This window comes from Megascapheus bottae, unplaced genomic scaffold, assembly GCF_031878675.1.
Source record: "Megascapheus bottae isolate mThoBot1 unplaced genomic scaffold, mThoBot2.hap1 HAP1_SCAFFOLD_58, whole genome shotgun sequence".
Taxonomy (NCBI): domain Eukaryota; kingdom Metazoa; phylum Chordata; class Mammalia; order Rodentia; family Geomyidae; genus Megascapheus; species Megascapheus bottae.
The window spans coordinates 725,394-869,572 of NW_028327477.1; the positions used below are offsets into that span (position 1 = coordinate 725,394).

General features: G+C 42.5%; 2 protein-coding genes and 4 pseudogenes across 3 annotated transcripts; 2 read left to right on the top strand and 4 right to left on the bottom strand.

The window, feature by feature from the left end:
• Window positions 1-1,115: 1,115 nt before the first annotated feature.
• On the bottom strand, window positions 1,116-4,142 carry LOC150039795 (mitochondrial carrier homolog 2 pseudogene; annotated as a pseudogene).
• Window positions 4,143-5,975: 1,833 nt separating this feature from the next.
• Window positions 5,976-95,869, bottom strand: LOC150039796 (uncharacterized). Its single transcript, XM_090327593.1, has 8 exons — window positions 95,227-95,869; window positions 94,895-95,088; window positions 19,100-19,235; window positions 15,864-16,059; window positions 13,815-13,947; window positions 8,357-8,430; window positions 7,823-7,997; window positions 5,976-6,170 (listed from the first exon to the last, which is right to left on the bottom strand). The coding sequence occupies exons 1-8, from the start codon at window positions 95,867-95,869 to the stop codon at window positions 6,099-6,101; spliced, it is 1,623 nt and encodes a 540-aa protein (XP_090183719.1). The 3' UTR covers window positions 5,976-6,098.
• LOC150039797 (ral guanine nucleotide dissociation stimulator-like) lies at window positions 22,521-28,140 on the top strand. Of its 2 annotated transcripts, none has more exons than XM_090327587.1 (9): window positions 22,521-22,708; window positions 23,662-24,365; window positions 25,022-25,237; window positions 25,511-25,614; window positions 26,021-26,084; window positions 26,633-26,701; window positions 27,092-27,181; window positions 27,670-27,702; window positions 27,953-28,140. In XM_090327587.1, exons 1-9 carry the CDS (start codon window positions 22,543-22,545, stop codon window positions 28,076-28,078), a joined length of 1,572 nt encoding a protein of 523 aa, XP_090183713.1. In that variant the 5' UTR covers window positions 22,521-22,542; the 3' UTR covers window positions 28,079-28,140. The 2 variants fall into 2 exon arrangements, with proteins under 2 accessions (XP_090183713.1, XP_090183714.1); XM_090327588.1 differs by having other exon boundaries at window positions 26,021-26,081; window positions 27,953-28,134.
• Window positions 32,264-52,438, bottom strand: LOC150039798 (uridine phosphorylase 1-like; annotated as a pseudogene).
• On the top strand, window positions 89,913-90,361 carry LOC150039799 (AP-1 complex subunit sigma-3 pseudogene; annotated as a pseudogene).
• A 9,755-nt stretch (window positions 95,870-105,624) lies between the features above and the next one.
• On the bottom strand, window positions 105,625-112,306 carry LOC150039800 (proteasomal ubiquitin receptor ADRM1 pseudogene; annotated as a pseudogene).
• Between the last annotated feature and the right edge of the window lie 31,873 nt (window positions 112,307-144,179).

Consider the following 144,179-nt stretch of genomic DNA (forward strand, 5'->3'; position numbering starts at 1 on the left):
GGATCTCTAGGATATGGAAACAAGAGCTTTATCTTGTGTGATTGTTGTTCTTAATGTACTATTTATCTTTTCTTTTTTGTCCTTTGGTTAATCTCATATTGTTACTGTATCAGACTTCGTTGTCTGGTATATTATATATATGTTTATTTGTTTATTTGAAATAGGAAAGGGAAGAGGGAAAACAAGATGATTGGGAGGGGGTGGGGAGAGGGAAATGGAAACAAAAACACAAGAAGGGGTATCAATGTGTGAGAAGTAATGCACCTACTAACTGATGAATGTAACTGTAGCCCTTCTATACATTATCCCAACAATAAAAGAATATCAAAGACTCAAAGTCAAAAGTCAAATTCCACACAGCATAATCGCGCATACATGATATCCATTAGATTCTATGTAAACATTCTATGATTTGTATACCATTAAAAATCAGCAAAAACCTACTTGCCTCCAACTATGTAAATTATTTTCCCCTACATCTTGCTTGGGTCAATCATCATTTTCTTGAAAAATAATTCTCTAATCTTTCTGCTAAGTGCTAAGGAGAATATTCCACATTTGTGTTAAGCCTAACAATGGGGAAGTAGAAAGCTTTTGTGTGCTCCTCACTTGTGCCAGATGAGTCCAGTAAATGACTGTGTATCATGAATACCTGGAGCCTCGTTTTTTTCTTAGATGAAAAACTCTGAAACAAAACAAAACAAACACTATCCAGCTAGGATATCATGAATTATATATTAAAACATGTTTGGGCATCTTTCATTTTTTTCCTTCCATAAGCCTATTTGGGCAGGAGCTGAACAGGAAGATGTGGCTGAATTTCATTTTTAAACCAGACCTGTGTGACTTCTCTGTGTGTTCAAACATCTAGAGTGTCCCATCAGAGCTCTGAGCCAAGGCTCACTGATGTAAATGGCTAAACAGCTGGGTCACATGACATATTTGTCTATGTGTTCCAATAAATATTTTGCTGCTGTAATTTTTAATCTTGGTCTAGAAATATTCAAACAGTGGATAAATAGCAAAACTGTCATCAATGTACTCTCACACACTCAGCAGTGACTGGCATGTGTCACAGTTTGCACATTTCCAGGGGTGCACACACGGGGACTTACCGGGTTTGTATCACAAGGTGCGATGAAATGGTTACATGACACCTATAGATGAGAGGAGGACAGTAAGCGCAGAATCTGAATAGGAGAAACAAATTGATAATTTAAGCTCGCCATCCCTAACATGGAAGTTATTTATTACTACTCACTTATCCATCAGGCATTCTAGTGATGGTATGACTGAGAATTTAAAGACAAAGAATAGAGCTCACAAGTGTGGCACAGGAAGTTGGAAATAGAGTATAGTAAAATTCACTTATTTCCTTAAAATTCAATGGAAATATATCATCACTTCCAAAAGAATGAGAATAATAAATGTTATTTAGGAAAACTTGTTCTTGTCAAGAACATTGTAATTATGAAATTTTGTAGCTGGGTGCCATAGCTCACTCCTGCAATCCTACTTACTCAGGAGGCTGAGATCTGAGGATTGTAGATCAAAGCCACCTGGGCACTAAAGTTCATGAGTTGTTCATTTCCAATTATCCACCAGAAAACTGGAAGTAGCACTGTGACTCGGGGATATGGCAGTAGCCTTGAGCTAAAGAGCTCAGGGACTACGCCCAGGCCTAGATATCAAGTCCCACAACTGACAACAACAAAAAATGTAGGTCAACAAATGACACAATTTTATCCATGAAACAAAGTTCAGTTTTTAAGTTTACAGGTCTAGAAAATTCTCTGCTGACATTGTAAGCATATGAGTTCAAGAGTGGATGGTAAGCTTGAGATGGTGCAGGACAATCAGGTTCTATGAGGTGAAGTCACGCAGGTAGTAAGCACGGTCAGTGATATGTCTAGACAGCAGTGTTCATTTCCAAACCAATTCAGATGCAGCTTCCACAGAAAGTTAAAATATCCTTATAGAGGCAAGTTACACAAAACATATCTTTTCTCACTGTATCTTTGTGCTTATATTAGTACTCTTCAAAAGAGTTAAAACACAGAATCAAAACAAGTACCTGTTCATCAAGGAGCACATGCATAAATACAATATGTGGCCAAAACAGAAAATCAGTCAGCTATAAAGAATGAAATAATATCATTTGCAGGAAAATAGCAGCAGAGCTTAACATGTTAAGCCAAATATACCAGACTGAGAATGAAATGTCACTGGTTCTCTCTATCTTGTAAATTTAGACTTTAAAGATGAATAATAGGAATGTACCAGAGGAACTTTTGGGGGAAAGGACAGCAGTGGGGAATGAGGACATGACAGAAGAAGGTATGGGACATGTATGAAATGCTCTTAAATATACTATTTGATAACTATGAATGAAACCAGAACAAATGTTGAAATTATTCTGAGAGTGGAGAGCACAGGTATGGAGGATATTGGAAGCACCACTGTAAACAACAAAGACATACCACCACCACCAACAACAAAATAACTGTAGAGATTCAGCATGAGAGCTTGAAGTTTTAAAAAATGCCCAGATCTCCAATTCTATTATGAACACTGAATGGTAGCAATATTAACTGAACACAAAGCAGTCAAACAAGTCAGGATTTCAAAAACTGAAGAACAATCATTCAAATACTGCAAGCCAGTGGAACATATTGAAATGCAATTGACCCTGCTCAGGTACTGGTCCAGGCTCTCAACTGAAGTGTATGCATTTGAGGAAGAAGTCACATGGTTTTCTCGAGGAGGGAAACTTCCCTTCAATTCTGCATCACGTGGAAGGTTTTCCATAGAAGAGCCCTCGCTGCTAGGCCTTGTGACAGGAGTATGGGCAAGAGACTGAGTGTGTGCAATCACCAAGGAAATTCCTTCAATGGCCTCCTTCATGCTGTCCACAGTACTGTGAAGTTTGCCAAGGACAAATACCAGCATTTCGTTAGTCAATAAAGAACTCCTAAGGAACAATTTCCTTTCAGCAAATCAAATTAAAAGTTTCTAGATAATATTCCCAAGAACTACAAAACATTCAGTCTCATCATCTATCTATATACTATGAGCGGAAACGAGCATTTGTTATAATTCAGTCACAACCTCTGGGACGAATAAGAGCTGAATGCAGGATCAGAAATCATTTTAAAAGCTCTTGAGCAGTTTCTTCCTTTTATCTATCTTCAATGAGGCCTGACAGGACTTGCCCCTTCTGTCTTCCACTTGCCTTCACACTGAACAAGGAAATATTTTAACCCCTTCTTCATTTCTCCTTTCAGTGCAGTAGAGAAACACCAAAGGCATTTTTTTTCCATTTTCCCAAGATTAAATGATTATTTAAAAAGCATGCCACACTGTATAGAAATCAACATTCTCTCCCATAATTCTGTGCATCTGGGACTATAGAAATGTCACTGTCCCTGCCTCACATCTTCAAATTAACATTCTCAGGTCATAATAATAAGAGTTCCCACAGGAGACCTTCCAGAAAAACAAGCTATTTCCTTGGCTCATATTTCCCTGTTTTTGCAGCATGTACCAGCAATCTATCCAGGAAGTATACAGTGGGGAGGAAGGAGGGGATCCACCAGCAAGCCTGCAGTTGTTGACAGCCATAAGATAGATACAAGCATAAAGGGATAGGTCAACATACGGCAAAGAATGCTGTGACAGCTTGGGAATCACTTTTCATTTCATTCATGGTAGAAACCCCACTGTCCAGTGCATAGGTGTTCACGAGGTAGGCCAGGGAGTTACAGAACCACAGAGAAATGATGTCACCTAGGCAGTGAGGAATGAGACCCGAAAAGAATCCCAGCAAGCCCTCTTCCCGAAAGATAGTTATTATGGAGTCACAAAGTCCACAGTATTTGGATTCTCTGCCAATGGATTGTATCATACATCTCAGAGTGATCACGTGGAGCGGATGTGTAATGAGGGTAGCAGCACAATGAGCCATCATCTCTCGAGTTGTCTCTTTGATAACTTGGTCAAAGGAACATGAGGCTTCTCTATGGAAACTTCCAGTTCCTGTGTCTACGGACCACAGTTCCAAGGGCTCCTGAACACAGTCTTGGAGTTAAGCCTGAGAACAAGCCATGCTTCCCGTCGATGCTTGCAATGTGCTGAGCATAACAAAAGAGACCAGGAAGCTGACGTACTTGCTGCCCAAAAATATTTTGTCCTATTGTTGGAAGAAGAGGCACATATCCCACCCAGATGAGCGACACTAAAGGCATTTTATCTCCAGCCTCCCTCAAGTGGCCACACACAAAAATGCAGCCGCTGAATTGACCAATTCCAGTCTTAGTTTAGAAGACTAACCCTAGTGTCTGACACCTTGGAGTTAATAGTATTTTTCTGCTATATCCCCATGAGAAATAATTAGGGTAGAATCTTGCAAAAAAACCCAGGTGTATTCAGCATTTCTATTTATATCAAATCTGCAAAGGAATTTTACAACAACGTATCTTTCTTAATTACTAACATTGAATATGTAGCAGATAATTTAAGAGAATAAATTCATCATATAAGAGAGTTAAGTGGGAAAATCCATATAAAGAAAATAATAGTACCCATGTTTGAGTAACATTTTACAAGTTAATTTACTAACAATTATATTCCAAAGTCATAGTACTTATGTCTCATAGCCTACTAATCTCATCAACCATTTCTCTAGAGACACAGTCACTGACCTTGGATTATGTTCTGTCATTCTCAGTTTATTACTTACTTGCTGAGTTCATATTGTTGAGTCTCTCTATGGGTTATTCTCTCTACACAGAACTCCTTGGAATGTTGAATCTCTATTTTGTGCATCTCTTGTCCTTGTTTTAGTTGAGAAACATTTTAAGCCTGCATTCAATCTGATTTTCTATTAAATTTTCTGAACCCTTTTGAACATGCCCTTGGCTCTAAATCAAATTAAAATACATATTTAAGCATTACAGCATTGGCCATGCAAAGCCCAGAACTTCATGAAAACAGCTACTGTAACAATGAGTTCAATGGCTCACTTCTGTAAGCCCAGACAATCAGGAGGCTGAGTTCTGCGGAGCATGCGTGGAAAGCCATCCCAAGCAGAGGAATCGTCTGGCTTTGCTCATCACTTCCACTTACAAACAGTGGCCACACCTTTCCCTTGTGCGTCTGGCCACTCCTATTGAACTTGCAGCAATCTCTGACATTTGGTCCCACCCCTTCCGGTTTCCATAGCCTTTCAAGGCTAAACTCATTTCCCTCGTGTACATTTCCAGCCCTTACCTATTTAAGGAGATCATTTATACTTCTATGGTATTTGTTCCTGCCATTGTACTTGTAGACAGACCTACAAAATCCTTTACATGCCGAGGTCCCTTCTGTAGATGGTGTCACATGTTGCTTGTTCATTCTAACTCATGTTGCTGTGAGCAGTGATTTTCTGGTCTCGTGTGTAGGAGGACAAACTTCCTGAAGATGCTGAATATCATTCTTTGTCTGGCTTTCACCCACAATCCCTGACTTTTTTATAGGACTTGCCCCTATTCTGTTTGGTGAGCAATTTTCTAGAGACCTATTTTTGCCATGGTCTTGTTCTAAAGGTTCTTTCAGATATATATTCAACCGCATTATTTGCAGGGTTGGATATCTAGAGCCTATTCTTGATTGGTTTTTCCATGTTAACACAGTACCTGTGAAATAAATTCACCCAGAATCCCTGGCTAATGGGCTCTGACATGAGCACCTCTGGAGGAGTTAGGGATACAGCTGGATAGATCTCAGATTGAACTTTTGAATCTTAGAAGAGATCAAAGTGGCTAATGAACCGAGGCCACATGTCTACTTCACATCTTTGGGAATTACCAAAAACAAAACCCTTATTATTTTTGAACATAACTAGTAGAACTTCACGTTTTATAACTTTCAATTCCTTAATACACTTCTCTAAGAACCTGATGTATCTGATGTAACCTGGCAGTCTCTTTCATGGAGGACGCTTTTTTACTCTTTTTTCCTTTCTTCTTTCTTTTTTTGTTGGTCATGGGACGTGAACTCTGGGCTTGGGAGGTGTCCCTGAGCTCTTCAGCTCAAGGCTATGGCGCACTTCCAGCTTTCTAGTGGTTAGTTGGAGATAAGAATCTCACAGACTTTCGTGCCAGGGCTGGCTTTGAACCTTGATCGAGTAGCTAGGATTACAGGAGTGAGCCATCAGTACCTGGTTTGGAGAACCTTTTATCAGTGTATTTTCCTGTCCTGTGTATCAAAGTATGCCACTTAAATGGCACTAATTCATATGTTTCAGTGTTTCTTCAGCCTTCAGAGAGATCAGTCATCACAAATGTCTACGTGTATAATGGAACTGCATGCAAACAGCTACTATATCCAGAATCAGTTCCTGGAGACAACTACCTCACTACTCGCATCGAGTCCTCCCCATGCCATCTTGTGTTCTTGATCATTACAGGAGCAAGCATGGGTGACGGGAGACACTTTCTCCTGCTAAATTCTTATGTAGCTTTCAGTTCTCTCCACACATCGGCATCTTGAATGATTCAAAAATTTCTACTGAGATGAGCTATTTAAGAAAGACCTGGAAAGTCTGATGAACCAAGTGAAATAGTTTCTTCATTTTTTAGTTTTTAATATTCAGTTTTAATTTTTATTAGAAAGGGGAAGTACAGAATGCTTGGCATTACATAAGTCAGGTAATGAGTACATTTCTTCTTGGACAATGTCACTCCTTCCCGTTCCCACCCACAAGTTGTACAACTCATTTTCAACATACAATCTACTGAGTACAATGCTTAAACAATGCTAAGTAGCTGAGATTTTAGACATGAGATTATGAACATGATTATGAGCATGCCCAGTTTGTTTTGAGATAGGGAAATGTTAATTCCCTATGCACCCACAGCCACCTACAGAAGCTGCCCTCACTTTGGCTCCCATGGGCTGAGTTCATGTAGGTATGTAGCATCATGCTCAGCTAGGTTTTCTTTTCAGATGCCAGAGAGAAAAACATTCTAGAGGGAAAAGTGTTCCCTAGGGACATACCATGCATTCTTCATGAGGAATTCAGATTACAAATGATTCCTCTGCAAAACATCACTGAAATATTAGATTATAAAGACAAACTCAGGACTCTAGTACAAGTTTGTTTTTTACTTAAATTTCTTGTAATATCAAAAACTGTATGTTGTAAATGTACTAAACTACGGGGAGGGTCAGGAGATCTGGAGGGAACAACTTGTGAGAAAATGAAGGAGAGAGTAACACTGTTCAAAAACAAATGTATTCATCACCTGATTTATGTAACTGTAACTCATCTGTACATCATCTTTACAATAAATTTATTTTTTTAATTTAAAAATACTCTCTGATACTGATATTACACCAATTTCTAGATGGCAAAATTTAACCACTGATAAAATTAAGTGAGCCTAAAAGTTTCATTTACAATGATCTAGTTTCCTTGGCATCTTATTACAAACTTCATCAACTTTTTTGAATTCAAGTGCCATCAAGTCAACACAACAGCTGTAAAGAGGATGAAGCACCAATGTGAATACAAGAAATACTGCACCAGTGGCTCATGCCTCTAATCCTAGCTACTCAGGAGGCTGAGATCTTAGGAACAAGGTTCAGAGCCAGCCCTGGCAAAAAGTCCTGTGAGACTCTTATCTTCAATTAACCAGTAAAAAAACGGAATTGGCACTATGGCTGTAGCTATGAGCTGGATATGGACGGTGGCCAGGCCCAGAGTTCAAGCCCCACAACCGATGAGAAAAGAAATACGGCCATCAATAACCTTTGTCAAATTGACTTAAACATTCCTTACTCTGACAATGGAAAAAGAAGTCTTCCTCTTTAGTGTGGTAGACTTTGGGAAGAGATTCACCAAAGGAGAGCTTGGCAGTTTTGCCCTTTGTCTTTTCAGCTTTTGTTGAAGTCTTTCAATTTTCTTTGTTTTCTTTTCTATAGTAGCTTTCAATAGGAAATTTTGAAGTACAAGCCTACAAGGCAGGTTTTAAAATAATTATTTCCACGTATCCAGTTTTAAATGTTTCATATAATTTTAAACAAGGTTCTAAATAAATGATTATAGATATTCTGAAATGCCTCAAAAGATTTTAGTAATCATACTTTTGTTTCATATAAAATGTGCAAAATTAGGATTAACTTGAGATGTTATACACATATCATGTTTCTCTTCTTGTTCTGTTGTGGATCCTATAAAAGCCCCCATTCAGCCAACCATCTTCCCAACCACTGAACTACTTCCCAAACCCCTGGATATGCATTTTAGGAACTCAGAATGCAGGTTCCTTAGCTTCACACAGATGTATGTAATTTATGCTGCTTCAATTTATACTTTTGCATTTCATCTTCCATTTCCTTTGCCTTTGGTACAGCTTCTGTGCATCCTTCCTCCTTTCCTTCTTGCAACTAAAAGAGATGAGAAACATTTTAGCAACATTCTGGTACACTTTTGTACACCAACTGTTTTTGTGCTGGCATGTTTCAAGCATTGTGAGACCCCTTCATCCCCATGCTGTTCTGGTCCACTTTAGGGCTCATACTGTGTACTTCGCTAAGGCAGTTTCAAGGAATTCACATGGTCCACAGAGCCTACAATTATACTGGCTAGCCTTGTACAGACATAATTATGACCCTGTTCTAGAACTTTTGTAGTTTAAAAATGTTTTGAGTGTGTATTAGAACAATGGGTTTCTTTGCACATATTTTCTGTTAATCATATCTTCTATTAGCTTCTCCTATTACTCTCTACATGATCCCAGTCCTCCTCCTTTAAGAGATTCTCCTTTTACTTCTTGCTCAAACATTATTTTTAAGGTTTGTTTTTTTTATCAGACATTCTAATTGGCAAAATGGGGAAGTGTTTGTGGAAAACATTTATATTTGGAATTTAAAGCACTAACACATTGTATAGAATATGAAACTTTCACATATACAAATATGCAGAACTAGGCTACGCTTGGGATGGAATAGCATGTTATTCTGTAATAAATGGGCTCTGCATCTTAGAGTGTGAGTGGTAGCATGTTCATAGTTTGCACAGTGCCTGCCTCTGAACCACCCTCCTCAGCTAATTAGTATGTGTTATCATGCAAGGTAATGCCTGTGTCTTCAATTCTCCATTGGTGCCATGAAAATCAGAACAGTATAGAATTCACTGGCTTTGGAAATGTTAAGCTAGGAAACATCCAGAAAGGGCCAGTAGCACAGAGAACTGTCTGCATTTGCATATGATCACATTTTATATTCTGATAACATGCCATCCTTTAGGAAGTGGCATGTGGGTGGGAGAAGTCTTCAGGAGACCAATCCTTCTTCACAGCAGTAACAGTGACAGAAAGTGGAGAGCACAAGGTTTCAGAATCAATCCCCATGGCTAAAGCAAGTATCTACAGGTGCCATAGGCAGCAGTGGTTTTAGGCACAGGAAGCAAGAGATAGATGTCTTGTTCTCAGTGCTATTCAGGGGGTCATGATCATGCAGCAGAAAGCACAATGGCACTTCTCCATTGGACGGCAAGTAATGGAGCTGACAATCAGAGGCAGGGGAAAGCCATGCACCTGAAATGCTGAACTCTACTCTAAAGTCAAGATTCCCCTCAAAGCAATTCATTCTAAGACAGGGCTCATGACGGGCAACTTTAGCAAGCACTCAGATGCAAAGGTGCAAAGTAAAATGGGACCTAGCAGAAAATGGAGAGGCAGTCCTTTTTTTTTTGGCAGTTCTTTCTGTAGGTGAGATGATATGGTAATATCTAGTAAAGGAAACAAGCTCTCTATTTACCACTGTGAGAAAACCATGCGCATTTATTTAAAAAGCTACCTTAGTACAGTTACAGTATAGGTACCCTATACTACCTTATGTGGTTTTGATATATAATTGCTTAAGAGTTATTGCTTAAAAACCTTGGTATGTCAATTTTTTGAGAATAATAATTCCATTAGTAACAATTCCTTAATAATGACAACTGTTCAGTAAAAGTATGTTTTTTTTTTCAGTTGTGGGACTTGAACTCTAGGCCTGGGTGTTGTCCCTGAGCTCTTTGGCTCAAGGCTACTCTCCTACCTCTGGACCTGGGCTCTGTCCCTGAGCTCTTCAGCTCAAGACTACTGCCCTACCCCTTGAACCACAGTGCTATATCCGGTTTTCTGGTGGTTAATTGGAGATAATAGTCTCATGGTCTTTAGTTCCCAGGCTGAGTTTAAACTGCGATCCTCAGATCTCAGCCTCCTGAGTAGGATTACAGGTGTGAGCCACTGAGCCCAGCTAACATAAATATTCTTTTAAAAAGAAATCCAATAGCATAATGTAGATATTTTATCAACTACTTATAGATTTTACGTATGCTTAGCATTTCAGGCCTTTTATTCTAGGTGTAAAATGAGAGAAAAATTAATGTGATATATTTGCAATTCAGGGGAAATTCATAAATCATTTCTTTACAAGTTATCTTGAAATACTGAACCAAATGAATATGGAGTCGGGGATGAGAATGAGGTTTTGTGGAAGGGACTCAGCTTGAGGGTTTGTTGTGACACATCACTTCCCAAAAGCTCTCTGACAGAAATAGGAGGTTATGTGAGGTAGAGGCTGGCTCTTCTCAAAGGAAGGAAATGACTTTTACAGTAGGGTTTCATCCCAGCTCCCTGTTCTCTTATCTACAAGTGAAGGAAGAAATTAACGTCCACATCCACACATCAAAACGTAGAATACAAGTGGTTGATTTCAAGAGTTTTGATACAAAAGATAAAATACCCATTTTCTTCTTGGAAAATATTTACAAATTTCTCTTTTCTCTTTGGATTTTTTTTGAGCTTTGAACTTGGGGCCTGAGCACTGTCTCTGAGCTCTTTTGCTCTCTACACTTTGAGCCACAACTCCATTTCTAGTTTTGAGTCATTAATTAGAGATGAGTCTAATGGGGACTTTTCTGACAGGCTGACGTTAAACTACGATCCTCAACGATCCTCAAATCTCAGTCTTCTGAGTAGCTAAGATTTCAGCCATGAGCCACTTGTGCCTGACTGTCTTTGGATTTTGGCAATAGCGGTATTTTGAACATAGCCTGTGACTTGCTGGGCAAGGGAACCCTGGATGGCTCTCCCCCTCCCCCTTCCCCCCCAAAAACCTCTTGTTTGGCTGAGGCCACTGGGAATGTCATCCTGTCATTGTTGCACTATACCTCATGTGATGAGACCAACAATTGCATACACACATGCAATTCCATAACACACAGAGCTGGTTCTTAAAATGTGTCCATCTGCACAATCATACAATATTTGGAAATGACTAAAGGGAATACCTCAGAATTCAGTTTTTGTTGCTCCATTTATATCTCCTTGGGCAGGCAAAGACAATTTGATGAGATTTCAGTTTCTAGTCTTCTGTCTTTTGCTAGTTTGGAAAGTTCCCTCTTGATTTCTTTTTGTTCTTCTGAAAGCTAGAAATACATTTTCTTAATTTTTTGGTGTCATACTATAACTGGGAGGAGCAGATCTTAAATTTGAAACAGTGCTTATTTTAATTCACCATTTTGTTGCTTGTAATGTGGCTCAAATTCAAAGCCTCTTGATTGCTAGGTAATTGCTCAACCATTTGAGCCACATCTCTACTTTTAAGCTATTTTGTTTTTTTTGGGGGGGGGCACGGCTCCGGCCATGATATTCCTACTGATATTTCCTGTGTTGCTTACATTAAAGGAAAGCTTCACCAGGCCCCAGTTATTTCCTGGGATTGGGGCTTCCTGATTTTTACCAAGCTGTGATTTATTCATCTCTGCTTTCTGACTAACAGAAATTACAAGTATTAACCTGCGCATCTGACAATTTAAGGTCCTTTATCCAATATACTTTACATAGACTTTAATTTCTCCTATGACAAAATGTTGACAACAATCAAAAATAATTCTTTAATATGGTCAGAGATGAGATTCTACTGTGAAACATAATCACCTCACAAAATATTTGACTAGTGTAATTATACTTTCAAAGCTTTAACATTAAAATACCTATATTAATATTTATTCCAGTGATTAAAATCAATATGCCTTCTACTCCTTCCTTTAGAACATATACACTGAAGGAGGGAAATATAAGTCTAAGTGAAATGAACTCCAGGATATGGAAAAAAGAGATATGTCCTTGTGGTTGATGCCTTTAATGTATTATGTGAAGCTGTTTCTTTACTCTGCTTTTTTATTTTTATTGTTCTATTTTTTTTTCATTTTTCCCTTATTGTTTATCACCTGTTGTTGCTGTATCTGACTTTGGTACCTGATGTATTATACATATATTTATTTATTTATTTGAATCAGAGAAGGAAAGGGGAAAAGCAAGATGCTGAGACAAAGGCCAAAGGATGAAGCAGTGTAAAAGGAATATTCACAAGAAAATACGTTGCAAATGAACTTTACAACTTGGGATGTGGTGGAGGTATGGGAAGTGGGAGAAAAACATGGGAAGAGGGAAAATGTTCAAGAGGTAATGTACTCACTACCTTACAAATCTAACCACAACCTCTCTATACATCACCCTGATAATAAAATGAAAAAGAAAGAAAGAACATAGAACACGAGGGTCTGCCACAGGAGCTCACACTAGGTATGTAAGAGGTAGACTTTGGAAGGAGGTGTAGGAGGGAATGTGATGAGTCTCCCTTATCACCCAGCAAGCCAGGCATGTTGGAATGTACTTGAGATCCCAGTACATGATAGGCAAGGATAAGAAGGACCATAGTCTGTGGCCATCTCTGTGCAAAATGGATACCAAGAGAAAAGCAACTAAATCACATAAAGGACTGGCAGCTAGGCACTGATGGATCGTCCTGCAATCTTAGCAATTCATGTAGATGAAACCTGAAGATTATAGTTCAAAGCCAGCCATAGCATAGAAGTCTGTGAGATATTTCTCTCCAATTACACACACACACACACACACACACACACACACACACACACACACACACACACACACACACACACCTCACCAGAGATGGAGCTGTGGCTCAGTGATAAAGTGCTAGATTTGAGCAAAAAGATCAGGGACAGTGAATAGGCTTTGAGTTCAAGCCTCAGGACAATCACGCAAAAAACAAAAGAAAGGATTGGTAATGTGAGTGAAGCAGTGGAGTACTTGTCCAACAAATTCGAACTCTAAATTCAATTTCAGTTGCTCAAAAAAAGAGGGGAGGGGCCAGGAGTTTGGCCTAGTGGTAGAGTGGTTGCCTAGCATCCACAAAGACCTAGGTTTGATTCCTCGGTACCACATACATAGAAGAAAGCCAGAAGTAGTGCAAAAAAAAAGAAGGGAAAAGGAAGGGAAGAAGAAGAAAAAAGAAAGGAGGGAAAGTAAGGAGAGGGGAGCAGAGGATGAAAAAGGAAAAAAAGAAAGAAGGAAAGAAGGAAGGAAAGAAAGAAGGGATAATATATACTAAACATATGTTAGATGTTAAGAATTAGTCCCAATTATTTAAAATATCATTATTTCTAGAAGGAGACACACTGTGTCCTGCCTAAGTGAAACAATAGCAAATCACATACAGAGTTTTGGTCAAACACAGGCCAGGCATACAAAGGTGGACCCGCAGGATAGCAAGTCTACTGATGAAGCAGGTGTGTTAAGTGTGTGGAAGTGCATCCTTCTGATGGTTTTGCAGTGATGAAATTGCCTAATCATGCAGTTCCTTGTGCAGGTGCCTGCTGAATATACTAAATCAAAGGGATACAAAAAATAATATTGGCAATGAAATAAATTAAATAAACATAGCAATTGGATGTCTGTAGCAGATTTATTTACCTGAATCAAGGCATTTCGTAAAGTCTCTAATTCCATATCACATGCACAAGGTTGCTGATTGCCTTCTTTATTATCTTGTCTTTCCTTGTTTTGTTCAGATGAGCAATGTGCATTTGTCTTCTTGTCATCTAGTCTTAAGACATGAATACAGTTGTAAAATTTCTTTTGTTAGAAAATGTAAAGCTCATTGGCTGATATCTCTTCACATGTTACCATAATAAAACTTTTATGATCCCTTCCTTTCTAGCCTTATGTAGTATGTCACTTAAATCTCTTCCAAAAGCTACCACAGTAGAAAAGGAACAATTAAAGATAATTCTGTTACTTAGGAAGCTACTTTTACTAGCATAAAATATGAAAATGAAACTCTAATATTTTTCATAAGAGATGAAAGTCATTTTTATATAATCCTACTGTTCTCTCAACTGAACTAGGTAACACAATGTAGCTAATAAGTTTGAAGGTTAATGTGCACAAATGTGCATACATTTTCTACAAAAAAGTCTTATCTTTATACAATCTTTCCAATGATTCAAAGAATGACTTGCAGTGTAAGGTAGCCCCTTAAGATATTTTCACACAACATGTATCTACCCAGTACCAGAACCCCAAGCCAAGCTAAGTTTTCTAATATCTGCAACCACACTTCCATGTTTCCTTTATGTAACAGTGTCACTGATTAATATCAGTATGAATACTAGGAACAACTTAAATGATAAACTTAAATAATACAATAGTTACTAAAATAAAACAGTAACTTTTCTAGCATAGATTAATTTTTAGATATGCATATATAATAGGGATAGTAGATAAAATAATTAAAGAATTCTTTTTTTGCCAGTCCTGGGGCTTGAACTCAGGGCCTGGGCACTGTCCTTGGGCTTTTTCCTCAAGGCTAGCCCTCTACCTCTCAAGCGACAGCACCACTTCTGGTTTTTCTATATATATGGCACCGAGGAATCAAACCTAGGGCTTCCTGCATGCTAGACAAGTATTCTACCACTAAGTCACACTCCCACCCACCCCAAAGAACTACTTTCTAATCAACTTTTTCTTTCATTGTTGTTGAGTGAGAATAAGTGACTGCTCCTGTCAGCCTCAGAGAAACAGAAGAATCTAACACAGTTGAAGCACTGGATTTAATCCCCAGAACCAGCTGTAGAAAAAAATATATATAATTTTTAAAAACATTTTACTGAGTAGAAATGACAATTGTATATTGTAAGAAATTGTGAAAGAATAGAAACATTCTATGAGTATTTTTGAAATATTGATCAAAGTCTTTACTCATATTTTACACAGGTAGACATATTTGCTACACATAACATTTATTGAAAGTAAATAATTAGAAATATATAAAATTACTTATATGAAGAATGTTCTTCATAATCATCAGTTTTAATTCAAAAAATTAAGGTTCAAAAAGAGTTTTCAGCCTGGGAGTGTGGCCTAGAGGTAGAGTATGGAAGTGGCCTAGCATGGAAGAAATCTTGGGTTTGATTTCACAGTTCCAAATGCACAGAAAAAATGTTGGAAGTGGTGCTGAGTGCTAGCCTTGAGAAAGTTCAGTGACAATGTCCAGGCCGAATTCAAGCTACAGGACTGGGAAAAAAAGGTTTTGCAATATACTGAGATGTCTGTTCTACTTTGTTTACATCATTAAAATTGAGGTTCAGGAAATATTCCTGGAGCAGGGAGTTTGGCCTAGTGGTAGAGTGCTTGCCTAGCATGCATGAACACCTGGGTTTGATTCCTCAGTACCATATACATAGAAAAGGCAGAAGTGGTACTGTCGCTTGAGAGGTAGAGGGTAGCCTTGAGGAAAAAGCCCAAGGACAGTGTCCAGGCTCTGAATTCAAGCCCCAGGACTGGCAATAAAAATATTCCTTTAATTACTTCATGTATCAATGGTAAATAACTCATCAAAAGATATCAAGCACCACAAAACAAAACCCTGAAGAAAGCGAGAGGGAAGTCAGTCACAGCAAAAGTTCTTTTCTGTATGTATTTAAATGGAGCTCAAATGTTTCCACACAACTAGATACATACCTCCAATGACAAAATTCTCTTTCCTGTTCTTCTTCACACTGTAACTGTGATAATACTTTGCTTTCTGCTCGCTCCTTTTCCTGGCATTTCAATACATTTTTCAAACATATTCTTCTATGTATTTTACGCTGTCTTTTTTTAAGTTGTGAAGATATTTTATATGAGTGAATTGCATCCTGGGTCTGAAATAGCTGACCTGAAAGAAAACAGAAAAAATTCTTTGGGCACATAAAGGACCAGATGTACCCATAATCTCTCATTCTCACTCTGGACACTCTACCCCATATGAAACCACTGTACAAAGCTCTGCAGGTTACATCCCTGTTCTGGGTTAGCTTAGAGCCTAGGGCAGTGGAAAGGCAGAAAAATGACCACTGTCGATTAACTAGATGCATTTTCTCCTTGTTCTAGGAATTTATTAGGCACAGGAGTACTTTCCAGAAGAAAATAGCTACCCTGATAATTAAACACTAAAAAGGAGACAGGAAGAGAGACTATGAGCTGATATTTATCCAATCTACAATAGTTATTGATGCTTCATGGCAGTCTGTTTCTACCTAAGATGGAGTAAACTGTGTTGAGCTATGCTTCTGCCTGAAGCCAATCCAAAAATATTCAAGCAAACCACACTAAAGCACTTTGAAGACAACATATTTGAGAGAATGGAGTCAGTGAATGCACTGCTAAACTATTGCAGAGGGGTGTCCTTGAGAGACAGTGAAGAAAATATTCCCAGTGCCCAGGCCCTTCTGTGAGAGGGGTACAGACCAAAGCACAGAAAGAAGAGAGCTAGGTGGTGCATACTCCAGGTTCCCAAGATGCAGTGGTGAGGAAATCAGGCTGATGGAAGCGAGAAGGATGAGTGTCACGTCACAGCGCACTGGAGAGTTCAGAGAGGAACAAGGGGAATTCAGGAGAGCTACACAGGACCCCCTTGCATATGTAGCAGAGCAGTGGATCACGTGTGTTCAGAAAGGGGCCTGGCATTGAGGAATAAAACACATGAAGAGATGACAGAAAATTACCTATTGTTCACACACTGCCAGGAACTGATGTCTTTATAGAACAGAGGACATCAGAAAGGCCTTGCTTCAACAGGGCAGAATTAACCCTCAATAAATCTTGTCCTGAAATATCTTAACAATTTATGAAACCAAGACAGAAAGAACCAACTTTATCTGAAAGTGACTTGCTTCCAAACATAGGGCTCAAGAAATCAAGTTGTACATTACAGAAATCATACAGAAGGTTGATGAGCATAACTAATCATGTATTAACCACCGTGATTACTCTGTAGTTTTCTCAGGAGTCCCAACTGATACATTTTATTCTGCACTTGGGAGAACTTAATAAAAGAAAGAAATCATATGCTGATAGATCTGGATGCTGTAGCTCAACCCTATAATCCTAGATACTCAGGAGGCTCACAGGATCAGGGTGGGCAAGTAAATAAATACAGGAGGCCCTTATCTTCAGTTAGTTAGCAAACCCCCAGAGGGTTGAGCCTAGACTCGAGTGGTACAGAACCAACCAAAAGCAAAATGCCAAGCATTTGAGCCTCAGACTTCCAGACTTTCTGCACATGTGCATACACACGTGTACACACACACACACACACACACACACACACACACACACACACACACACACACACAGTGATCATATTAAGAGCTTAAAAAATAAAGCCAAAAATGTATCCTCTCAAAAATGAAAGCTGTTAGAGTAACGGTGATCTGAACTCTTCAGGATGAGCTGTGGAAAGACAATTCACCAGAGATGATACACAAATAGAATTGGCCCTGGCAGGATAGCAACCATCAGCATGCATCTGTGATGCAATGAAAGGACTTGGATATGCAGCAGGGCAGGGACCAGCTAAAATGCTAAAACTCACAACCAATGTCAAATTACAGTGTACTTGTAAAAACAGAGAAAAGGAAACCAGTAATGTTGATGTTAATAGCTAATGGCAATGAGAATTTACATAACTTTTGGAAATGTCCTTACTTTTATCTTTCCTTTCTGCCACTCACCTCCTCCCCACTTGTTTTGACACAGGGCCTCACTATGTAGTTCCAGCTGGTCTGAAACTTTAAATCCAGTCTTAGCCAGAGATGCACTGGGATTACAAATACATGTTGCTGGGGCCAGGAATTTGGCCTAGTGGTAGAGTGTTTGCCTTGCATGCATGAAGACCCAGGTTCAATTCCTCGGTACCACATTCATAGAAAAAAGCTGGAAGTGGTGCTGAGGCTCAAGTGGTAGAGCTCTAGCCTTGAGAAAGTCCAAGGACAGTGCTCAGGCCCTGAGCTCAAGCCAAAAAACAAAACAAAATAAATACATGTCACCCTGCCTGGCTTTTGGAAAGCTCCCAATAAAGTCACATAAAGGAACATGAAGAGATTTTGTGAGTGATGTTTATTCGCTCCTTTAGTGCCCATGAATAAACATATATGGAATAAAATAGTGAAAAAATAAACTGTAAATTTCATATCATGTGTAGTTTATCAGGCATCAGTAACACCTAAAAAATCAAAAGAAAACTAAATGCTCTACTGCAAGAATACTCCTGTATGGATATGGGAAGGTACATGAGAAATCTGGAGAAATCTGTAGCAATGAGAAACAGTAGCTGGCTTTTGAACCAAGGCTTGAAAAGATCTGGTAGGCACTAAATATGGGATTAGCATTTACAGAGCTGACTAGGGTCTCCTAAGTTGGGGTGAAAGTGAAAGGTACCTAAAGTTCCTGTAGTATTGTAGGTGTGACCCTCCGTGAGAATGGGAGAGCATAGAGGAGAAGAACAGTAAAAAGACACAGGAGGGATTTTCCACTGAGAGCGATGCAGTGGGAATCATCTCTCTATGGCAAAGTGTGTAGCCCTCATTCTACTTTAACCTGAGGCATATTTGTGACACTAATGCAATAATAACACATTGGTATTGTATAACAGTGATAAGCAGTGCTAGTGTAAGTAATCTAAAAGACCTTAGAAGCCAGGTGCTGGTGACTCACAACAACTGTATTCTAAGCTATCTGAGTTCTGAGGATTTTGGTTAAAGGCCAGTCAAGGCAGGAATTTCCATAATGGTCTCATCTCAGAAAAAGAGTAATGGGGCTGCTCAAGTAGTAGAGTCCTAGCCTTGAGCAAAAGAAGCTCAGAGACAGTACCCAAGCTGGGGTTCAAGTCCCAGGACTGGTTAAAAAAGGACCTTACAGGTATTCCGTGGCCCTACCTTCACCTTCCATTCTGTGTTGTTTACTTTGCATGGAGAAATGCTCATAATGAGGCAATGCAGACTCTTCTGGGACTGATTCAGACGACTTAGAGAAGACATTAGTGCCACCTGTTCCATTGATTTGGTCTGTGGTCTATAAAGTAAGTAACAGTATTTCAAAATGTGTATGTGTTTCTGAAAATACTTCTAATGCCATATATCGAATATACAAATATGGTAATTATTCATCTTTTTATATTTGCACTAAAGATCCTTCTGAAATGAACTCATTTCATGTAAGGTTAGAGGAAAAATCAAGAATCAAATATATAAGATAAAGATAAAAAGATACTATTTTAAGTATGAATACTAGCTATGATTTAATTACTTTTTCAATATTAAGGGTAAATGCTACCGTTCATTAAAAAGGACCCTGTTATTTGCAGTGGCTAATTCTTTCTGATTTGCATGTGAAACAACTGTTGTTGCTGCTGTGGTTGTCGTCAGGTCATTGATCATGTCATTCAAGCGTGTGACTATAGAAAAACCCAGCAGATGCACAGAACTATGGCTGGTGGGAGTATTTCAGCAAGCAACTAACTCAAGAACATAGACAGCAATCGTGCATATCCCATGAGCTTTGGAGGATAGAGTATCAAATACATAATTTTAAAAGTACTACTATTTTCACTGGGATAGAATTAAATATAAAAACACTTTCCAGGAGAAGAATAGCTTACATCTCAAAAGATGATATTTGTATAATAAAGAGAGATCCTAATACTGAATTAAGCAAAAGAAAAGGTAATGTCGGCTGGGCTCTAATGGCTCACAACTGTAATCCTAACTACTCAGGAGGCTGAGGTCAAAGAATCTCAGTTTGAAATAGCTTAGGCAGCAAAGTCTGTGAGACTCTTTCTCCAATGAACCACTAAAAATCCAGAAATAGAGCCTGGCTCAAGTGGGAGACTGCTAGTCTGGAGCAAAAAAAATACCCTCAGGGCAGGGGCCCTGAGATCACAACTCAGGATTAACATCAAAAGAAAAAAGAAGAGTATGGTCCTAGATACACAAAGGCAGAAGTACAGAACCTATATATTAAGGAAAAGCTTTCAGTGAGAAGAAAGCAGTAAATCACAGAGAGCTCAATGGAAATTTTGTTCTTTACATTACATTTAAATACTGAAAGTTTTATCACAATATACAACTCTTCCCTAGGAGGAAAAGTTATAATAAGTTTTAAGAATGAAAGCAATAGGACAGTTTTTGTTTCTTTGGTTTTCAGATTCAGCTGGTTCCAACCTTTACACTGAGGGCCCCTCTTACTCTTGTTCAGCTTTCTAGACCACTCGGGGACTCTACCCCATGAGGTACACTGCCTGCCTCCTTTTTGGCTACTTATTGTTGACCAGGAGTCTCCCAGACTGTTGTGGGGGTTGGCTTTGAACCTGGACCTTCCAATTCCCAGCCTCTGTATCTGGTAAGAAGCTATTTCTTAAATGTGAAAAATGTGTCTTGTCTTTCTGCCATCATTCCTTTCTTATTCATTGTAACAATGTAGATGCCAGGATAATGAGTATCTCACTATCAACTGCTCAATCTATGACTGTAAGGATAAAATGATGAACCTAGGCCTTCTCTGCTCTGTCTCCCTGGATAATGTATCCTAGATATTCATTTGTCTGATACAATGTCATATTAGGGAACCCATTGTCTGAATATAGAATTTTCTTCCTAATGGCTTCCATTTCCGCAAGCAAGAAAATGAAATCCTTTTTAACATCTTCACTGGAAGGGATTCTAGAGATGAAAATTCTTTGCTGACAGATTCCTTCTCTCTCATGTAAATATTCATCCTGTTTGTTTCCTGTCTATCTCTCCAAAGGTAATTATTCAGAAAAGGAAATGGATTCAGTGTCTAACACATAACAATTTTTAATGTGCTATAAAAAAACCAAGCCCTAAGTTCCTGCAGGATGCATTGGCTAACGGTTTTCTTCAACTTGGTAATCTGTACGTCATTCATATGTGTATAACCACGGCAGATTACCCAATATCAACATATGCTAAGTTATCATTAAATCCATCTATAATTTTTTAGTTATATTTTCTGATTCCATTCATTAAAGTAAAAAATTCTGGGCCGGGAGTTTGTCCTAGTGGTAGAGTGCTTGCCTAGCATGCACAAAGACCGGGGTTCGATTCCTCGGTACCACATACATAGAGAAAAGGCCAGAAGTGGTGCTGAGGCTAAAGTGGTAGAGCTCTAGCCTTGAGAAAGTCCAAGGACAGTGCTCAGGCCCTGAGCTCAAGCCCAGGACTGGCAAAAAAAAATTTGTTTGTGTTGTAATATTATAAACCCTTCCTTGTTAGTCATCTCCTTCAGATGCAATAATGTCTCAATATTCATACTTAGTAAAATAATTATAGAGCACTTGTTATTTTGAACTATTGTTTAGAGTAGTCTGTGAGGTAAATAAATTCCTTTGGTTATATTATTGAATAAATAAAATACACTTGTAGGAGAAGATAGAATGTAAATGATGAACATACCAAAGGCTGTTTATGTTGCCTGCCCTCACAACTCTCTTGCTCTTCTGCTGCAATAGACTGAGAGTCATGGCCTGCTGAGAAAACCATATTTTTCACCAGTCATCTACTGAAGTCAGATAAATGATAGTAAAAGAAAGAAGTCTATTCTTAAATTAGACATAACAAAAGTTTATCCTCAAGTGTTCAAAGTAACCCTGAGCAAAATACTTTTATTTCTCCCTTCAGGAATTACTTTAATGACGCAGATTTTCATCAATTGAATATACTGAATATCATCTGAGAGGAAGACATGGAAACATTTCTGTGATTAATTTATTTGATACAAGTGAACCAACACATAAAGGCTAAAAATAAAATGTAAAAAAAATAATAAAAAAGAGCAAATTCAAAGTGCATATTCTTTTATTTTTATTTTTATTTTATTGTCAGGGTAATGTATAGGGGATTATAGTTACACATGTCAGGGCTCAAGGATCAGGCCTTGCCCTGTGGGTTGAAATCAGGGAAAGACGCTTCACAAAGGGCTTAAGGACATGGAGGTGAGGACAGGTTACCTCAATGAGCACACGCAGGTCTCGAGAGGGACCAAGGGACAGGATGACCATCCCAGAGTAGATAGAGTGGATAGTCTGGGGAGGCTTCCAGGGACAAATGAAGGTAGGTGTGGGGCATGTGGAAAGAGGAGGGTGGTGCTCACAATTGTGATCTAAGTCTAATCTCATCCCTCCTGAACATATTGCCTGTAGCCCAGCCAGGTGCCCTGGCTTGCCAGGGACTTGGACATGAGCAGTCTCATGACCACTCTATACACGAGCTTGAGGGGATCTGAGTGGAGGGGAGGCCCAGCCTATGACTCTGCTGCTTCTCCCTCTGCTCCCAGAGCTTTTGCCTTCATCCTTGGTTCGTGGATGAGGGAGTACCCTGAAGATTTCCTAGAAGCGCCGGACTCGTCCTGCCTGCAACAACTTGTGGCATACCTCCACCTGAATATGCCCGGCTCCATTGAGGAGCACCAGGCCTGCCTTCTGCTCACCCATCTGGAACTCAGGAATCCCAAACAGCCAGAGCTTGAAGGTGAGTAGCAGGGGATGGGAAGGAGACAATAGCTGGGAGATTCTGAGCTGTTTCCAATTGAAGGAAGCCAAAGGCAAAGGGAGCCAGAAGTCCAGAGGCCTTGGAGGGCTGTCTGGAACACTTCCTGTGGTGGAGTCAAAGCACTGGGGCTTCTCAGGCAGGCAGGGGTCTCCTGACATTAGGGCAGACTTAGGGGAAGACAGTCCTGGAGGGATCTTGTCCTAAAATGTTCGCTGCAGCTGCAATCCTTGGTGATTCTGCAGTATTGCATGCCACGCATGAAGCCCTGGAGGCAACAACCCCCCAGGAAGGAATCAGAGCATCTTGGGCTGAGTCCCCTTCAGCTCCAAGCTCTGCTGGCAAGCTCCAGAGTGAGACTCTGAGAGATGCCTATTCCTACTTGCCTTTACCAGCTGGCATAGAAGACATAAAGCCTTGTGCAGGTAAGCTCATGACTCCCAGCCTTCCACCTGCCCCAAGTACAAGTGTGGAGGGAGTAGTCCCAGACTGAGCTGCTCCCTCTGATTTAGGAGCACTGGCAGCCATCTCTGAGCCTGGAGGACCTAATCCACTGGAACCAAGTACTCTAGAGCCAGGAAATGATGAGGAAGTTCCAGTGTCCACTCCAGAAATCCAGCTGCCAGCTCCAGAAGGCAAGGCTGAAGCAAATCCCTCATCAGCCCCAACACCAGCGGCTGGTGCAGATCAAGCAGAGGCTCCCATGAGCACTGTGGCAGAGACCTGTGTGCTAGTTGTAGCGGCTGCAGAAGGACGATTTTTATCAGCTGTGGGTCCTTTGCTGGAGGAAGAGGCAGCATGCCTCCTTGCTGGAGAGGTGGCCTGTCTCCCCCCAGCAGTGGAAGAGCCTGAGTCAACTGCACAGGAACCTGTGCCCCCCATTGAGGAGGAAGCCCCTGGGCCATCTGTACCCCAGGCGGCCTGTCTCCCCACAGCCAATGAAGAGCCTGAGCCATCTGCACAGGAACCTGTGCCCCCAATTGAGGAGGAAGCCCCTGGGCCATCTGTACCCCAGGCGGCCTGTCTCCCCACAGCCAATGAAGAGCCTGAGCCATCTGCACAGGAACCTGTGCCACCCATTGTGGAGGAAGCCCCCGGGCCACCTGTACCCCAGGCGGCCTCTCCCCCCACAGCCTATGAAGAGCCTGAGCCATCTGCACAGGAACCTGTGCCCCCCATTGAGGAGGAAGCCCCCAGGCCATCTGTACCCCAGGCGGCCTCTCCCCCCACAGCCAATGAAGAGCCTGAGCCATCTGCACAGGAACCTGTGCCCCCCATTGAGGAGGAAGCACCCGGGCCATCTTCACCTCTGGAAAAGGATGCCGAAGGTTTCAGGGAGGTTGTTTATCCACTACCTGGCAACGATCAAGGCCATGGCCTGTCGATCTCTGAGGATACCAGGGCTACACTGCTCAGTGCTGCAGAGCTAGAGCCAGACTCTGTACCCCTGGCTAGAGAGGCACACATGGGAACTGAGACAGACCCAGCTCCCTGGGAATCCCTCACAGTGGGGGATTTTCAGATTTCCTCCAGGGGCCCATCCAGGATTTCTTTGTTGAAGTTAGAAGAAATGAGTACAGCACACTTGGTAGAGTGGCTGCCAGACCAGAAGGCCGAACAGTTCGCAATCATGGCTGTGGTGAGTAGCTTGGCATGCAGTCTTTCCCTCTCTCCTCTACTGCCCACACCACCATTTCCCTGGGCAGAGGACATTTCTATTGCACATTCCAGCTTGGTGAGTGCAAAACCCAGGACCAGGTCTGGGTTCACCAAGTCAAGCCATCTTGATTTCTTGAGGGACAATTGGAATCACTGAGGGTCCAGGGATCCTGATGGCTCAGAGAGTAACAAGGACAAGCAGACAGAAGCCCAGGTGCCTTGATCTGTCCACTGGCCTTTGCATCCTTAACCCTCAGTGGGGCCTGGGGACTGTTGAGATCCCATGGCATTCACAGGACATGCCACAGGGTGAAGGCCAATGCCTGTGGACTGCAGACAGAAAGGAAGTGTGGTGGGGAAAGCAAATGTGCCCTGCCTGGGACATGCAGGCTGAGGCACCTCATGATTGGCAGAATGAAATTGGTCCATCCCTGCCCTCCTCTCTAGGCCCTCATGCTCTTTTTAGGGACACACATATGCCAGGGGCTCTCAGAGGTCCAGGAAGGAGCATGGAGACACACCTACACATGCACCTCTGCTTCCTGAGACCCAGTGCCTAGACCTGCCTCACATGCCAGGCAGAGGCTCTGGAGGCCTCAGGCAGAGTCCCACTGACCATTTCTTTTCCCTTTCCAGAGGCTCTTCAAAGAGCTCAAACCTTATCATTGTTTGAGCTACGTGTATTCGGACCCGGACAAGAAGTGTCAGGAGCTCCTGGCACCTACAGTGCTCGCAATTTTACAGTTTTGTGAACAAATTAAAACATGTGTAATAACAACATCGGTGTTGGACCACAGCGCCGAGGCAGCAGACAGGGCAGAGGTCTTGGAGCACTGGATTGAGGTGGCATTGGTATGCTGCAGGAGGGGCCTGGGACCCTTCTTCCCTCTCTCATCCCGACCAGCAGGCTGCCTGCTCACTCACAGCTGCTACCTGAGTCCCCAAACCCCTCCTCAGGCTCTGCCCAGCTTCCTGCCATGTGGCCTCCTGCTCTGCTTCCTCTAGGATGGAGTCATCTCCCCAGGCTCCCTAGCATTCATCCCAGTAACCAAGGTGGAGCCCTAGGGTCAAAGCAGGACCCGGGGGGCTGCTCCAGGGCTCACCTCACACATTCCTCATCTCTAGGAGAGCCACCACCTCAAAAATGCCATCTCCGTGTGTGCCATCTTATCTGCCCTGCAGAGCAGTGCCCTGCAAGGCCTGAAGCAAACATGGAGAGCTGTTTCCAGGTGGGTGTGCCTTGTTCCTGGGCAAGTGAAGTTTGGTCAGCCTAACACCCCTCCTCCAGGAGCCCCGGGACACTGCAGCTGCACAACTCAGATATGAGGGGACTTGATAGGACTTGCCTGCTAGGATCAGCTTCCTCTCCAGGCACACAAGACCCAAGGCCACAGGGGACTCTTGACACATTGAGGCCATCCAGTCTTTAGAAGCTCTTCCAAAGGAAACCACTCTGGTCTTTGGCCCCTAGCCTCACAATGCTCTGCTCAACTCCAAGTGACCTAAGTGTCATGGTGGAGCCACATGCAAAGCTCTTCTCCATTAGGGTGAAATCTGCCTCAACTTAAAAATCCACTGCCTCTCTTCCTCTCCCTCCCTCTACCATCTCTCACCTTGTCTCTGCCCCTCCTCCAGGGGGAGCCTTGAGGTATGGCAGGAGCTGAGGAAGATCTATTCGATGGAGAAACACTACAAGGTGGTATGAGCCCAGGAAGAAGTTTACTCCAGAGGAGGGAGGGCGAGGAAATCCTCCCTGATGGGGTTTCCAAAAGTTCTAGTAGGCATCATGTGGGAATTTAGGATGAGTCATGGGAAGGCTGGAAGCATGGGTTCTGTGCTGGGGTAAAGGGCAGATTATGTGGAGAACCAGTGACTCCCCCTTGCTTGGCAGTGCAGTGGAGTGAGTGCAGGCCAGGAGGCATCCTGGGTGTGTGAGGAGGGGAGGAACTGTCAGGATGGGGAATCTCCAGCTTCGTCCTTGTGGCAGGTCTGTGATGGGGCTGCCTCCTCTCCACCCAGCCAGCCTCACACCCAGAATCTCAGAACCAGACCAAATAGCACCATCCTCTTGGGCTGAAGCAAATGTCCACACTCAACCTTGCAGACAGGCCTTCCCATATGCTCTGATATGCCCAGGAAGAGTGATGATGGTCACTGGGAACCTGACATCCTACGACCCCAGAAAGCAGGGAAGGTGGAGGGTTGAGTGAGCTGACAGTCTTCTAACTGCATGCTATATCCTACCAGGGCCCACAGTCCACACGGATGGCCTTCTGGAGCAAACTCAAGAGAGGACTGGGAACGCAGAAGGAACTGGTGAGTGTGCATGCCTGAGGCAAGAGACTCCCCAGCAGGAGATTACAGGGCTCCCACAGCCACACACAGTGATGGACCCCCTTCATTCCTGACCTCTGCCCATTCCTGCATATTGCAGGAAGGAGCTGCATCCAACAGATGTCTCGCATGGAGCTGAGAAATAAATCTTGCCCATCTGTCAAGTGTGCCAGCCTAGGATTGAACCAGACCCAGACTGATCCCCACTTGCAGGGCTGAGGGCTTGGGTAGGAGTGGAGGGTGGATCCTTGGGGAAGGAGCCTGTTATGCCCTAAGAAGTTCTCCTGGCTGGCACCATGGCACTGGGGTAAGTCCGGTGGGACTAAGCAGGAGCCTAAGTGAACTCTTATTTTTCACCACCCAATACCATAGGACTACTCCGAGGGCACAGTCCCTTACCTCGGCACCATCCTCAACCACTTGGCCTCACTACACCACCATAAGGACAAGGACTCCAAGAATGTGAGTGAGCCAGGGGACCAGGCATGGGGAATCAGATAGGAGAAGAAGAGCCTCTGGATGCCCCTGGAGCTCCAGCAAGAGGCCGAGTTCTCCCCAGCTTCAGGCATCCAAGCAGCACAGCAGTGCTACCTTCTGATGCTCCTGGCAAACAGCCAGCCTTCAGTGCTGCTGATGACTTGGGCCCATTTCTCTGTGGGTAGTGGGGCAGGGTGGGAGTGTGACAGCAGGTCCTCAAGGTGACCTAGCATGTGGGAAGAGCCCGTGCTTGTCCCTAGGAGCCTCAGTCTCTGCAGGGTTCATTGAGAGTTGAGAAGAACAGTCAGATCCCTGTCCTCAGGCCCCCTGTCCCTGCCCTAGACTGAGAGCAACCCTAGTCCAGGTATGGACCCATGCTGCCCTCTGCTGACTACCTCGGTAGGTGCAAAGTGGCAAGGCAGCCTTGAGCTGCAAGCACCATTTGCTAAGCACAGTGGCTCTCTGGTTTGCAGGGCAAGTGGATACACATGCAAAGAAGAAGAGAGGTGAGGAGATGAAGCCTCCCAGCACAGGGAGGCCAGCTGTGCAAGGCCCTTGGGTCCTTCTTTTTCTCTGAAGGTGGAGGACCGGAGAAGGGGGCATGTGGGGGGAGCTGTGGGATGGGCCCTGGATCATAGCAGGCAATGAGCAAGAGACAGAGCCAGATTGAAGAGCGACCCAGGTAAGGCCCCACATAGGTAGCCTCGTGCCCCTCCACTGTGCAGGCCAGTGAGCATCCTGTTCTCTTTCCCCCAGGAATATAAAGTCCTGGTCTTGATCAAAGAACTTCAGGGCGCGTGTCAGGAGCTCCACGTAGTTCCTGAGGAGAATTTTGTGAAATGGTTCACAAACCTGAAGCGCCTGAGTCCATCTGAATGGTGAGCTGGGGCACACAGAGGGGGCAGCACACATGGGGCCTATGGAACCCCAAGTTCCCAGGGGACCTGGGATGGAGCCCCAGTGTTGGCCCTGCTGTGCTCACAACTCCTACCTGTCTTAGCTACAAGCCGTGCCAGGAGCTGGAGCCTCCCAGGTGGGCCAGTTTCCTGCACAGGAAGAGCAGGAAGAGTAAGAAGAGCTTGGTCCAGAGGAAGCCCTCAAAAGAGTAAGCAGAGGGACCCACAGGGCAAGGGACTCCCCGGCTGTGAGTGGTGGGATAGTGAGCCCCAGAAGCTGGGGCTGCATCCTTCCCTCTTCCACACAGCCACCTTGGGACTGAGCTGTGTGGCCTCAGCTCTGCCCACATCCCTTTCTTCCTTGGTTCCCATGGTGGTTCCCATTCCCAGAGCAGAATCATGAAAACTGCCTCAGGCTCAGGGCACACTGTGGTCTGGGGCAAGCATGAGTGCCCAGGGAGGCCCTAGGATTAAGGCAGGCCCTCCATTCAGTCACCAGACTTCAAGCAAGACATTCAGCAGCCATAGCAGCTCCCAATTGAACACCAGCGAAGAAGTTAGCATCAGAAGTATTAGCCACGAAACCTCTGGACATTTGGGCTTCTCAACCAGGCCTTCCATACTTTATCGTCGTGGATACCATTCTACTCCCAACATCAGCAACTCTAAGATTGACTTCCAATATGAGGGGATCTTGGGGTTCTTGAGCCCTCAGCCCTCCAGGAGAACAGGGCACGAAGGAATTTATTAGGTTGTTGCCAGTTCAACCTTTGGAGTGGACTTCAACCAAGCTAGTAGCACTATCTGATGCTTTGGGGAAAATTGCCAACTTTTCGGGATTGAGGGGGGTGGGTTTCTTGGTTATTACAATTAAAACTTTAAGTAGAAACACTGAGTCCATGAATACCATTTCTCTAGAGAGCAAGTTTGTTGTGGTTATTCGGAAGATGTATTTTATGAGGAAGTCTTTTCTGCCTTTGAGAGGTCATTTATTGTAGAATGGGGAAGATCATTTTTCCCCGGCCCATGTCAGGCATGCTGACCTTGCACAGAGTCTGAATCCAAGGTGATGCCTTGAGCCTGTGTCTCTCACCGCCTTGGGCCAGACTTTCAGGTGTTCTCATGGACCATTCCAGGATCTATGAAATCTGAGTGTTGAAATATCATCTTTGCTGCAGTCACTGGCTGTGTGGGAAGCCCCTGAGTTCCTTCTGTGCAGGCAGGGAGGCCACCCTCAGGTGTTGGGAGAGGCTGGATAGCACCATGCCCCTCTGCAGGAAAAAGGAGTCCACACTAGAATCGGGGCAGTGCTCCAGCCAGGGGCCCACTGCTGAGCTGCAAGAAGTGGTAAACTAAGACAATTCAAAATCACAATTTTTCCAAACCAGGTATATTCCTCAAACACTAAGCACACCGATGTAGGAAAATGAGCCGACAGAGCACAGAGAGAGCATAAAGTCACATGCCCGTGCCACTCAAACATTCTCTTTGCAGGGCTGGGAGTTTGGCTTAGTGGTAGGGTGCTTGTCTGGCATGCCGTTCTTCAGTACCACATACATTAAAAAAGCCGGTGCTGTGGCTCAGGTGGCCGAGCTCTAGCCTCGAGCCACATCCTGACTGCATAGTGGAAGAAGGGGAAGTCCCACCCCACCCCCCAGGTGATGGGCCTCCCTGATGTCTAAGAGTCAGGGGTAGGGACCTGGATGGTAGGTTACTGGACCTGTCAGTCTTGTGTCTTGAACCTGGGACTCTCCAGGGTCCTGTGACCTTGTCCTCTGACCTGAACCTATTTCTTGATCAGACAGCTCAGCAGCCATTAAGCCAGGTCTCATGTACTGTACCCCACCTCCTGGCTCTCCTCAAATCAACAAGGTGTCCCACTTCAACTCTCTACTGGGTTGATGTGCGTGGTTGCTATTGGTTTTCTGCTCTTTCCTCTTTTATGGCACAGTTTTCATACAGTGTTAAGTATACCAGCTGTTAAGTATACCAGCTAGCAAAGCTGCTGTTCATTTTGACAGGAATCTACCTGGCATGATGCCAGCTTTTTATTAAAGACTCTCAATTTGATCTCTCCAAATGTCGTGTGTAGGGCTGGGGGTTTGGCCTAGTGGTAGAGTGCTTACAGATCATGCCCAAAGACTGGGTTTAATGCCTTCGTACCACATACATAGAAAAAAGCCAGAAGTGGTTCTGTGGCTCAAGTGGGAGAGCTCTAGCCTTAAGAAAGCCCAAGCCAAAAATGTGATTTGTAAGCTGGGAATGTGGCTTAGCATGATAGAGTGCTTACCTAGCATGCATGATGCCCCACATAATGCACCACATTAACAGAAAAGGCTGGAAGTGCTACCCTTGAGCACATGCTGCTCAGGAACAGGGCTTAGGCCCTGAGTTCAAGCCCCAGGACTGACAAAAAATAGGACAAAGAGAAAGTGGCTTCTCTGCATCTTGCCTACTGGATTAACCTTACATTAGCAACTCCTACTGCCTGGTCACAGAACACAACCAGCCTCTTTCATTCTAGATCCTTTCTAGATCCTCACTGAAGACAATGTATTTTGTCTACGGATGCAAATTTTCCTCGAGAGTTAAATAAAAATGACTTTGTATTTAAAGGGAACAGAAATCAAATCACAAGAAAGACAAAGCCTTGCCAATCTTTGATTCTGAACATAATCTTATATTTATATTAAAAGAGTGCCATCTGGACCCTTAGCTGCCAATGAACATTCTCAGGTTACCACATTCAGGACAAACTTTATTTCTAATTAGAGCCCAGGTGTAGAATAAAAGAGTTCCTCAACTCCACATATTCATTTTCTCAGGATAGGCACTGATTTGGCTTAAGACTTTTTTTTCCTCTTGGAAAATATCCTATCTGAAAATATTCATATAGGAAATAAAGCTACTGGTTTTTGTTTTGATTTGTGTGCTGCAGGGGATAAGGAGATGCATTCCCTTAATAGTTCTATCAGTAGAAGCTAAAGATCCTGGAGATACAAATAAAGGGGGAAATGTAGCAGAGCTTCTGAATAAGGACACGGCAAGCAGGCCAGGATGCAAATGCTGCTGTCTTCATCTAGGAGATGCTACTGTGGGCTACAGTCCCTACCAACCTTTCACACCTTTCTTGAGGTCTTCCCTATACTCTGGTGAGGTGGCCATTGGTGTCTTCATCTTGTGTGTCCCTGCCAGCTCACACACCTTTCCAGGAGCTGAAGTGCTTTAGCTGATGACCCATTCATTTGTCAGGCCAAGGAGGGAAGTGTTGCAAAGGCTGAGGGAACTTCCTGCACAGCCCTTCCTTCCCATTCACACTGTGGCTCTGCCGTCTGCACATAGTGTACTAAAGCCCAGACAAGTTGCCTTACCTCCACGTTGTATCCTTGTTCCCCCATTATCAGTATGAGTGAATCAAGGATCTAGTCTTTGTTTGAGGTGTGTGTGTGTGTGTGTGTGTGTGTGTGTGTGTGTGTGTGTATGTGTGTGTGTGTTTGTATGTGCTGGTCTTAGCCTTGAACTCAGAGCCTAGGCACTGTTCCTTTTTTTTTGAAACACAGCTCAAATTTCCGGGTTTTCTTGGTGGCTAATTGGAAATGTCTCACCTGCCCAGGCTGGCTGGAAACCAAGATCCTCACAACTGAGTCAGCCTCCTGAGTTGTTAGAGTGACACATGTGAAAGAGGCACCAGACACAAGCTAGCAGGTGCATTTTATTCTTGCATAGTCTGGGAGAGTATATTCAGCCTGCCCACAGAGGATGTATCTTAGACGACCATGCTCTCGCTCTTGGTACTGGGGTGGCCCTCTCTGCACTCTGGCTGTCATTGTCCCGTGATTGCTGCTCATACATCTTCCTGTTCACAAAGTGACCTTCCAGCCCTTGTCAGATGTCCACCCATCTTTCAATAGGACCCCACACATGAACTTCTTTCTTGAGGCCAGACATGAGAGCTGAGAGGTCTTGTGTCTGGGACGCAAGAATTTAAGACGATTGCCTTCCATAACATTTGGGTCTCTGTCTCCTATTTCACTGGGAGATCATGAATTGAATGCAACTGCTCTACAGGGAAGAAGGGAAAGGAAATCCTGTTCATTCGTGTCTAATATCTCATGTAATCTATGGAGCAAGTCATCAGTGGGGAATAAATGAGTACATAAAGCCATCCATGTGACATGTAAATCATTTTCTTTATGTTACATACCATAATCATTAATCAAAGTAGGATATGAAATAGAAATTGAACAGTCAGGTAATCCCATGTACGGAGACAGTAATTTGGAACCAGAGAATGAGGGATTTGGAGACCTGAAGGATCACACTTTGAGGGAGCCTGGAAAAAAACTGTAGTGAGACCTTGTCTCCATGAAAAACCAAGTTGAGTAGGGTCTTGGATGTCTGCTCTGAGGGTAGAATGTGATCTCAGCCTCCTAAAGCATGGGCCACCAGCCCACACTCCAAATCACACAAAAGGAGACTTTGCACATCCGTTTGGATGGACAGACCTGGGGACAGCTTGTCTCTGAGCCTCAGGCTTTTCCCAGACTCTTCTTGATGAAGTAGCTCACCAGCCGCTGTGGCCTCTGCTGGTACTCTGCAAGCACCTCCTGAGGGCTGCTGATCTGGTCCCCCTGCAGGCGGTCCAGGAGGGTGACACACACCACTGCACCTGCCAAACACAAAGACCATGTCAACCCCAAGTGCCAGATCTCTAGCTTCATTCACAAGAATCAGACCAAGCAGGGAGCAGGGAGCCTCAGCCTGTGCATGCCCTAGGCAAGTCTGCTCTGTCCACTCTGACTCAGGAGAGGATGGGGGATGAAGCAAGCAGGGAAAGCAGCATGGTTGGCTCAGGAACTCTAGAAGCTCTGCCCTTACAAACAGCACCTTGCCCTAGGTCTCATCCACCTCTTTACTCACTTCTAACAGAAAAGTCCCACTAGGCCTGGGGCAGTGGCTTACACCTGTCATCCTAGCTACTTGGGAGATGGAGATGAGGAGAAAAATGGTTCAGAGCCAACAGGGTACAGTTACAAGATCCCATCTCAACCAACAAGTTGTGGGGTTTCACGGCTACACTCCCAGTTACAAGATAGGTAGAGATGGCAATGCAAAGTGGCCTGGCCAAACTCCAGACTCTATCTGAAATATACATACAGCAAGAAAAAGGACGGGAGCATGGCTCACTTGGCAGTGCCCCTACCTGGCAAGATAAGGCATGAAACTCTGAGTTCATACCTTAGCCTATCACAAGGAAATAAGTTCGTGCCTGAGCCAATTCCAAGGCAGGCTCTCACCTGTTCTGTACAGCCTAGAAGGCTAAGGTGATTTGACCAAGGGAATTCTGGGAGGGAAGCTGTTCTAGAAGAACTCCACATTCAAAGGCCAGAGAGCACTGAAAGCCAAGCCATTGGCAGGCTCACGGCACCTTACTGGCCAGCAAGCCAGTATCGAAGCTGTATGATCCCCTTTCCATCGGACATTCACTGCGCTATGTGGAGACTACGGGGAAACCAACGATGCTGTCTAGATCACACAGCGTTTTCCCCAAGGGTGCAAGGGTATCAGCTGGGTGTGACACTGACCTGTGAGCCCAGTGATAAAAGCCAAAAGCATAGGTTGTGGTGGGGTAGGAAGTGGTGGCCTGGACATCAGGATTGGCCAGGAGAGCAGAGATGGAGGAAGAAGGATGCCCAGAGGCCATCCTGTGTCTGCTTACCTCGTAGGCCACACATACTGCACATGGCTGCAAACACTGAAGATTCCATCTCGATGTTTCTGATGCCAGCTGCGTGTCCAGCGTGAAGGTAGGAGCAGAGGGCACCATCCAGGCGGCCTTGTCCTGCAGCACAGACATGGGGACTCTGTATTGTCAGCTGTGACCACATGGGGGCGCTCTGCCCACACCCAGCATGGATGCAGGGGCGGCTCCCCAGCAGCCTGTTCCTAGCATGGCTCCTAGCCACTGCTATCACCACCAGGAAAAGGCTGAGATGGGGTGACAGGCAAGGTGCTGAAAGCCCACCCTGGACATCCTTAGAAGCAGAATCAGGGCAAGGAGGGGCTCTTGAGTCTAGATTTCACACCCCCCCACACACACCACGCACCTTCATAGAAGTCCAAAGTGCACATGGTGTTTCCCACCACAGTATTGAACTCGCTCAGGTCTGCAGCACACTTCATTAGCTCCTGCACCAGCTGCTCATCCAGGTTGGTACTTCGAATGACCCGTTTCCCCAGGACAAGCTGCTCAAACTCTGGCTGGAAGCAGGCATCCACTGCCTGCCTGGTAATGACCACGGCGCCAGGCTCCAGACCTGGTGAAGAAGCAGATGTTCACAGCTGTGCTGGAGGCTCAGGCAGGGCACAGCACAGATCAGGGAGAAAACACCAGGATCCATCACAACTCGCAATCCTAACAACTTAGGAGAATGAGATAGGATGATCATCATGCAAAGCCAGCTGGGGCAGATAACAAACTACAAGTGGAGGTGGGGCTCAAGTAGTAGATTGCCATCCTGAAGAAAATAAAAAGCCAAGTGAGAGTTCAAGGCCCGAGTTCAAGCTCCAGTACCAGAACAAAAGTAATTGAATGAATGAATGAATGCTCTTTTAAATGATCAATTTACGTGCAAACCCTGAAGAAAACATACCAAAGCTCTAAAAAGAGTGTTGGAAATACCCAGGAATCTTTGAACATCTTCTCAGAAGTATGTCTTCTAATCCTTACTATTTTCTTCATTGGGGAGTGGCACTGTGGCTCACGGGCGATAACCTTGAGCTGAAGAGCTCAGGGCCCAGGCCAAGAGTTAAAATCCCATGACCAGCAACAGTAATAAAATTGAATTTACTCTGGTTTCTCTTTAGATTTTGTAAATCTTTCACCTTTTAATATTTTCTTCATTTCCTGGCACTCCACCATGTGGGGAATCATCACTGCTTAGTTCTTGCTTTAGTTCTTTATTAACCCTAGTACTGACACAAAACAAAATGAAGACCAGAGAACCCAGCCCTGAATTGCCCCTCCAATTGTATGGTCATAGCAGAGAAAAGCCCATAAAGAAGGCATTGGATCTTCATCAGATGCTGATTCTCCTAGGGTCCAGCCTCCAGAAGTGAGAAATAAATGTCTATTATTTATAAGCCATGAGGACTTCGGTTTTTCTAGCAATTCAAATAGAGCTCTTCCTCAAATTATTGTCTGTTTTCATCTTTTGTGCTCAAAGTCGCACTTGAACTCAAGCTCTCACTTGACTCTTCCACTCAAAATTCATACTCTGCCACTTGATCCACACCCACACATCCCCCTTTTGGCTGGTTAATTGAAAATAAAGAGTCTTACACACATTTGTGTCCAAGCTGGCATCAAATGTCATCCTCAGGATCTCAGCCTTCTGAGTCACTAGAATTATGGATATGAGCCACCAACACCCAGCACTCAATTTTGATTTTAATATCATGGTGAGAGGAGATATAATTCCAGAAACCTTTCTCAAGATCCAGGGATATGCCAGTTATTTCCCCTGAATCATTAAAACAAGTCCACATATGATATGAAACATTAAAAACATTGAATGAGTGCCAAGACCTTCTACTTTCCATCGAGTCTCACAGCCTTAGTGCCCCGGTAGCTTTGAACCATGATCCTCAGATCTCAGCTTCTTGAGGAGATAGGACTATAGCCATTGTGCCTGGTTTGATTGTCTTTTTTTTGTGGATCCTGAGGCTTGAATTCTGCACCTGGATGGTGTCCTTGAGCTCTTCTGTCAAGGCTAGCACTCTACCACTTCATCCACAGCACCACTTCTGGTTTTCTGGTGGTTGATTAGAAATAAGAGCCTCTCATGGTCTTTCGTGCCCCAGCTGCCTTTGAACTGTGATCCTCAGATCTCAGCCCCCTGAGTAGCTAGAATTATAGGATCACAGGAAAGAGCCACCAGCACCTGGCCCCATTTTTGCTTTTTGCTCTCACTTGCCCCCTTCACTCGAAACTGGTACTCTGTCACTCGATCCACACCCACACTTCCTCTTTTTTGCTGGTTAATTGAAAATCAAGAGTCCTACAGACATTTCTGCCCAAGTTTCACATGTGAGAATTCATTGGGTCACAGGTGGAATTAAGATTGTTAAACATATACAGATATTCTTTTTAAAAAATATGTTTTTCTCAAGAGCTTAAATGTAAGTGACTGTTATTATTTATATATTATGGTTTTCTCTCTTGTGTTGCCCTTTGGTTAATCTCTTATTGTTCTATTATCCGACTTTGGTACCTGGTGCATTATATAGATGTTTACTTGTTTATCTGAAATAGCAGGGGAAAAATGAGGTGAGGAGGTGGGGGAAGGAAATGGGGACAAAAACATGAGAAGGCATATCAATGTGTGACAAGTAAAGCACCTGGAGAATATAACTTTAATCCCTCTATACAATGAAATCAAAAATAAATATAAAATAAAAAATACATTTGCCTAAAGAACAAAGCATAACTAACTACACCACCTGTACCTCATATAAGGTATGGTGGGACAAGACTGAAGTAAGTCAGTTTCTATCGCTCTAACACCAAGTCTCTCACTATTGGAGGGTCCTGTGCCATGTTGTGCCTCTGCCAGCAGGACGGCATTATCAAATGCCACCTCTCAAGACTGGGCCATAACCATGAGATCAACTCGAAAGCTTCTCTTTATATCTTACCCAGTGTGTCTGATCTGTGATCAGAGACACAATACAGCATCTTCAGCAATTTGCTTTTTCATTAAATCCTTCATCTTCTTTGTTGCTGTTATTGTTTTACCATTCCTGAGGCTTGAACTCAGAGCCTGGATGCTGTCCCTGGGTCCCTTTATGCTCAAGGAAAGTACTCTACCACTCTCTACCACTTGAGCCACAGTGCCACTTGCAGCTTTCTCTGGGTAGTTTATTGGACATAAGTGTCTAATGGACTTTGTTATCTGGGCTGGCTTCAAACTACAAGCCTCAGATCCAAGCCTCTTAAGTATCTAGGATTACATGCATAAGCCTCCAGTGCCTGGCTACCTTCTTTTGTTTTTAAAAGGAAAACAAAAACACTAAATAATGTGAACTCTGCGTGTGTGTGTGTGTTTGTGTGTGTGTGTGTGTGTGTGAGAGAGAGAGAGAGAGAGAGAGAGAGAGAGAGAGAGAGAGAGAGAGAGAGAGAGAGAGGAGTATAAGGCCTGAACTCAAGGCCTGGATGCTGTCCCTGAAATTTTTCACTCAAGGCTAGCTCTCTACCACTCTGGCCAAGCTCTACTTCCAGTCTTGTGCTGTTTAATTGGAGGTATGAGTCACATGGACTTTCCTGTTGCATTGGCTTCACATGAAGTCTTCAGATCTCAGAATCCTGAGTAGCAAGAATTATAGATATACACTCCCCATGTCTACTTGGCAAGTTTTGGGGGCTCATTGAAGGATCTTTCCCTTAGTTTGTAACCGTCTGTCTTTCTTTCTTGGGTTGTTCTGTGGCTTTTTCATTGGGTTCCAAATCTTGCAGGAAAAGGGAAAAGCAAGGGAAATGTGTGGAGGACTGGAGAAAATAAAAGGGGAACCAGATGAGGGACCAAGGGTGAATAAATGCAGCAGTGGTACTCAAGAGACACTGTGTAGAACATGAAAAAAAGGAACCAGGCAAATAAGGCACCAAGTGTGAGCTCCACAAGACACACTTCTGTGTGTGCAAGGAGTGTGTCCTTTCTGGTACCAATCTCTGCACACCAGCCAAGAGGAAAGGCTAGACAAACATGACAGAAGATTCCTATCCATGCTCCATTAATAAACTCTTCAACAAAGCCAAGGTGGGACTCGATGCTGGGTAGATCAATGATGCCACTACAGGGAGCTCTGTGACCTCCCCAGAGCTAAGGCCCCCTCCATCGTCCTTACCTGAGCCCCAGAAGTGATGATTCCTATGATGGTGACATTGGAACACCTGGCATGGTAGAGCAGCTTGATGAGCTCATGCCGCATGATGGAGATGGAGGGAATGCCCATGCCATGCTAAAACCAGAGAAAAATGCCAAAGCTGAGTCCAGGGTGGTACCTTAGTGTATACACACACACACGTCACTCCTTGACCAGACAAGATGCAAAACACCAGTAATCTCAGCACCCTGGAGGCAGAGGCAGGAGCCTGGGCTACTTAGTGAGATACTATCTCACACACACACACACACACACACACACACACACACACACACACACACACACGCACACACACACACACACACACATACATGTCATCCTTCAACAGAAGATAAGCTCTGTGTTCATAGTCAACAAGAAGGACCAGTTCCATATCACCAAATATATAGCAGATAAGCAAGAGATCAAATTAAGGCCATATTCACATAACTTTTTGAGGGGGCAGTACTATGGATTGAACTAGGGGTCTTGCATAGCTAAGCAGAAACTATACTTGTTAAGTCATTTCACTAGCCATTGGTTATAGGTCTTGCCATATGCCTGACCCAGCCTGCACTGTGATCCTCCTATTGGGCTTCCTGGCCTTACAGGTATGACCAACTGCTCACCACCATACTTGGCTACTACTGGTAGATATGTAGTCTTCAAAACTGGGGATGTGGAGCGGGAGGCCGGGGAGAGGTCAGCAAGACTGGTCTGAACTTGAACTGTGATACATCGCTCCCCATCTCCAAGAAGCAAGGACTACATACAGACTTGAGACACTGTGCCCGGCTTCACATGATTTTTGCTACAGTATATTGCTTTAATTACTCTATTTTTTTGGTCAGCTATTTCTGTGCCTAGGTTATGTATCATATAGTAAAAAGAACTGGTACTGAATTCACATCTGCCATTTTCGCACCTTGAGGTCTCTGTACATCCTCTCTCCCATCTTTCAAAGATGACCATCTCCTTCCTGTAGAATGACCTAGCTACTCCCAGAGGCTGTGTAGCAGAGCCCTAAGGGAAAAGGTCCCCTTTTAAGAATTCCAGCCAGGGGGCTGGGAGTTTAGCCTGGTGATAGAGTACTTGCCTAGCATGCACAAAGACTGGGGTTCAATTCCTCAGTACCATATATACATTAAAAAAAAAAAAGCCAGGGGCCGGGAGTTTGGCCTAGTGGTAGAGTGCTTGCCTAGCATGCATGAAGACCCGTGTTTGATTCCTCGGTACCACATACATAGAAAAAAGCCAGAAGTGGTGCTGAGGCTCAAGTGGTAGAATGCTAGCCTTGAGAAAGCCCAAGGACAGTGCTCAGGCCCTGAGCCCAAGCCCAAGACTGGCAAAAAAAAAAAAAAAGAAAAGCCAGAAACGGTGCTGTGGCTCAAGTCGTAGAGCTCTAGCCTTGAGAAAGCCCAAGTGCTCAGGCCCTGAGGTCAAAAAAGCTCCGGAACAGTGCCCAATTCCAGAGTTCAAGCCCCAGGGCTGGCAAAAAAAAATTGTCTCAGCTGGGTAGTAGTGGTTTATACCTGTAACATGAACTACTCAGGAGGCTGAGATCACAGTTCAAAGTTAGTCAGAGCAGGAAGCTCTATAAAAGAGTGAAACTATGGATCAAGCTGTAGAGTGTTAGCCTTGAACAGAAAAGCTAAGGGACACAGGCTCCAAGTTTAAGACCTAGTACTGTCTTCCCACCCCAACACATACACATAAACACACACACACACACACACACACACACACACACACACACACACACAGTTGTTATGAAGTAAGTCACTCACTCACTCACTGTGTGATGGAAGAGAAGACTGGAGACCTGGTACCTTAGCTCCCCTTACCCCCTGGTCCATGCAAGGCAGTTTCTCCTTTGTTTTGCTGGGCTCCCAGGCTGCCTGCCCCAGCCCCTATCACACAAGCACTATGTGCACAGCTGTGCAGTATTTGCATAGTATTTGTATCTGTATGCTTAGGTGCTCCAGGAGACAGAATCTTAAAGTCACAATCCTGGTCTCATCTATCCCCCCCAGCCCCACCCCAGCTGCACCCAGCTCACCTGGCTCCCACTACTAACAGTCAGCAGGTGTTAGGGTGCCAGATGTCTGTGGGTACAGAGGGTGGGGGCTGGGACCCCAGAGCCTAGAGACCCAGCCCAAGGACACAGCCAGTACTCACACTCACAGACAGCACTGGTCCAACTTTGTATATGGCGTAGCGGTCAGTCCCTGCACAAATGTTGGGAAAGTCTTCTCCTGGATGGTCAAGGCCCAGCTCTGTGGCCACATACATGATGAAGGCACTCATCCTGGAGGGGCTTCCACCAACACACACAAACTGCAACCAGAGAACAAGGACCCCCCTCAGCACACTGCTGTCAGCAGAGGTCTTCAAGACCAAGACTCCTCACCAGGAATATCTGGCTTATTCAAGAACCTCATCAAAATGCAAATTCCATGGTTCTGCCTCACCTACCATATTGAGGAGAAAGGAGGGATAACTGGCTTTACTGAATTTCCTGGTGAGATTCAGAAGCTCTGGTCTGGGACTCATTGCTCATTATGGGGTAACACAAAACAATACAACTAGCTCTCCACATGCAGAGATCCAGGCCTCTGCTGCCTTTGTGAAGGCAATTCCAGGCACCATGTGTGCTTGGCCTCCTGCACCATGCCAAAGACTGCAGAAAGCCTGGGATTGGGCTGAGAATGGGAAGTCTTCACTCACCTCCAACTCTTCCTGTGACTAGGGTCCCATACCACATCTGCAAAATGAGCCACTGGTCACCTGAGTGCCAAAAGGCCAATTCACGGAAAGAGTTGGGGAGGTTTAGGTTACTGTGGGTGGCTCCATCAGAGAAGTAAAAGCTTCAACTTGTGATGTATCGAGCAAGAAAACATTTAAAAAATATATATATATATATAGGGGCCGGGAGTTTGGCCTAGTGGTAGAGTGCTTGCCTAGCATGCACGAAGACCCGGGTTCAATTCCTCGGTACCACATACATAGAAAAAAGCTGGAAGTGGTGCTGAGGCTCGAGTGGTAGAGCTCTAGCCCTGAGAAAGACCAAGGACAGGGTTCATGCCCTGAGCTCAAGCCCAGGACTGGCAAAATAAATAAATAAATAAATAAATAAGATGGGATATGCTTTAAAAAAAATATATATATACACAGACAAACACACATATATACATATGTGTGTAATAAAAAGAGAGAGCAGTAGTTTTAGAGAATCTGAAGATAAAAGAAAGGGATTATTCTTTAAACATGAGATCTCCACAGGCTGGAATGTAATCATTATAGATGATGTTAATGAATGAAGACCCAGAAGCCATGTGCCAATGGCTCATGCCTGTAATCCTAGACCCTCAAAGAGGATGAGACCTGAGGACTGCGGTTTGAAGCCAGCCTTAGGCAGAAAAATCCAAGAGACTCTTTAAACAACGAAGATCTAGAAGCAGTGCTGTGACTCAAATAATACAACATCGGCCTTCAGCAAAACAGAGCACAAGCCCCTGAGTTCAAGCCCCAATAGTGAACAGAAAACAAAACACTAATTAGAGCACCTGGAAAGTTTCCTGGAGTTGGACACCAACACGGTACCTGGAACAGTACTCAACGTTACAAGTGACCTAGCCCTGGGTCAGCACCTCTGGATGCAACTATAAGTTGGATGGCTTGTCATTCTTCTGATTTGCCATTCCATGCATTAAGTCAGCTTTCCCCATGGGGACTAGAGATTTGCAAAGTTCTACGTGAGCAGGAAAGTATTCATGGCTAACCACAATTCAATGTTCATTTCCCAGTAGCTAGAAGACAAGATTGTGAATGTTCCCAAACCAAAAAACAATTTAAAAAAAAGTTACAGATATACTACCTTGATCCAATCATTATACATTGTAGAATTATACTGTAGTACTACACTGTACCCCATAAATACATACTGTCTTCATGTGTCAAGTAAAAATAAACTTAGCTGGGTGCTGGTAGTTCATACCTGTACTCTTTCCTACTTATAAGGCTGACATCTGATGACAGAAGTTTGAAGCCAACGCAGGCAGAAAAGTCTGTGAGATTTATCATCTCCAATTATCCAGAAAAAAGGCTATACATGAAACTGTGGCTCAAATGGTAGAGCCTCAGTCTTGAGTGGAAAATACAAGCAAGAGCACAAAGCCCTGAGTTTCAAGCCACAGAACTCCCCCCAACAAATAAATAAATTTAAGAATATTTTTAAGCCTATTAGACTAAATCAACTGTAATGAACTTAAGATTTTGTAGAAAAATATAGACTCAATGCTATACTTTGCGATGTAAGTCCTGAGAGATCATTAAATTAACAAAATATGAATATATATCTTAAATTATCATTGTAATACAAATTGTCTAAATAACTATCCCTGCTTTTCCTGGAATTTTTGTTGTTGTTGTTGATTGTGTGGGGCTTGAACTCTGGACTTAGGCGCTGTCCCTGAGCTCCTCAGCTCAAGGCTACCAACCTACCTCTTGAGTCACAGCCCCACTTCAGTTTTCTAGTGGTTAATTGGCGATAAGAATCTCACAGAGTTTCCTTCCCAGACTGCCTTTGAACCTCAATCCTTAGATCTCAGCCTCCTGAGTAGCCAGGATTATAGGCATGAGGCATCAGTACCAGGCATGTTACTTTCATTCATTCATTTATATTTGAGATGACAGTATCCTAATGTTCCCTAGGTTGGCTCTACACTCCTGGCTCAAGCAATGCTTCTGAGAACCCCAAAGTAACTGGCCCTGCTGTGTAAGTCTTTCGGCTTGATTCAGGAAATTTCCTGTCTGTACAGTTACCAAAGATATAAAAGATCAAGCAAGTCAATGCAACACTACTTAGTTTCCTTTACCTGTTAGTTCATATACTTGGAAATTTGTAAAAATCTAATAAACACATAATGACAGGTGCCTGCCCCCTCTCTACTACCCTAAGCAGGCCTGTCTGCATCACATAGGAGGTTACTGTACAGCAAATTCCTAGAATTAAAGCCTGGATTTTTACCTTTACATCGCCAAACATAGCTGGTGCTGAGGCTGAAATGGTACAGAACATCTTCCTTCATGGTTGCTAGGTTTGGATTGGAAAGCTGAATGAGGCAGTCACTGTCACTGTTAGAAACAAGAAATTGAGTTTAGAGATTGTGGTGATATTGGCTGATTATTATTGTTCCTTGTAAGGCACAATCAGAACCCAGCGATAAGACACTCCTCAGCTGTCAAGGTCTCCACTAGCCCATCTCCTCCCTCTTTTAACTCCTCTTTGCTCTGACAGCCCCTGTTCAAAGGAAACCAGCAAAAGTTCAGAAGATCCCACCACACGACAGACATCACAGTGTTGAATCATCCATACACAGTTGCTGTATATAGCTGGTTGCTATCCAAATCAAGTGCATTTAATACATAAACCTGATGATATTTTGGTGCTACCATTAGCAAACAGGAATAGAAAAAAAAATCACCCCTACCACCCAAAGGATAACCTTTCTAGTTCACATAGCTCTAACTCCTTTTTCTTGTCTTATTGCTAGCACTTCTCAGTCGACTGGGAATGGTGAGAGAAGATGTCTCTTCATTTACTTTTTATCGCTGTGGCTTACAATGCATTGCTTTAATAAGAGCTGACAAACTTTTATGTGGCTTATACCTTTACCGGCCATTAAGTTTCTGCCACAAATCATTCCAGTCAGCTATCCACTCAGGAAAGCAACACAAACAATGACTATGTAATCATGTGCTGATGAATTCTAGTTACAAAACCAGGTACCTCAGGTGGAGGCAATTCCATTACCAGCCTGTCAAGCTCCCTGAGAACCAGAGTTGACATGGCTTCATCAACAATGCCTGTCTTCTGATTACCAGAGTCTCTGAAACTTAGTCTCTGAACGCAGAAGAATGAGAGTTTTCTTTATACTCCTCCATCTAACTTTATACGTAGAACTAAAGACCACTCATGAGAAAAGAAAAAGTAGAGAGCAAATGTCTCTGCTGCCTGTGATTGGAAATAAATAATCCAGACTCGGTTTCACTAGACAGTGGTGTGAAAGTGCTAGGCATTCAGTAAAGCAATACTTTGAATTTGAACTTGGATCTTTTCTGAAGGCAATTATACAGACTGCAACCCTTCCTAGCAAGGCTATGCAGCCTCCACAGCTCTTGGTCAAGGACACCATCACAAGGGGAACTCTATGACACTGAACAATCTGCTGTTTGTTAACTTAGACAGAACTGCAGTTTATGATATTTTCAGTCTGCACTACGTTTGTGGGAGTGTAACCCAGTCCTAAGTCAAGGAGTACCTGGACTATTACACAAAGTGACTTTCCTCAGAGATCCAGCTCCTTCTCTCCCGAGGATGCTTGTTATCCCCTACGTACATTTTATCACAACCACAACAATGCAAAAGGTGGGTGCTCTGCTCAGGGCTGGAATCCTAGCTACTCAGGAAGCTGAGAATTTAGGATTACAGATTAAAGCCAGCCTGAACAGGAAAGTCCATGAAACTCTCATCACCAATTAACAGTAAACATCCAGTGAAGAGGTGGCTCAAATAATAGGATGCCAGCCTTGAGAAAAAGCTAAAGGGGCAGAACCCAGGCCCTGAGTGCAAGCCCTAGTATTGGCATCAGAGGTCAAGGCTACAGTTTATTTTATCTGCAAATATGCAAAACAACATTGAATTGGCTCTGCTCAGTTTTCTAGACTATTTCATCTATTCTTGGGTTATTTCAGTCAGCATTAACAGCAAACGCTAAGGGCCCTTCTTGCTCCTTCTGCCTACATCGAGTTGCTTTCTCTCCTATTTCTCAAGTTTCCCTTCTGACCCTCACCCACCAGAGTGGTGTCCAGATTAATTCAACCATGTTAACATTGTCGAGGCAGCTACAGAATAGAAAGTATAAAAAACTAGAGAGACAGTGGGACCCAGTGGCTCACACCGGTAATTACAGTTCTTGAGATCTGACTATTACAGTTTCAAGTCAGCCAGGGCAGATAAAACTGAGAAACTCTTATCCACAATTAACCAGCAAAAAGTCAGAAGCAGAAGTATGGTTCAAATAATAGAGCACTAACCTTGAGTGAAAAAGCTAAGTGAGGGTACAAGCCACCAAGTGCAGGCCCCAACTCTGGCAAACAAACAGAACTAAAGAGACTAAAGATTTATACAAAGCATGCAGGGTTGGCGACTGCTCCCAGATAAGTGTGAAGAGATACTGCAGCATGAGCTGATGGATTAAAATACCCACAGTGACCACTCCAAACTCATTTTAATAAGGGGTAAGGGAATGGAACATTTGTTTTTAAGGGCCCAAGTCCAAAAGTATATGTTGTTAGGACCAGTCCAGAAAGCTTTTTTGATCTCTAGAGAATTCTGAAATGCTGACCATTATAAAACAACCTGTGCAGAGAATAGTTCTTTTCATGACAACTGGCTTTGATATGGAGGTGGTACTCTAGTTTCTCTCAGAATTTCAGGAACAAAATCCAAAACCAAACAGTTGATGGACGTGCCCGGAAATGGTGCAACAGGATGCCATGAAGACAACTCAGCCACATCTTTCAAAACAGAAAACCTTTCTTCACTGCAAGCACAGAAGGAAACAGTGTAACTATGAGATCACCACAGTTTATAACTATGCAATTTTGACCCTTACCATAAGGAATTGTACTAGGCTCTCACATACTGTTTTATGTGTGTGTTCCAGTACTGGAGCTTGAACCCAGGGCTTAGGCCCTCTCACCAGCCTTTTTCTGCTCAAGGCTGGCATTCTACCAGTTAAGCCACACCTCCACTTCTGCCTTTTTGCTGCTTAATGGAGATAAGAGTCTCATAGACTTTTCTGCCTGGGCTAGTAATTTCTTGATTATCTACAATTACAGATGTGAGCCTTGGGTGCCCAGCTGTCAAATACTTTTGGAAGGATTTCAAGATGATGAGGCAAGAGACAAAATTTTCCCCATCTATACACAATTTCAGGGAATTTATCTCTATACTCATTTAACAAATATTCACTGAGAATCTCCTATTTAAGCCCCAGAAGCAGGGCAGTGCGCCACCTCACACACCCATCAGAAGTGATGGACAACTAGAGAAGGAAGAAAAGTAAAAAGGTCAATAGACTCAGGTCTAGGTAGGGAGTCTAGGAGTATGGGCCAGCATACAGCACATCCATAGCATGCTCAAAGCCCAGTGTGAAGAAGTTCACACCTGTAATACTAGCTACCTCGGGGGGAGGGAGAGGGTTGTTTCAGTAAAGTGGCTACTCATAGCAGAACACACATATTTAGGCACTGAACGCCTCATCTTCTGAGAGCACAAGTCCTGAAAGTGGAGGGCAGAGGTGCCAAGATCCAAGCTAGAGGTCTTCGGCCTCCAGTTCCTTAATCCCTTAGCCTCTGTCATTTGACTTCAAGAAGTTACCATAGGTCAAGTTCTCAGTGAAGCAAATGGCTTAAAGCATTGCAATCTTAAAGACCCTCCATATGTCCAGCCAACAAGGATCAATCCTACTTGTGATGATTTTCAAGTTTCTTTTCTTCAACTTTTGCAGCCGCCATCTCTCCCAGGAAAACCTGAAAGAAAAGCATTGCACAGAATAGTTAAGCCACCAGGATTGTGTGCAGCCAAGCTAATACCTAAAACATTGATACAGTTGGACACCAGTGGCTCACACCTGTAATTCTAGCTACACAGGAGGCTGAGACCTGTGTGGGCTGTGATTGAAAGCCAGCTCGGGGAAAGAAGGTCCGCGAAACTTTTATCTCCAATTAATCACTAAAAATCCTAAAATGGACCTGTGGCTCAAATAATACACGCCAGCCTTGAGGGGAAAAGCTAAGGAAGACTATACTGAGTCCTTGAGTTCCAGCTCTAATACCGGAAGGAGGAAAAGGGAAGGAAGAAGAGAAAGAGGGAAAGAAATAAAGACAGAAAGGAAAAAAAAGGAAGATAGAAGAGAAGAGAAAAGACAAGATCACTCATTGTAGGCCAAAGCTTTGTTCCTGGATCTCAGCCAATAGTCCCATAATCCAGTTCACCCCTTGTATCTCACCGCTGTCTTAACGTCAGAAAGTCCTTTTGAGTGAGTTTGATTTTTAATAGTTATGAATCATATTATGTTGGCCATTTTCAGTAAATTCTGAAAACCAGAGAAATGATAGTTGTTTGGGTCCAGAGGAAAATTTCCCTAGCAATCACTACTTGCCTATCTTCATCTGGTTCTTGATACTCCTGGCACTTGTAAAACACTTCTCTGAACATGTCAGCCATTAAAACCCTGCCAGGGGAACTTTCAAAAGCAGAGTTTGTTGTAATTGTTGTTGCGGCAGTGCTGAGGATTGAGCCCAGGCCTCACCCTGCTAGGCAGCTGTTCTCTCTCTGGACTACATCCCCAGCCTGAGAATAACTTCTAGAAGCACAGCCCTTCATCCTGTAACATCAGGGAACAACAGCCAAGCACAGCGCAGAGAAAGACCATTTATGATCACTCAGAAGAGCAAAAGAAGCAGCTTTTGCTACTGTTGAGGGAAGGAGGGTACTGGAGGCAGTGGGTGGGGGCAGAGGCCCTGTGCTGACCCTCAAGAAAGTGTCCCAACCTGGAGTTTGGCCTAGTGGTAGAGTGCTTGTCTAGCATGCACGAAGACCAGGGTTCGATTCCTCAGTACCACATAATATAGAAAAAGGCTAGAAATGGTGCTATGGTTCCAGTGGTAGAGCCCTAGCCTTGAGAAAGCCCAAGGACAATGCTCAGGCTCTGAGTTCAAGGCCCATAACTTGCAAAAAAGAAAAGAAAGTGACCAAGGTTGTACCTTCAAGCTTTCTCCATTACCCACTGATCAGATGCACAGAGACTCTGGCTCCCAGGAACCATTAGGAACTATGCAGTCCACATGGTCAGATGGACTGGGTGTCTCTATGTCCTGCCACTCCTATGGCTGAGACTTGGGCTACACAAACTGGTCTCTGTTAGTGATCTCTGATCTCTGAGCTGATTTCTCGCTACTCCCTGCCCTACCTTCGAAACCCGTCATGCAGCTAGCGCCAGACCAAAATTTACTAGCATTTTAACAGGTGAGGGCCTTGAGCAAACACCACCTGCTCTCTTGCTAGTTTCCTCCCTACCTCTAATCTGTGGCCCCGCCATTTTGCACATTACCTCTGTCAGTTACTTTCCTACCACTCTCCACCAGATACAACCAGCATTCTCATCGATCACTACACATCTCCTAATCTGTGAGTGAGAGAGGGCATCACTAGCTTTGGCTGGTGTTCCCCCCAAACTGCCTGTGCTGGTGTTGAGCCATCTCTGTCAATTTCTATTCACTGAGAAAAGAAGGGTTTGGGAACTCTGGAGAGTGATAGTCCGAAGGGATCCCCAAGACAGACAGGTGGTCAGAGAAGCTAATTTCTTGGTCCTGGCCTCAAGGCTGCTGGTGCTTTCCTGAGTCTACTTCCTCCTTCCCCTGGTATTCATAGGACTTGAAGGCTTCTCCTTCTGACCTTCCTCCCTTTATCTCAGCCCTGTGCTTAGCCATACTTTATTATTTTTATTATTATTATTATTATCTTGCCAGTCCTGGGGTTTGAACTCAGGACCTGGGCACTGTCCCTGAGCTTCTCTTGTTCAAGGCTAACCTTCTACCACTTGAGCCAGAGTACCATTTTGGGCTTTTTCTGTGTATGTGGTACTGAGGTATGGAACCCAGGGCTTCATGCATGCTAGGCAAACACTCTACCACTAAGCCACATTCCCAGCCCCAGACAGGCTTTATTTAACAACTTCACAGGCAAGGACAGTTGAAGACTTCTGAAATCTTGGTTGAAAAAGGACGAAGCGTGACTACGTGCACTGGAGGAGGTAGGGATGATGGTCTGGCTTTACCAGTGGGGGCTTTTAAGAAATATAAAAACCAGAGGAAAGAGAAGAAAGATGTCACCTCTTAGGCCAACTGGAGCCTCAAGGGATGACAACCGTGAACTGATTAACACACCCAGTGAACTCACCTATCCCCAGAGGCTACCTGGTACTCTCTGAGTTCATAGTCCAGGTAGAATAGGGCCAGTAGTGTAAGAACCCTCTTGTGCAAGCGAGAATGAGGTAGTAACAAGAGCCCTGCCTACCTGTCCATTTGCAAGCTGAGAATATGCTGCTCAGGAAAAACAAATATCCACTGCCCCCCCCCACCTTTAAAGTCTTGATTTTTCTGAGCACTCGCATCTCGTGCTTGTAATATTAGCTACTCAGGAAACTGAGGTCTAAGAGTCTCAGTTCAAAGGCATACCAATCTAAAAGATTCTTACCTCCATTTTTAACCAGCAAAAAGCTTAAAGTGGAGCTGGGGTGCAAGTGATAGAGAGCTAGCCTTGGGAAGAAAAAGCTTAGGTACAGTTTCCTGGTCCTTTAATTCAGTATTGCCATAGGCGTGCACATGCATGTACACCCACACACACACCAGTGGGATCTTAGCATGTTGTCGTGAAGGAGGAATGGACCCTTCATGATTCCTGCCTAGAAACCAGACTGGAAAAGAGATGGTGGGGGTGGCAGAGCTAAGGTCTAGTACAAGGAGATGAAAATGCAACTATACTTTGGGCCTTACTTGAAATTCTGATTCAAATTATACTTTCAACCAGGTACTGGGGGCTCATGCTTGCAATCCTTGCTATTCAAGAGGCTGAGATCTGAGGATCCACAGTTCCAGCCCAGCCAGGATAGGAAAGTCTGTGAGACTAATTAACAACCAGAGAACCAGAAGTGGGCAATGGCTCAAAAGGGTAGAGGGTTTAGCTTTGAGAAAGACAAAAACAAAGGCTGAGTTCAAGCCTCAAGGTTGAGCAAAATAAACAAATAAAATCAATGACACAATAGATAAATAAATAACATTTCCAATTGCTTTGCCAAAAACACCAAGCTTGAAGCCCCTTATGACAAAACTAAACTAAAACTAATGAGGTTTGAGGTGACTCTACAAATGGAAAACCACGAACTGTCACCATGGAAAGATCTTATTCCATAACAAGCCCTTGGTACCTACCTAGCATCCACCCAGATGTCAGATTACCTGGCAGACTGAAACCTTAGCATCTTCTCTTGGTTTATCTCTTCAAGGCTATCACTTTTGAAAGTCACACAGCTGAGCAACATATTATTAGCTTCCCACTGGCTTAGTGAAGACGACATCCCTGATAATGTGGGTTATAATCACAGTTGCCTGGCTTTCTTCAAAAACTTCTGAAGGCTACTTAGCTTAAAATACTGGTTCTTGACTGGAAGTGATGGCTATGGGATGGATAGTGAAAGCTGGTAGAAAAGCCTTGAAATCCCCATCTCATTCTAACCGTTTGCCCACTGACCTGTGAAGCAGATCCTACTCAGTAGTATATGTAGACACATTGATCATTTTGTCCAATACTTCATGTCAGTTTTTTGTTTTGTTTTTTTTTTCCACTTCTGGGACTCTAGGCAACTCTGGGCCTGGGCACTTTCCTTAGACTTTCTCAAGGCTAGCACTCTACCACTTGAGCCACAGCACCATTTCTGGCTTTTTCTCTGTATGTGATACCAAGGAATGAACCCAGGGCTTTGTGCCTGCTAGGCAAGCACTACTACTAGGCCATGCTCCCAGACCCTGACACTATTGCCTGTTGGAGTTACTCTGTTTCTTCTACCACACCCTGAGCTTTCTGAACAGTTAAGTTCTCACAAGCCCAGGCCAAACCAGGAAGTCAGGAAATTACATACAACTATGAGTAATTCAGCAATTCCCTAGTTAAAGCATTGTTTGTGTGCAAACCTCAAGGCAGGATGCTTGTGCACAAGAAGGAACATCTTTGGAAACCATGTGCATGACCACTGGACAATCACCAAACTAATTAGCCTGTGCTGACACTCAATTACAATGAGCAGTAACTTTTGAACAATAAGCTGCAGGCTAATCTTTCTATGGGCAAACTCAAATCCCAATAAAGAGCTGAACCCCAATGGCTAGCAACAATAAACCTGGCTAATCAGGAGACTGAGATATGAGAAACTCAGTTAAAATCCAACCTAGACAGAAAACTCTTATCTCCAATTAACCACCAAAAGGCCAGAAGTGGAGCTGTGACTTGTGACTGAAGTAAATCTGTGAAAGAGGAAGAAAGGAAGAGAGTTTGTCACTGGTGGCTCACACCTGTAAACCTAGCTACTCAAGAACCTGAGATCTGAGGAACAGGATTCAAAGCCAGCCCAGGCACAGAAGTCTGTGAGACTCTAATCTCCAATTAACATTACACGAAAAACACAAAAGTGATGCTGTGGCTCAAGTGGTAGAGTGCTAGCCTTGAGCTGAAGAGCTCAGGGACAGAACCCAAGCCCCAAGTTCAAGACCCACAACTGACCAAAAAAAAAAAAAAAAGAGGAAGGGTGGAGGATAGGAAGGAAGAGCAGGTATCAGTGTTTCCTTTTATGGCATAGAAAAACTTGGAAGTTTCACTTTCTGTTTTTTATTTGGTTTGCATTTTATACTTTTTTTTTTGCCAGTCCTGAAGCTTGAACTCAGAACCTGGGCACCGTCCTTGAGTTTTTTTTTTTTTTTTTGTGGGTAATGGGGCTTGAATGGGGCCTGGGCGCTGTCCCTGAGCTCTAAAGCTCAAGACTACTGCCCAATCTTGAACCAAGCCCCACTTGCTATTTTCTAGAGGTTAACTGGAGATAAGAGATTCAGGTCTTTTTGTGCCTGGACTGGCTTTGAACCATCATCCTCAGATCTCAGCCTCCTGAGTAGTGAGGATTACAGGAGTGAGCCATCGTGCTGCCTGGCTTTTTGTTTTTTGTTGTTTTGCCAGTCCTGGGCTTGAGCTCAGGGACTGAGCACAGTCCTTGGGTTTTCTCAAGGCTAGAACCCTACCATTTGAGCCACAACACCACTTCGGCTTTTTCTATGTATGTGGTACCAAGGAATCAAACCCAGGTTTTTGTGAATGCTTGGCAAGCATGCTACCTCTAGGCCGAATTCACAGCCCTGTCCTTGAGCAAGCTTGCTTGCTTGCTTTTCTGTGGGTCATGGGGCTTGAACTCTGCTGCTGGACGCTGTCACTGAGCTTTTCAGCTCAAGGCTACCACTCTACCCTTTGAGCCACAGCCCCACTTCCAACTTTTTCTGTGTATATGGTATGGAGGAATTGAAACCAGGACTTAATGCATGTTAGGAAAGCACTCTATCACTAGGCCACATTCCTAGCCCTAAGGCTTTTTAATTCAACCACTTCAGCTTTTTTGAGGGGAGGAGGGAGTTTACTGCAGGTGAATCTTACAGACTTTGATGCCTTGAGCTGCCTTCAAACCACTGTCCTCAGATCTCAGTCTACTGAGTAACTAAGAAGACGGGGAGAAGGAGAGGCAGAGAAGGGTTGCAAAATCCTTGTGAGGGGGGGACCTGCTAGCATGAAGGGGGGTGTTGAACTCGCCCCCCACGTGGGTGAGAAGCACCTGTGGACTCTGGGCGACCTGGTCCTGAACTGTGCACCCACCACGGAATGCAACACCAGCCAGCTCATCCACTCCCCTGAAGCTGTACCCAGCCCAGCCCCGCACCACCTCCCTGACCACGCACCACCCAGCCCGGCCCCGCACCACCTCCCGACCATGCACCACCCAGCCCGGCCCGCTCCACCCTCCCAGTCCCGCACCACTCCCTGGCTCCGCATCACCTCCCCGACCCCGCACCACCTCCCCGGCCCCGCCCCACCTCCCCGACCCCGCCGCACCTCCCCGGCCCGCACCACCCTCCTGGCCCCGCTCCCAGCACATCCTCCACTCCAGCTCCATCTGGTGAACTTGAACCACAGCTCACTTACAGCCAACCGGCGCCTTGTCCGGGCCAGCGACAGGCCGGGATGTCCGCACTAAAGGCTGGGCCCGAGCCCCGACCGCTCACCGCTCAGACCTGGCCGCCGCCCGCGGGGGGATCTGCTACACCGCACGTCCTCACCAGGACGCGCCGCGGGAACTGGCTCCGGGGGCGAGGCAGGGGCGGCGCGGGGGCCCGGAGGGGCGGGGCCCGGGCCTGGCGGGGCGTCGCCGGGGTCCCGAGAGGCGGCGCCCGGGTCCGGAGGGGCTGCGCGTGGAGCAGGGTGGTTCCGCCCGGAGCCGCGCGCGGTCACCGCAAGACCGGAATCTCCGATCCCAGCCCGGCGCCCCGCCCGGCCCGGTGACCCCGCCCGAGGATAGTCACCCCGCGCAGACTGGGGCCCGGCCCCACCCCGGCGGCCTGCGGGCTCCGCTGACCGCGCCCGGCCCGCCCTGCAGGACGCGCCCGCCCCACCTCCGGTCCCCGGACACCCCGGAAAGGTTGCTGGAGTGCTGTGCGCCGCTGGTTTCCTCTCCCAGGTCAGGTGGGCTGTTCTGCCACCCCGTTACTCACGGAACCACCGGTACTGCGGGGGACAGCGTGCCCGCAGGTCCTACCCACGGAAAACTGGTCTGGACCGTGTTCTTTTGCTTCCCAAGGTCACACACACACACACGAATATCTTGTCTCAGAATAACCTGAATGGGCTTTAGAATGATCAAAGGAAAATTTTAAGCCACTAAAGCTCAATCCAGTGCCTTAGAGTTAGCTAATGACAGAGATGAAATACAGGCTGTGGCAGTTACTGTTTTGATGATGGTGGTTGTTTAGACTTGTTTTATACTGAACTCCTGGGCTATTATAATGGACAGCCAGAAAGAAAACTACACTTGGGCCATTCAGAGTTCTCCAAGTATTCATGAAAATATCTGTGAGGCTAGGCACTAGTGGTTCAAGTCTATAATCCTAGCTCTTCAAGGAGGCCGAGATCTGAGGATCACAGTTCAAAGGCAAGCCAGGCAGAAGAGTCCATGAAACATGTATCTCCAATTGACAAGCAAAAAGCCAGAACTGGTATGGTTTAAGTGAGAGAGAAGGAGTGTTGAGTGGGAAAAAAAAGTTATGCAAGAACATGAAGCTTTGAGTTCAATCCCAGAACTTGGTAAAAAGAAGGCTGGGAGCATAGCCTAGTGGTAGAGTACTTGCCTAACATGCACAAAGTCCTGAGTTTGATCCCTTGGTACCACATACACAGAAAAAGCTGGAAGTGGTGCTGTGGTTCAAACAGTAGAGCACTGGCCTTGAGAAAGCCCAAGGACAGTGCCCAGGCGCTGAGTTCAAGCCCCAGGACTGACAAAAAAGAAAAAGAAAGGGAGGGGGAAGGGAGGAAGAGAGAAAGACAAAGAGAGAGAGCAAGTGAGCAAGCAAGCAAACAAGAAAAAAACGAATGAGGGAAGGGAAGCCAGGAAAGAATGAGGGAGGGAGGGAGGGAGGGAGGGAGAGCCAGGAGTGTGGCCTGGAAGTGCTTGCCTAACTTGCACAAAGCCCAGGGTCAATTCTTTTTACCACATACACAGAAAAAAAAACAGAAGTAAAACTGTGGTTCAAGTGCTAGAGCACTAACCTAGAGTAAAAAAAAATGCTCAAAGACAGTGCCCAGGCCCTAAATTCAAGTCCCAGGACTGGCAAAAACAACAACAACAAAAAAAAAAGAAGGAAGGAAGGAAGGAAGGTCAGTCTGAAAATTACAAAGCATAGTACTAGAGATATTTGTCTGTGGCCCAGCCAACAGCAGAACCCAGCTTTCCTGGTGTTGAAACACTTTTTCAGCCTACTGTCCCTTTCCTTTTGTTCTTCAGACATGCTAAATGACAGCTGTATCTGTGGATAGTCCCACAGCTGGGAACTATATTTCTTGTGAAGAGCCGGGGATAGAGGCAGAAGAAATCTGGCCAGTATCAGACCTCTGAACAATTATCTCATGGTACTCGAGACTAGATAGATTCTCAATAAGGGAGAGCCTGAGTTGGGGGAAGATAGATAGATAGATAGATAGATAGATAGATAGATAGATAGATAATAAATCCATAGCTCAAAGGCGAGAGTTCTTCATCTAACCTGTGGGAAAACTGAATCCAATCCCCAGAACCAAAACAAACAAATAAACAAAGCCCCAAACAGCAACAACACTCCATGACACTGAAGGATAAAATAGCATTATAGTCACCTGACACAGAGAGATTGAAAAAGACAGATATTTCAACCTGAGCTCTAAAGGCTCCTTTCACACATGCGCATAACATTCTACGGGCAGGAAAAGAGTGACCCAGGACTTTTCAAGATAAGATCATCATAATCAAAGGAATATTTCTTGGAGGATGTGGAGGGGATGGGAAGGGAAGAGAGAGAGAAACAGCTTAGATGATTCAGCCTTCAACCAAAGCAGTTATTTTCCAAACTGGAAAACTATTTGGCTATTTCCATTCTAGACACACACACACACACACACACACACACACACACACACACACACACACACATCAAAGTCCTGAGACCATCGAAGAGTTTTGTCTAGATTCTAATGCAAGCCTGTCTGTCTACTGCCTTTTCTCCTCTGGAGGCTCCACCCTGCTAAAGTAAAGCACTAAATTATGATTTACAAGATATAAAAATGCCTACACTGCAAGCACTTTGTTTGCTGGGTGACCTTGAGCTATTTATTCATTTCACCACTTCTAATTTTTAGTGACCTCATTTGTAAAATGAGAGGAAGAAGATAAATCATGATTCCCGGAAAAGCTCTCTTGTTTACTGCCTCCCCGTCATAAGTGGCTCTCACTCATTTTGTCTCTGGACACCATTGAAAGAAGAGACTGCTGTACTGGCATTTGGGTGAATAAAGAAAACAGCTGGATCGTGACCATAACACATTACACGGGACTAACTAACAAAGACTAACCTTTAATGTGCCAATAGTACTGTGGCTGCGAAATTTCAATGGAGGCTATATGATTGAATACTATATAATTATCACACCTACATAGCATTCTGAGGTTTACGATGGCAAGACAAGGCTGAATAGAAAAGGGACAGAAACCAAGGAGCTGGTGCCTCATGCTTGTAATCCTAGCTACGCAGGAAGCTGAGATCTGAGAATCCCAGTTGCAAGCCAGCTCAGGCAGGAAAGTCTATGAGACTCTTATCTCCAATTAATTACCAAAAAAATTGGAAGTAGAGCCATGGTTCAAAGTGGTAGAGCTATAGCCTTGAACACAAAAGCTCAGGAGCAGCACCCAGGACCTGAGTTCAAGCCTCAGGACAGGCACCCTGTATCTTATATATATACATTGATCTAGACTGGGGAAGGGAAGGGAATAACAAAACAACGAGACAAAGGACAAAGAGTAAGTAATGCAACAAGGATACGAAACAGGACAATATATTGGAAATGAACTTTACAACTTGGGAGAATGGGGGGTGGGAAAGTGGGAGAAAAACAAGGAAGGAGGTAACAATATTCAAGAAGAAATATACTCACTACCTTACTATGTAACTGTAACCCTCTGTACATGTCTTGACAATAAAATTGAATTAAAATAAAAAAGAAAAGGAAAGGGATTGGGTCCCAAGTTGAACAAACAGAGAAGATGACAGTTATTTGAACTGAGGTCAGGAAGAAGTTGGGTTTAGTGAATTAAGAGGAGATGGTCCCATGGCATTAATTAGATTTAACAGAAAAGACAACGCTGTGACAGTCAAGTGATAAAACAGAGCTAATGACGAGACTCGGGAGATATCAGAATGCATGGTCTACAGATTCAGCTTGTGTTCTGCTCTATTTCCTTATCTCTTTTGGACACGTAATAATGCACGCCAAGAACCAATTCAACAAGACCTTCAGTTGAGGCCTCTCTCTTCTCTTCTCCCCCTAACCAAGAGACCAGATAGGCTTCATCTTTATCTCAGATTGAAATACCTTCATCCTTTGAACAAACCTACCCAGCGTACATTGGGATCCACAGGTAGAGATCACAGAGAGTCAGAAACAGTGAACAATCGCCTGCTTCTCAGAGAGTGGACAGAACAAGTTGAAAGGTGATCCATGTCAAATAAGGGGAGAGAAATGTACCTGGGTCATCTTCACATGCCTCTCAACATTTTTGTGTGCAGTCTCTAGGAAGTGAGACTCGAGCCACAAGATGCTCTATATGTCTCTCCTCTCCACTCACTGATTTTTTTTTTTCTGAGTCATACCAAATCTGCCAAGTTTAAGTTGATTTCGACACCCTTAGAACCTTCTGTTCCCTCCACTTGAAACCATTTCACTCAGATCTCTACAAGGCTGCCTCCTTGGCGTCCACACCTTAACTTAGCATCTATCTATTAAGATCACCACTTACCTGATCCAGTTCGGAAGTCTCCCCACTACCAGCTATTAATATATTTTAGATTCAATTTTATGCACCTCTCCCCAGTCTAGAATATGCATTCACAAGACTCATGACCTTATCCCTCCCCTCCACCCAGGACAATGCCTGGCATGCAATAAATCCTTAATATTTGTGCAATGACTGAATGGATGATGGAATAGGTAGAGTTGAAACACTGAGAGGGTGAGGAGGAAGTGGAGATCATTTCTGCCTGAGAATGCAAGGTCCGGAGTTCAAGCCCCAATACTCAGACAAAAGCAAATAATCAGACAAGAAATACTAACACACTTCAGGCATCTCTCCAGGTTCTGATCACTGCTCCCCTTCTCCATTCTCGTGTCAGTCACTCTAGGAGGCGTGGCTCTGACCACTGCTCTCATTCCAACCTCATGTCAATCATTCTAGGAGGCGTGGCCACAAACCTAATCTCATACAGGAGCAAACTTGAGCCTGGTGGGGAGGCAGGGCAGATGTAGACTTTAGTTAACTAGATGTCACAGCTGCACTGCATAGCTGTTTGAGTAAGTCACCAAAAGAGGAGCCAATGGCTCCAGACCCCACCAAAGCCTCTCTAATGAGAGGAAGCACCAGTCCAGTCTATGTGCAATTAGAGAGGAAGTGCAATGGCTTGATAAATTACACCATGAGAACCATATAAAGGAGGGCAGTTCCTTTGCAAAGTACAGGCCATCCTTGTTACAATAAAACATTCTCCTCAAAGCCCAAAGGGGCCTAGTGGTACCACATGCACAGAAAAGGCCAGAAATGGTGCTGTGGTTCAAGTAGTAGAATGCTAGCCTGCAAAAAGTGTCCAAGGACAGTGGCCAGGCCATGAGTTTATGCCCCAGGACTGCCAAAAGAAAAAAGCCTAAAGGCCCTCTGGGGGTGGGGGGAGGGAAATGGGGACCAAGACATGAGAAAGAGTATCAATGTATATGAAGTAATGCACCTTCTATCTGGCAAATACAATGTAACCCTTCTATTAATTACAATAAAAAAATATGGAAAAAAGTACGAGGCCCTGATTCAAACCACAGTAGCCTGCCTCTCTTCCCCCCTCTCCCCTTCCCTCCCTCTCTCTCTTCTCTCTGTCTCTCTCTCTCACTCCTTCCCCTCCCTCTCTTACTCTTTCTCACACACACATACGATAATAGTAATAATAACATATAAATTAAATAATATATAAATAAAAAGTAAAGCCACAGAAAGTATATAGGCTGGATGTGATGGCTCACGCCTGTAATCCTAGCTACTCAAGAGGCTGAGATCTGAGAAGTACAGTTCAAAGCGAGCCCAGCACTAAAGTCAATGAGACTCTTATCTCCAATCAATCACCAGAAAACTGGAAGGGGACCTGTGGAAGTGCCCCGGCCCAGAGTTCAAGCCCCATGACTGACAAAAAGAAAGAAGAAAAAGAAAGAGAAGCCCAGAGCTGAATGTACATGGAATTTAAAGTGGATAATTAAGAATGTCTCTAAACAATTCCAGGGAAGGGGGGAAAAACGTAATTCAGCAAACCTTAATTACATGGATATGTTAGAAAAATAACTCGTTCTATTTTTTTCTCTCTGTTGCTTTGTAACATAATCACAAAGAAAAGCATTTCCATTTTCCTTTCAGAAAAATATTCTAAAGGTCTTTATGTTCACAATAGAAACTCAATTGGAGAGGAATTCCTTTTCTTTTCTTTCCTGTTTTTCTTTCAAAAAGAGCCACTAACTTAATTTGATTAAGTAATCAGCTTTAATGAACTAGTTAAAAAAAACATGTAGGAATGATAGAGAAATGACTTTTCTCAGGCTTTGTAAAAATATTAGAGAATTAAAACAATGCCATACTACTAGGAAGATATTGGCAGGTTTGGGGGGATTTTTTTTTGTCAGTTTGGGGGCTTGAACTCTGAGCTCTTCAGCTCAGGGCTAGCACTCTACCATTTTGAGTCACACCACCACTTCTGGTTTTCTAGTGATTAATTGGAGACTTTAGTGGGACTTTAGTGCCTGGGCTGGCTTTGAACCATGATCCTCAGATCTCAGCTTCCTGAGCAGTGAGGATTACCAGTGTGAACCACCGGTGCCCTGCCTTCTTTCATCAGACCTGCTTTCTTTCAGGTGTTTTTCTGCTCATTCTGTAATCACATGACCTTGGCTAAGATAATGTGATCCAGTGCCCAGCCTGGAAAAGGAACATTCTTTTTTTCCCCCCCCTGGCCATGCCACAGCATAGAAGCCAAGCAGGGTCATTAAAATACTTTCTGAGAGCCGGGTGTTTGGCCTAGTGGCAGCTTGTTTGCCTAGCATATAGGAAGGCTAAAGTTCAATCCCTCAGTACCACATATACATAGAAGAAGTCAGAAATGGTGCTGTGGCTCAAGTGGTAGAGCTCTAGCCTTAAGAAAGCCCAAGGACAGTGCTCAGGCCCTGAGTTCAAGGCCCAGAACTGGCAAAAAAATACTTTCTGAAGAGGGGGAGGAAGAGAAGGGGGAGAAGGAGGAAGAGGAGGGGGAGGAGGGGGGGGGAGGAGGAGGAGGAGGAGGAGGAGGAGGAAAAGGAGAATTGGTTTTTGTGTCAGTTCTAGGGCTTTGAACTCAGGGCTTAGGTGCTATCCCTGAGCTTTTTTCTCAAGGCTTAGCCCTCTACCACTTGAGCCATAGCTCTACTTCCAACTTTGTTCGTGCATGTGTGTGTGTGTGTGTGTGTGTGTGTGTGTGTGTGTGATTTATTGGAGATAAGAGTCTTATGCACTTTCCTGCCCTGATTGGCTTTGACACATGATCCTCAGATCTCAGTCTCCTGAGTGGCTAGAATGACAGGCGTGAGCCACCAGCACGGGGCTTCTGAGGGTGTTTTAAATCTGGAGTTGTGATTCAGAAAGGATCCTTACTTTAGAATCTAGTCAAGGTTATCTTCTGAATCACCTGGAGAGAAGAGAGACGTCACTGACGCTAAAACACATTTAAGTCTCTGGAACCCATTATTCAAACAAGCCAGATCCATACCTCCCAAGGATGTGAGCTAGCTCACTCACTAATCATCCCTTGCCTAAGCTACTTTGAATCCTATTTCCTACTAGAACAATCAAAGGACACCTAATATATGAATCAGAAACTAGCAATGAGTCATAAGGGAAATAATGTCTGGCTAGGAGGGTAGCCTAGTGGTAGAGTGCTCGCTTGGCATGCACCAAACCCTAGTTCAAGCCCTAGGCCTGGCCCAAAAACAAGGCTAATGACATGGTTCAAATGGCAGAGTTTCCTATTCTGAATTCCTGAGTTAAAACCCCAGTACTGCAAAAAATTAATTAATTAAATTTGACTTAAAGCAACAACAACAACAACAACAAAAAGAAGTCAGTATTTGAACTCTAAGTAGTCATTTTGGTGGCCTAGCAACTGGTTTCAAGGTGATTGACTAAGTCGAAGCTTTTTCTGTTGAAATCCACTTCGTAGAGGAAGGACTTCGGTTAGCCTCTATCTTCTGCACTGTTGGAGGGGGAAAAAAATGCCTTCCTACCAACCAGGTCCCTGGTTTTCTTGATGTGCTGTGAGTGTTAAGTCAGAAATAACTGAAAGCTCTTGAAAAATGATTTGATGTTAAGGAAGTTAATAAATAAAGTTCTCCAAGGAGCTGCTCTCTGTCCATAAAATTTTATCTTCTACATCCTTTGGAATAAAGAATACTAGCAAAGGATCTCTCACTATATATACTCTCTCTCTCTCTCTCTCTCTCTCTCTCTCTCTTTATTGTGATTATAAAAGGTGATAGGCAGAGAGGTTAAGCAGGTTAGCGGGCCCATAAGTCAGGTAAAGAATACACATTTCTAGGAAGAGAGGGATTTTTTTCTTATTCACATTTATTCCTGTGCTCTATCAGACTGCACACATGCTGCTAATGCTCAATTTTGCATTATCTATGTTGTCTTTGATGGAGAGAAACAAACTAAATATATAAATTTCATGAAGATTTGACAGTGGCAATAGAGGCCAACAGAGTTTATAAAGAGAAAAGCTGAGAGAGATAAATTATACTAACAAATAGACCAGCAAGACCAAGCTGGAATTCAGCACTTTCCATAATCCCTCGAACCTGGCACCAGCTAGGAGCTGGTGGCTCACACCTGTAATCCTAGCTATTTAGGAGGCTGAAATCTGAAGAGCATGGTTCAAAGCCAGCTCACGCAGAAAAAAAAAATCTGTGAGACTTTTACCTCCAATTAATCAACAAAAGCCAGAACTGGAGCTGTGGCTCAAGTGGTAGAGTTCCAGCCTTGAGCAAAAAAAGGCTAAGGGACAGTGCACTGGTTCTAAGTTCAAATACTAACAAATACTAACATTCTCCCTCTGTGTCTGTGTCTCTCTGTCTCTGTCTCTCTCTCTGTCTGTCTGTCTGTCTCTCTCTCTCTCTCTCTCTCTCACACACACACACACACACACACACACACACACACACACACACACTCCTGAATCCTGAACACATGGCAGGCATTTTTAGCATATCTCTCAGGAATGGTGGGTGACTTCTGCTCAAGAGTTTGTCTGTTTGGGCACGAAGAACTACAACCCATAATATCTTCAGGAATCATAAAATGATTTTTTGTAGAGGGAACGGAGAGGTTGGCAATATTGAGGTTTAAATTCAGGCTTTATGCTTGCTAAACAGTTACCACATGAGTCACGCCTCCAGCTCTTTTGATTCTGAGTGTGTGTGTGTGTGTGTGTGTGTGTGTGTGTGTGTGTGTGTAACAGTCCTGGAGCTTGAACTCTGGATCTAGGTGCTATCCCTCTGCATTTTTGTTCAAGGCTGAGACTCTACTAATTGAGCCATTGCTTCACTTCCAGCTTTGTGGGGTGATTAATTAGAGATTAAAAACTCTCACCAACTTTCCCACGTAGGGCTGGCTTTGAACTAGGATCCTCAGATCTCAGCCTTCTAAATAGCTAGGATTATAGGTGTGAGCCACCAATACCCACCATTAATTAGTGTTTATTGAAAAAGAACTAGGTTTTTATGAGTAGACAGTTGTTCAAGATAAAATAGAATCTTTGTGAGTAATGTATGTTCCCTTCCCAGCGCCAGTCACCAGTGCTCTGAGCAGTTGTGGAATGTGCCTAAAATCTTAAACATACAAACATTGGAAGACATCTCTGACTACATATTCCTTTGAAGAGGAGATTAAAAGAGAGCCCAACAAGAGATCGACTTATTCTGAGAAAAACCTCCTTGGGTCCTTATCTATAAATTATGGGTAATAGAATTATAGAGCTCTTTGCCTCTGAAATTCGTCTATTTAAGACCAAAAAGAGAAGAGTGAGTTGTACAAAAATGTAAAAAAAAAAGTCCACATTTTATAATAGTGTCTCTTTCATTTTAGAAAATGGAAAAATCGTTTCAGGTAACCTTCTTTCTTTTTATATTTTTAACAAATGATAGGGACCACAAGCTGCTTATCGAAATCCATTTTCTTGCTTTCCTAGCCACACCTACTGATGGCCTAGATGTGGCTGTGGGGCTGAATTTAGCCGATGAAAAAGGGGTATCTGATTCATCAAAAAAAAAAAAACAGTGCAGGGCGTGAGAGCTTACACCTGGAATCCTAGCTACTCAGGAGGCTGAGCTCTGGGGATCACAGTTCGAAGCCAGCTAGGGCAAAATGTCCATGAGATTCTTATTCCCAATAAACAATTCAAAACCTGGAAGTGGTGCTGTGTTGGTTGTGGGGCTTGAACTTAGAACCTGAGAACTGTCCCTGAGTCTCTTTGCGCCCATGTCTAGCGCTCTACCATGTTGAGCCACTGCATTATTTCTGATTTTTTCTGGTGGTTAAATGGAAAGAATCTCACAGACTTTTCTGTCTGGGCAGGCTGGCTTTGAGTAGTGATCCTGAGTAGCTAGGATTTCAGGTGTGAGCCACCTGGCTTTAAAATTAAAAAATAAAAAAGAACAGTAATCTCCTTATGCTGCTCAGACTGATCTTGAACTCATAACTCAAGTCATCCTTCTGCCTGAGTATGTGGGACAAAGATGCATTCCACAGTACTTAGCCAGGTTGTTTTGTTTTTTTATAAGGAGGGGGTTGTTGCATTAAAACAGCTAATGATTCAATAATTCGTGCTAGGCAAGCATTCTACCACTAGGCTAAACTCCCGGCCTCTTTTATTCTTACTCTTATCATGGGATACTGCTCTCTAATGTTGTAACAATGGGTATATCACGGAGACAGAAATTTCACCAAGATTCGTCAGGTTTGAGTTCATTCTAGAGCAAGTAGACTTCACAAAATATTTATAGAACATGCCATCCAACAGCAAAGGACAGATTAAAGGTTAAGTATCAATAAATGTTTTTAAAATTGAAGTCATGCTTTTCAGAGCATAATGGAATAAAGCTAAAGATCCAAGAACAAGAATAGTAGAAAATACACAAATGTGTGGCTAACTGAAAACAGTAAAAGCTCTTTTTAGCCCAGTGTTGGTGGCTCATGCCTATAATCCTAGCTACTAAGGAGGCTGGGATTGGAGGATCTCAGTTCAAAGCCAGCCTGTGCTGGAAAGTGCATGAGACTTTAAAAGTCCTGAAAAGGCTAGACAAAATGGAATCGCACAGAAAATCTAAAAGGGGGGGGGAAGATGAATCAAGAAGAAATAGAAAATTGAGCCAGGTGTGGTGGCTCATGGTTGTAATCCTACCTACTAAGGAGGCTGAGATCTGAGGATTGAAGTTCAAAGCCAGCCCAGGCACTAAAGACCATGAGACTCTTATCTCCAATTAACCACAACAAAAAATGGAAGTGGCACTATGGCTTGAGGGCTAGGGTAGTAGCCTTGAACTGATGAGCTCAGGGACAGTGCCCAGGCCCAGAGTTCAAGCCCCACAACTGACAAAAAAGAAGAGGAAGAGAAAGAAGAAGAAGAAGAAGAAGAAGAAAAAAAAGAAGAAGAAGAAGAAGAAGAAGAAGAAGAAGAAGAAGAAGAAGAAGAAGAAGACGACATACTAATAACCTGTAATAGATACAGCAGTAATTAAAAATCTTCCACTTAAAAATAGTATCATGATAGATCTATAGCTACATTCTACAACACATTTTTAAAAGAATTATAGTTATTCTCTATTCCACAAAAAAAGAAAACGAAAATAACTCTGCCTCTATTCTGATAAGCCATTAATATTCTTATAAAGCAGGTAAGCATTCAATTTATTTTTTTTAAGAAAAGGAAAACTAAAGACCAATACTTGATGAACACAGATGCAAAATTTCTCCACAAAATACTAGCACACTTAATTCGAGTGCACCCACCCCCCCAAAAAAAAACGCATCCTCAGCTCACACCTGTAATCCTAACTGCCCACAAGATCTGAAGATCATGGTTCGAAGCCAGCCTAGACAGGAACATCTGTGAGACTCCAATAAACTACTAAAAAATCCAGAAGTTGAGCTGTGGTTCAAGTGGTAGAGTGCTAGCCTTGAGCAAAAAAAAAATAAAAATGCTCAGGGATAGCATGCAGGTCCCCAGCTCAAGCCCCAGGAGCAACACACACACACACACACACACACACACACACACACACACACACAGCACTATCCAGAGATGCACATAGATGGTTTAAAAATGGCTTAATAATTGGCTTAGTGGCTTAATCCAATACATTCATAGGATGAAGATAAACACATTGTGATTGATGGTGATTGAGTGCCAGAGGCCTGTCATCCTAGCTGTCCAGGAGACTGAGATGCGAGGATCCTAGTTCAAAGCCAGCCCATGCAGGGGAGTCCATGAGACTCCACTTAACCACCAAAACCCAGGAATGGGAGCTATGGCTCCAGTGGTAGAGTGCTAGCCTTCAGTACATACGCTCAGGAATCAGGCCTAGGGCCCAAGTTCAATCCCCAGGACCCTACACAAAAGAAAACAGCAACAATAACAGTAATAATATACTAAATGGGGAAGGATATCTGATTTCTCCAGTCGCAAAGCAGTGTTGGAAGCATTAGGAAAAGCAATTAAGTGGAAGAGAAAAAAAAATTGAGGACATCCAACCTGGGTCCGTGTTTTGGAAGTTTTTAGTTGGGAGGAAAATAGAGTCACAGGTAGAAGAAAAACAAAGGGATAGGGAGACCATGTTAAATAAAAACTATTAAATTGGGAGCTGGGAAGGTGGCTTAGTGGTAGAGTACTTCCTTAACATGCATGAAGCACCGGGTTCAATTCCTCAGTACCACATAAGTGGAAAAAGCAGAAAGTGGAGCTGTGGCTCAAGTAGTAAAGTGTTAGCCTTGAGTAAAAAGAAGCTCAGGGACAGTACCTAGGCCCTGAGTTCAAGCCCCAAGACTGGCAGCTTCTGAGAGGTAGGGAGGGGTTATTAGTTGAAAAGGAAGTATCTAAGTCCTTATTTAGTTGTGTCTCTTTCTCTCTGACCATTCCTATATTAACCAACTAATCACTCCAAGCCAACAACACATCCCAGTTTCAATGACCAGAGGCCTTAAAGTTAAGCCCCACTAGGAAAAAAAATGTTATGTTATTGACTCAGATTAGGATATGTAAGCATTACAAGCCATCTTTGCCCCTGGCAAGCCAACATTTCTGAACCCAGAGCTCTGTTATTCATTCCTAGCTGAACTTGAATCTTCTAGGGCACCTGAGGTAGAATGGCTTTCGGCCCTGCTACCACTCTTCCCTGCTTGATGCTAATTGCATGTGACTCCTTGAATTAAGAAGACACCATTAAAAGTGCATTAAGTTTAATTATGCCAGCAGCATCGGGCAGGGAGGGAGAGGTGCAGCTTAATGCAGAATACATAATTAGGTAAGATCCAATCTATTAGATTCTTATTTGTTGGGAAAATGAGTTTCATCTGTGTCACCACAAGAAGCGGCTAAAAGGCCCCAGTGGCAAGCGAAGGTCTTTCTACCACCCAGAAGGAGATTTGGTGATAGGTAACTGCTTTGATGTCCTGACTCAACAATGATATCAATTTCTGTAAATGAGCCATGAGGATAGACTTCCAGATTCCAGAGGAGGGACACCCAGCCACCATCTGTTCCTTGTTTAGTATGACAAAAGGCCCGGAATAAGCCAGGCACTGGTGGTTTACACCTATAATCCTAGATACTCAAGAGGCTAAGATCTGAGGATGGTGGTTCGAAACCAGCCTGGGCAGGAAAGTCTGAGAGACTCTTATTTCCAATGAACCACCAAAAGAACTGGAGGTGGCTCAAGTAGTAGAATGCTAACCTTGAGCTGAAGAGTTCAGGGACAGCACACAGGCCCAGAGTTCAAGCCCCTGACCAATCAAAAGAAAAAAAAGAATGAACGGGGGGAAAAATAGGAATAATTCAGATGGAAAAAATGGCTAACTTACCAAAAAGACTTTAAATAGATAGATAGATAGATAGATAGATAGATAGATAGATAGATAGATAGATAGAATTGGGTGAATTGGGTGTCACATCAAAGGATATTAACTCCACCTCTTGGTAATTAATAGAGCATCTAGACCAGAGCATTAGTTCACACATAACTTATTCTAACAACACAGCCAACCACATTAATTATGTTGAAAGCTCTTCACACAATGGCTACAGAACACGCAAGGCATTTGCAGTGCAGTTAAAAAAAATCTCAATTAACATTGAAAAAAAAAATCTCAGAGATAGACCACAATCTGGGTCATAAGGCAAGTGCAAACAAATTCAGACACAAATAAGATCATATATGATACATTCTCTGACTGCGTCGGTATTAATTTGGAAAGTGTGAACATGTATTACCTAGAAAACGCTTGAATATTCTGAAAGTAAACATCACTCTTCTAAGTGACTTCTGAGATCGAGAAGAATACAATGTAAAAAGAAATAAAATTTAACTTATGAAGAGGGTAAGTGGGAGAAAACGGGGGGAAGAGCAAGGGGAGAGAATTCATTGCATATACCACAAAATTGAAGAAAAATAAGGAAAAATAAGGGAAGGGGTGTGTCCAGTGAGTGTGAAATGTTGAATGAGCAACACAGCTCATAACATAGAAGCATAAATAAGTCAATGCTCACAGCTCACGCCTGTAATCCTAGCTACTCAGGAAGCTGAGATGTGAGGATTGTGGTTCAAAGTCAGCTAGGGTAGGAAAGTCTGTGAGACTTTTATCTTCAGTACACTACTCAGAAAGAGCCAGAAGTGGTGCTATAGGTCATGTGATAGAGCGCTTGTCTTGAGCACAATAAAACCGTATAGGGCCCAGGTCCTGAGTGCAAGCCCCCAGACCAGGAAAAGGAATAAAAGAAACATAAATATAAATACCTGTGTTACGTGGCAAAAAAGAAAAAAAATCAATGGATATCCTACAAAATTGAGAAAAGTAAGAGAAGGGGTGGGGTAAGACTGGTGGGTGAGAATGTTGAAAGGAATAACATTGATTAAGATGCACTAATTCATCACCTGCTTTGTTGAGTAGCAACTCCTCTATACAACTAAAGACAAATAAAAAAAGTTATTCTTTAAAAGTTGGAAAAATAGAATTTTAGAATTTTATGGAAGAACAAGTCATGAAAAATACAACATAACTGAACTTTGTGCAATTCCTACCAAGATAAATTTGTGGTTTCAAATGCTTATGTTAGAAGAGAAGAAAGGTGTACAGTTATAATCAAAACTTACCATTTAAATTGAAAATTACCAGGATGCAATTACACAGATAAGAACAGAAGGCAATGTACTTTGTTAAAATACAGAGACTAGAGAACTAAACAGAGCCAAAGCTATTTTTTATGAAAAGTGAAACTACCAAACACTTATCATAATAATACAGAGAGAAACAGAACACAATGATTTATATTTTTAAAAAAGTACACAGAACTCATCTCCTCATATTGTGCAGATACTAAAAAAAAAAAACCACAATAGGCAGGCACTAGTGGCTCACACCTAGAATCCTAACTACTCAAGGAGCTGAGATCTGAGGATCATCGGTTAAAGCCAGCCCAGGCGTGAAAACCCTAGCCTTGAGCAAAAAGAGCTCAGAGACAGCGCCTAAGCCCTGAGTTCAAGTCCCAAGACCAACACACACACACACACACACACACACACACACACACACACACACGTCTTTATAAGATTAGAATATTTCCTCAGTCTGGTTGAGAATACCTATAAAAATCTAATTAATACCATGGTATTCATACACTTGAAAGATATGTAGCAGTACTGAAGGAGCTGAACAGAATTATATCTCTATATCCAGATTCCAGGAGAATGCGTAATTATAGGTAAATATTAAGCCATTTTATATGACAGACTTGAGCACTAACACATTAGTATTTGTGGTAGAGATGCCATAAACCAATGTCCTCAAAAAGCCCCCAAAGAATGCTGCACTTCTAACCTAAGACAGAGGGGGGGAAAAAAGGAAAAAGAAAAGGATGTTTGTTTTTACAATATTAATTCAACATGTTTTTTCTTTCCTTTTTTTGTCTGTTGTGGGGCTTAAACTCTGGGCCTGGGCACTGTCCCTGAGCTCTTTAGCTCAAGGCTAGAGCTCTACCACTTCCTCAGTGCCACTTCCAGTTTTCTGGTAGTTATTTGGAGATAAGATTCTTATGGACTTTTCCTGGGTTGGCTTTGAACCATGATCCTCAGATCTCAGCCTCCTGAGTAGCTAGGATTAGAGGTGTGAGCCACCATCTGTGCTCAGTTGAACTGACTGATTTTTGACAAAGAGTGAAGGGAATTTGATACCATGTAATTTTTCCAATAAAGGGTGTTCAAATAACCAGATACCTAAGAGACTTTTTTTTAAAAAAAACAAACCTTCTCTCTCTTCTTCATATCATACTTCAACATCAACTCAACAGAAAACAAACTGCAAAGTTTCTAGAACACTTATTTTCATGAGTTGAGGTAAATGAAGATAAATAAGTTATTGTGAAGTGATGAATTCATCAACATTAGAAAAGAAATTCTAAAACTTCAGAAAATTGCCAGGCACGGGTGGGCTCACACCTATCTGTAATCATAGCTATTTAGGAGGCTGAGAGCAGAGGATAGCAGTTCAAAGCCAACCCAGGAAGGAAGTTCTGAGATACTCTTATCTCCAGTGAACCACCAGAAAACCAGAAGTAAAGCTGTGTCTCAAAGTGGTAGCCTTGAGCAAAAGAGCTTAGGGAAAACACCTGGGCCCAGAGTTCAAGCCCCATGACCAACCAAAAACAGAAAGAAAAAATATATAAAATATTGGAAAGAACAGAACAACTGGATCTCTCATACACTGCTGGTGAGAATGAGAAAAAAAATACTTTAGAGGAAAAACTCAGCAGGCTTTTTACATATATATATGGTGAATGTTATGACCAAATTTACTCATCATTCGTTTCTTCATTCATCGGGCCCTTCTCATTAACCCGCTGTCCTTCCACACAAAATGAGTATCAGCTTCCTGGTATTCCTTCTGTTTACCTGTCTCTTCATTGTGTCTTTACACATGCACCATAAAAAAAAATCCACCCCAAGTATACCATACCGTAATCAGTTTGACCCAGTATACATGCATGTAGCCACGTATGTGTTTTCATATACATTCATATTTTTAAATCTAACTTCTACAAGTGAGAGAAACATGCTGTCTCTGAGCCTGAATTATTTTACTCAACATAATTGTCTCTAGGTTCATCTATTTTCCTGCAAACAAAGGACATATGGGCTATTTGCCCTAACATGGCTCTGGTAAATGGTGTGGCAATGAACATGAGTGTGTAGGCATCTTTATTGTTTTCGGACTTGTAATCTTTTCTATGGAGTTCCTTACGGGACACTACTCTGTGACTTACAAGATCAACACTTATAGCAGGGGAGCCATTAAAAAGATCCCCTTATCTTCAGAGACTATTCCCTCCCCACTTGAGTCACTAGCTTCTAACAAAAGGCTACAGCAGTATTGACAAGTCATTGCCTCTAAGATTAGCATGAGATTGTCACTTTCGTCCTGCTAACAGGCTCTCCCTAGGGCCTTCTCTCCTGGCATTATGCCTTCATAAATCAAATTGACCTCTTACGGAAGTGCATTTGACCAAGAACTGAGGTTGGCCTCCAGCCAGCTGCCAGAGAGGCCTTTAGGTCAATAGCGTTCAAGGAACTCAATCCTGCTAACAATTGTGTAAGCTTAGAAGTAGATCTTTCTCCATTTAACTTTCAGATAAGACCCCATGCGCAGGGGACATATCAAAGCTATGTCAGAAACTCTCCAGCAGAATACCCACTTGGGAACACTCAGGTTTCTTATCCACAGAAGAGTAGGGTAATAAATGCACATTATCTTAAGCCACTGACTCTTGTTATAGCATTATAGATGACTCACATAAATTCATAGGTATTTTCTTTTTTTAAGAATTAGGATTATTGTATTTGTTCTTTCTTTTTTTTTAATTGTAATGTTTAGAGGGGTTACAGTTATATTCGTCAGGTAGTAGGTGCATTACTTCTCACACACTGATACCCCGTCTCATGTTTTTGTCCTCATTTCCCTCTCCCTGTATTTTCTGATGGGAAAACAAAACCCCAAAGCATTAAATCCACAACAAACGATCTGTACCAGAATTTCCACCACACAATTATCTGTGAGAGCCAAAAATTGGAATGTTGATCTAAAAGAGAACAGATAAACAAATTATACTATATTCATGCAATGGAATGCTATTCCGTTATGCTAACAACATGTTAATTATCTTAAGTGTTTTGATTGCTAAAAGTGTGCACAAAATTTGGTTTATAATCAGGCAACAACATTGCTATAGGCAAATGACATAAAACTGTAAGAGCAGACCTCATGTCCCCAGAAGAGCTGAGCTGTCCAGTTTTGTCTCCAGTTTTTGAACCACCTCTTGTGTGTATGCAACCAGGGCACCAAAGGCTAGTTTAGAACAGGAATCTCTTATAGTGAGATGGCTAGGTAGGCAAATTACAGTGGCAACTCTGACTCATACTGTCGATTCAATATGCTCCAGATTCCAAAATTGGGTACAAACTATAAATCTGCTTAGTATTACTACACAAGGCAGGCAGACTCACATTTCCTGCTTCATAACCACACACACACACACACACACACACACACACACACACACACACACAGTTGTAAAATGTTTATCCCCCAATTATTACATGCATACATTAGCTTTAGCCAAAGGTTAATATCATACTCATACTCTATAATGATAAGCATAGGGTTAATTCTTCTGCAATTAATGCATGCTATGCGTGAACAATTGAAAAGAACGAACTATAGATCATAGAGATAGATGATAGAGAAAAAGGATAGATAGGTAGATTATATGATTGAGATAGAGACAGCCAGACAGATAATAGATAAATGATATATACATATATCAATAATAGAGATGATAGATAGATGGATGTGGACAGAAGAATGGATAGATAGATAGATAGATAGGTAGGTAGGTAGATAGAGATACATAGCTAGGTAGATGGATGGATAGATAGATCTCAAAATCATTATGTGAGCAAAAGAAGTCAAACTCAAGAACGTGAATTATACGGCTCCATTCATAGAAAATTCTGGAACAGGCAAAAACTAAACCATGGTGATAGAAAAATGACCCATGCTGATGAATGAGTGACAAGGCTTATAGTAAATGAATACTCATTTTTTTAATTGTTGCTTCAATATAGCTTAGTTTATCCTAACTAATCTACTCTTAATCTCTGAATCCCCAAAACTGAAAAACTCACATTTTTTTTCTGAAGCAATATTTCTCCATAAATAAATGCTAAATAAAGATAATCCAGGGGTTGGAGATAGGGCTCCATTGACAGAGTGCTAGCCAATGAGCAGAAATAACAGGTACAGTTTGAAACTGAGTCTAGCACAGGGCAGGAAGGAAGGAAGGAAGGAAGGAAGGAAGGAAGGAAGGAAATCAAACTTCTTTAAGAAGAGAAAGAGACATCAGAATTTATTTACTGTCAGGCATGAGCTCTTACAACTATGTGTATATGTAGGAGTAAGAGACAGAGAGACAGGCGTATGAAGGGTGGGAGAAGTCACACAAAGAGATAGCAAGATGGTGGGGGGAAGGAGAGGGGGACAAAAACATGAGAAGGGGTGTCAATGTGAGAGAAGTAATGTACCTACTACCTGATGAATGTAACTGTAACCCCTCTATATATTACCCTGACAAGAAAAAGAAACGACAGAGCCACGTGTCATCTGGGCCAGTGGTAGAGTGCTTGCCTAACATGAACGAAGGCCCAATGCTACATACATAGAAAAGGCTGGAAGAGTGCTGTGGCTCAAGAGGTAGAGCACTAGCCTTGAGAAAGCCCAAGGACAGTGCCCAGGCCCTGAGTTCAAACCCAAGACTGGCCAAAAAATAAAATGTCTTCTTCACCTTACTATGAGAGATACCTCACAGGAAACCAAACTTGTTGCCATGTCAATCTTGAACTTCCAATCTCCCAAAGTGAAAAAATAATGTTCTGTTATTCAAGCCAACCTGTGTGTGATCTTTTACTATAGCAGTGTAGGACAGTAATATAACCGCTGATATCACCCTCAAATTTCTTCAATAAGCAGGATTGTTTTGTTTTGCTGTTGCCTTGTTTGGTTGGTTGGTTTTGTTTATTTATTTGTTTTCCTGTGGTTTGAACTTAGCATCTTGTACTTGGGCTTGGTTTGCTTTCTCCTCTGGTGCTCTACCACCTGACCAATGTCTCCAGTCTAGGTTTTTGCTGGTAATTTTGCAGATGGTATTTGGTGGGCTTTTCTGCCTGGCCTGGTTTCAAACAGAGATTTCTCTAGATCTCAGCCTCATGAATGACTAGAATTACAGATGTGAGCCTATAACTGGGAGCATCCAACCAACACTTGTAATTTAATCTATATTGTTTACATTTTAAGTGGCTATTTTTTCTTTTAGGAACAGGCCTATTGTGTGCCTCTGATGTGCTGCACAACACTTGGGCTTGGGGTGAATAAGGCAAAAATTACCAGGTAAAGAATTGGGCAAGACAAAAGCTAGGCGATAATTAGCAAATGACATCAGGTACCAATAAATCCTGTGCAGAAAAATGAGGCAGCCTGAAGAGACAGAAGCTAATGTTCACACTGAATGGCTCATTCTATCATTATAATACCAACAAAAAAAGTCATTAGCAGAGCCTTGAATAAAGCAAAGGAGACAGACAAGGGAAAGCAAAATATTCCCAGAGGGAAAAACAAGACAAAGGTTTGTCAAATTAAAGGATTAGCAACTAGCATAAAAGATGTCCCTCAGTTGATGAGTGGATCAACAGGTTGTGGTATTTGTACACAATGGAATTCTACGCTGCTGTCAGAAAGAATGACATCGCCCCATTTGTTAGTTAATGGAAAGACTTAGAAAAAATCATATTAAGTGAAGTAAGCCAGACTCAAAGGAACTTAGGCTCAATGGTTTCCCTCATTCTCTACTAGCAGAGATTTGCAATAGAGCAAAAGGCCATATATAAGGCCATATAATGTGAAGCTAATTGAAAGGACCTCCAGGATATAGAAACAAAAGCCCTATAATGAGTGATTGTTGTCCTTAATGAACTATGTTATCTCTCATCTCTTTTGCTGTCCATTTGTTATCTCATATTGTTACAGTATCTCACTTTGTTATCTGATATATTGGATATATTTGTATTTGGTTATTTGAAATTGGATAGGGAAGGGGGGAAAACAAGGTGAGGGGTGGGGGTGGGGGGAGGGAAATGGGGACCAAGACATGAGAAAGGGTATCAATGTATGTGAATTAATGCACCTTCTATCTGGTGAATATAATGTAACCCTTCTATTAATTACAATAAAAATATATGAAAAAATAAATAGGGTGAGTGAGGGAAAGGAAATGAAAAAAATGGGGAGGGGTGAGGGAAGGGAGAGGAGGAAGAGGAAGGGAGAGGAAGAAAAGAAGGGTGGAAGAGGAGAGAGGGAGAGGAAGAGGAGGAAGAGGAGGAGATATGTTAGCTGCGCTGGGCCATTAGAAGTTAGAAAGAGGGTGAGGAGATGAATTAGGCTGAATAAATTACAGGTGAAATAAGGGTTATTTATTACAGGTTAAAAACAAAGCACAGAAGTAGAGGCATAAGCCATTATTCTTTCTGGCCAGATAGTCACAGAAACGGAAATAGAATAGTTAAATCCTTTAGAGACAAGTTCTTTCAGAGAATTTCAGTAAGTTTTTATTAGTCTCTCCCAGTCACCTTCTCTTCCTTTTAAAGGACTCTGATTTCAGGACAGACTCTTTCCCTCACAGACAAATGGACATCAAGATACCTGGGTGCCAGTGACTCATGCCAATCTTAACCATTCAGGAAGCCAAAATCTGAGGATCGTGATTCAAAGCCAGCCTAGCCAGGAAAATTCATGAGACTCTTAACCTCCAACAAACTACCAAAAGAAAAGAAAAAAGAAAAAAAGAGAAGTGGTGCTGTGGCTCTAATGGTAAAGCAAAATGAAGCTCAGAGACAGCACTCAGGTCCTGAATTCAAGCTCCAGGACTGGCATAAACCCTCCCCCCCCCAAAAAAAAAACAATCACTACGGGCAATCTATACTTTCTCCCCAGCTGCAGGGCCTAGAAAACCAAACAGAGGCAGAAAAATTGTGAGCAAAAGATACTTAAAGTCTTCCTCACTGTCCTTAGTGCAACCCTATAGGTGACAATCAATGAAAGGAAATTATAGATGAAATACAAAAATCTTCAATTCGTGTGTCTTGCAGGAAATATACCACATTTGCTGTGCAATTTGCTATAATTAACTAAGAAATCACACGGCTGGGGCTTTGGCTTACCCAAGGAGATGGAAATGACTTTCTAGTCCACACAGAGATGTGCTTGTTTTTCTTTTCTTTTCTTACTTTTATTTTTGAATGTCTCTCCCCAGGATAACCTGAACATTTACTTCTACTGAGCACATTACTGCTTCAAGTTGTCTTCCTTAACATTCCTCCCGAGACTGGAAACAACTGGAAATCATGCCTACCATATAGAAGCCATCTGTATCCTCCTTCTGGTCTCCAGCCAAGACTTCTTGCTACTTTCTCTGTTTCGATATGTCCCCTTTGCCCAAATCTCACTGCCAACAGCCAAAAATGGAACATCATGTGACCCCAAATTCTTGAAATATTATTCTCATGGTTTCCCTTTATGCACCACTGTCAACCTAAACTGTATCTTTGCTTTTATTCATTTCTTTTTTCTTTTTTTGTTGGTTGTGGGGCCCAAGCAGTATCCCTGAGCTCTTCTGCTCAAGACTAGTGCTCTACCACTTTGAACCACAATGCCACTTCCACTTTTCTAGTGGTTCATTGAAGATAAGAATCTCACAGACTTTCCTGCCTGGGCTGGCTTTGAACCATGATCCTTAGATCTTAGCCTCCTGAGTAGCTACGATTATAGGCCTGAGCCACGGCACCCAGCTACATTTGCATTTGATGTATCCCTATGCACTCAACCAAACTCCACAGTGCAAAGCCACTTCCTGTATTTATCTAGTGTTTCTTGATGAGCTAAATTAAATAAGCAGATGTGCAATTTTTGTTATGCTTAAATTGCTTCATCATTTATCAATCACATTGCAACATATTGCCTTTCTATCAAGAGTTAATTTTTTTTTAAAGTAGGAGAGGCAGGAACGTGGCCTAGTGGTGCTTGCCTAGCATGCATGAAAACCTAGGTTCGATTCCTAAATACCACCTACATATAAAAGGACAGAAGAGGTGCTATGGCCCAAGTGGTAGAGTTTTAGCCTTGAGAAAGCTCAAGGACAGTACCCAGGCCCTGAGGTCAAGCCCCAGGACCAGAAGGACAAAAATGAAGAGGAGGAGGAGGAGGAGAAGGAGGAACAGGAGGAGGAGGAGAAGAAAGAGAGAGAGAGAGAGAGAGAGAGAGAGAGAGAGAGAGAGAGAGAGAGAGAGAGAGAGAGAGAGCGAGAGCAAGCAAGCAAGCTGAAAGGAGGGGGGAGAAGAAAAAAAACTCTTGTCAAAGGAAAATGCCTTGCTCTGAAAAATCATTCTTAAGAAATGAAACAAAGATTTTCCTACACAAGTCAAACTTAAACAATGTATCTCAATTGGGACCTGGTGGCTACACCTGTCATCCTAGCTACTCAGGAGGCTGAGATCTGAGGATCTCAGTTCAAAGCCAGCCTGGACACTAAAGTCCATGAGACTCTTAGCTCCAATTAATCACTAGAAAATGGGAAATGGCGCTGTGGCTCAACATGGTTAACCTTGAGCTGAAGAGCTTAGGGACAGAGTCCAGGCCCAGAGTTCAAACCCCATGACCAACAACAACAACAAAAAGTATTTCCATTGTATCAGTTCAACATAATATGCTAAAGGAAGTTCTTGAGTCATTAATACCTTTTAAAAAATATTAAAAAGAAAACATGAAAGTCTGAAAATTACTGATGAGACTGGTTGTACAATCTCAGAGTTATCTAATTTCTTAACATGGTATGTAAGCAATTAATATTTTAGTAGAAAAACCAAAAACTAAATGAAATAATAACTACATCAATATTTCAAGTGAAAGGAAATAAAGATGAAAATAAAACGAGGCACCAAATATCCAGCCTGTGGGATGACTGGAAAGCAGCTGGAGAGAGTTTTTATGAATACATCTTTTTCTTGTTCTTTTGTTCATTGTTTATTTCTGTTACTATCATTTTAAAATAAACTGATATGATCCAAAGATTTTTAATAAGCTTTTGGGTAGCCACAAAGCCAAAACCTACAATAGACCAACCAAAAATAGAAAGTAGGAATCAAAGTACACTGTGAGACTAATTCACTGAACTATCGAAGATGAGCATAAAGAAAGGAAGAAAAATAAATGATCAAGATATATTGTAATCATAAATCTTTGCTAAATGGTGAGTCCTTTGCACAACTACGTGAAGATATAATAATAACACTGAGAACACAAAAATGAAAAAATAAAGTGAAAATTTGAATGTAAGTCATATAAGAGCCATAAATAATCATCAAAAAAAACCTTACCTGGGCTGGGAGTTTGGCCTAGTGGTTAAAGTGCTTGCCTAGCATGCACAAACACCCAGGTTCAATTCCTTGGTACCACATAAGTACAAAAAAGCCGGAAATGGTGCTGAGGCTCAAGTGCTAGAGCTCTAGCCTTGAGAAAGTCCAAGGACAGTGCTCAGGCCCTGAGCTCAAGCCCAGGACTGGCAAAAAAAAAAAAAGAAAACCTTACCTAACCAAAACTACCATAAATATAAATAGTAGGATTCTCCAATCAAAAGATATAGGTGACTGAGAAACTGCCTTTTCTTTTTTTTAGTGGATTCTGGGGCTTGAACTCTGGGCCTAGGCTCTGTCCCTGAGCCCTTGAGCTCAAGGTTAGGGTTCTACCATGTTAAGCCACAGCTCCACTTCCGGTTTCCTGGTGGTTAATTGGATGTAAGAGTCTCATGGACTTTGTTGCTGAGGCTGGCTTTGAACCTTAATCCTCAGATCTCCGCCTCCTGAGTAGCTAGGATTACAGGTGTGAACCACCAGCGCCTGCTGGGAGACTGCCTTTGAAGAAAAGTGTGTCTTGTGTTCTCTCTTCTCTCTTTCCCTTTCTCTTTTCTTTCTCTCTCTCTCTCTCTCTCTCTCTCTCTCTCTCTCTCTCTCTCTCTCTCTCTCTCTCCTCTGTCTCTCTCTCTCCTCTTCTTTGTCTCTCCCTTCTCTCTCATCTCTCTTCTCTCTCTCTATCTCATCATTCTCTCTCCTCCCTCTCTTTCTTTACTGTCTCCTCTCTCTCACCCCTTTCTCCTTTCTTTCCTCTCTCCTCTCTGTCTTCTCTTCACCTTCTCTCTCTCCCTCATATTTCTTTTTTCTCTCTCCTCTTTTCTCTCCCCTTCCTCTCCTCTCTCCCCCCTCCTCCATTCTCCTTTCCCCCTTTCTTCCTCACCCCAGTGCACCATGAGGTGAGTTGTAAGTTTCTCTGTATCATTACTTCCAATGAGCCTCATTATGGCCCAGAATCAACAGAGCTAAATGACCACGAATTAAAACCATGAGTAAAAAGTAAAGCCTTTGTGTATGAGAAACCTACTGCTAGTATTACACTTAATGGAGAAAATCTAAAGCCATTCCCTCTAAAATCAGGAACGAGACAAGGATGCCCACTCTCTCCACTACTCTTTAACATAGTACTAGAATTCCTAGCCAGTGCAATAAGGCAAGAAGCAAGCATAAAGGGGATCCAAGTAGGGAAAGAGGAAATAAAACTATCCCTCTTTGCAGATGACATGATTCTGTATTTAAAGAATCCTATAGACTCTACTCCCAAGCTCCTTGAGCTGATTCAAAGCTTTGGAAGAGTAGCAGGCTATAAAATCAACCCTCAAAAATCGACTGGCTTCCTTTATGCCAACAGTGAGAGGAACGAGGCAATAATCAGGAAAGAAACTCCTTTCACAATAGCCTCAAAGAAAATAAAGTACCTAGGAATTAGCTTAACTAAGAATGTAAAGGACCGTTTAGATGAAAACTTTAAAACCCTAAAAAAGGAAATTAAAGCAGAACTAAGGAAATGGAAAAACCTTCCATGCTCCTGGATTGGAAGAATCAACATTGTGAAAATGACAATCTTGCCAAGAGCTATCTACAAATTCAATGCAATACCCATCAACATCCCAATGTCATTCTTTAAAGAAATAGAAGAGGCAATCCAAAATTTCATATGGAATAATAAAAGACCCCGTATAGCAAAAACACTTCTTAGCAGAAAGAACAGCGCTGGAGGAATTTCAGTTCCAAACTTTAGACTCTATTACAGAGCTATAATTATCAAAACAGCTTGGTACTGGCACAGGAACAGGCCTGAAGACCAATGGAATAGAACTGACGACCCAGATATTAAACCACAGACCTATGGCCACCTAATCTTTGACAAGGGAGCCAAAAAAATAGAATGGAAGAAAGACAGCCTCTTCAACAAGTTGTGCTGGCAGAACTGATTAAGCACCTGCAGAAAACTAAAGCTGGATCCTTCTTTGTCACCTTGCACTAGAATTAACTCCAAATGGATCAAAGACCTGGAGGTAAAAGCTGACACACTGAAAACTCTACAGGAAGGAATAGGAGATACACTAGGCCTCCTTGGCACAGGTCGAAACTTTCTTAATAAGGACCAAGAATCACAACAAATCAGAGAAAGGCTGGATAAGTGGGACTGCATTAAACTGCAGAGCTTTTGTATGGCAAAGGACATAGCTAGTAAACTAATCAGGAAGCCTACAGAGTGGGAGAAGATCTTCACCGTCCAAACAATGGACAAAGGCCTCATATCTAAAATATATCAACAACTCAAAAAATTGAATCACTCCAAAACTAACCTCCAAAGTAACAACCATCCCATTAAAAAATGGGCCAAAGACTTAAAGAGAATCTTCTCTGAAGAAGAAACAAAAATGGCCTATAGACACATGAAGAAATGCTCAACATCTCTGGTCATAAAAGAAATGCAAATCAAAACAACTCTAAGATTCCACCTCACTCCAGCTAGAATGGCCAGGATCAGGAAAACGAATGACAACAGATGCTGGAGGGGATGTGGCCAGGAGGGATCACTACTACACTGTTGATGGGAGTGCAAACTCGTTCAACCACTATGGAAAGCAGTGTGGCAGTGCCTCAAAAGGCTAAACATAGAACTCCCCTATGACCCAGCAATTCCACTACTTGGCATTTACCCAACCACCCAGAAACAAGGACATACTAAACCCACCAGCACAACAATGTTCATTGCAGCACTATTCACCATAGCAAAGATATGGAACCAACCTAGATGTCCCTCAGTTGATGAGTGGAACAACACGTTGTGGTATTTGTACACAATGGAATTCTATGCTGCTGTCAGAATGACATTGCCCCATTTGTTAGGAAATGGAAAGACTTAGAAAAAATCCTATTAAGTGAAGTAAGCCAGACTCAAAGGAACTTAGGCTCAATGGTTTCCCTCATTCATCATAATCAGTAGAAACCTTGGGCTCTACTAGAAGAGATTTGCAATAGAGCAAAATCTCGATACATAAGGACATATAATGTGAAGCTAATTGAAAGGACCTCCAGGATAGTGAAACAAAAGCCATATAATGAATGATTGTTGTCCTTAATGTACTATGTTGTCTCTCATCCCCTTTGCTGTCCCTTGGTTATCTCATATTGGTATAGTATCTCACTTTGTTATCTGATATATTGAATTTATTTGTATTTGGATATTTGAAATTTGATAGGGAAGGGGGGAAAACCAAGACGGGTGGGGGGTGTGGGGGGGAGGGAAACGGGTACCAAGACATGTGAAAGGGTATCAAGGTATGTGAATTAATGCACCTTCTATCTGGCAAATATCATGTAACCCTTTTACTAATTACAATAAAAAATGATGCTAATGAGCTACCCCAAACAAAATTAAATTGCAATGACAGGTCTCACCTTCAAAGTTATTAGAACCATACGAAGAAGTACATGAGGGAAGTTGGGAGGACTTTTTCTTCCTGGAGCAGAGTAAGCATACCTGTCTCAGCACATGTAGTGCTCTAGAAAGCATCTGCTTACTGAAATAAGAAATTCAATCAGTCATTTTACACAGCCTGGAAATAACATTAACCAGCTCTTGACTGGACTTTGGAGGAAAGTTGGCCTACCAACTTATTTTCAAAAGACGATGCCATGAACTTTAGTTGACCTGTCATTGACCAATTTAGATAGACAAACCATGGTATTGATTGACATTCATCCCAACATGCAACTCAGCCCAGAAGTTTACTATCAAGTTATTGTATATGTTGAGAGAGGCTAAAAGTAAATCCAATAATACACAATGAAATATAAAATTACCAGACTGCCATTGCATAAAACTTTGAGCAAAAGGGAATGAAGTTGAAAAGTGTTACAAGAAACCGAACCACCCTGACAAGTCCATTGTCTCATATGAGAGGGGAAAAAAATCCCTTGCTAGAGAATTATCTTCAGCAATGATCTAAAGTTTTTCTCTTTTAACATGTACCTTGATGAGAGGAGGGTTGGAAACAGGGACAAAAACATAAGAAGGAGTATCAATGTGTGAGAAGAAATGCACCCACCACCTGACGAATGTAACTGTAACCCCTCTATACATTACCCCAACAATAAATGTTTTTAAAATGTACCTTGATGATTAAAAATTAGATGCCCATTCTCAAATTAAGAAAATAAACCAGGATAAAAGGATATGGAAAAAAAAATTACTAGGAAGGGGCCGGAGTGTGGCCTAGTGGTAGAGTGCTTGCCTAGCATGCAGGAAGACACATGTTCAATTCCTTGGCTTCTCAGAAATTAGTCCTTTTTTTGTTGCCTGGCTGTGGAGGAACAGGATCTCCTTGAATTTGTGTCTGGATACAGAAGATTCTTCTGTACTAGAGATGTAGAATTGAGAGCAAGGAGGAGGAGGGGAAGGTGAGCTGTAGAGCCCATGTCTATTTCCCATAGTTTTATTTGCTCTCTTACCTTTCTAATAACCCTGGCTAAGTTGTCTTCTTGGACCAAAAAAGATACCTGACCACCATCTACCTTCAGCTACATGCCTTTTCTCCTCATCTTTATTAAATAGAGAAAAAAATTCACCCTCACTTTTCATATGCTTCACTGTATTTTCACAAGGTAGTTAAGTGTTGCTGTCTCCCCCCGCCACTCCCCAACTGCATAACCATGATTCAGGGTTTTCTTCCCTTCCAAACGTCTGCTTGTTTCTCTCTAGGAAGTCTACTGACTGTCTACTTTTATGAAGGCAGTGCCCGCATCCCTGTTTTCAGAGCTGATTTCCATAGGTCAGGTTATTTAGGGGCTGCAGGAGCTGAGGTGAGATCAGCACTGCCACCTGGTGGTGAGAGATAAGATTCCAGCTCTTTTTTTTTTTTTTTTTTTTGGTGGGTCATGGGGCTTGATCTGGCCTGGGCACTGTCCCTGAGCTCTTCAGCTCAAAGCTACCACCCTACCCTTGAGCCAAGCCTCACTTCCATTTTTCTAGATGTTAATTGGAGATAAGTGTCTCAGGTTCTTTTGTGCCCAGGCTGGCTTTGAACCTTAATCCTCAGATCTCAGCCTCCTGAGTAGTTAGGATTACAGGCATGAGCCACCGCACCTACACCAGCCTTTTCTGAGGGTGAGGGAGAGGAGTGTGAGGAAAAAGTAGTCTTTTCTGTCAAACTGAAATGCTTTTGTATTGTATATTGATATTTTTTGGTATTATTTGCTTTTTTAAAATATATTTTTATTGTAATTAATAGAAGGGTTACATGATATTTGCCAGATAAATGGTGCATTAATTCCCACACATTGAAACCCTTTCACATGTCATGGTCCCCATTTCCCTTCCCCCCTCTATTATTTGCTTTTTAAAGACTTATTTCTGTGCTGTTTATGACCAGCAGCCATGTGAGGAATGCAAATCTTGTGTTGAAGGAGTTAAAAGAGTGAAATTGCAATTATCAGCTGTGCTGCTGTGACCCACTCGCCAAATTAGGGAGATAAATATTTATCGAAGGAATTCAAAGAATAAAACTGCAACTGCCAAGTGTGTTGCTTGTTAGAATAATCTTTATCAATGGAATTAAGTCCCCCCCCACACACATCTTTTTTTGGCCAGTCCTGGGCTTGAGCTCAGGGCCTGAACCTGTTTTTGGACTTTCTCAAGGCTAGAGCTCTACCACTTGAGCCACAGCACCACGTCTAGCTTTTTTCTACGTATGTGGTACCGAGGAATTGAACCCTGGTCTTTGTGCATGCTAGGCAAGCACTCTATCACTAGGCCAAACTCACGTGCCCCCCCTTTTTTTTCTGTGGGTCACGTGGCTTGAACTGTGCCTGGGAACTCTCCCTGAGCTCTTTTCAGCTCAAGGCTACCACCCTCCCCCTGGGTCTGGGTCGGAGGTGTCCCTGAGCTCTTCAGCTCAAGGCTACCATCCTACCCTTGAGCCAAGCACCACTTGTTTTCTAGAGGTTAGTTGGAAATAAGAGTCTCAGCTCCTTTTGTGCCTGGGGTGGCTTTGAACCTTGATCCTCAGATCTCAGCCTCCAGAGTAGCTAGGATTACAGGTGTCAGCCATGTGCCCCAGACCTACCCCTTTTAAATGGGAGCTTTCTGCTGACTTCATCAACCTCTCTCACTGTATCTGCCAGCCACTCTGTTCCCAGTTCTGCTTTCAGCCAGCTGTGATGAAAAAAAAATTGTAAACCTTTTAAAAAAACAATCTAACGTTGGTAATCAGTTATATTTAGAATGTGAGCCTAACTCCTTGACAAGGGACAGTTTGGACTGGGATAAAAACCTACTAAACTGCTCTGCCCAGTGTGCCTGCTTAGCTCTGGGTAGAGTGAGGCATTGCAAATTGCTTGACAAAATTTGTATCTCTTGTGTGTCTATTCATTCCTGACACTGGAGATGTGTGCTTTTTTGTTGTTGTTTTTGCCAGTCCTGGGGCTTGAACTCCCAGGTTTGGGCACTGTACTTGGACTTTCTCAAGGCTAGCACTCTACCATTTGAGACACAGCACCACCTCCTTGGCTTTGTATGTGGTACTAAGGAATCAAACTTTGTGCGTGATAGGCAAGCACTCTAGCACTAGACCATGCTCCCCTCCTGCCCAGAGTTTCTAACAGGAGGGAGGAAAGGCCAGGAGCTGAGGCAATCTTGCACATCTGTTCACTTTTGAGCACTAAGTGGCAAGCATGAGAGGGCCAGGGCCCAGGCTCAGAAACAGTCTTTCCTGTCCAGTCTTGTTTCTGTATTCAGGAAAATCCTTCCTAATGTTGGACCAAAGTCAACTCTAGTAATCAAAGAAATCCAGCTGCATTTAGATCTTTCAGGAAATACTAGCTTTTTAAAATAAAAATTAATATGTCAGTTAATTATCAAAAAAATGACTAGGAAGCAACTCGGAGTGTCACAGTGGACACACTAACCAGATCAGGGTGATAGGAAGAAGGGTAAAAGAAAGCATCCCCAATAAACTTAAAACCAGACTCTGCAGTTCAAGTGTAACTTGAAAAGGGAGCCAGACTTCTTGGACAGAGAAACAAAAACTCCAGTAGAACCTGTTAACCAGTGAATATTGTTTACCTACGAGATAGATCACAGGCAAAAACCCAACAAGAATCTCACAAAACACTGGACCACAGCACTCCTCTCTTAACCACAATGACCCAACATTTGTTGCCCTGGCTACAGAACTCCACTGCCTAGTGAGGAGCAGACAAACAGGGTATTCACACAGAAACAAAGGGACCAAGGACAGAACACAGGAGTTTGCCAGGTCTACAGAGGCAGAGCAGAAGGTTTTTATACAGACTTTAAAAATGAAGCTATAACTGATAGAGGAGCTATGTATTAGAAGGCAGGAAAGACAATGTATCTGAAGGAAACCACAGGGACTCATATCAAGGTTATTGAAAATAACACATGGAATGGTTTTTGGTCACACTAGGCCAGCTGGCTACTTGTTGATATCTTCTCTTGGGAAGAAACTATCAAAATCAGGAATCCAGAGCTAAGAATCATGAATCTGACTCTCCTAGTGTAAGAATTGTAGGAGGCGGGTCCTTCTTTCTCTCTGCCTTTGCCCTGCAATACTGAACCTCAGCTACTGCTGAGGAAAGACTTCACAGAGTTACTGGAGCATTTACCCAGCATCCACCGCAGGCCAGACCGCATGTGAGGCCTGCCCCAGCCACAGGTTGTGGTCATGAAGATGCTGCTGGAAAGTACAGGATGCTTTTGTTTTATTATTATCATTATCATCATCATCATCATCATCATCATCATCATCATCTTTAAGTAGTTGTACAAAGTAGTTGCCATTGAACAAAAACATTTATGAAAAGACTATAGCTGAAAAAATGTCACCCCTGGATAAAATCAAGCCAGTGATTCCAAAGTCACAAAGCTCAAGGTTGATTTTTTGTGTGTTCACACAGTCAACGAACTGTCAAATCTGGACTGAGGAATTGCTTATCAATAATTCATTTTTATAGAAGGTTGAAGCCATTATTTTCAAAATTATGAGTCTTGTCTGTCGCTTTCATCAACAACTTCCACAGATCTCAAGCCAGGAAATTCAATATCATTTCCTGGGTTGTCCTATTTAATTGTAATTCACACACAATATAAGACACATTTGGGTTTTGGTTTTAAATGGAAATGGAACTCTACTAAATACAGTAATCTGTGGATCAACAGAAGTCAATCAAATGGGAACTATTCAAATTCTACTTTGTTGTAAAGCTAAAGGCATTGACGCCAGAAATACCTCCTATTAGAAATTCCCCTATATGAAGTGTTTCTCCTCTACATATGATCTGAATTATTATTATTATTACTCTTTTGCCAGTCCTGGGACTTGAACTCAGGGGAGCCTGGATGCTATCCCTGAATTTTAGGCACAAGGTTGGCATTCTATTATAGTGTTAATTTATGCATATATATATACATATATATATATATTACAGCTGGGAGTTTGAGGTTTAGGCTCAAGGTTGACATTCTATTATTTGAGCCATTTCCAGCTTTTTTGTGGGTTAGAGATAATAGTGTTATGGACTTTCATTCCCAGGCTGGATTTCAATGGTTATTCTCTGATCTCAGCCTTATGAGTAGCCAGGATTACAGGCATGAGCCACTGGCACCCAACTTGAATTGTTTCTTTGATTAAAAAAAAATATATATATATATATATTGCAGCTGGGAGTTTGACGTAGTGGTAGAGTGCTTGCCTAGCATGGACAAAGACTAATGTTTGATTCCTCAGTATCACATACATAGAAAAAAGCCAGAAGTGGTGCTATGGCTCAAGTGGTAGAGCGTTATCCTTGAGAAAACCCAAGGACAGTGCTCAGGCCCTGAGTTCAAGGCCCAGAACTGGCAAAAAATACATTACAGCCCTGAGTTCAAAGCCCAGAACTGGAAAAAATACTTTACAACTATGTTGAAAGCAAAATATACACCTTATGGATGGGAATGGGAAGGAAAAACTGTAAGAGACAGGGTGACTCTGTCCAGGAAGAAATGTACTCTTTACCTGGCTTATATAGCTGGATACCACCTTTACAATAACAATTTACTTTTTAACAAAGGTAAATATACCTTTATTTAAAAGGTATATTGTAATTAAAAGGTCACCTTTTTGGTTGATCTGACTATTCAACTGGAGATGAGAGGCAAGAATTTGAACAGCTTTTAAGAAGCATGAAAATTAGTAAACACACTTTTAAATCTCATGAAGCATAACCAGGTAATTCAATGCAGAACATTTGCAAGGATACAAAAATGCTGGCAGATAATGTGATCAATATGCCTATTCAGAAGGCTAGGCAGTATGACTCAATCTTTTGGATCCATCTGGTGGTATACTTACATGAATCACATAATGTACCGGGCAGTTTATTTTCAAAATCCGTTGGCACAATTATGCCTTTTTAGAAAGTAGAGGGGGGAGGGTCAGTTCTAACCAGCTGATGAACAGAAAAAGACAATTTCAGCTGGGCACTGGTGTCTCAAGCCTAATCTAGCTATCCAGGAGGCTGAGATCTGAGTATCACCATTCAAAGCTAGCCTGGACAAGAAAGCCCTTGAGTCTCTTATCTCCAATTAACCACCAAAAATCCAGAAATAGAGCTGTGGGAGAGGGCTAGCTTTGAGCAAAAAGCTTAGGGATAGCTCCCAAGATCCTAAATTTGAACTACACACACACACGACAATTACATACTCGAATCCATATACATACATATATTGTATACATAGTAGATAATAGGTAGATATTGCAACTGTATTTTGAACATATTCTCTAACCATGTACAGAAAATCTAGGGCAACATGAAGGAAAATATGGTTTTTTAAAAAACTCACCTCTAATGTAAAATGTAAACATAAATGATTATATAAAATCATGTTATTCCAAAGTTTTATCAAAGCAAGATGATAAAGGATGAAAAGTATACTTGTTCATGCCACTACTTATTTTATAAAGATCAAACAATTAAACAAAGTAGAGAAATGTTTCATTTTTTTGTAATTCGAGTTATAGTTATCACAATTTGAAGTCAAATTCAGATTGTACACATTAATTCTTTATCTCAAGAGCAAAATTTTTCATTTAATGAGAAATAAAAGTATAAATATACCTATCAAGCCTAGGAAAAGCAAGTACAAAATGTGTCCCTTAAAGTCTGCTTCATTATCTTTAACCTAATTTGATTTCCTTTTTTTTGTAGGGCTAAGAAGAACAAGGTGAAGCCTATAATCAGAATAAGCAAGAAGTCTGAGTCTCTTTTAGAAATACAAATAGTATCTGTCAGTGCCCTCACCCACCCAGCCACCCAGGGGTATCCCTCGATGCTCCCAAGAAACCCGACGGTGGAAGGGGAAGAGCACAGGACATTTTTAACCACAACACTTGCAAACCTGCAAGCCACCTGCCTTCCAAATCATAGAGAGTGCGTGCATCTATGTCATTCTCAATACTCAGGGCAGCCCTTTTACATCACCCACCTATCACCTAAAGATAAGTTACACAGAATGCATTCCCAATGATGAGGAGTTAGGAAATCATTCCTTCACTAGTCTGTATGAAATTGATATTAATTATCATCATTCAATTATAATAAACACTGCAGTGAAGTAAACTCTAGTCGTCACTGTAGATACTTACCAATAGTTGCTTAATTTCATCCACCACCATCTTCTCCAAATGGGTACAAGAGTAGAATTTCATTATGCTGTGAAAGAGAAATGTAAATCAAATAAACACACACATGAAGAAAATGAAACTGTCCTTAGAAATTTTGTTTCAAGGAAGTATTCATCTCTTTTTTTTGGAATTTTAAAAATATTTTATTTGAAAATTTTATGCAAATTGAATATTATCTTTTCACTTGGCAATCTTCTTATAATTATATAATATAAAGAAACATGATGATTACTTTCACCACAGCCCATATAAAGTGTATCCCTAAGCCCCTCAGAATTTACCCCAGTGTGCCACGTGAAGATGATCATCTTCTGTAGGTGACTCCCAGCACATCTGAGAACCCCTGTGCATAGCCAAGTGTCAAATAGGAATTATCAAGAATATTTGTAAAGCATTTAATGAGGTATGAAAATACTTTCATCCAAAAATAGAATCATAAAAACTTACACAACATGAATTGTTATGAAAAGTAAGTTTTACCAAGTCTTTTAAGTTAAAGGAACTGGAGCCATGGCTTAGTGGTAGAACATCTGCCTGGGAAGTATGAGGCCTCAAGTTCGAACCTCAGATCACACACACACACTCACTCTCATACACTCACTCACACATACACACCCACACAAGTTAAATATACAACTGAAGAACATCTAAACAAATTTGATTAAATTTCTATCCGGGGCCATAATTATACTTCTAAATCATTCATTTGAGTAACTATTAGAAATTCAAAGCCTAGTGATTACTTCATATACTATCTGAATTATTTCCTTCAAATCAATTGGAATTGGTCAATTTCTCCTCTTGGCTTAGCATTTTCCTCCTAAATATCTTCTGAGTAGGAGCAACGCTATCATTTTCCATTGTATCCTCTAAGAGTCTGCCACATGAGTTCTCCCCAGAGCCCCCAAGCCACGCATGCACTTGTCCTAGGAATCCCTAGAAGGTCCCGTCCCTGACCAGGCCACTCGAGTGACACAATACCTCGAAACTCATGTGCAAGAATCATGGAAAGACATGATGAAGCACCAGGACAACTACCATGACTAATTCCTCATAATATCTCTGATTACATTAATACCTGGTAATGCATAATCTGCAGTATAAAGGTGACACAGATTCACAATGATAATGTCTAGCAGCAATAATAATGTCTTTGGGGGTAGGAAGGGCAGGAAGATAAAAGAAACATGTACTTCCTGCCAAAGTAATCAATGCCCAAAGTAAGAAACAAAACATATTAGATTTACATTCAAAAGCATGTGAAACTTTCTCAAGTAACTATAAGTAAGATTGCTTGGAATAGAAGAGATTGTCTTTAAATAGTGGTAGCAATAATAATCGCTGCCATTGTTATGAATCCCTACCACTGAATTGTATTATAGTAAGAGATGTCACAGACATCATTTCTGATGTCTGAAAACCTGGGTAAATAATTTATAGAAAATATAACCCCATAAGAATGTCTTTATATTCAAAGGTTTAAAATTTTTCCATCCCAGCCTAGCTAGCAGCTTTTAAGACATCAAAACTACTGAATATCTATCTCCTCTACCATCTTTGGTTATTCTTCTTTCTTCCAATTCCAAACATACAAATGAATTTAGGACATTCATACGAGATACATTGTCTCTGATCTCTGTAAATATTTTTAAAAGTTCAGCAATATACAGGAACTCTTAACTGCTAATAATATTTCAAGTTTTACAAACCAAACATTTAGGAAAGGCATTAAAGGCATCAGGTTTACTTTATACTCAAACAGGAGATATTACAGGTGAGGCGGGCGCCTCACCTGGTACCCGAGCGGGCTTGGGCGCTCGCGGATCTCGGGGTGCAGGTGGCGGCGGGTCTGGGACACCATGATACATTTCATCTTGCTGTTCAGTCGACAAGGGAAATTACGGCTACAGAAGTGGTACACCACTCTCCCTGACAAAGAGAGGAAAAAAATAACCCGGGAAATTGTTCAGATTATTCTCTCTCGAGGTCATCGAAGAAGCAGTTTCATTGACTGGAAGGAGCTCAAACTTGTTTATAAAAGGTCTGCGAGCTGGGTATCATCTTTAATTTTGAAAAGGCATATTTTATCCTTGATGAGTTTATAATAGGTGGAGAAATTCAGGAAACATCCAAGAAAATAGCTGTCAAAGCCATTGAAGAGTCTGACGTGTTACAGGAGGAGAGAGAGAGAGAAAGAGGAGAGAGAGGGAAGACAGTGTAGAGGATGCAATTCCTAGTGTCTCCACTAGGGACAGCAGCTGGTTGAGAAGAGAAGCTCAAATGACAATGGAAGAATCCATGAACAAACCTACAGTTTAACCGACAACCTACAGTTTAACCGACAACCTACAGTTTAACCGACTTGAAGACTCCGAGTGCTGCAAGTGCTGAATTTTAAATCCTCATTGTTTTGTATCCAGTGCAGAGCCATGCCACAAGTAACTTAAAGAAACGGATTCTTAGTTAACTAGCAAATGTTCACGTTGGCTAATATAGTATATTTGAAATGTCTATGTCTATAGTATACTGTATATGATGACTTAACTTGCTTCCTTCTGAAACATATCCCTTGAAGGAAGATGTATATCTTCCTTGCGCTGATATACACTTTCATAAAATTTAAGTAATGACAACTTATTTTTCACAGAATTTCCTAACAATCAATGTCAAATGTCAAATGTAAGGCTGGATTTATTGGTCTAAAAGCATTCTGCTCTAGAAAACTAAAAGTGGACCAAAGTAAAAAAAAATTTCTCCCGTGATGCCAAAATGCCTCGTTGATATATTGACCAGTTTTCTGAAAAACAGGGTATTTGACAACACAACAGTATTTATTTTATTTTTCACATACATTTAAAATAAGTAAACCTAGTGTCTACTCTCAAAATAGTCAAAGAATTATCATCCTAAAAGAACCCAGAACTTTATTGCAAATATCTTGTCTGAAATTCTCTAATTATTATACATTTGGAAGTGAGTACATAGCATTTTCAAGGCAATTATACACACTAAATGATATATAAAAATTAAGATTAAATAAACCTAACCCTACCTGTTGTTACTGTATGCATTTATTTGAAATAGGAAAGAAAGGGGGAAAAACAGGATGACTTGGAGGGGGTTGGGGAGCAAAAGAGGGAGAAAAGTATGAGAAGAGGTATCAAAATTCAAAAAGTAATATACCCACTACCTGCCGGGCGTAACTGTAACCCCTCAATACATTACCCCACCCCAACCATTTTTTTTAAGTCTACCCCTAAGGCAAAGTAAAGCCCCACCAAAGTTCTAAATCCAATCACCAAACACTTAGTTCTTAATCCAAGTATCTTATATACATTACACACATTCTTTAAAGAAAACTTCCACCTAAAATAAAGCCCAGATACACAAAAGCACACATAAGAGGTATTCGGCTTAATGCATTACACAAAGGCCAACTCCACTGCACCACAACTAGGTTAAAAAACAAACGGTGGAAAAACAAAAAACACCCTGCCACTTCAGAAACAAGATAGCAATCACAGCCTTCTCCTTCCTAACCTATCTTTTAATGAAATAAGTTTCCTGCAGATTTTTTTTCTTAATGTAGTCTTGCCACCCAAGTTTGCATTCCAAGACAGCAAATATTTAACTTATAAAGGCATAATTTCATTGAAATTGTATCTCTTAACAGACAGATGTATATTCCTAGACAGCAAATCTTAACAATGCTTTTCAAAATGTTTTACTAGGCTTCTTTTTTTTTTTGCCAGTCCTGGGCTTGAGCTCAAGGCCTGAGCACTGTCCTTGGACTTCCTCAAGGCTAGAGCTCTACCCCTTGAGCCTCAGCACCACTTCCGGCTTTTTTCTATGTATGTGGTACCAAGGAATTGAACCTGGGTCTTCATGCGTGCTAGGTAAGCACTTTAACCACTAGGCCAAACTCCCGGCCCCGGCTTCTTTCTTAACTGGACTAATAAGGGATGACCACGGAACTGATTGACTAGATTAAGACCTAAATATATTTGTGTGGGTTTTTTTTTTTTGCTAGGGCTTGAATTCAGGGCAAGGTCTCACTTGGCTTTTTCACTCAAGACTAGTGTTCTACCTTTTGAACCATACCTCCACTTCTTGCTTTTACTGGTTAACTGGAGTTAAGAGTCTGCTCAGAATTTCCTGCCTTGGCTGGCTTTGAACTCTGATCCTCAGGTCTCATCCTTCTGACTAGCTAGGACCAAAGGCTTACACCACCAGTGCCCAACGTAAGAGCTAATTATATTTTTAAGGAAAAAAATTACTCATACAAAAAGTATGTATAACTTAAGATCCACGAAAATGAACTATGAATAAACAAGTTGGATTGGTAATAAGTTTCTTATTCAGTCACTGCTTTTCTTTTAGTATATTTATTCTTTTACTACTACATATAATAAGATACAAATTCATTTATATAAACACTGATTTTTCTTTCAGTTTCAGGATTCCTGAACTAGACATTTTCCCCCAACAATGTATTAATATTATATATACTCTAACCATAAGACAAATTCCACCTATCCCAGGAAGACAGATAAAAGCTGTAAATTCACTTTCGGGCAAACAGAAAGGAGTCCATTTTGTGGTTTATGAAGGCAGCAAAACTAACTGGAAAATTAAAGCTATTATAACATTACGGTAGTTATAACTAAGTACATATTTTAGGAGCCCTTTCATCTTTTATCCTGGAAACATGTATATGAACAGTCTTGTGTTTAAGATTGCGACCAAAACCAATTGGTTGGGGTTTTATTTTTTTTCTAAATTTAGGACCCTCTGTGTCCTCAACAAGCATATCAATTTTTCACTGAGGTTCAGCTAGTGTCTAAAAATTCTGATAAAACTAAATGTTGATATGGCAGGGTTCGCACATAATTTTTTTTAAAAACTTGGCCTTGGTGAAATGTAACTTTGTCTCAAAGTATAATGTACGAATGTATGTGAAGAACAGAAGAACCCTGGCTTCTAGTTCAAGACATTCCTTTATTATCTATTCCAATCAAAATGGTTCCTGTCTGCTGTGTGCCAAGGCACTGTGTTGGTTGATATCCTAGATTTAATACGTATTTTCTCGCAAATGCAGTCACGTGCCCACATTGAGCAGTATTTTCCTAAGTGTGTAATTTAACTCTTAGGAAGTGAATGGTATAAACACTTGGAGCACCACCATGCACGTCTATATGACCACCGCCTACATTCTTGAAATTACCTATGACAACCTCCCCATCAGCAGACGAACTAAAACAGCATGCATGTGCTAGCTTCAGTGCTACCAGAAGACTTTTCACTGAGCCACTTACAAGGTGACCAGCCTGCATGTCATTCCATGACTGGTTCCATGGATTTTGAGATAATAACCCAGGCTGAACTGCGCCGCGTCCACTCCACTCACAACACACACACTAAAGCAATCCCTCCACACCAGACACGATTTTCCAGGAGCTCCTTACAACACCTCTGCCCAATAAAGCAAAAGCTGGAAGCGATTACCAAGAAGAAAACACACACACACACACTTTTAACACAAAATTTCCTGGAGCCCATGTGGACCGACACCGAACGCAAGGGGAGGCGGCGGGGCGGCCCGGTGCCTCGAGTGGACGCGGAAGGGTGGATCTCCCCACCCCCAGGCAAAACAAAGGAACACTTGACACAGGTGGCGGTTTTCTATCCAACCCGGGCCGCCCGGAGCTCCCCCCACCCCCGCTCGTCCCCGCGCCCAGGTCCTCCCAGCCCGGCTCCACGGCCCCCTGAGCCCGGCGGCCCGCGGACCTCCGTCCACGCTCCAGGGCAGAAAGGAGCCGCTCCCCGCGACCCCTGATCGGGCTCAGGGATCCGAATGAAGGTTCAACGCCCACACTCACACCACACATTGCCCACCCAACCTCCCTCCCCCACCCACAGGCACACTTCGTCGGGGGCGGGGTGGGCACATGGAGGACGCGGCACGGACCAGGAAGCCCGGGGTGGGGTGGGACCGCGGCCACGGCGAGCTGGGAGCGCGGGCAGAAGACACGCGCCCGCCGGGCCGGGGAGGGGAGAAGTCTCTCCCCAACTTCCCGACTCCGGGCCGGTGGAGAGCGGGGGCGGAGTTGCCTTCCCGGAGCAGGGCGCCCGGGCCCAGCGCCTCCGGGAGCGGGGTCGGCCGTCCCCTCCGGCGGGGCCGCGCCGGGGTCCTTACCTGCCCTCTGGCCGGGCTGGCACGGGTCGCTGTGGCCGCGGCTCCGGCCCTGACGGAGAGGGGGCAGCGGGCGGAGCAGACGCCCGCCGAGGCCCTCCCGCTCTCCCTCCTCCACCCGGACCGCCTCCTAGGCCTGGGGGCGCGAGGCGTGGGGCGCGGGGCGGCAGACTGCATGGAGGACTGCGGAGCCGGCCCGGGACGCCTGATTTCAGGAGGAGGGAATTCCCGGGCTCCCCCACCCCGCGACTCCCAGACCACGCCCCTTCCCCGGGCCACGCCCCTTGCGCCCTCCGCGGGGGCGGGGCGGGGTCTGTGGCTACCTGCTCTGGGAGCCGGCTCACCGGGACTCCTGCAGTGCCGCAAGCCTCCAGCGCCTTCTGGCCTTGGCCCCCTGGGCTTCCAGCTCTTCCTTGGGCCTCCCGCTCCGCGGGGCGTCGACTGCGAGGCGGTGTCACTGAGGGGGCGTGGGAGCGGGTGTGGTGGGGGAGGCGCCTCTCGGCCCGCGGAGCCCGGGCGCGCCCGCGAAGGCCCCGCCGACCGGGCCTCCATGGTGATGGAGCGGGCCGCGCGGACTCCGCCGCCCCTCCGCAATCGAGGGCTCGTGTGTGGAGCACAGGGGCTCTCGGGCCGCGCCGGGGTCCTTACCTGCCCTCTGGCCGCGCTCGCAGGGGTCGCTGTGGCCGCGGCTCCGGTCCGGACGGAGAGGGGGCAGCGGGCGGAGCAGACGCCCGCCGAAGCCCTCCCGCTCTCCCTCCTCCACCCGGACCACCTCCTAGGCGTGGGGCGCGAGGCGCGGGGCGGCAGGCTGCAGCGACGACTGCGGAGCCGGCCCGGGACGCCTGACTTCAGGAGGAGGGAATTCCGGGGCTCCCCCACCCCGCGACTCCCAGACCACGCCCCTTCCCGGGCCACGCCCCTTGGGTCCTCCGCAGGGACGGGACGGGGTCTGCGGCTTCCTGCGCCAGACGTCTGCTCACCAGGACTCCTGCGGTGCCGCCCGCCTCCAGCGCCTTCAGGCCTCGGCCCCCTCGCGCTTCCAGCTCTTCCTTCCGCCTCCTGCTCCGCTGAGCGCGGGCGTCGACTGCGAGGCGGTGTCACTCGCCGACCCAACATGGCGGCAGGGTCCGGGGCGGACTCCCGAGGCGGTGTCACTGAGGGGGCGTGGGAGCGGGTGTGGTGGGGGAGGCGCCTCTCGGCCCGCGGAGCCCGGGCGCGCCCGCGAGGGCCCTTCCGGCTGGGCTGCCGTGGCGATGGAGCGGGCCGCGCGGACTCCGCCGCCCCTCCGCAATCGAGGGCTCCTGTGAAGCACAGGGGCTCTCGGGGCGCCCGGCTCCCACGCCCCTTGGCCGCGGGGTGATTGTGAGCTCCAGGCCCCGCACTCCCTGGTCTCCGTCCAGAAGCGCTGGAGTCTGGCCTCCTTCCGAGGCCGGGATCCTGTCCCTGCCCTGGAGCTTCCCGTGGACTGTGGGTCGCACCAGCCTCGCCGGGAGGGGAGCGGACGCGCAGTTCTGTGGGCAGCCCTCCCTGAACGGGGGCTTCGACTTGCCCTGGCACCGGGCATTCACAGAGCGCCCTGGGGACGGTCCAGGCCGGCCACGGGGGGAGGGTGTTGAGTGACATTCAGAGTCATCTTCCACGAACAAGCTGTGACACAATCGTCAGTCAGTATTCTGGTGTTCTAGGAATTTGAGAAAAATACATAGAAGGTTTAGGGGAAAAATGTTTCTTCCGTTGACTAAACCAACTCGAGGCCTCTATAGGCATCGATGGTTTAAAAAAAGTGCACGTGACACAGAATGAGCTCATGAGCTTTATGTTGCCATGACTATCTTGGGTTCTAAAATTTTGAAGTCCTTGAGTTTAAGTTACTGAACTTCTGAGTAAAACCGAAATATTTTTATTTTCCTAAATTCTCGTAATAAAATAATTCCAACTTTGTGTTTGTTCTCTCTGTGGTTTGGGTGAGGAGGGTGTGCAGTTGCTAAGGCCTTGAGCTCTCTTCAGGGCCTTGAAGAGACACACACCATCCATAGGACTTGAAATCAGGACTTGGGCGCCATCCTTGAGCTATTTTTGCTCTAGGTAGCCCTCTTGCATTTGAGCCACAGGTCCATTTTTGGCTGTTTGGTGGTAAATTGGAGATAAGAGTCTCATGGACTTTCCTTCTAATCATGAGCCCCAGATCTCAGCCTTTTGAGTAGCTAAGATTAGAAGGCGTGAGCCACTGGCTTCCTGCTTTCTTGGTTAATCTTTTTTTTTTTCCAAATAGTCAATGTTCAAAGCTGAGTTTTGGTCTGTAAATAACCTGATAAGTTTTCAACCTTATATTTAATAAATCATTAATCCCCAGGGATATTTAAATTGTTTTTAAGTGCAATTATGTCAATCACACGACTTTAGATCAACTTAAGTTCATTCTTCAATTCGTATGAGTTCTGATAAAAGATATGTATAGACAAACAATATTGACCTTGAATTAATTTATTGCACCAACACATTGTGAAACATTGTCTAACAGAATAGTTATTCATAATCCATCCACTGTCACCCAAAACACACGTTATGAAAAGTGCAATACATTGGATTCTGACGTGTATCTCAACTTTACTCCCATTTATATGCTAATGTTTTGATTTTTAAAAGAAACAACTAACAAATACATACATTTGATATTCCAAAGCCTGAAGGTTTTTAACGATAGTCAAATTCTTCCTCTGTCCCCAGGAGCTCCAACTCAGTAACTTTTGTGAAGCACAAAAACAACTGAAACTCTCTTAGACTCCAGAAAGGTGTGCACTGAACCCAGAGGATGGAGCAGGAAATCGCCCCCACTCACACACCTATGCACATATCTCTATAGATTCCTTCACAACTCTGGCACCTTATTCTTCCCACATAATTTTCATGCTACAAAGAGTTAAAAGAAGTGATTTTCCCATTTGGTTCCTCATTTCTGACCCCTATGCTTTTCACAAAAAAAGTCTAATTGGAACAAGGAGAAAAGACATTTCTATTCATATGATGCTAATACAAATGTATAGCCAGACGATGACATAGCTTCTATAAGGCCCCAGAGTTCCTTCCAAAAGCTCTGCCCTTTATAACCAAACCCAAGCGTAAGGACCACCAGTTGGGGCAGCCGTCTAGGGGTTCACAAATCTAGCTGTTCTCTATTAAGCCACTAAATGTCAATAGTCATAAATCATACATATTGACTCACTTGTCTTTAACCTTGAAATGAGAAAAGAAACTTATAAATCCCCAGTTAATTTCTGCACAGAAAGCCCACATCAACTGTGAAACAATTCAGAGAACTGAGATGTACAGAGTTCATACAAAACATAAACTCCTCTCTTTTTTTAAATATAAATATGATCCTGAGTCACTGGGTTTGACAACGTGCCTTTGCTAAATTTGATCTTGAACCTGAATGCTTTTCACAGAAGCCTTTAATTCAGTTATTGGAAAGGAATTAAATCTTTCCAGCATGCCTCATGCTTAGTATCTTTTAATATTTCCTTATTATTCATAAAAGACACAGAAATGTACTCAATGCTTCATAAAAAGACCCTTGGTTGAAATCATAGGTAAACATGCATAAAAGGCAGACTAAATAAGACCTTCATTTGTTAAGGAAAAGAAAAGACCCTCAAAAGGAAATTCGGCTGCAAAACTGCCACATTTGACCACACTATGTTTAAGAGGCACTGCACAAAAATAAGCAGAATCATCAAACGCACTTTTTTTCTTACAAAAGTATTTTTTAATAAATTGATGTATTTCTCTGAAATAACATGATAGCCCAATGCTACTATCAAGGTAGCAAAAGTGAAGATGCCTGGTACTTTTATAGAAACACTCTGACAGGACAGTGGCATCTGTGGAGATTCTTGACAGCTGAGCACCTTCCTACATGAAGACATGCGCGTATCAGTGTAGGGACTGAGCAGACCATGAAAGTCTAACAATTAAGCTGCACCCACAAACCACAATCAAGGGAAGGGGGATACAAAATAGTATGGCTAATTTGCTAAAGAAAACGAGTCTTTTAAACAGGTCATTTAAGGAAAAACTAGTGTTAAAATCACAGGGCATCTTACTGAAATGGAGCTGTAAAAAGACAGATTAGAACTCTGAAAGAGCGAATGCTGCTACCACTGTGTGATGGAAGTGGTCAAGGAAGACAGCCACGCAGCTGTCCTTGGTGCTGACCAAAGCCAGAAATCCCTGCTCTGCACCAATGCTGGTGATGGGTCACCTATGCTATTGCTGGGGGTCAGAGCGACAGTTGGCTGGAGTTCAGGCATCAAGTGACGGTGCTCTCAGATTGTACCACCACCTGCTCTTCCACAAGCCACACTTGCCAAAGTTGATGTCTCTTGCTTAGGGTTAACCACCCCCGCCCCCCACAAAGAGTCTTTAAAACAAATAGGAGAAACTAGAATCATCTGACTTGTAACACTATTATTACGTTCAAACCACCAGGAGAAATGTGTTTTTCTTGGTTACAACTATAAAAACTTCATCTGAACCTGATTACATGTACATTAATGATCAGATTTTTAACATGAATTTTTCTAAAGGACGAGTCCAGGTAGAAATAACAAGAGTCTTTTTGAAGCCTTTTGGGGCAGTTTGAACTGCAGAGAAGGACTGAACTGAGATTGTCTTTATCTTCAGTTACAACTAGATTGTAAGCAATCACATGTCTAGAGTTTTATCTGCTGACTGTCAGTAAGATAATTGGCCTTATGCCACTGATTTTTCCCCCCTACTGGGGCCCTTCACGTTATTTCTAACCTGCAAATGCTGCAGATGCAAACAGCTACAGTGATGTACCCATCAAGTCACCAATGTGCATTCTAAATAAGCAGGCACAGAATGAGACATTCATGGCTACTTAGGAATATCTAACCAAGGCAGGATACTCCTCTGAGGCAGTAGCCCAGGTTTCAAACACGTGTACTTCAGAAGCTGTGATCCAGACTATTTAAAAATCCCAAGCTGGCAGCATTAAATACTTCTTACTGAACAGGTTTGTGTGTTAAGATTCTGTACACAGTAAACAACTTACTGCTAGAGCCAGACTCCATCTACAAGCTGAACTAAGTCAATATTTCACTGAAGTCTTATGTTCCTCCATCGCTATCACATCTCTTAAAACAAGTGCTCTGCCTGCAACAGAACTGACATTGATCTGTCAAGGCTTTCCTTGCTGGATACAGACATAAAACAGTCAGAAAGCATAAAGTAGCTTCATTTTCCTCAGGCATATGCTTAGAACCCAAGGTTTACTTTCCCTATCAACAGGTTGTGCTTAAGTCGATAAAAATCAGCTTATGGGAAAGTTAAAACTGTGGTTAACTAAAAGTTATTATGTTCGCATAGAGAGCAAACAATACAATCCAAATGTTTCAATAAATGAAAAAAAGTCAAAACCAAGAACATAAGCATATGTAATGCTGAAGTCACTGCCTTGCATCATTTTTCTTCTTTCCAATATTTTATGTAGGACAGTCATTCAGTGAATATTCATTCATCGAACAAGACATGAAATGACTTGGCTGGGAATTGGGCCTAGTGGTAGAGTGCTTGCCTAGCATGAAGGAAGACCGGTGTTTGATTCCTCAGTACCACACACATAGGAAAAAGCTGGAAGAGGTGCTGAGGCTCAAATGGTAGAGCTCTAGCCTTGAGAAAAGTCCAAGGTCAGGGCTCAAGTCCTAACCTCCAGGACTGCCAAAAAATAGAAAAAAAATTATGGGAGCTTTCAATTATGTATAACTCAGCATGAGAGCATTCACCTTGCATCTACAGGCTCCACAATTGATCCTCAGCACCATACAAAAAGAAATAAAGAAATAAAATTTATGAATTTTCTGGAGTTTTTATTACTATTTTAAGACTATAGTTGACTTTGAACAACTCAAAAAGACAGCCCACAAATACAGTAAGAATTATGATATTTTGTCTCCCCCATCTCCTCCCTCTCTCTCTATATCTCACTTGCTGGCTCAGTTGTGTGTATGTGCATGTATTTTACACTCTGGCTGTGTTGTCCAGACTGTTTGAAACAGCTAGGCTCAACTGATATTCCCATCTCAGGTTTCCAAGGTTTCTGGGACAATTAAAATGTACCACCATACCCCGCTCAGAACTAGACTATTAAAAATCACTCTCTCTTGTATAACTACAGGGGAATTTTATGAGAATAGGCAAATTCATTGTCACAATTTAAAACACGATCTGTAATACCACCATTTTTTCTTCTTCTAAAGTGTTGCTCTTCTTTATAAGAAAGTTCTGGCTAAACTTTCTCTCTCTCTCTGAATCTTAAGTTTGAAGGAGAAGCAAATCTATCATCATATTGAAATTAATATAGGGAATACGTCACCAGCCATCAATTTCTCCTGAGGCTGACATCTGAGGATCATGGTTCAAAGCCAACCCACATGAGAAAGTCCATAAGACCCTTATCTCCAATTAACCACTAGAAAACTGGAGTTGGAACTGTGGTTCAAAGTGATAGAGCACAAGCCTTGAGCAAAAGAGCTCAGGACAGTGCCCAGACCCTGAGTTCAAGCCCCACAACGAGACCCAAAACACAGACACACACACACACACAGACACGCACACACACAGGAAAACTTGCTTGTAGGGTAGGTTGAGGGAGGCTCTACCTGTAAGGTAGAGGTCTAAACTGTATACCACATGCAGCTGAAGGAGCATGGACTCTGCCCACAGGAAGGGCTCACTGACCTGTCCTTAATGATTCAAAGCCTCCCTGAATCCCCCCAATCGAATTCCTTGTATACTTGTACCACATTTGGAAGGGACTGGGTGTCCTATAAGCTCAGTAATTGTCTTAATTGTGCTCTGTTCATCTGGAAAGGTGGGATGAGAAAGACAGTTGCAACACTTCTGTTCTAATCATTGAAGCTACCCAGTGATATTTTATCCTTCAAAACAGATCTTCCTCTACCAGATCAGGGAAGAGTCTTGCCATGTCATTAGATTGCTATCTTTGGTTGAGAAGAAATACTGTGGTGTGTGGATGTAGAAACTGCAGATGGGCTAACTAGGAAGCATGAAGCAGATGGGGCTAAGATCCAGCAGAGGCCCCTTGTTCTCTACAAGCTGGGTTGTGATGCATTGTGACAGGAAATCAGGCCCAGGTGCTCGTACCCATAGGTAATAGTGGTGGCATTACTTGAGGTGGCGGGGGCCGTCTGTCTGTGGATGGTTTGGGTGGCATATTTGGACAAGTAGCAAAGTGGGAGCTTGGATGATGAGAAGTAGATTGTTGGTGAAATGAAGCTTTCATTTGGGAACCCAAAACCTTAATTTCTTTTTTTTTATTGTAATTAGTAAAAGGGTTACATGATATTTGCCAGATAGAAGGTGCATTAATTCACATACATTGATACCCTTTCACATGTCTTGGTACCCATTTCCCTCCCCCCCACACCCCCCACCCGTCTTGGTTTTCCCCCCTTCCCTATCAAATTTCAAATATCCAAATACAAATAAATTCAATATATCAGATAACAAAGTGAGATACTATACCAATATGAGATAACCAAGGGACAGCAAAGGAGATGAGAGACAACATAGCACATTAAGGACAACAATCATTCATTATATGGCTTTTGCAAAACCTTAATTTTTTAAACTTTGAGCCACATACTCTGCTTGAATTGTATGCCTTTTCTGGTCGATTTTTACTGAAGCTTATGGTACTGAAAAGTGAACTTAGTCACATGGCCTACTGTACTAGACACCTGAAAATCTACAGCTGACTTGAATTCTTTTTTCTATCATTTAGAAGATTTTTTCTTTTCTTTTTATTTTTTTTTGCCAGGCCTGGGGCTTGAACTGAGATCTGAGGATTGCAGTTTGAAATTAGTCTCTGCAAGCAAGTAAATGAGACTTGTTTTTAGTTTTTGTGCTAGTCCAGGGGCTTGAACTCATGGCCTACTCTCTGTATCTGAGCTTCTTTTGCTCAAAGCTAACACTCTAACATTTGAACTACAGCACCACTTCTGGCTTCTTTTGAATATTGTATTGGAGAGAAGAGTGGCATAGACTTTTCTGCCCTAACTGGCTTTGAACTGTGAGCCTCAGATCTCAGCATCCTGAGTAGCTAGAATGACAGGCCATGAGCCAGTAGCACCTGGCAGTCCATGAAACGCTTATCTGCAATTAAACACCAAAAAGCCAGAAGTGGAGCCAGATATGGCTCAAGGTGTGGCTAGTTCTAAAGCATTAGCCTTGAGAAGAAAATTAAAAGCTCAAGAAGGCACCTAGACCTTGAGGTCAACCCAGGACCAAGACACACACACACACACACACACACACACACACACACACACACACACACACACACACACGTTGTTTCCTATACATTAAAACTGCAGTTCTTTAGATTCCTATGTTATAAGGCCCAGTGGCAGTCTCCCTGCCTTTTTCTTTTACTATAACAGCCTCCAGTGTCTATTTGATGTTTATGTGAAACCAGTGGCTATAAATTAGACAGCTTAGAACAACAGAACCAAAATAAAATAATCTCAAGTTATTAAAGATATTTATAACAAACTTTAAATACACATAAGACTGCTTAAACAATTTTCCATCTATCACTTTGGGTTTACTCTGAAAAACACCAGCTCCTGCTCAGTATTTAACTCAGGCAGATGGACTCTGAACAAAAGCTTATCCAATTTCCCTGAAACAGATGCAGTCATATCAGTTTTCCTTGACACAAAATGTGACAAGCTACTGCCTTCACTTCTCTGGGTTGTGCGGCAGGCCTGGGCACTGTCCTTGGGCTTTCTCAAGGCTACAGCTCTACCACTTGAGACACAGCACCACTTCCCGCTTTTCTGTATGTATGAGGTACTAAGGAATCGAGCCCTGGTCTTCCTGCATGCTTAGGCAAGGCAAGCACTCTACCAGTAGGCCAAACTCCTAGCCCTGCCTTCAGTTTTATCCATGGAGAAATAGATTCAGATGTAAGAACTGGACTAAAATAGGTCCTTCCAAGAATGGGAGGTAAATGAAGGAAATGAGAGAGAGAGAGAGAGAGAGAGAGAGAGAGAGAGAGAGAGAGAGAGAGAGAGAGGAAGAGAGGGAGGGAAGAGAGAGAGAGAGAGAGAGAGAGAGAGAGAGAGAGAGAGAGAGAGAGAGAGGGAGAGAGAGAGAGAGAGAAATGCTCTTCCTCCAGGGACCAGTGCTAGAAGGTTCTGGGACATATCTCAGAGTTGATCCATTAGAGGAGTAAGGAAGCTGGGATATTTTATGCACTAGCTCATATTCATTATTATTTAAGGGCTGTCCTGGAGCATTAATGCCTAAGGGACTTCCAGATTGCCCCTTACATAGGCTGAGCATGCTACTATAGGTAAAAAAAATGTCCACAGGCAAAAAGTGACAGTAATTTGCAGAAAGAAGCCATCTGTGCATAGGGAAATGACATGATGAAGACATGTGGAGGGATGGCAACCGTGTTGATTCACAAATGACTCAATTAGAGCATTCCTGTAAGAGGGTGCAAGAGCAGTGACTCTCCATGCAAGGGTCATGTGTGGAGTGAAGCACTAGTTACTCAGTTAAGTTAAAATCAGCTGAATTGAGGCATTATAATGACTGTATTGCTAGCTACCTGGGAGGTGGACTTTGGGAGAATGGTAGCTTGCAGCTATTCTGAGTATGTAGGTTTATGAGACCTCTTATTTAATACATAGCTGACTATGGAGACTTCTGCCTATCATCTTAGCACACGAGGCTAAGATGGAGAGATTTGTGATTCTAGGACACTCTAGCCACAAAAATTCCCTAAAATCAACAGAAAGGTCAGGTAGGCCACTGGCCTGAGATTCTTATGCCAGTTACAATGGAAAAACTAAAACAGGTAGTCATGGTCTGACCCAGATTAAAAAAAAATGACTAGTGAAACAAATGCCTGGGGAAGTGGCTCAGTAATAGAAAGCATGCCTGGTAGGCAATTAAACTTGAAGTTCAAAGTCTAGTACAGCCAACTTATTTATATATACATGTATGTGTGTGTACATATGTGGTGTACATATGTGGTGTACATATGTATTGAAAGACAATCTACCACTCAGTTGCACCTTGCTTTAAAAACTGGGCCAGGAGCATGGCCTTGTGGTAGAGTGCATGCCTAGCATGTACGAATCTCTGGGTTTGATTCCTCACTACCACATGCATAGAAAAGACCAAAGTGGTACTATGATTCAAGTGGTAGAGTGCTGGCCTTGAGGAAAGCCAAAGGACAGCACCCAGGCCCTGAATTTAAGCCCCAACACTCACACAAAGATAAATCAATAAATGACTTCACAAAGCACTATAGCCTTAAGTCCTTTTTTACATTGTTTACTACGTATCTATGAACCACTTATGGCCAAGTTAATAATGAAAAGACTTCTTTTTCTCAGTGGAAATATTGCATTGGTTCTTCACATTCATTAAGCATCTTCCTGGTCATGTTCAGTGAACAAAAAATGAAAGAAGAATGTGGTATGCCTGATGATCACAGATTAAAAGACACAGTAAAGGGGCCAAGAGTTTGGCCTAGTGGTAGAGTGCTTGCCTAGCATGCACGAAGACCTCAGTACCACATACGTAGAAAAAAGCCAGAATTGGTGCTGAGGCTCATGTGGTAGAGCCCTAGCCTTGAGAAAGTCCAAGGACAATGATCAGGTCATGAGTTCAATCCCTGGACTGGCCAAAAAAAGAAAAAAAAAGACACAGCCTGGTGCTGGTGTCTCATGCCTGTAACACCAGCTAGTCCACTCTTAGGATTCGGTTTACAGCCATCCCAGGCAGGAAAGTTCAGGGGACTCTGACCTCCAATCAAATACTCAGAAAAGGCCAAAAATGGCACTGTGGCTCAAGTGGTAGACTAGGAGCCTTGAGCAAAGGAAGCCCAGGGACGGTACCCAGACCTTGAATTCAAGACCCATGACTGATGAGAAAATAAGCAATAAATAAATAAATACACAAATACATAAATACAAATAAATAAACAAATACACGTGATTCTGTGTTTATTTTTCATTAAAACATCAAGCAGAATGAAAGAGATTGCTAATCATTACCTAAAGCATTTTACAAGGTAGGATTTTTAATACATTCCTATAAGGTTAATGAAAGGAATTCTAAAATCTAATAAAAGTTGGTACTCTTGGAGTTTATTAACTAGATCATTCAACCTGGTATCATATAAAGTCTCTCTTTTACTTTAACATAGGAGGTTATTAGCATTATATCATTTCTCTTGTCCACATCCTGATTTTTGCTAGTTCTATTTCTATTCAGTTAAGATATAACAATTTACATTCTTGTATTTGTCCTAATTTTATTTCTTTTTTTTTCAGGTAAAAGAAAGGACTTTTATTGGTGAGTTGGAACAGGAAAAGGTATGCAATACATCACAAATGCCACTACAAGAGTCACGTGACTAAGAATTCAAATTCCTTAAAAGACAGTAAATAACTTAATCTAGACTCATGTCTTCCTCTTCATCTTTCTTGTCTTTTGCGTCGCCCTCCTTCTGCTCAGATTTGGCATTGTTCTGCATAGCTTTGGCAAATGCTTCCACATAGCCCTTGTTGGCGGCCTTCAAGGCCTCCGCGGGCAGGCCAAACTGGCCCATGAGGGGGCCCAGCTGCCCCAAGGCCAAGGCTGCACTGAACGTTCCCAGGGCCTGCTGGAACTGGGGCGAGGTCAGGTGTTCTGGATCTCGTCCGCGGTCTGGGGCAGCGACTCACCTGAGGATAAGTAGGGCAGGAGGCGCTCCTGGACATCGGCGTTGGCCAGAATGGGGGCCATGATCTCTGGGGTCAGCACGCTGGCCAGGTCCACTTGCTGGCCGCCAGCTGGCCCGGCTGGCACGTTCGTGGTAGCCAAAACGCTCTGCAGGTCGCTCAGCTGGATGGGCTGGGTCGGACTGGCTGCCTTACCCGTTCCATTACTTGAACTGGGCGCGGGGCTCCGGCGGGTGGCCGAGGCAGCAGCTGGGGCAGAAGGGGCTGGGGGGGCACGGGCAGAGGAGGTGGTGGAGGATGGGGTGACAGCTGCCGACTGGCTCCGGAGCTGGAGGAAGAACTGCTCGCTGGAGGCCCGCCGCTACCTACAAGACTGGCCAGGCCCGGCCCTGTGAGGGCCCTGAGCCCACCCAGTCCTCCAAGGCTAGCCGGTCGGATGCGCTGCAGGAGTTGGCGGTGACTCATGTTTCCAGCAGGCTCTGCAGGCCACCCTCACCACCCAGGGCCGAGAGCTCGTGGCCACCGCTCCCGCTGGCCCCCAGTGCCCCAGGATCGGGGGTTATTCAGATACTCAATGACTTTCCGGCAGTGCTCCTCGTCCTGGTCAGTCTTGGGCTCCTGCATCCAGAAGAAGAGCCTTTTGGACCCAGCTTTGATCCTGAGCACGTAGACCCTCCCACTGGGGCACTGGGCCACCCACTTGAACTCGCAGTCGTCAGGGAAGATGATCAGGTCGTCCTCCACGGTCCCCGGCGTCCTGTCCTTCCAGCAGAAGTGGAGGAGCGAGTCGTCTGTCTGCTGGATGGACAGGAGCCCTGTCCGCTTGTCCGGGGTCACCGTGGTCCCCTTCAGGGTCATCTTCCCTGCCCAGAACTCCACGAGGTACTTGCTGGAGGACCCGCGAGAGCCTGGCACCAGGCTCGGGAACAGGGTGCCCGACGTCGTCATCCTGGTTGCGCCTATGCTCGGCCGAGAAGCAAGGTCCGGGCTCGCTCTTCCCCGTCCTAATTTTCAGAATTACATGATTAAATCCACATGCTCATTCCAGAATGGCATATTGATTGACATTCATCCCAACATGCAACTCAGCCCAGAAGTTTACTCTCAAGTTATTGTATATGTTGAGGGAGGCTAAAAGTAAATCCAATAATACACAATGAAATATAAAATTACCAGACTGCCATTGCATAAAACTTTGAGCAAAAGGGAATGAAGTTGAAAACTGTTACAAGAAACCAAACCACTCTGACAAGTCCATTGTCTCATATGAGAGGGAAAAAAAATCCTTTGCTAGAGAATTATCTTCACCAATGATCTAAAGTTTTTCTCTTTTAATATGTACCTTGATGAGAGGGGAGTGGGAAACAGGGACAAAAACATAAGAAGGAGTATCAATGTGTGAGAAGAAATGCACCCACGACCTGACGAATGTAACTGTAACCCCTCTATACATTACCCCAACAATAAATGTTTTTAAAATGTACCTTGATGATTAAAAATTAGATGCCCATTCTCAAGTTAAGAAAATAAACCAGGATAAGAGGATATGAAAAAAAAAGTTACTAGGAAGGGGCCGGAGTGTGGCCTAGTGGTAGAGTGCTTGCCTAGAATGCAGGAAGACACAGGTTCAATTCCTTGCTACCACATACATAGAATAAAGCCAGAAGTGGTGCTGAGGCTCAAGTGGCTCGAGCCTTGAGAAAGTCCAAGGACAGTGCTTAGACCCAGAGCACTGGCCAAAAAAAACAAAAATAAAAAAGTTACTAGGAAGCATACTCGGAGTGTCACAGTGGACACACTAATCAGATCAGGGTGATAGGAAGAAGGGTAAAAGAAAGCATCCCCCAATAAACTTAAAGCCAGACTCTGCAGTTCAAGTGTAACTTGAAAAAGGAGCCAGACTTCTTAGACAGAGAAACAAAAACTCCAGTAGAACCTGTTAACCAGTGAATATTGTTTACCTACGAGACAGATCACAGGCAAAAACCCAATAAAAATCTCACAAAACACTGGACCACAGCACTCCTCTCTTAACCACAATGACCCAACATTTGTTGCCCTGGCTACAGAACTCCACTGCCTAGTGAAGAGCAGACAAAAAGGGTATTCACACACAAACAAAGGGACCAAGGACAGAACACAGGAGTTTGCCAGGTCTACAGAGGCAGAGCAGAAGGTTTTTATACAGACTTTAAAAATGAAGCTATAACTGATAGAGGAGCTATGTATTAGAAGGCAGGAAAGACAATGTATCTGAAGGAAACCACAGGCACTCATATCAAGGTTAGTGAAAATAGCACATGGAATGGTTTTTGGTCACACTAGGCCAGCTGGCTACTTGTTGATATCTTCTCTTGGGAAGAAACTATCAAAATCAGGAATCCAGAGCTAAGAATCATGAATCTGACTCTCCTAGTGTAAGAATTGTAGGCGGCGGGTCCTTCTTTCTCTCTGCCTTTGCCCTGCAATACTGAACCTCAGCTACTGCTGAGGAAAGACTTCACAGAGTTACTGGAGCATTTACCCAGCATCCACCGCAGGCCAGACCGCATGTGAGGCCTGCCCCAGCCACAGGTTGTGGTCATGAAGATGCTGCTGGAAAGTACAGGATGCTTTTGTTTTATTATTATCATTATTATCATCATCATCATCATCATCATCATCATCATCATCATCATCATCTTTAAGTAGTTGTACAAAGTAGTTGCCATTGAACAAAAACATTTATGAAAAGACTATAGCTGAAAAAATGTCACCCCTGGATAAAATCAAGCCAGTGATTCCAAAGTCACAAAGCTCAAGGTTGATTTTTTGTGTGTTCACACAGTCAACGAACTGTCAAATCTGGACTGAGGAATTGCTTATCAATAATTCATTTTTATAGAAGGTTGAAGCCATTATTTTCAAAATTATGAGTCTTGTCTGTCGCTTTCATCAACAACTTCCACAGATCTCAAGCCAGGAAATTCAATATCATTTCCTGGGTTGTCCTATTTAATTGTAATTCACACACAATATAAGACACATTTGGGTTTTGGTTTTAAATGGAAATGGAACTCTACTAAATACAGTAATCTGTGGATCAACAGAAGTCAATCAAATGGGAACTATTCAAATTCTACTTTGTTGTAAAGCTAAAGGCATTGACGCCAGAAATACCTCCTATTAGAAATTCCCCTATATGAAGTGTTTCTCCTCTACATATGATCTGAATTATTATTATTATTACTCTTTTGCCAGTCCTGGGACTTGAACTCAGGGGAGCCTGGATGCTATCCCTGAATTTTAGGCACAAGGTTGGCATTCTATTATAGTGTTAATTTATGCATATATATATACATATATATATATATTACAGCTGGGAGTTTGAGGTTTAGGCTCAAGGTTGACATTCTATTATTTGAGCCATTTCCAGCTTTTTTGTGGGTTAGAGATAATAGTGTTATGGACTTTCATTCCCAGGCTGGATTTCAATGGTTATTCTCTGATCTCAGCCTTATGAGTAGCCAGGATTACAGGCATGAGCCACTGGCACCCAACTTGAATTGTTTCTTTGATTAAAAAAAATATATATATATATATATTGCAGCTGGGAGTTTGACGTAGTGGTAGAGTGCTTGCCTAGCATGGACAAAGACTAATGTTTGATTCCTCAGTATCACATACATAGAAAAAAGCCAGAAGTGGTGCTATGGCTCAAGTGGTAGAGCGTTATCCTTGAGAAAACCCAAGGACAGTGCTCAGGCCCTGAGTTCAAGGCCCAGAACTGGCAAAAAATACATTACAGCCCTGAGTTCAAAGCCCAGAACTGGAAAAAATACTTTACAACTATGTTGAAAGCAAAATATACACCTTATGGATGGGAATGGGAAGGAAAAACTGTAAGAGACAGGGTGACTCTGTCCAGGAAGAAATGTACTCTTTACCTGGCTTATATAGCTGGATACCACCTTTACAATAACAATTTACTTTTTAACAAAGGTAAATATACCTTTATTTAAAAGGTATATTGTAATTAAAAGGTCACCTTTTTGGTTGATCTGACTATTCAACTGGAGATGAGAGGCAAGAATTTGAACAGCTTTTAAGAAGCATGAAAATTAGTAAACACACTTTTAAATCTCATGAAGCATAACCAGGTAATTCAATGCAGAACATTTGCAAGGATACAAAAATGCTGGCAGATAATGTGATCAATATGCCTATTCAGAAGGCTAGGCAATATGACTCAATCTTTTGGATCCATCTGGTGGTATACTTACATGAATCACATAATGTACCGGGCAGTTTATTTTCAAAATCCGTTGGCACAATTATGCCTTTTTAGAAAGTAGAGGGGGGAGGGTCAGTTCTAACCAGCTGATGAACAGAAAAAGACAATTTCAGCTGGGCACTGGTGTCTCAAGCCTAATCTAGCTATCCAGGAGGCTGAGATCTGAGTATCACCATTCAAAGCTAGCCTGGACAAGAAAGCCCTTGAGTCTCTTATCTCCAATTAACCACCAAAAATCCAGAAATAGAGCTGTGGGAGAGGGCTAGCTTTGAGCAAAAAGCTTAGGGATAGCTCCCAAGATCCTAAATTTGAACTACACACACACACGACAATTACATACTCGAATCCATATACATACATATATTGTATACATAGTAGATAATAGGTAGATATTGCAACTGTATTTTGAACATATTCTCTAACCATGTACAGAAAATCTAGGGCAACATGAAGGAAAATATGGTTTTTTAAAAAACTCACCTCTAATGTAAAATGTAAACATAAATGATTATATAAAATCATGTTATTCCAAAGTTTTATCAAAGCAAGATGATAAAGGATGAAAAGTATACTTGTTCATGCCACTACTTATTTTATAAAGATCAAACAATTAAACAAAGTAGAGAAATGTTTCATTTTTTTGTAATTCGAGTTATAGTTATCACAATTTGAAGTCAAATTCAGATTGTACACATTAATTCTTTATCTCAAGAGCAAAATTTTTCATTTAATGAGAAATAAAAGTATAAATATACCTATCAAGCCTAGGAAAAGCAAGTACAAAATGTGTCCCTTAAAGTCTGCTTCATTATCTTTAACCTAATTTGATTTCCTTTTTTTTGTAGGGCTAAGAAGAACAAGGTGAAGCCTATAATCAGAATAAGCAAGAAGTCTGAGTCTCTTTTAGAAATACAAATAGTATCTGTCAGTGCCCTCACCCACCCAGCCACCCAGGGGTATCCCTCGATGCTCCCAAGAAACCCGACGGTGGAAGGGGAAGAGCACAGGACATTTTTAACCACAACACTTGCAAACCTGCAAGCCACCTGCCTTCCAAATCATAGAGAGTGCGTGCATCTATGTCATTCTCAATACTCAGGGCAGCCCTTTTACATCACCCACCTATCACCTAAAGATAAGTTACACAGAATGCATTCCCAATGATGAGGAGTTAGGAAATCATTCCTTCACTAGTCTGTATGAAATTGATATTAATTATCATCATTCAATTATAATGAACACTGCAGTGAAGTAAACTCTAGTCGTCGTTGTAGATACTTACCAATAGTTGCTTAATTTCATCCCCCACCATCCTCTCCAAATGGGTACAAGAGTAGAATTTCATTATGCTGTGAAAGAGAAATGTAAATCAAATAAACACACACATGAAGAAAATGAAACTGTCCTTAGAAATTTTGTTTCAAGGAAGTATTCATCTCTTTTTTTTGGAATTTTAAAAATATTTTATTTGAAAATTTTATGTAAATTGAATATTATCTTTTCACTTGGCAATCTTCTTATAATTATATAATATAAAGAAACATGATGATTACTTTCACCACAGCCCATATAAAGTGTATCCCTAAGCCCCTCAGAATTTACCCCAGTGTGCCACGTGAAGATGATCATCTTCTGTAGGTGACTCCCAGCACATCTGAGAACCCCTGTGCATAGCCAAGTGTCAAATAGGAATTATCAAGAATATTTGTAAAGCATTTAATGAGGTATGAAAATACTTTTATCCAAAAATAGAATCATAAAAACTTACACAACATGAATTGTTATGAAAAGTAAGTTTTACCAAGTCTTTTAAGTTAAAGGAACTGGAGCCATGGCTTAGTGGTAGAACATCTGCCTGGGAAGTATGAGGCCTCCAGTTCGAACCTCAGATCACACACACACACACACACACACACACACACTCACTCTCATACACTCACTCACACATACACACCCACACAAGTTAAATATGCAACTGAAGAACATCTAAACAAATTTGATTACATTTCAATCTGGGGCCATAATTATACTTCTAAATCATTCATTTGAGTAACTATTAGAAATTCAAAGCCTAGTGATTACTTCATATACTATCTGAATTATTTCCTTCAAATCAATTGGAATTGGTCAATTTCTCCTCTTGGCTTAGCATTTTCCTCCTAAATATCTTCTGAGTAGGAGCAACGCTATCATTTTCCATTGTATCCTCTAAGAGTCTGCCACATGAGTTCTCCCCAGAGCCCCCAAGCCACGCATGCACTTGTCCTAGGAAACCCTAGAAGGTCCCGTCCCTGACCAGGCCACTCGAGTGACACAATACCTCGAAACTCATGTGCAAGAATCATGGAAAGACATGATGAAGCTCCAGGACAACTACCATGACTAATTCCTCATAATATCTCTGATTACATTAATACCTGGTAATGCATAATCTGCAGTATAAAGGTGACACAGATTCACAATGATAATGTCTAGCAGCAATAATAATGTCTTTGGGGGTAGGAAGGGCAGGAAGATAAAAGAAACATGTACTTCCTGCCAAAGTAATCTATGCCCAAAGTAAGAAACAAAACATATTAGATTTACATTCAAAAGCATGTGAAACTTTCTCAAGTAACTATAACTAAGATTGCTTGGAATAGAAGAGATTGTCTTTAAATAGTGGTAGCAATAATAATCGCTGCCATTGTTATGAATCCCTACCACTGAATTGTATTATAGTAAGAGATGTCACAGACATCATTTCTGATGTCTGAAAACCTGGGTAAATAATTTATAGAAAATATAACCCCATAAGAATGTCTTTATATTCAAAGGTTTAAAATTTTTCCATCCCAGCCTAGCTAGCAGCTTTTAAGACATCAAAACTACTGAATATCTATCTCCTCTACCATCTTTGGTTATTCTTCTTTCTTCCAATTCCAAACATACAAATGAATTTAGGACATTCATACGAGATACATTGTCTCTGATCTCTGTAAATATTTTTAAAAGTTCAGCAATATACAGGAACTCTTAACTGCTAATAATATTTCAAGTTTTACAAACCAAACATTTAGGAAAGGCATTAAAGGCATCAGGTTTACTTTATACTCAAACAGGAGATATTACAGGTGAGGCGGGCGCCTCACCTGGTACCCGAGCGGGCTTGGGCGCTCGCGGATCTCGGGGTGCAGGTGGCGGCGGGTCTGGGTCACCATGATACATTTCATCTTGCTGTTCAGTCGACAAGGGAAATTACGGCTACAGAAGTGGTACACCACTCTCCCTGACAAAGAGAGGAAAAAAATAACCCGGGAAATTGTTCAGATTATTCTCTCTCGAGGTCATCGAAGAAGCAGTTTCATTGACTGGAAGGAGCTCAAACTTGTTTATAAAAGGTCTGCGAGCTGGGTATCATCTTTAATTTTGAAAAGGCATATTTTATCCTTGATGAGTTTATAATAGGTGGAGAAATTCAGGAAACATCCAAGAAAATAGCTGTCAAAGCCATTGAAGAGTCTGACGTGTTACAGGAGGAGAGAGAGAGAGAAAGAGGAGAGAGAGGGAAGACAGTGTAGAAGATGCAATTCCTAGTGTCTCCACTAGGGACAGCAGCTGGTTGAGAAGAGAAGCTCAAATGACAATGGAAGAATCCATGAACAAACCTACAGTTTAACCGACTTGAAGACTCCGAGTGCTGCAAGTGCTGAATTTTAAATCCTCATTGTTTTGTATCCAGTGCAGAGCCATGCCACAAGTAACTTAAAGAAAGGGATTCTTACTTAACTAGCAAATGTTCACGTTGGCTAATATAGTATATTTGAAATGTCTATATCTATAGTATACTGTATATGATGACTTAATCTGCCTCTGTGTTGGAGATAACTGCTGTATAACTTGGCAGACTGAATAGTGTGTAAAATTTTAAAACTCCATGAGATTATTTGTAAGAAATAATTGCAATATATATTTTTGGAATTTGATTTTCTGAGGGATGAAAAACCATACATACTGTAATAGCTCCTGCTTATGAATACATTGTAAGTATTCATCTCTTAAAGAAAAATAAATACACGTGGTAAAAGAGCACAATGTCTTAGATGTGGGAGGCCAACATGATTCTGAGCTTTACATCCTATTCAACCATGGACATAGTTATCAAGGGTGTGGTTTCAGTTAATGTTCCACACATCCACGTGCAAAGTGGAGGTTCGGGGCCGGTCCTGGTGCCACGAAGAGGTCGTGGGACTTTTCAGAGGGGAAACCCAGTGGGAGGTTAGGTGACTAGGTCGGCGGAGGAGGATGGAGGGGACAGGCAGGAGGGTTGGGGAGGACGGGACAGGGCTCACCTCCCCTCCAGTCTATTCCCCATCCTAGCCCAGGAGGACCCGCGTTGACGGCTCCAGAGGGAGGAAGGGGAGTCCAGGGCGGTGAGGACCCACTCTGTCAGCCATTGAGTCACTGGACCTGCGGAGCCGTTATTTCTGGGTCCTCAGCGGAAGGGGCGGGGAGATCCGGGAGGAGCAGAGTGGACTTCCGGGGTGGGTCCTCCAGGGTCCAGGCCAATCAATTCTCTACCTAACGACGGGGATTCCCTTCCCCCTGCAGAACAAGGTCCAAACGTGCGTCATCTACCGGTGAACAATGTCTCTGAGCAGTGGAGGAAGAATGAGGACCCTCTGGGTTCTTCTCTGTGTCCATTCAGCTTCATGTGGACTCAGACTTTTCCATGACAGCTAATTCTGAAAGAACCTTCCAGAGCTGAGGGTGGCTCAGGAAACAAGGCCCAACTGACCCTGGGGGAGAAGTCCCACAACAGTGAGGCCCTGCAAGCCTTTCTTCCATAGGCCTGGCTTCTCTCAGCTACTTGCTGTAGTGCTGGAATGCTGCCAATGAACAACAATGACCACATGCCTCTTGTGTGTGCACTGGTGCTCTGTGCATCAGGGCTGGTTCTGTGTCCTGCTCCCTCCTTTAGCTCTCTCTTAGACTCCTTGTCTCCCTGTACTTAAGTCTTCATTTCCATAAAAAACTTCTTGGCCTACCCTCAACCTATGCACTCATCCATTGAACCCTTATCCTTCTGGGCTATGTGTTTAAAGAAGTCCTGAGTGATTGTGTTGGAGCAGGTCTTTCCACCCAGAGCCAGCAGCTGGTTGCCTGCCCTCACCCAGTGTTTCCATAGGGTCCCACATCTTATGACAGCACAAGCTGGTCTCAGTGTGTCACCAGTGCCAAGTGGGCTTCTCAGGGACCTCTCCCCAACAGGAACTTACCAAATGCTGACATTCCTACTATTTCCCTGAGTTCACCAGTCAGGAGATTTGTATCACTCTATTGTGTGTGTTGCTCTGGATGGACTTGGAGGGTAAAAAGCATTACAGATATGGCACTTTAGTTCCTGGAACACTGTTGATCATTGGGGTCATCATTCCACCTCAAGTCTGTTTATTTCTGATGTTTTTTTCTGCCTGCTCCTCAGTTTCTCACTTCATCCTTACCTAATCTCCTGGACGATTCTCCCTCTTCTGGACTTCCCTGACCTCCCAGAATGGAGGCACCCTCCTCCTTTCTTGTCTCTGTTGGGTATGGAAGGCTCTCCTGTGCCCCTCATTGCCCATCCCACTTTGCCCCTTGACAAAGACAGGTGTCTTCAGAAAAAGAAATTTGTAAACATAATGAAATGACTCTATTTTTTTCCTGAAATATTCGAATGTGGTATAAGACCCTCCCAAGATCTTCTATTGGCATAAGCCATATATGTATTCTCACAACTGCAGAGCATCCACAAATTTACCTACAGATTGAAGTTCCTCACAAATATCAACCATCTTACTATTTGCTTTTTCTTTTCTTTTGTTATATTTATTTATTTATTTGTATTTTTTATTGTAATTAATAGAAGGGTTACATGGTATTTGCCAGATAAATGGTGCCTTATTTCCCACACATTGATACCCTTTCACATGTCGTGGTCCCCATTTCCCTTCCCCCCTCCCCCTCTCCCACCCCTCATCTTGTTTTCCCCCGTTCCCTACTTTATATTTATTTTTTATTGTAATTAATAAAAGGGTTACATGATGTTTGCCAGATAGAAGTTGGATTAATTCACATATATTGATACCCTTTCACATGTCTTGGTCACCATGACCCTCCCCTCCACCGCCCACCCCCCGTCTTGGTTTTCCCCCCTTCCCTATCCAATTTCAAATAACCCAATACAAATAAATCCAATATATCAGATAACAAAGTGAGATACTGTAACAATATGAGATATCCAAGGGACAGCAAAGGAGATGAGAGATAACATAGTACATTAAGGACAACAGTCATTCATTGTATGGCTTTTGTTTCAATATCCTGGAGGTCTTTTCAATTAGCTTCCTACTATATAGCCTTATTTCTTTTCTTAACAGGGCTTTTCCACTCAGGGCTGAATCCCAAGGTAACAGATACAATGAAGCACTACACAATCCACCAAATTTTGTTTGCATTTGCTACCATATATAAAAAGGAGACCAAGATGCTCTTGTCATCTGTATTTTGTGGAATAAGGAAGTGGTTTTTATATAAATTGCTAAGATACAGGGAGGGGTGATGGCATTTTTTTCATTACAGATCCAACTAATTCTGTCCATCCAGTTGTATTGCCATTTCTTCTGGGTGAAGGGATTGCAAAGGTGTCGCTCTTTGAAGGGAACATTACCTTCTCATCATTTTCATTATTCTTCTATCCTTACCAAAGTTGTGTGTGTGTGCGTGCGTGCTTGTGTGTGTGTGTGTGTGTGTGTGTGTGTGTGTGTGTGTCTATGAGTGTACCAGTGAATGGATTCATATGGATACCTTATATCTGTCTTAGAGTTCCATTTCTGTTTGTCACTTCTACCTAGAGTCACCTTCATCTGCCTTGCGCAAGAAGTGATGCAGACATCACAGATACATGCCATCACAGGTAACCTTCTATACAGTTCCATTTATCACTCGGGTTCTAATGTATTTGCCAAACACATGAATATTTAAACATCTAAAACTATGGCATCAACAGAAAATGTGACAGATTTATAGTCAGAGTTTTTCCTTTGGGTTCCTCATCACTGTGTACCTGGGTTACACAATACAAAGAAAATCTCACTTCACCTGGAGAGTCAGCTGTCTGTTACAAAATAGTTGAGACAATCCACTGAAAAGAAGAAAAGGTTTACATTGCCTCATCCAAACATATCTCTTGGCTATATTGTTTTGAGGAATGTATATCAACTGGAACATGTGATAGAAGAGGAGGCCTGTGTAACTCAGTGGCTGGGGGGTGGGGAGAGAGACAGAGAGAGACAGAGAGAGGGGGGGGGAGAGGGAGAGAGGGCACACAGAGACTATCATCCCCACTATGCCATTTAAGGGCATGCTCACAGTGACCTAATTTCCTCCCTTCCTCCTAAAATACCCCAGTACTGAGGATTGGTAGAAGAACATGCCCAAGGTCCTGAGTTCAGTACCTGGAAGGTGAAGAAAGCAAAGGAAAAACTTAGTTGCAAGTGTGATTGTACAGGTCTGTTATACCAGCACTTGGGAGGCAGAGCATACAAGATCTAGGACCTAGCTACATGTTTAGAATGTTTGATTTCATCTCATCTCTCAGATCATCTCTATAATGTATGACATATGATTAGCTTCGTTTTATAGAGGAAACTTGAGGTTCGCAAATAATTAAATGTCTTCTCTGAGTCCCAGGGGAAGGATCATGGATCTGGCCTTTCAGGAAAATCAAACCTATGCTGGGAGCTCCAGGAGTTGTGGTCAGAGACAGATGAGCAGTGTACTTGGAGATCACATGGTGCTTTCTGAGAGGGCTAAGCAGGTGATCCCAGTATGGAGAAGGCAAGATGGCATCATGGGATACCAGTCATCTCCAGTGTTTCATCCCCAGAGAAAGCTGACCAGAATGTCTACAGGCCTCTCATAGAGGAGTCCACCACACCAGACCTTTCCTTCTTCCCTCTTTTGTTTGCGTGAGTGAGTGAGTGAGTGTGTGTGTGGTGTGTGTGTGTGTGTGTGTGTGTGTGTGTGTGTGAGAGAGAGAGAGAGAGAGAGAGAGAGAGAGAGAGAGAGAGACAGAGAGAGACAGAGAGAGAGTTCTGTGCTCACAGCAGGTACTCTCCCACTTAAGTTATGATTCCAGTCCAGCATTTTGCTGATGAATTGGAGATGGACCCTCAAACTTTCCTGGCTAAATTGACATTCAGGTTCCGTTCACACCATCATCAGTGGCTAGGGTTATGAATGATTCCTTTTAATAGGAGAGCAATATCATACCTCGGTGGGATTGGGGTTTGGGAAACTACAGAAATTAGTGCTCAAGCAGATGACCCGACAACCATTCAGTGCAATGATGAAGAACAGCACAGGACACCTCTAGGCCAGCTTGCCACACCGTCAATCTCAGCCACAGTAACCCAACCTAAGAGGAGAATTGGACTTTCTCACATGGTCCAAGTGAGCTCACAGGAAGGCAGAGAAAGCACAAAGTGAAATTGGAGGTGAGGAGGGCTGGTGAAAGTACATACCACTGTCAGGCCCTCACACTGGTATCAACAATCGCTGGAGGCTTACACGGGAAATCCTAGCTACTGAGGAGGCTGATACCTCAGGATCATGGCTCAAGACAGCCCAGGCAGGAAAGTCTAAATGTAACCACCAACAAGTCGGAAGTAGAGACACAACTCAAGTGAGAAGGGCCAACTCTGAGATAAGTAAGAGCCAGTAGCTGTGAGTTCAAGTCCCAGTACTGACAGCAAAAGAGAAAGGGAGGAGTCAGAGAGTAAGAGCGAGAAAAAGAGAGGAGGGAGAGAAGAGAGAGGGAGGGAGGGAAGTAGGGCAGAAGGAAGGAAGGAAGGAAGGAAGGGAGGGAGGGAGGGAGGGAGGGAGGGAGGGAGGGAGGAATGGAGGAAGCAACAGGAACTATTTTGTAAGTTTTAAAAAGTGGAAAAAATTAATATTTCAAAGTCAAAACTGGATGGCAGGGAATTCATTCCATTTCCTCCTATGAGGAGCAGTTTGGGATTCGGAACGGTTCCTGAGAAATCAACAACATGTCTCTTCCAACAACGTAATGTTGGAGCTTCCCAAATGAGAGAGGTATGGTGCACCTGTTCAAATTTCCTACCTAATTAATGAAACACGTCACAGACAGTATAAATTCAGTATTGTTGAGAACTGGACACTCATGTTTACTGTGGCACTATTATAACAGTAAAGATTTATGTGGCCACTCAAGTTTCTGTCAACAGATGAACGGAGGGAGGAAAAAATACACACACACACACACACACACACACACACACACAATGGAGTATTGTTCAGTCATCTATGAGAATAAAAGTGTGTTAGTTCCAAGAAAATGAGAGGAAGTGGACATCAGAAAAGCCAAGGAAAATGTGTCAGACTTGTGACCACCACATGTTTTCTCTTACATTTGGAGTCTAGACCCATATGTACAAGTAATCAAACATCTAAATAAAAAAGGCCTAAGCAGAGGGAAGGATAGGAAGGTGTATAGGCACCATGATGAGAATGTGAATAAGCACACAGTTCTCTTGTGCACGGGTGGAAATATCATAATAAAATCCATTATTTGGTGAGTTAGAATTGTGGCCTAGTGGTGGAGTGCTTGCCTAGCATGCACGAAGACCCAGGAGTAGAGCTAGAGAGTGGTAGAGCTCTAGCCTGGGTGCCTCCTTGGACACATTTTGCTCAAGGCTAGTGATCTGCCACTTGAGCCACAGGGGCACTTCACACATGGACATCTCTCCCTACTCCATCACTGAGCCAAGACATATAGAGTTCCCATTCTCTCTTGGATGCTGCCTAATTTACATTCCTTTTTTTTGCCAGTCCTGGGCTTGAACTCAGGGCCTGGGCACTATCCTTGGGCTTTCTCAAGGTCTACCCTTGAGCCACAATACCACTTCCAGCTTTTTCTGTGTATGTGGTGCTAAGGAATAGAACACATGAGTCTGTGCATGGGAGGCAAGCACTCTACCATTAGGCCATGCTCCAGGTCCCTTACATTCAGTTTTATTGAGCAATTCAAGTGCATGCCCCTCTTGAAGTTGAATGTTAGCTATAGGCTTTGGGCAGCCTCCACAGCCCCTCCCCCTTTTTCCTTTGTAGCAGGAAGGATCCTTTGCCTTCTGACACATCCCATTTCATCTATTTCCTCATTTTATTGAAATCTGTTCTTCCCTATGCTAATCACACTCCTGTTTATCTATGGGTTTTCCAATGCATGAATTTTTTCACATCCAAAAGTCCGAATGTAAGCAAGCTGCTAGGAAATTTTCACTCAGAATCCAACGGTTGGTCTTGAAAATGAACAAGTATGGAATTTATCTCTAAGAGGCAGTCAGTGGTTGGTGAGGCCCACAGCTGGACATAGACAAGGTGAAAGGCAGGTGTTAGATTTCATCCTCATCCTACTCAGAGTAGTGAGTAACTAAAAATTTGTGGGAGGGCTGGGAATTGGGCCTAGTGGTAGAGTGCTTGCCTAGCATGAAGGAAGACCGGTGTTTGATTCCTCAGTACCACACACATAGGAAAAAGCTGGAAGAGGTGCTGAGGCTCAAGTGGTAGAGCTCTAGCCTTGAGAAAAGTCCAAGGTCAGGGCTCAAGTCCTAACCTCCAGGACTGCCAAAAAATAGAAAAAAAATTATGGGAGCTTTCAATTATGTATAACTCAGCATGAGAGCATTCACCTTGCATCTACAGGCTCCACAATTGATCCTCAGCACCATACAAAAAGAAATAATTAAAGAAATAAAATTTATGAATTTTCTGGAGTTTTTATTACTATTTTAAGACTATAGTTGACTTTGAACAACTCAAAAAGACAGCCCACAAATACAGTAAGAATTATGATATTTTCTCTCCCCCATCTCCTCCCTCTCTCTCTATATCTCACTTGCTGGCTCAGTTGTGTGTATGTGCATGTATTTTACACTCTGGCTGTGTTGTCCAGACTGTTTGAAACAGCTAGGCTCAACTGATATTCCCATCTCAGGTTTCCAAGGTTTCTGGGACAACTAAAATGTACCACCATACCCCGCTCAGAACTAGACTATTAAAAATCACTCTCTCTTGTATAACTACAGGGGAATTTTATGAGAATAGGCAAATTCATTGTCACAATTTAAAACACTATCTGTAATACCACCATTTTTTCTTCTTCTAAAGTGTTGCTCTTCTTTATAAGAAAGTTCTGGCTAAATTTTCTCTCTCTCTATCTGAATCTTAAGTTTGAAGGAGAAGCAAATCTATCATCATATTGAAATTAATATAGGGAATACATCACCAGCCATCAATTTCTCCTGAGGCTGAGATCTGAGGATCATGGTTCAAAGCCAACCCACATGAGAAAGTCCATAAGACCCTTATCTCCAATTAACCACTAGAAAACTGGAGTTGGAACTGTGGTTCAAAGTGATAGAGCACAAGCCTTGAGCAAAAGAGCTCAGGACAGTGCCCAGACCTTGAGTTCAAGCCCCACAACGAGACACAAAACACAGACAAAGACACACACACAGACACACACACACACACACACACACACACACACACACACACACACACACAGGAAAACTTGCTTCTAGGGTAGGTTGAGGGAGGCTCTACCTGTAAGGTAGAGGTCTAAACTGTATACCACATGCAGCTGAAGGAGCATGGACTCTGCCCACAGGAAGGGCTCACTGACCTGTCCTTAATGATTCAAAGCCTCCCTGAATCCCCCCAATCGAATTCCTTGTATACTTGTACCACATTTGGAAGGGACTGGGTGTCCTATAAGCTCAGTAATTGTCTTAATTGTGTTCTGTTCCTCTGGAAAGGTGGGATGAGAAAGACAGATGCAACACTTCTGTTCTAACCATTGAAGCTACCCAGTGATATTTTATCCTTCAAAACAGATCTTCCTCTACCAGATCACTGAAGAGTCTTGCCATGTCATTAGATTGCTATCTTTGGTTGAGAAGAAATACTGTGGTGTGTGGATGTAGAAACTGCAGATGGGCTAACCAGGAAGCATGAAGCAGATGGGGCTAAGATCCAGCAGAGGCCCCTTGATCTCTACAAGCTGGGTTGTGATGCATTGTGACAGGAAATCAGGCCCAGCCATTTTACTCTGAAAATAATTACAAAGTCTCAGGCAACACAAGTTTGCTTTAGCCAAATCTGCCAACATCACCTGGAAAGAAACAGCTTGGAAAATGACTGGACAATCCCACAAGCAAAGAATGGTGAATGGTTGGCTGTTCAAGTTCAGAAGGTTCCCAGACATTAGGGCAGAGGGAAGGCATTGGAGGAACAGGAGCAATGGATGTGTAAAGTTCCTGTTGGTCCAGGAGGGGGCTGGGAGATACCTGCTCTCTACCCTGGGAGATTTTCAAAACAAGTTGTTTCTGATAGAAAAGGAACTGATGGAATTTGTAACACAGAAGATAGCATACAGATTAAGCTGCTCGAAGCATCTCAGATAACTATTCAAGAATGTAGGGGGCTAGGAATGTGGATTCAGTGGTAGAGAACTTGCCTACCATGCATGAAACCATGGGTTCAATTCCTTAGTACCACATAAATGGAAAATGCCAGAAGTGTCTCTGTGGCTCAAGTGATAGAGTGCTAGCCTTGAGTAAAAGAAGCTCAGGCACAGTTCCCAGGCCCTGAGTTCAAGCCCCAAGACTGGTTTATTTTTTTTTAAATGAAAGTCTGGGAGCCCAGTGACACATACCATCCTAGCTACTCAGAAGGTTGAGATTTGAGATTCATAGTTCAAAGCCAACCTGAATAGAAAACTGTCTATGGGATTCTTATGTCCAAGTAACCTCCGAAAAACAGGCAGTAGAGCTGTGGCTCAAATGGGAGAGCAGCACACTTTTGACCCTTTTGAGATAAAGTTGAGGTAGAAACCAGGCTATGAGTTCAAGCCCCAATGCTGGTGGAAAAGAAAAGAAAATTCAGGATTCATCTATTTGCATATGTAGTATACTTGTGTCTGTCTCTGTCTATTATATTCTGAATATATAACCAATCCACAAGCCCATAAGCATGTATGTCTACCTCATACATGTTTTTAGAGGCTAATGATCTCCAGAGAGAACAGAAGATACGGGCCAAGGAAACTGTTCTAGAGATCAGAACTTAGAGTAGTAGCAAGAGTAGAGCAGAGGGCTCAGGGCTGCCTAGGAACTTGACAATGTGCCATCTTCTATCTCCTGAGTGGACACATTCACAGCAGTCTTTCAGTGCCAGTTCTAGGGCTGCATGGGTTAGTTATGCAGGGAATGATCAGACACAAGCAGAAGTACTCGTCTGTCTGTCCCAGATTATGGGGTTCTCCCATAATAGAGAGATAGAGAGATAGGTAGGATATGGAAATGTCTACTTTGTGTGTGTGTGTGTGTGTGTGTGTGTGTGTGTGTGTGTGTGTGTGTGTGTGTATGTGTGTGTATGCGCGCGCGCGCGTGCGCGCGCACGGGCGCACTCTGTGAGAGAAGAAAAGTGAAACGTTATCTGGGGCAATCATGATAATGTTCCAGGTGATTATCAATGGAGCACCTCCTTGTATTGCAGTTCTAGCTCTCCTTCCACATCAGTGCTGCCTGTAAACCTCAGTCAAACAATCTCCAAGAGACCATGATGCTCTCTACATTGTAGATAAGCTACTACCTTAAGGCTGGTCCCAAAATGACTGAGAAAATCAAACTTGCAAACTAGTATACAATGCACACATAGCGTATGTGATACAAGGCACATGTATACACACACACGAGCACATACACAGTACCAAATACTGCACACGCACATGTGGGCACGTGCATGCAAGCACACACACATAGATGTCATGCACACATATAACCTTGGCACACATATAACTACATTATACTGTATAAGACTCGTGATTTTTACATAGATCATTCTTCTAAGCAAATACTGTTCCTAAATTATAGAGGCAGAGAATCTTGATTCATGTGTACCAAGGTACCTAAATCAATGTCCACACAAAATGACATGATCTCTTTGTAGGTCAATTTTATAGTGTTCCCCAAACACCCATTAGACACCTACCATATGCCAGCGATTGCATTTGGCATTGAAAACTATGTTGAGAGGATGTCCAACCTGCTCTCAAAGAGTGTTACCACCCAACTGCTGGAGTGGAGATAGCTATGGTGAGGGGAGGGAGGCATGAGGGGGAGGGGCTTTTGCCTCCTCTGCTTTGGGTTTGGGGTTCAAACTGATGCTGCCACGCGAGTCACTGAACCTTCCAGTGGATATGACATCTTTTCCTCTTTCCCAGTGGCTCAGGGCGCATCCACCTTTAGGCATGCTACATGCCAGGGCAGAAGAGAACATGCCAATGGAGGAGCAAAGGCCTCGGAGGTGTGCCCATTCACCCCCTCATCACCCCCGCCCCACTGCCTGGCCCAAGGGCTTATTTCTATTGGCAATCTCCTACTGCAAATCCCCATTTAGATAAGTGGCACTAAGCTAAAATGAACTATAATTATTGTTATAGATTACAGTAATTACAGAGGTGGGGAAAGGGCCGATTAGATGAACACACCCAGCAACCCATCCAAGACCAGCTTATAGGAAGGTGATCTGAGCCGAAAGTAATGGACGTGCTGAGAGCGTTGGATGTAACCAGGGCCTTCCACGGCCTTCCAGGGTCCAGGCTGCGAAGAGAACACCAGAGATACTGGGAGGGAAAGGCTTTTGACCTGAAATAAACCAGTTATTGGGGGTACAGGGCCTCTCACATGCTGCCCTGGGGAATCACAGCTTTGAGAGAGGGGTAGGGCTGTGGCTAAGCTGGCCCTCATGGCCTGATGAAGATGGGGCCTGGGAAGGGCTCTTTATCTCTGCCCTGGGCAGATGCCTGCTGTGGCTATCTTGCATGCTACCCTGCATCACATATGCCAAGGACATTGAGAAAGTTGTTGGTGGATGAGAGGCCATTTCCATTCATGCGCTGTTGTAATGAGATCAGACAGAGGATCTGGGACAGACCACACTGGAGAGGAGCAAGAAACAATGTGTCTGCTACTGCCTCTTCCCTGACCACTCCAGGTTTCTAGCCAGTCCTTCTGAGGCTCCCATAACCCACAGATCTGCGCAGTTAGACCTTGGGTGAAAGTGCTGACCCTATGCTACTTTGCCTGGCTCATCTGCATGGCATGCTGTGTCTGCTGTCCCCAAAGCCCATTCTGAGCAAGTGCCATAGGCTTTCTTTGCTGCAGTGTGGATCCTCATCTTGTGCTGGGTTCCAAGATGTAGATCTCATCCCTCCTGCAAGAACCAGAGCCCATATTTGGAATCCCGGGCTCCATAACTAGAACTAATGCCATGGATATCTCTTGCTTAGTCAGCCCTGTTTCTACTTTTGGGACACGCACCATTTCTGGGCTTGCCTATTAGTATGAACCAGGATGGAGCCAGGCTATGCCAAGCCCTGAACACTGCCCCCTGGCTGGACCTCTACCTCTCTTCCTGGAGCAGACTGGTCTCCAGTTAACCTAAAGGAATGGTGGGCTGCCAGAACTTGCCCTCAGCCTCTCTTTATTGTTCTGTCCTGCTGTCACGGTTCCTCGCCTTTCACTTCGGAAGTTTTTTCTATTCCAGGGTTTGAGAAGGTCCAATGTGGCTCCTAGAACCGAGCCCAAATCCATATCCATTAGCAGGTGGCCTGCTAATGTTCCCTGCCCCCCACCCACCCCATCTGATTGGTTCTGGGAAGTGTTTATTACATCCTCAGTATCTTCTTACTCATCAGTCACCCCCCAGAGATGATCAACTTTGTAAAAAACAAAATAAGTGATTTTGCCTTTTAATTACCCTTTAGCTGGGTGTCTGACACTCAGCAGACACCAATTAAGAGCTGATGAATGAATGTAAAAAAAAAACTAACCAGTGTTATTGACTGTCCAGAAGCCTACTAGCCTTTTTGCTTTCTGAATTTGCTCCTTCTCTGTGGGGGAAACAATCCTTCTAAAAGGTTGGGAGAGGGGATGCATGGAACCTGTCTGGAGACAAAAGCTCCCTTCAGGATGGGACTGAGAGGACAAGGCAGAGTGGAGCCCAGGACACCAGCAAGGAAGGAGGTGTGTCAGATTGTAATGCTGGCCCTTTGTCTTCCTGGGGAGGTATCTGAGCTAAAAAGGAAACATTCCAGAGTGAGTGAATAGTGAACATGCTGTATTTCCTGGCTATACAGTCTTCATTCATAGATGTCAACCAGCAGATCTTTAGCTCCATTTGACTCATCTCCTTGCCTGGTAGCAGAAATTTCACGGTTTGACATGGAGTTTGCCCAGCTTGGCTCTTGTTGCTGTCTTATCATCTCTACCACGTACACACTAGAAAAAAATGGAGCCATCTTTGATTCCTTTATGTACTGAAGGCATCATTGGATTTGGACAGCTGTCCTCAGTCTTGGGGGCCTTGTGTTCCCATTAATGGGAAAATTGACCAATGCCTGGAGATCCTTGTGTACAGTTACTTACTAAGAAACCATCAGAGTCTGAGTAAAACCTACTAGCCATGGTCCTTTCTGGAGGAAGTGGCTTGTCCCTGTGGATTGAAGGCACCTTCCACCCTTGGTTTTCTTATCCATTCACATGTGCCACTTCCTCAAGGGCTCTCTAAGGTCTGGCTGGCTCCTCCCCACCTTACCCCCACTCTCATCAGAAGAAACCAATCCTGACCAAAAGAAGAGGAAGTCTCCCTCTCCATCAGTGCACCCCTCTCATAGGCAACTAGACTCCCTCTGATTGAAGAGCAGAATCCAGAATCCTTCTCTCCTCTAGACCAATCAGTCAGGTTCTTGTGCAGAGATTCCCTAGAGCCCTGGGAACTGTGGAAACAGAGACATTGTGGAGGCCACGGGGATCTCATCAGTCCCTGGAATTTCCCAGTTGTAGTCACACCTGCATGCTTTGCCTTGTCCTTTCCTTCTGCCTGGAACGGGATTCCCCTGGCTATTTATGTGCATTATCTGTCCCCCATCAACTCCATCAGAACCCTTCTTCCTACTCAGCTTTCACAACTATCCTAAACCACTGTGCTTAGGTGTGGACTTGCTATGATTTCTCTCTCCCCTGAGACTGGGAATGCTAAGAAGGCAGAGGTGTGTCTCTTGTCCTGTCCACAGCTCTGAGTACAACATCTGACTGGCTCAGAAGAAATCCAGTGAAGATTCATTAGTCCTTAGAGAAAGTCAAATGGGGCCTGGAGTGGTGGCTTTCACCTATAATCCAAACTACTCAGGAGGCAGAATTCAAGAGAATCAAGGTCTGCCTAGGAAAGATTGAGACCCTCATCTCAGTCAAAAAATTAAGGGCTCTACCTTCCAAGCTTTCATGTGGTTTCCAAGTGGGCATACTGAGGGTAGGGGGTGGGAGCAGATCAGGTTGGCACTGGAGTTCGGTGTTCCAAGTGTGTGCCCAGATGTTTGAGTTAGTTCCATACATGTTCAAAGGTGAATTCTGGGCTTTCTATGAGCTATAGGAAATGCCTTTCTAGGACACCTTTATTTATGTCTATGGTTCCTCCCACTCCTCAGATGACATGGAACTTTAAATTGTACCTTCTCTGTGCTTAGCAAAGAACTCTATTAATCCCCTCACCCTAACCCCTGCTACTTTGAAGACATTAATTTCTCATGATTGACTCTAATTCTAAGGAACTGCGGTCAAAAAAAAAAGGTAGGTAGTAAACTGCACAGTTTTGACAGTAAGGAGGCCTTCATATAGAAGGATTTTCTTTTCAAGCTTGAGGCATCTTTTTGGCTTCAACTAAGGAAAAAATAAATATAAACACACAGCATTCCCAACATTTACCATCTTGAAAAGCCCCTTCCCCCTTTTTATTTACCTGGTCCTGGGGTTTGATTACTGTACATGATCTTCTTTTGCTCAAGACTAGCACTCTACCAATTGAACCACAGAGCTACTACCAGCTTTTTTTCTGGGTAGTTTATTGAAGATAAAGAGTCTCATGGGCTTTACAGCTGGGGCTGTTTTCAAACTGTGATCCTCAGATCTCAGCTTGCTGAGTAGCTAGGATTACAGTCATAAGCCATTGGCATCTAGCCTGGAAAGTTTCCCTTTTCTCAGTATCAGGTTAATCAGAAAATGAATCTTGGAGTATGTTTCTTTGGGCATTTTAATATATGGTTTCAAGGTTCTGGCTACTCCATGCCTAAGCCCAAAAAGATAGGAAGAAATATTCAAAAATAACTAATGAACTTCCTGTCATATGGCCTGTTCTTCACATTTTCATCTCACTTCTTATTTGACCTGCCTGCTATCATCTGTTTTTCACAACCTTGGGATAATTTCTTCTTGTATTTTTCCCAGTCTTAATGAGTAAGAAAATGGAAAGTGTTGTATTTGCTCCATTGTAACTGATACTGCAAGTAGTCCTGCAGAGAATTTTCAATAAGTACAATCAAATGAACCGAGTTAGGTTTTTAATTATTAATATCACCATACACATGCAACTCTGGGTAGTGTCCGTAAGCAGATGCCCCCCAACTCCCTGCTATTGCTAAATCACAGGTATCACAGCTGGGACTTAGAAGTAACAGAAGAGCCCACTCCAGATTCGTGTGTGTGTGTGTGTGTGTGTGTGTGTGTGTGTGTGTGTGTGTGTATGTAAACATATTATATATGTATGTGTATATGTTACCAAGGATTTAATGAAGATATTATTCTCTATTTTGTGGGCTCTGAATATGTATTTGAATACTGAATTAATTGCTTTAATCATCCTTGCCTATAAAAGCATAGACAAATAATTAATATTGACTTAGGAAACTAAATTTATGGAGAGCAGGAAACTTTATCAACTTTACTTTTATTCATTATTAATTTATTCATTTAGCAACTATATACTGCGAGGACCATATATCACAAATGCAGAAATATGATCTGCTTTTAATGCTGTTCAGTTGGAAGAGGGAGATAAATGACCACAGCATTGCAATACAATGCAGTAAGTGCTAGCAGAGAATAAAGCACAAGTAATTCAGACTTACAGTGAGTAGGTGTTGACTGTTGTTCCTGGAAGACTAGGAATGCTGTGGAGGGATCACCTAAGAGATCAAATCTAACCTGTGACTTCCAGGGCACAACCAACAGCAAAAGGTGTGTGTGTCCAGGGTGATAGTAGGAGCAAAATCGGGAACCAAAGATAATATAACCTTTATGAGGATTTGTAAGGTATTTCCATCAGGTCAAAAATCAAAATATGGAAAATATATGAAGGAATAGGATACAGAACAAAATGATACAGAAACAATACCAACTTAAATCATGCTGCATACAACATTCTTGCCAATATCTACTTAATGTAGGTATGGCATAAACCAAAGAGGTATCCATAAACAAGGTTTCTAATTTAGAAATTCAATAGGTTATATTCCAGCAGTCCATTAAGACTAGATAAGTTTAACTGGAGGCAAAAGTGGGACAGATTCAAGATCTACTTTAAAGGTATAATTTCTTATTCTTGGAAAATGGACTTGATATTGCAAGGTAAGGGTTATTAAGAGTCATTCCCACAGATTTTGCTTGACCAATGGAATTGATAGGAAGAGAGAAAAAGAAGAAGATGACCAAAGGAGAATGTTTGAAGAGGAATACCAAGATGTCTGTGTTAAACAAATCAAAATCAGGATACTTTGAAGCATCCAACTGACAAGATGTGTCAGCCATTACATATATGAATGTGAGTTTAATGGTAGTAGAGAAATAAAAGTAAAAGTTGCTGCCATATATCTGGATGTTCAAAGCTAAAAAATAAATGATAATGCCTAGGAAATGACTGAACATTGAAAAAAAGGACTATCTAGCACTTAGCTCTGAAGAATCTCAACATATAGAACTTGGACAAAATAGGAAAATTTTGAAGAAATAACCACAGAGGCAGATGACAATTAGGACATTTTTGAAATTCAAAGCTAAGAGAAGGTCACTTAAGGGAATTAGTTGCCAACTTTGTAAATTGCTACAGAGAACTCTTTTAAGAAAATACTAAGATATATCCTAGAGTGGTGGCTCACGCCTGTAATCCTAGCTACTCAGGAGGCTGAGATCTGAGGATCAAGGTTCAAAGCCAGCTCTAGCACAAAAGGACCTGAGACCCTTATCTCCAATTAACCTCTAGAAAATAGGAAGTGGGGCTTGGCTCAAGGGTAGCCTTGAGCTGAAGAGCTCAGGACAGTGCCCGGGCCAAGTTCAAGCCCCATAACTCACCAAAAAAAAAGAAAAGAAAAGAAAAGAAAATACTAAGGTGTATGCAATCCATTTGGCAACTCAGAAGTCATTTGTTGAACTTGATGTGGATGGATCCAATGGAAAGGTGTGAACAGATAGTACTAGGTTGTAGTGGTTGAACTATGAACATGGGCTTAATCATTTGAAATAGCACATTTTTGACAGTCATTTCAAGAAGCTTGGTGGTGAGAAGCAGCTGTGAAATACTGGAATCGTGAAACAGAGTAGTGTTGAGACAGACAGAGGAGAAAAGGACATTCACAGAGATGATCCAATCCAGAAATCCTGGTGTCCAGATAGGAGAAACAAGGAGGTTGGTAGGATGCCAAGTTTGAAAAAGTGAGACATTAAGAAAGATGAGAAGGAAAGGAATGTACTGAATTGGAAAAAAAAACACAAAAACCTGTCTTTTTAACAGAAGGAAGGATCAAGAATTCTTTACATAGAGTAACAAAGAAACAGAAGTAGGATTGAAGGTGTTTCCTTGTTATACATTGAAATGATAAAATAGGTAGCATTTACCAAAAGAGAGGTAAGGTAGTACCTCACATCTGTAACCTAGCTACTTGGAAGGCTGAGAATAGAGGATCACAATTGGATTCCAGCCTTAGGAAAGGGTGTAACCAGCGCACCTCGAGTTAATCACCAAAAAGTCAAGCTCTTAGTTCAAGCTTTAGTAGTACTGGCATACATACATGTGTATACACGTACACACACACACACATATACACACACACACGCAGACCACCACCAGGTCCACTACCACCACCACCACCACAAAGCAACAACAACAACAACAACAGAAGGATTGATGGTAAAAATACAATAAAAAATTGTTGGGTCTATGAATTTGAGGTCATTCAATCAGAGCAAATATGCTGGAAAAACAGAATACCATGGGTAGAATGAGATGCTCAGATTCTTGACTGTAGAGGTAGCACAGTTTGTAGCAGGGCCTGGCCCTACATGTGAACAAAGTCAGTGAAGAAAGCAGTAGGAAAAGTCATGGAGATAAGGAGTTCAAGGATATAGGAATCAGATGTTTGATGCTTCCAGACAATGAGTTCACTGAGAATAATGGTAAGCCAGGAACCAGGCCTGTCTTGGAATGGGGAAGAATAGGCAGCTGGATAGCAAAGAACAAAAATGTAAAGATGAAAACTGTTTCAAATTAGAAAGGTATGGACTAAACATAGTAGCATTTAAAACAGATGGCATATACAAGTTTGATTCAAAACCAAGTATCAATGTATGGGAATTAATGCACCATCTATCTGGCAAATATCATGTAACCCTTCTATTAATTACAATAATAAATATATGAAAAAGTGCTAAAAAATAAAAATAAATGGTATGTAGTCTTTAAAAAGCATGATCATAAGCTGTTTTTACTATACACTCATATCCAGCTTGACTGTGGGGGTCAGAGATCTTCCAGGAACTGGAGAAGATAAAGAAACAAAAGTTAGAGAACTACAGCTTGTGCAATGACTTGTAAGCTAGGCATTAGTTTTGACTTTTTGGGATAGGTAAATATCAGTCAGAAAAAGAGTGTAGTCAGCCTTCTGTGTCTTTAGGTTCATTATCTCCAGATTCAACCATCCATGATGTAAAGCATTTATAAAACTACCTGTATAAATCATCACATAGATTGTCTTATCATTCTCTAAACAATAAGTATAACCATTATAAGTAATCTACAAATCATTTAAGAAAATATAGAGGATAAAGAACAGTAATAAAGTGGATGACTTGAATCAAAGCACATTTTATACTTACGTGGTTATGTAACAACGAAAACTCATTGTTCTACTAATACAGCTAATCAGAAACAAAATATACAAGAGAACCTGCATAGATTTTATGTAAATAACATGCCATTTCCGTAAGATACTTGGAAATCTATACATAATTTTATCCTCAGGAGGTCCTGGAACTGAATCTTCAACAGTAATAAGTGTCTGTTGAGACATTACATATTAGAGTTACAGGCAAATGAAATTTCAGTGTGCACATAACTTTACTGAAATATAGACACATTCTCTCTCTTCTTTATTTTCTGTGTCTGTTTAGGTAGGGTATTGAAAATATTCAGTAGCTGCTACTGAACTACATGGATCTATATAACCTAAAATAGTTTTCTGACTCTATTCAAAAGATTCACTCCCTTGGAGAAGAATATTCAATCCAGTGCCAGAATCTTCAGGGCATTATAAGATGCTACAGTGATGTTGAGGCAGGCCCTCTTAGGTGTTATTCAAGAGTGATTATGGCTAATTGAGTCCAGAGGCTTGTCAATGACTTTGAGCTTTCATGAGAACAGTCGTGGGAGCAAGCTTCTGATTCACTTAAGCAACTTGAACATTGCATTCAGTCACCATTTGACTTCACTCACTCCTTGACTTTTACTTTTATCTGACATGTAGGTTTTGAAGCCTTTTCTGATTTCTGGCTTATCATTCTCTCTTCTCTCCTCGCCTCTCTTTTCTTCTCCACTCTTATGACCTCCCATCTCCTTTGGCTGACTCATGAGCTCTTATCCACTTTTGTCCACTCCTCCATTGCACCACAGTGAGTGACAGTCAAATCTTAGATGTAACAATTGGTCTCCTGAGGCTGAAAGTTAGGACAGAAGTAAATAAAGAAAACAAAGCTAAACTAAGCTAACTGAAATTAAAAAAAAAATAACTTCAAATCCATTAGTAAAAATTGTTTGTTCACTCCTTGGGTGCTAATCAAATAAATGTGTCCTTAATATCATCTCTTAGAATTGTGGGAAAGGCAGAGTTACTGAGTTTGAATATATATATATATATATATATATGAGAAATGGACATTAATGAAAATTAAATAGAGTGATTAAGAATGAAGAAAATGGAAAACACAGCACAGACTCAGCTCCTGGATCCTAAGAAGCAAGGAAGGACAGGGAATACATACCTGGAAGTTCAGATGTCCTTGGTCTCTGCACAAGTCAGGTACAAACATATTTTGGTAAGTGTTGGATGTGCTCAGCGTGAAAATGATCTTCCAGGATGACATTGCCTTATTTGACCCAGTTAGGTATTTCCCCATTCTCTTATGAACGCCTCCCCCCTCCAGCCATAATTTCTTGCACAGTGCTACATTTCACAGCATGTGTAATGTGTGCATTCCTGGCTGAGGCTATCCCTTCTGTAGCGGTCTATTTCATGTTAGAAAAACTTTTGTCTCAGGAAGGTGATGAGCCTAATCACATTCCCCTCCCCCCTGTAATCGTTCCCTTACTAATTACGTGTAGACAGAGCTGAATCACCAAGATGATCCTGGTCAGGAAACATTCAATTGGATGGAGGGCAGTTGATGACATATGGAAACTCTCTGAGACATTTCTGGTTAGGACACATGGCATTCTAACTCATCCGGGGGAAGCAGGGACATGAGCCACAAGAGCTTTCAGCTAAGGATATTTGTGGAGCTAGCCAAACCTGCTATTTTTTTTTAATTTCTTAATCACTCCAGGCCTAGCTTGATGAAGGCTTTATTTAAACACCATTGGGAAATGCGGAGTAAAAGTATTTAACCTCAGGAGACTTTGAGAGTTCTTTTCATGTGTCCAGACCTTAATTACACACAGACACAGACGCACACACACGTACATAAGCACATACAAGGAATGAAAAAAATCTTAAAAAGTAGATGCCTGCTGTTTTATTAAGAGTGAGCAAAGAAGGTTCTAAATACTCAATTATCGCAATTTCATTAGCTCTTAAAATCATAGTTGGCTCATTCATTGTTCACCCATTCAGTTTGTCCCTTTAAAATCATTTGATGCCATCTCTGGGCTAACCACAGATGTAAACATTGTATATATAGGATAAAAAAGATTCACTTCTTTTTCTGTCGTCCTTGCCATTTGTTTTTGTTTTCTGGTCCTGTGCTCTGTCCCTGAGCTTCCTTTCTGCTCAAGACTAGTGTCATGAGCTATAGTGCCAATTCCCATTTTTTCTGAGTAGAGAACAGTGTCTCAAAGTCTATCCCTCTTAGGCTGGCTTTGAGATGTGATCTTTAGAACTCGGCCTCTTGAGTAGCTAGGATTATAGGTGAGAATGACCAGTAGCGACTTTTAAATTTTTATTTTTTAAATTTATTGTTATTGTAAAAGTGATATACAGAGTGATTACAATTACATGAATCATCACTTCCATTTTTGAATGTAGTCCACAGCAATTTTGTGTGACTAACACATTAAAAACCAAGAAAACAAATGTGCAAAGAACAGTTAGGTGAGCTTGATGATCAAGACAGGTGTCCCAGTTTTCAGATTGTCTCAGTGCTTCAAACACTCACATGGGTTGACACTTGAACCATGCCTCCACATATGGCTTTTTGCTGCTTAAATGAAGATCAATGTCTCTTAGATTTGTCTATCTCAGCTATCTTTAAACCTCATTCCTCAGATGTGAGCCTCCTAAGTAACTAGGATTATAGGCATGACCACTAGCACCTAACTGCACATAATTCTGAAGACTGTGTATATATTTTAATGGGAAAATGTTGATATCAAATTTCAGAGAAATGAGGAAAAGCTTCGGGGTCACAGATAAATAATCAACCCAGTATTTTAAGATTGTTGCTTGTGCACCTGGGGTTTATGGGAAGGCTGGATTTGGTATTGAAGGAAGCCTATTCCCCACGAGTGGATCTGGATCTTTGATGCAGCATATCCACCCAAGAGGAATATAAAATGGAGGGAGGATTTATGCCATGGGGAGACTGGTTTTTATATTTGGCAATTGTTTGGTCAATAAAAAGAAATAACTAAAGCAGAGAAATGGAGCACAAAGAAGAGGCTATTGTAGTAGTCCACAGTAGATCATAAGAGCTTGAATCCAGACAGTTAACAGTGGTAAGGAAAAAAGTGCAATGGGAAGGTTAAGGGGGGGTGGTCAGGATAAAGAATATGTTATTTGAAGGTGAAGAGTAAGGAGAAGACAGACATCAGAGGTGATGCTTCATTTCATGTTAGGAGAATATTGACAGCCACCACCAGCAGAGATCAGCAGAAACTGGGAGGTGGAAAAAAAAAAAAGCAAATTTGTCAGCAGGAGAATGGATCTGGCCTGTAGTATTTAAAGACCATACATAAGAGTTTTTCAAGCTGTTATAGACCCAGATTATAGCAGCCCTTACTGAGATAAGACAGTGGAAATTAAGAAATGTAGGCTTCTAACTTGCAATGCAACGACAGAATTTCCAAGGGAGGATTGGAGATGGAGGAAGGAGAATAGTGGATCTCATGAAATGTCTTAATTAAAACCTCCACAGGTGTTTTTCCCCTAGCATTAGTTATCTTCCATGAGCCAAATATTTGCACATTTCTTTTTGTATAATTTGCACATTTCAGAAACTGTCTTGCATAATTCTTAAACCCAGACTATGAGTATTAGAAGAATAGCAGTGTTTCACAGTGAGGGAATGGAGAGATAGCAATGTACTAAAGGGTACTTAATTTTTTAAGAAAAATAGCCAAATAGCCACAATCAGTGTTCAGAAAGATCATCATGGTTACCTTGGTTTTGTTGTTGTTGTTGTTTTAACTATAAGTCTCATTGTTTTTTGTTCTGTTGTTTTGCTTTGTTTTGATGTGGCTTGGTTTTACAGTTACTATGGTTTGAACTCGGGCCCTTGAGCTTACTCATCTGCATTCTACCACTTAAATCCATAACTCTGTTTGATGAATAATTGGAGATGGGGTCTTGTGGTCTTGTGCATGGAATACATTAGAACTTTAATCTTCAAGATCTTAGTCTTGTGAAGAGCTAGGATTATAGGTGTATACCATCATTCCCCATTGTGCTTTTTTTGTTTTGAATGTGTTGCTTTCTATCTGTGACCCAGATGTGTATGCATCCATATAGAATTTTTGTGAATAAAGAGATATACAAGTGGGACATTAATAGTATATCTCATAAAAGTAAATCAGAGTTTCTTTTCCATACACGCTTCCTTAAAAAAAAAAGTATATCTCATGTGCTCATGTGGTTAGAATTCCACCTGTGTCCAATGGAACTAAGAACAGAGAAGTAAGGGATTGGCAGCTGGTGAACTGTGTCATGCACAGGTTTAAAATGGTACAATTTGGCCTGAAGTACTATTAATTTTATCTTTAGGTAGATGTACAATGGAGTCCATTTAACACAGCAGTTTACAAATACAAGATGTTTTGATCAATTGTCATGTATGTGTTTCTTTCTGGATTTAGATGCCCATACTTCTATACCCCTCCTGCTTGTCTATGTATACTTCTGTATGCTTTCTCCATCTTTTCTTGGATGCACATAGGCTGGTATGTATTGTCCTCATCCAGAAATGCATGGGTGGTATTTTTTTTTTGCAAGTCCTGGGCTTGAGCTCAGGGCCTGAGCACTGTCCTTGGACTTTCTCAAGGCTAGAGCTCTACCACTTGAGCCTCAGCACCACTTCCAGCTTTTTTCTATGTATGTGGTACCGAGGAATCGAACCCGGGTCTTTGTGCATGCTAGGCAAGCACTCTACCACTAGGCCAAACTCCTGGCCCCGATGGGTGGTATTTCTATCTCAAATATAGATAAGACATTATAGGGTCCCGCTTCTCTCAGAATTTTACTGCACTGTATCCATTTGACCTTCTTAAATGTACATTTGACCTAATCCCAGCTTTGCTCTTTCTGCCTTCCCAAGAGGTCCAATGTCATGGAGATTCTGCTTGGAATGGTAATCAATAAATGGGACTCTTCAGTACAGTTTGTATTCAATTCTACTTCTGAGAGTAGGAAAGGAGACCAGACACATTTCCCTCCTCTCCATGTATAAAATGGCCCTGGATCATTGGCATGGGACTCCTTGGGCATGGAGAGAGTTTTACATAATCCATGTCTTTCTCTCTTGATATGAATGAACATTCCCCAGGTATACAAGTCTATCTATCTAAAGGATGGTTTATAAATGTCTTGCCACCCTCCACAAACTATTCAAGGAATTATGCATAAGGCTGAGACTTCACAAAGCATACATATGGCTGTGACTTAACACTGAGGTTACATTCTTCTCCCTCTGTGGCCCACATCCTTGAGGACTTTCTTTGTCCTGAAGTGGTGTGGTTTGGTCCTGGATCACCACTGGGGCACGATCTAAAGGACCCTAACAAGGTGTGTATGAATCTTGTATCTCTTTGTGATAAGCTGTAGAATTGACTCTGAGGGAATACCCGCCCCCCCACATGCCCCTCAAGTTACAACTCTACAATGATCAGATAAGGAATAGGTGCTCTACACATTGTCTTCCTAAGTCATGTAATTCCCTGTGGTCTGGGAGTCAGGGTAGGTACTGGATGTGGAGTTCACCTGAGCACATTCACCACCTGGACAGGGGAGTACTCACCCTTGAGGAGCATCTTAAGTAAACAGAGCATCTTCCTTAAATTAATATGAGCACACAATTCAATTCTTCACATCCCTTGTCACTCAAAATTGGCTTATATCTCTAGATCATCCAAAGAAGAGGAAGTAAATGCCAGGAGTCTGAGGTAACGTGACACCATGGGCTTCTATATTTATCCCCTATCAATGTCTTTCAGAGCAAATTAGCTGAGTTTACAAATCAAAGGATGATTTTATTTATTTATTTTATTTTAGCAGCCATCAGCTGCACAACTGCAAATATCCGAGTTCCAGACATCAAGCTGTGAACTCCAAATATCCAGCTGTGAGCTCTCTGACTTTCAGATCATCACTCATAATAGAAGGCCCTCGTGCATAACTGAGCCCCTGGCACTCCTGTAAAGGCCCCCAGCAGTAAAGCACCAAGCCCCCAGACCCAAGTGGCCAATAAAAACCAGAGCCTTGCCATTAGAAAAGACATTGGCCCAGGAAATTCACAGGGAGTACAGTATCTCATGACTGTAGTAGCTTTTCTTTATGAAGGCAGTAAATATTGCCAGAATATTTCCTGATCAAAAATAATTAAGGGAGCATTCTTTCCTTTTTTCTTTTTAGCTATAAAACATTATATTTATATATGTATGCTTATTCAAACATAAAATGCATATATTCAGTTCCTACCATGTAAGTTTTGTTTAATGTACACCAAGGAATATTCTAAGTGTGTAATATCTATATCTATACAAATATATAGAGATATATCATCAGTTTATATAATCTTATTTTTATTATCATCAGTTTATTTTTTATCTAATTATGTTTCTTGCTTTATGATAAAGTCATGCTGATTTGGTTCATTTGGAGATTACTTGTTTGCGTTTGTATCTTAGACATAGGTTCTAGTGAATTCTGATCAATTTTTGACAGTGTGATCCTGTTGCAGGATGTGATAAAAAAAAACACAACAAGTTCTGAAAATATGGAGAATTCATTCACCACTAATTCTTTTATTCTTTGGAGACAGGGTCTCACTTTGTAGTCCATGGTAGTCTTGAATTTGTAATCTTCCTGCTTCAGCTTCCAGAATGCTGGGAAAAGATGCATGGACACCAATTTCTACACAGCCAATAAGAAAGGGTATTGTGTAAATAATGAGAGATAAGAGAAATCCTGGGCATAAGAGAACTCCAAAGGAAATAGAAAACTCAGAGTGGCATGAGGGAAATCATTCAGAGACATTTCTACATGCACATTCTATTATATTACATCCTGGCTCACAGATAACCAACAATAACCTGTTTCAGAAAGACTCCATGTGAAGAATGGAAGCCCATCACTTAGTACAATTCAGCCTGCCTCATTTCTCAAAGATGACCCCTGTGATTGATGGGAAATGTAATCATCTCATCAGCTGATACTTCAGTTTACGATAGGGGAAAGTAGGTTTGGGTTTTGCAGAACATTTTCTATGAAAAATCTTTTTAAAATTAGGACAGAAGTTCTCTTTTTCTACCAGCCCAGCTATTTGTATTTAAAGTAAATTTGTGTACACACATACACAAATAGACAGATGGATATGCATGTGTGTGCAACCATGAGTTTGCATGTTTAACATGTATAACCTTATATTCTTTTTTTTTTTGTCAGTCCTGGGCTTAGGCTCTGGGCCTGAGCACTGTCCTTGGGTTTTCTCAAGGTTAGAGCTCTACCACTTTATCCACAACACCACTTCTGGCTTTTTTCTATGTATGTAGTGCTGAGGAATCGAACCAGGGTCTTCATACATGCTAGGCTAGCACTCTACCACTAGGCCAAACTCCAGGCCCTGTAACCTTATATTCTTATTTGTGAAGTTAGGACCGTTTCTTGAATCCTAAGCAGTTCTTATGTTACACAACTATATTTACTCTTTTAAGAAGAAATGATCCGGAGAAATTATAATTCTTGTAACTCAAATGCCATTTTAAGGGAAAGCAGTAGAAATTTGTAATTAAAGGATATATGATGAATCCTTCTGTAAAGTTTATTATTATTACATTCTTTGCTACCAGCAAAGTGAAGATCTCATTATCTTTTCATTTCTGGGTTGAGATTTCCTTGCTCGAAATCTTATGAATAGTGAAATGTGCTTAAACTTAGATCAGTGCTGTAAAATGGATAGTCCCGATAGCTGGCATTTCTTGAGGGGTGTTGTGTCTGAAGAAGTGTACATGTGTTTGCTCATTTGAGACTCACAGCAACTGTGTGAGATGATGTGATGCTGTGGTCAATTCACACAGAATCAGGCACATGGAGAAGTGAGCTGTCAGCTAGTTCACTTCACGGGCTAAAGGGGTAAGATTGAGAACGCGTGACAATATCACATACAGCCAAGGAATATGGACTTAGAGTCTCTTCAGTCATTTTGTTCCAGACTCATGTCAGACCGTCTGAAGCTGTTATGTGTAGATAATTCAACATCAGTAGAAGGTTGCAGAAACACATGTTACCATTGATAGTTATCTAGAAATTGTTAAAATCATCTCTCCATAGCTGTACAAAGAGGTTCAAATTCAGTGCATTAAGTTATGAGTACCATGCATCTCAATTGCTGTTATCACTCTCATTGTTCTCCCACCCATCCCCTAAGGTCTTAGTTCCATTTTCACATATGCATTGACTATTATGACTACATTTGAGCTCCCTTCTTCTCTCCATTCATTTGCCCCCCCTCTTCGCCCTCCTGGTAATACATATTCCAGATTCCTGGTGTCATTTTATTAAATCATAAGTTATTCAAAGGAGTTCCATGTTTCTGCCTCCCCCATTCCTGCCCTTGAATAGTTCCCCATCTGGCAACACATGTGTGAATCTCCTGGCATTCCTTTTGTTAAAGGACAAGTTAATTGATTGAAAGGGTTACACTATTACAAGCCTCTCCTGAAAATGCCGTACTTTAGTTATGTATTTGTAGATGTGCATATGACCCTATAGATGGTGTGCTATGTTCAGAATTTCCATCTAACAGTCACATGTGAGAGAAAATGTGCACTCTTTCTTTCTAGGGTCTGTTAACTCTTGGGTTGGAAACGTTTTGTGATTGTTCTGTGGGTCACATGACTGACATGACCCATCTTTAACCGCACCAGGCAAAATCTGTGTCATCTTCTTATAGCACTGTGCCAGCCCTTGGCAGTACGGCTTCCCCTGTGCACAGACAGACATTCATTCTAAATCCCTACAATATTCTTCATCCCTAAAGCCTTTTGTACAAATGTCTCTAGTTTCTTACTCTAATTTCTTTCTTCATTATAGCACAAAACAGTACCTCAGGCTCCTGAGGCAATCCATAATTATGCCTCTACTCATTGTTCTATCACTCATATCCCAGCATATGCTTCCTCCATTTTAAATACCGAAGGATACATGCTCATCAGTTATCCCCTAGGCAAAAGGGCAACCATCTGATCTGATCTGGAACACCATGTGCCTGAAACTCTTCTGGATACAAACTGACTGGAAATCAGAGGCAGATACAGAGACTGACTCAATGGCTTCAGTGTTGGTCTAGTTATAGACTGGTACGGCTTAACACAGTAGTTGAATTAAATCTTAAAAAAGGAAGACAGGCTTTTATTTGTTGCTATTATTTTACTTTTTGTCACCATTGATTTCTGTATGTTTTGTCTTATTAAAGTTTATCTGTTTTGAGGAGGGTAAGGGGAAGCACAGAAATGGTGTGACAAACAGTAAACTAGCCTGCAATCCTAGCTACTCCATAGACTGAGATCTGAGGATCACAGTTCAAAGTTAGGCCCAGGCATGGAAATCTAGGAGACTTTTTATCTCTAATTAACTACCAGAAAACCAGAAATGGTGCTGTGGCTTCAAGAGGTAGAGCACTAGCCTTGAGCTGAAGAGCTCAAGGACAAGTGCTCCGTTCCAGAGTTCAAGCCCTATGACCAACAGGATGAGACTAAATGAAATGAACCCTACGTTATGGAAACAAGAGGTTTATGTTTGTGATTAATGTTCTTAATGTACTATGTGAAGTTATTTTTTTCTCATTTTCCCTTTATTGTTAATCTTGTGTGGTTATTGTATCTGACTTTATTACCTGGTATATTGTATATATGTTTATTTGAAATAGGGAAGGGAAGGGAGAAAAAAAGATGATGGGGGGTAGGGAGAGAGAAAGTGGGACAAAAACATGAGAAGAGGTATCAAGGTTCGAGAAGCAATGTATCTATTACCTGACGAATGTAACTGTTGTCCCTCTACACATTATCCCGATAATAAAATAAAATACAAATGCAAAAAAAAAGAGTGAACTAATGCAACAGTGATACTTGCTAGACATTATGTTGAAAATGAACTATATAACTTGAGGACAAGGGAATCACGAGGGAAGGAACTGGGAGAATATGAGGGAAGAGGTAGCTGTTCTGAAAGAAATGTACTTGTTACCTCATTTATTTAACTCTGTGCTTTACCTTTACAATGAAAGCATATTTTTTATGAAAGCCCCTGGATGCCAGTGGCTCATACCAGTAACCCTAGCTACTCAGGAGGCTGAGATTTGGGGATATGGATCAGAAACAACCTGGGCAGGAGAGTCCAAGAAAACCCATAAAAATCTAATTTCCAATTAATTACCATCCACCCCAAGAAAAAGCCAGAACTGGAGCTGTGGTTGAAGTGCTAGAGTGCTAGGCCTAAGCAATATAAAAGGTCATACACATACATCACACACTGCGTGCGTGCGCACACACAATATTCTACCAACTTTCAGATTCTGGGATTCTATGTTGCATATTTTATTTTTCAATTTCTGAGGTCCATCGATTTTTATGTCAGCTGGTATATATGCCAGAAAAATATTAAGCAAAGAGACATCTGCATCCTCTTTAATAGCTACAGCTGTTTTACTGACAAGTTTATTCTTGGGTATGATAAAAATGATCATTGGGGCTATTATTATTTTCAGTGATAAAAATTTTCAATGTCCCATCTATGAGCTCAGAAACTTGGTTTATTTCATCCTTTGCTCATAAGCCACTGAGCTAAACACTATGGACAATAAGGGACTCCTATAAGGCTCGGGGGGCAGATGTGATCACATGAACAGCTTGTTTCATTTCATTGTTTTGTTTGTCATCTTCCATTCACAAAATAGTCCCATGCTCTTGAAAAGTTGGCCATAAAATCAATGTCTGTTAGATAAATCATACATTCTCATTGATCTACATTTTTAAATGAAAATTTCATTCCCCTGAGGAAATAATTGTCCCCAAGATTAAAAACAAACTGTGATATTCAGTAAATCTTTGATTTTAATCACAAATTTAAAGAAAGTCTTTCTGGGGATATAGATCAAGGATAGAGTGCTGGCCTAGCATGTACAAGATCCTGGGCTCAATTCTTACCATCACAAAAAATACAGATATTGCCTGTTAAAATAATAGGGGGGCCTGGAGTTTGGCCTAGTAGTAAAGTGCTTGCCTATCATGCACTAAGACCCAGGTTTGAGTCCTTGGTTCCACATACATAGAAAAAGCTGGAAATGGTTCTGAGGCTCAAGTGGTAGAGATCTAGCCTTGATGAAGCCCAAGGACAGTCCTGGGTTTGAACTCGGGGCCTGGGTGTTGTCCCTGAGCTTTCTCACTCAAAGCTAGTGTGCTCTACCACAGGATTCACAGCTCTACTTGGCTTGTTCTGGAAGTTTCTTGGAGATATGAGCCTTATGGACTTTCCTGCCCTGGCTCTGGCTTTGAACCATGACCCTCTCATGTCAGCCTCCTGAGTAGCTAGGATTACAGTCATTAACCATCAACACATGCCAAAAAGGATATTGTTTCAGCCAGAAATGAATAACATGCTCAAGATGGTCATCAGAAGTGACATTAACTGAAATGTAGAGCCATATGACAGCTAGTGAGCAACACTGCCTCTTTACTTTGTAAAAGTGAATGTAACCTATTCAGAGTCAATCTTTTAAGAAATCTATGACCAGAGTCTGCTCTCCTAAGCTTTAATTCCCACAAGTAAAATAAGATTGAGCTAAATCACTAGACCCTAAACTTGACTACACACAAGAATTTCCTGGTAAGATCACAAAAATTCCTCATCACTAGAGATTCTGAGTGAGTAGATACCAGCGTATCATTCCTCCAGTAATGAAAACCT

What these genes read in the sequence shown, in the direction of transcription:
- LOC150039797 (XM_090327587.1), top strand. Translation starts at nt 22,543, where the DNA reads ATGAGGGAGTACCCTGAAGATTTCCTAGAAGCGCCGGACTCGTCCTGC. An exon ending in CAAACAGCCAGAGCTTGAAG is followed by an intron (nt 22,709 to 23,661) that starts GTGAGTAGCAGG and finishes GTCTCCCCACAG; the next exon opens with CCAATGAAGAGCCTGAGCCA. An exon ending in ACATGGAGAGCTGTTTCCAG is followed by an intron (nt 25,615 to 26,020) that starts GTGGGTGTGCCT and finishes CCCCTCCTCCAG; the next exon opens with GGGGAGCCTTGAGGTATGGC.
- LOC150039796 (XM_090327593.1), bottom strand. Translation starts at nt 95,869, where the DNA reads ATGTCACTCAACACCCTCCCCCCGTGGCCGGCCTGGACCGTCCCCAGG. An exon ending in TACGAAATGCCTTGATTCAG is followed by an intron (nt 8,431 to 13,814) that starts GTAAATAAATCT and finishes CATCTCTTTTAG; the next exon opens with TTGCAAGAAGGAAAGGAGGA. An exon ending in ATGGAAGATGAAATGCAAAA is followed by an intron (nt 7,998 to 8,356) that starts GTATAAATTGAA and finishes CCTGCCTTGTAG; the next exon opens with GCTTGTACTTCAAAATTTCC.